General features: G+C 32.2%; 3 protein-coding genes and 1 long non-coding RNA gene across 6 annotated transcripts; 3 read left to right on the plus strand and 1 right to left on the minus strand.

The window, feature by feature from the left end:
- Positions 1-18,147: 18,147 nt before the first annotated feature.
- Positions 18,148-62,432, plus strand: LOC136986453 (probable ATP-dependent RNA helicase DHX34). The gene is made up of 17 exons (XM_067283976.1): positions 18,148-18,453; positions 20,160-20,248; positions 20,931-21,688; positions 25,741-26,022; positions 28,545-28,749; positions 29,635-29,849; positions 43,127-43,321; positions 43,417-43,605; positions 46,733-46,969; positions 47,086-47,232; positions 50,020-50,165; positions 50,639-50,749; positions 53,515-53,636; positions 56,477-56,641; positions 56,827-56,929; positions 58,346-58,476; positions 61,335-62,432. The coding sequence occupies exons 1-17, from the start codon at positions 18,245-18,247 to the stop codon at positions 61,511-61,513; spliced, it is 3,483 nt and encodes a 1,160-aa protein (XP_067140077.1). The 5' UTR covers positions 18,148-18,244; the 3' UTR covers positions 61,514-62,432.
- Positions 62,433-64,356: 1,924 nt separating this feature from the next.
- LOC136986466 (uncharacterized) lies at positions 64,357-83,105 on the plus strand. The gene is made up of 4 exons (XR_010882488.1): positions 64,357-64,697; positions 69,559-69,688; positions 72,372-72,494; positions 82,645-83,105. It is a non-coding gene; the product is annotated as an uncharacterized lncRNA (long non-coding RNA).
- On the minus strand, positions 66,210-117,222 carry LOC136986457 (A disintegrin and metalloproteinase with thrombospondin motifs like). Of its 2 annotated transcripts, none has more exons than XM_067283980.1 (15): positions 116,877-117,222; positions 90,886-91,033; positions 80,378-80,441; positions 75,248-75,462; positions 73,421-73,513; positions 73,141-73,351; positions 70,490-70,677; positions 70,336-70,407; positions 69,255-69,462; positions 69,055-69,181; positions 68,640-68,804; positions 68,441-68,567; positions 67,806-67,910; positions 66,972-67,194; positions 66,210-66,897 (listed from the first exon to the last, which is right to left on the minus strand). In XM_067283980.1, the coding sequence occupies exons 2-15, from the start codon at positions 90,955-90,957 to the stop codon at positions 66,755-66,757; spliced, it is 2,013 nt and encodes a 670-aa protein (XP_067140081.1). In that variant the 5' UTR covers positions 90,958-91,033; positions 116,877-117,222; the 3' UTR covers positions 66,210-66,754. The 2 variants fall into 2 exon arrangements, with proteins under 2 accessions (XP_067140081.1, XP_067140080.1); XM_067283979.1 differs by lacking the exon at positions 116,877-117,222 and adding an exon at positions 91,739-91,959.
- On the plus strand, positions 102,918-104,321 carry LOC136986461 (uncharacterized). 2 transcript variants are annotated; one of them, XM_067283993.1, is made up of 3 exons: positions 102,918-103,156; positions 103,233-103,921; positions 104,018-104,321. In XM_067283993.1, exons 1-3 carry the CDS (start codon positions 102,990-102,992, stop codon positions 104,020-104,022), a joined length of 861 nt encoding a protein of 286 aa, XP_067140094.1. In that variant the 5' UTR covers positions 102,918-102,989; the 3' UTR covers positions 104,023-104,321. The 2 variants fall into 2 exon arrangements, with proteins under 2 accessions (XP_067140094.1, XP_067140092.1); XM_067283991.1 differs by having other exon boundaries at positions 104,031-104,321.
- Positions 117,223-122,111: the final 4,889 nt, after the last annotated feature.

Below are 122,111 nucleotides of genomic sequence, written 5' to 3' on the forward strand. Positions count from 1 at the left end.
ATAACACAAGCTTTACTTTTAATTTTTGTTCCAATTTCAGATCGCATTGAGCGAACCTTTGAATGTCCTGAAACGTTGTTTGCATCTGAAAGAAAGAAGAAAAACAAATTACAAATAGAGTAAAGCATGGAATAGTACATTTACTACAATACGAAAATTACAGTAGATGTGAAAGCGGATAGGAAAAATCCTACTAAAATACAACCAAACGTTATTACAACAAAAATTATGCAACCGTAAACTTTCAATGCAAACTCCATTTTCGAAAAAATTAAAATATAATAAAGTAGACTGGTTTCCATTATTAGAGCACCGTACAAAATTGTCAATACATAGTTAAAGGGGCCATTGAGTTGTTTAACATAGTTCCAAAGTTCATTGTGTTGCGTAATAATTTCTTCTAATTCCGTTTCTAAAGTCGGATTATTCAGTTTTAGTAGTTGTAGATCTTCCGATAGCTTTTGAAAAATCTTCATTAATATGGTTGTAAGCAAAAAAAGAAAAAAACTTAGATAGAATATTCCACCCGCAATTAAACTAAGGAAAATGCCAACTTTTACGCTGCAAAAAAGTGCTTCGTGCTCGTAAGACTTTCCTTCTTCCACAGCAGGATAAAGATAAAAAATGTTCAATGCTTGGCCAGAAATAGTAAAACATACGACAATAACAGAAACGATAATTCTAGTGTAATTAATCACGTCGTACAATTCTTCTCTACAGAAATATTTTGGCTTCGTCAATTTAATATTTGGGATTAATTTTACTCTCTTTATAATACTGAAAGTGAGTGCGAAAGTTAAGACGAAAATAGCAACCAACATTTTGACAAAGATGACGTCGTTCTCGATTACTGAATAGAACGATTGACAAGGAATCATCTCTGACAAAACTGGTATTGTCATGAAAAACATCAAAAGGAAATGTATCCAGTAGAAGTATTCGATGAAGAATGAATGAAAGTTTGTTACAGGTGAGTGAACATTAATATCATTTCGGTTATAGCAGAAACAAGGAATGAAAAATGTATATCCGTAAACTCTTGCTATAGACGTAAATGAAGATAAAACGCAGTTCAAACATATCTCTGTTTCTGTTTTTATAGTTTTTCTTCTTCTTCTGTACTCTTTTTCGGCTTCAATTCTTGCCAAAAAATTTTCCATTCTTTCGTAACACTTACGTAATTTTATAGAAAAGTAATTGGAAATTTCGATCCTGTGTTCCTTATATTGTTAAAATCTAACGTAGCGTGTTACGCGCGTCTGTAATCAAAATGAAATATTATAACGACTACCCTCAGATGAGAATGCAATATACTCGTGTTACGATTAATTGAACGATTGTGGCTTCCAAACCTGAATTTTGATTTGTATGTCGCCATCGTTACCGTTTATATAATCAAACGACAATGCAATAAATATATTAATATATAGTATATTGTGTTTTCACACGGAATCCGAGCATTAAATATTTTAGAACACTCAACCAAATCTATTTACGTTTAATAACTCCGACTGATGCTAAAAGTAGTAGCAGTTTGACAGATGATCACAAATCTTTATTAAATTAATTGTATTTTAACAAAAAGTTTAATTATCAAATGTTTTTAAAAATTTATTATTTTTTCTAAGCGAATAGCTGTCAGGTTTTTTCTAATTCCCTTTATTAACTAATTTTCGTTTCGATTATAAACCATGATCTATCTGAATTATTTAATACAAGATATATGATTGGTCGGTTTTTGATATAAATAAAGTTTTAAGGAACGTTAGAAGTTACTTTTAATACCAATAATGAAAGTTGCGATCATGAAAACTTATGGTTTTATTATTACTTACGACGACGATAGAAATTATTCTGTTTCTTCTCGTTTGTACAATTCTATAGATACCTGCATTGCTGCGGTAAATAATTTTCATCCGATATTACTGATAATTTCCCTGCTGTTTTACGTTATTTTAAAGTTAACGACGAAATATGAAAAGGATATAGAAAATTAGGTTTTATAATTGTTGACGAGGAGGGAAGAATCAATGAAGTCAGTAATAAATTATATTATTCGTTTGAGGAATGTTCAGAAGTTATGAACGAAATTTATATAGAAAAGAACAAAAAGAATATATTGATATTTAGGGAGATAATTTGCGGATCAAAGCATTATAAATTTACTAAAGCTTATATAAGTTCGATTAATATGTATTTTAAAACGTTGGACCCTCGCAATTATAATTATTTACAATTTCAATATATTTTTTATTAATTAAGAATATGAAGTAATAATTGTTGTTTAAAATATATTATACGAATGAGAGACTGTATGACTTTAAATATAAAAATGTTAAAGCGGATGCTCGAAAACCATGTTTTAACTGTAGTGGTGACCGTTTTTCCCGCGAGAAACCGAGGGGATGCTGAGGGGCCAGAATCGGACATGGAAGTATAAAAGCCCGAATTCAGGGTAGACGAGGTTTCCCATCCTCGAAATTTAACTTCATATATATTTATACTCGGGAGGCATCGCGAATGGAAACCTGTTCTTCCAAAGAAAAAGAACATTTATACGCGCGTTGAAGAGCATTTAACGATATATACGCGCTTCTAATCATTAAACCCCTTTATATTTGACAGACGAGACCATGGCGGAGACATCGAAGAGTTCAAATGAAGGAGACCTCGATGACCGGAGATTCTGGGTGAAGAGCCCTGTGAAGTCCCCAAAATCGAGTCAAAATTACGAATAACTATAAAGTTCCAAAGTCGGGAAGTTTCGGAGGTCAAATCGGGTCAAGAACACATGTTGGTGATGTAGACCAGACACAAAGGAAACTTTCTTACTTTAAAACAAACGCGACGCGATGATAAACGACAGAGGGGAATGTCAACCGAGAGAGAGGGAGCTTTGTCAAGGTGCTTGCGAACAAGTGTCGGGTGTAAACAATCGAGAAAAGAAGGGGTTAATGACCAAAAAGACATCTGTTAAGTCATGTAAGCCAGTAAGCAGTTAGAGGGTAAGTGGCCACAAGAACATCTGGTAAACCATTTAAGTTCAAAGACGTCAGAGAAAAGGGCCATAACGGAGTGAAATACGAGCACAGACTTCAAAAGCTCCGTCAACACCTCTCGGACCTTTCCCGACCCGGATTGGTCTCTGGTTTCGCCTAGAGACAAAAGAATAACCATTCGGGGTAAGGGAGAGGCCAAACAGAACCAATCAAAAGGGTAAGATAAGGGAAAAAATCCTATAAAACCCCAAGTGTCAAGGTCAATCGTCGGTTCCCCTCCAAGTCCAGCGCATCCTCTCTGAACTATTCAAACGTATTCGACCCAATTCAGCCGACTTTCAAGATTTGGTGGCTTCCACCACCGTCGTCTTCGCCCCGGGGCTGCATTGCCATCATCGACTGTAGGACGACTCTGCTGCATGAACGACTATCGTCATGCGCAACGCCGGATACTTAAAGCAGTCTGCTTTTGCTTGTAGTGTAAGTTAGATTTATGTTAATTATACATTAATTTGATTTATAAATTGCAAAAACATCAATATACCGATTGACGAAACAATAAACAATCGACAATACAAATAATAAGAATGAAATATAACAATCGGGCGTCTTATTTGTTTGACTTTACTTAATGCAGAGACACGAAATACGCGTCTCTCCGGACTAAATGGGGGCGGAAACGAAAATCCTCCGAGCCTTACCTCCTCGTGGTGCCCCCGGGGTATCTCCTTTCTGCCGCACTTTTTTTTTTTTTTTTTAACTCTTTCCGCCCTGTGGGCACTAAGAGGGCCTCTTTTAGTAGGCCCATTATGGGTTCGGCCAGGCCCACAATGGGGCGACCGGGTGGTGAGGGACGGGGCCCGACATATCCGAACGGACCACCCCCCGAAAATTTCCTGGGGATTATTCGACCCGTTCGGATTCGATTCCGGGTCCCCAGAGCGGTAGGCTGCCACCTTTACCGCTCGGCCATCCGGCTGTCCTTTCTGCCGCACTGTCGCTCGGGCTTCTTCAGGTAAGTTTACAAAATTCTTCTTTTTCTTCAGGTAGGTTTACAAGATTCTTCTTTTTATCCTGGTCAGCAACGGACAGTCGGCAGTTGGGAATACGCAAACGAGGCAGGGGGTAGATTTTTCCTCCCCGTCGTGTCTCCACCTTGTCGTGGTGGGGCTTGGTGATCTGTACTGCAGTGTCTCGATGGGATTTCTCATCAGTGTTGCAGCCGGATCCAACTAAGAGAGACATACGCCAATGCAGATTGAAATCTCAATATTATTAACTTTAATAAATTGTTTTTAAAAAAGTTATTAAATTGCAACGATATATAATAGTTGCTATAATGATAATTTCTGCTTTTGTTTTTTTTAAACCAGAAAAGGAAAAACGTGTATGATACTTTACTCAAATAATATAACCTAATTATTTTAATAATAAATGTACGAGGAAATTGCAAAATAATAACAAATAAAATTTTAATTAAAATTATATTTCTAAACAGAAATTGTTATTACCGATATAAGTGAATACATATTTTACTTAAATCGATACAGTATTTTGATATAAATTTAATTATCAAATTGATAAATTCACATAAAACAATTCTAATTCGAAAATTTCATATAAAGAGATGGATATTTTTGTGTAATGATCAGCAAATTTTAAAAAATCAATATAATAATAATATCATTTATAATTTGAATAATGTAAATACGATATTAAATGGAGTGATGTCAAATTATTTTATTTAATTGCTTTGGTGTACACATTGCAAAGATTAGTTTTACGGGAGTTTATCGGTATATTTTTCTGTTTAATACTTAAAATCAGATTTCACTTTAAAAAATTTTAATAAAATCAGAAATAATTTCAATTTTCTGTTGTATTCTGTTAATTACATATTCAATATTTGTTTCAAGATGTTTTGCTATTGCACATATACTTTAATTATGTAAAATAAATATTCAATAAAAATTTTATACAAATGTTAATATTTTTTTATAAAAGTAAATTAAACATTTAGTAGGCCTATACAGGTATACCTCGTCTTACGTCAGTAATTGGTTCCAGGAGAGGCGACGTAAGTCGAAACACGACGTAAGTCGAATTTACTTGTGTAGTTACGACGTAAGTCGTAGTTTCGACTTACGTCGTAACTAAACGCCAATAATGGAGGAAACGCCAATAATGAGCACTTAAAGACCGTTAAATAAGACGACAACACAGAAACACAGATGTTTTCATGTTTCGTTCTCTAGGATTTATGATGATTAAATTAACATTTACTGTAAATATACATATTTTAATATGATTTTATGTGCTTTTAACGCTTTTCTAGTGATATTACGACTTCAATGTTTGTGGCGGGCGGATTTAAAGTCGAATAAACTGATTTAAACTTGATTTTTATTTTTCCGCTAGCTGACCCGGCAAACGTTGTTTTGCCATATAAATTATTTCTAGGTAATTTCTAGTAATTTTAATAAAATAGGAATAATTAATAGTTAATATGAGAGTTACACTGAGATAGCAAAATGATAATTGTAAACGTTACTACTACACTTGATGCATAAACAATAATGATGGCCGAAAACTGTAGGGAGTGAGAGAAGTCTTATTGTGGGAGAGAAACAGGAGACCGGCTTCGGTCTCATCCTTACTCCGTGCTGTTTACTGGGAAGTGACACCGGTATAGTCTGGCAAATGAGTATCACTCACCAGTAAAAGCGCGGAAAATTTTAAAAATCTAACATTGGTAACACTAAGTATATATCAGGAATAAACTTTAATAATAAAAGTAAATGTTTATTTTTATAAAAATAAATTTAGATTTGCCATAAGCTCGGGGAAATTTTAATCGAAATAGAGTGAAAAACATTTACAAAAAAGACGATAATTGATCAGTTATCGAACGGGATGAAAAATGATTAAATTACTAAAATGGCTATTAAAAAATAGGGGTTGGTGATAAAAGGGTAAAAATTTAGAGTTGTATGTATTTTTTAATGCCACATTATAGAAAAATAAAACCAAAAAATTTTGTCCAAAAATTAAAACTTTTCGACGATTGTCGTCTTTTGGTGCCAAGAAAAGAGATTTTTTCTCTTTGCAGGATCGGTACCCTGTTTTACACAATGGAACAAAACACGTACCTGATTTTGATTTTCGGGTGTTTGGTTCTTGTTTAGCCATTATTTAATTTAACATTTCCTATGAATATATTTACTTTAAAAACACAAATTTAATCGCTTTCAATGTTGTTGTATGAAAGGATGCTATGTAAACAAAGCGAAAGTAGCGCTACGATTGACATTAGCGCCACCTTTTCTGTGACGTCACTAACCTCGACGCAGGACCAAACGGTTATAATAGAGGGATATAGCGCTTTCGACACTATATTTTCTAGACACTTTACACAAACCTTCGCGGGAGTGTATTAAACAACTTCCCAAAGTTTCATGGCAATCGGATAAATGGTGTAGTAATGCATGAAAAACAAACAAACAGCCAGACAACATACATTCGTTTTTATATATATATAGATTAATAAGATCAGAAATTGTTTTTATAACAAAATCACATAACAGATGGCGCCACACACGCTTCTATTTACAGTCAAACCTGTTTTTATGCGGTCTTTTTTTGTGCGATTTTTTAATGCGATTTTTTATTTGTGCGGTATAGTTGGCGACTAGTCTCGTGCGATTCGTCATGTCTCACGTTGACTTATTATAGCTAAATAAATTTATTATAGCATAAATGAACTTATTATAGTAATATTATTATTGCATGAATATGCGAAAAATGAAATAATTTATTTTTTAAGTCAACAAAACACCACCTAGACAAAAATATGTAAAACAACGATAGACGAGACGATGCAGTCAAGTGCTGACATCTGTTGTCAATAAATTCTATTTCGTACGGTTTTGAGTTATTTTCTATGTGAGACTTTTTTTATGCGGTCCCTATTGTCCGCATAAAAAATATTTTTTTAATTGTGTTGCGAAAACTATTTTTTATAGCCATTCGTGAAGTTTCGTGCGATTTTTTTAATGCGTTTTTTTTAATGCGGTCCCTATCCAACGCATAAAAACAGGTTTGACTGTATTATATCGTAGTTAAACACACAAATTATTTTCTAAATAAAAGCCGACAAAGTTGCGCAACTCGTTTCCAGGGGATTTTGACTATAAAAAGAAATTTTTTTTTGATTCACTAACACAAGGTGTGTTACCGTTTCAGCACTTGCGGTAATAGTAAATAATAATTGTAAGAAATACAAGTGTCTCATTCCCATCAAAAATAGACAAAGAAAACATGCCAGGAAGTGCACGAGACTGATATACAGAAACTGCACCATTACGTGTGTACAAATTGTGCACCATGTGCAGCGTCCTGGATAACAAAAGTAAATTAACATGAACTAACCTTTTGTTCGTCATGCCATCAACACAAATTTCATTAAATACCTTCCGGTAAGAATTATTAGCATCGCTTTCTTTAAAAAAAGAACATAATTAACGCATTGTGATTACCATTAAGACAATGATAAGAAATATGTTTAGAAAAAGTGAATGTTTACCTTTAACTTATGAATTTATGTAAATTTAAAACAAAAAAGTAAAAAGTTGCAATGGAGAATGTTGTTGCTAGAACGAATTTACAAATTGTCTGCAATAATTTAATTCATTAATGTAGCTATTACGGGCAAACCTCTTGGGATTTATTAACATGGGGTATCGCATTTCGGCATTGCTACTAAATGATTTGTCTCAATTGTGATTGTGTTTATAATTAACAGACAATTATCTTTAATAAGATTGATCGTTTAGGGTGGGATGCTGTCCAACAAGGTTATTTTAAGACAATATAATAATCCGGATTCATCAAGAACAGAAAATTACTAAACGTGTGATAATCAGAAATCATCGACATAGACACAGAAAGATTCAATATATTTTATATTGTTATAGCGGTAGTTTATATACTGTATATTGAAAGGGAGTAATTTGATGAGAGTTATCTTCAATCTAGGTTTGAAAATATTTCTTTACTTTTTCTGCCCTTTTACGTATCGATACACATGATATTAATATGCATACGAACTAACATATTGAAATTATTTACAATTTCAATATACTGTATTTCTAATTAATTAAGAATACGAAATAGTAATTCTTGTCTAGCACATAACGCGAAAGATTGTGAAAAATCGTTAAATGTTAAACTTCAATACGATTAAATTTAAATAGAATTCTGTATTAACAAGGAACGCGACAAGGACGCTAAGCCAGTAGAAATACAGGCAAAGTAAGAATGAACAAGAGATGTGGCTAGGCACATCAGGACCGACAAGAAATACCGTAAGTTAACATGTTGGAAAAGGAACGTATGTACAGAAAAAGTGTGAGTCTTGTCACATTAGTCGCGACATGGGCGCAAAGCTAGCTAAAGCAAAACAGGTAAAGTGGAGTTAAATACAAATAGGTAAGTGGCACAATTAGAACGGGTGCATAGGTTTGAGCCAGAATAGGCGAGATGTAAAGTGGAGTAGAAGAAAGGCTACAGGTTAGTGGAGATTGTCCTCGGTGCGTTGCGAGACTTGGAGGTTATGCGGACGAACGGTGGAGGAGTATTGCAGGTGGCTTAGGTAAATGTCTTTACTCCAGCGAATGCAATCGCTAACCATGAGTTTATCATAGTTCTGGCGTACCGTCTGTTGATACCAAGAAGCTGGTGGACAGCTGTTGCCAGGGTCGTAACCTCCAAGAGAACCTACCACAAAGGCGTCGCAGAATGTGTTGTACCCTTGTTGTCTGAAGTAGTTAGTGAGTCCGTAGTATTTTCCAATCTTGGCATTTCTTGCCTGGTTGAAGGCGTCGCGACCATTTTCGAACGAAATGGTCACGTCCACAATGGTGGCAGTCTTTGCAGAGTGGTTGATGACAACGAAGTCTGGGCGACAGCGACCGTCGTGCCCAGGGACGCACTGATTGGAGAGGATGGAGAGTAGCTTTTCGCTGATGGCCTGGCGGAGGCAGTTTAAGACAGCGTCATGTCTTTTAGTAGCTAAGTGTAAGTTCCGATGACAGTGATTCAAGACATGTGCTACGGTTTCACGAGGATGGGCACAGCGACGGCACTTTTTGGAAGCCTGGCAAAAGCGACGGTGCCCATGTAGGGGGATAACAATGCTCAGCCGGGCACGGTGCAGAAACCTCCAGTCGGCGAAAGATGTATAAAGACCGCTGCGGAGGAAGTGGTTACTAGATTGTCCAATCGATGCTTACTCAATGCATCAAAGCCGTCCTCGCTGCGAGGTCAAATTTTAAATTTTTCTGTTAATTTCTCTGCTGATTTCATAATTATATAGGCTTATACAAATTGCATGTGTATAAATGTAGTGCTTAACTGGAGAGTACCTATACGGCTTGCTCGCGACTGGTGGGCCGTCTCCAGCTCAATTGTATATTTTACGAAATTTGTCAGTTTTGGTCCAGTATCTGGAATGTCAATTTCTATTAATAAATTACGAAAATTTAAGGATTCCTTAAATTTTTTCAGAAAGTCTTTAACAATGCGATAATAATATAACAACAAACAATAATTGTGTATCTAATTTATCACATATAAATGAATTAATTTTATATTTAGTAATACAAAGAGGAATTATATTTCAAAAGGATAGATTCTGGAGTTCAAATCTCAGTAAGGGCAGTTTTTCTTCGTTGGAACGGTCCTCAAATTTAACAGACTCGAATACACAGAATACAGAGCGCTACACATCTGAAAATTCAAATTTTTATGTATAATGAATTAATATATTAAAAAAGTTAAATTGACTCGCATACCTTGATAGGAAACTTTTTGGTAACATCGAAGTAACCGTTCATTGATAAACATAAAGATGCCTTTCCAAATCTTTTCATAAAATTCACAATCTGCACGAAATTTTTAAAATTATTTTATACGAAATAAAAAGCATTCCTAATTGTATTTTATAACACAAGCTTTACTTTTAATTTTTGTTCCAATTTCAGATCGCATTGAGCGAACCTTTGAATGTCCTGAAACGTTGTTTGCATCTGAAAGAAAGAAGAAAAACAAATTACAAATAGAGTAAAGCATGGAATAGTACATTTACTACAATACGAAAATTACAGTAGATGTGAAAGCGGATAGGAAAAATCCTACTAAAATACAACCAAACGTTATTACAACAAAAATTATGCAACCGTAAACTTTCAATGCAAACTCCATTTTCGAAAAAATTAAAATATAATAAAGTAGACTGGTTTCCATTATTAGAGCACCGTACAAAATTGTCAATACATAGTTAAAGGGGCCATTGAGTTGTTTAACATAGTTCCAAAGTTCATTGTGTTGCGTAATAATTTCTTCTAATTCCGTTTCTAAAGTCGGATTATTCAGTTTTAGTAGTTGTAGATCTTCCGATAGCTTTTGAAAAATCTTCATTAATATGGTTGTAAGCAAAAAAAGAAAAAAACTTAGATAGAATATTCCACCCGCAATTAAACTAAGGAAAATGCCAACTTTTACGCTGCAAAAAAGTGCTTCGTGCTCGTAAGACTTTCCTTCTTCCACAGCAGGATAAAGATAAAAAATGTTCAATGCTTGGCCAGAAATAGTAAAACATACGACAATAACAGAAACGATAATTCTAGTGTAATTAATCACGTCGTACAATTCTTCTCTACAGAAATATTTTGGCTTCGTCAATTTAATATTTGGGATTAATTTTACTCTCTTTATAATACTGAAAGTGAGTGCGAAAGTTAAGACGAAAATAGCAACCAACATTTTGACAAAGATGACGTCGTTCTCGATTACTGAATAGAACGATTGACAAGGAATCATCTCTGACAAAACTGGTATTGTCATGAAAAACATCAAAAGGAAATGTATCCAGTAGAAGTATTCGATGAAGAATGAATGAAAGTTTGTTACAGGTGAGTGAACATTAATATCATTTCGGTTATAGCAGAAACAAGGAATGAAAAATGTATATCCGTAAACTCTTGCTATAGACGTAAATGAAGATAAAACGCAGTTCAAACATATCTCTGTTTCTGTTTTTATAGTTTTTCTTCTTCTTCTGTACTCTTTTTCGGCTTCAATTCTTGCCAAAAAATTTTCCATTCTTTCGTAACACTTACGTAATTTTATAGAAAAGTAATTGGAAATTTCGATCCTGTGTTCCTTATATTGTTAAAATCTAACGTAGCGTGTTACGCGCGTCTGTAATCAAAATGAAATATTATAACGACTACCCTCAGATGAGAATGCAATATACTCGTGTTACGATTAATTGAACGATTGTGGCTTCCAAACCTGAATTTTGATTTGTATGTCGCCATCGTTACCGTTTATATAATCAAACGACAATGCAATAAATATATTAATATATAGTATATTGTGTTTTCACACGGAATCCGAGCATTAAATATTTTAGAACACTCAACCAAATCTATTTACGTTTAATAACTCCGACTGATGCTAAAAGTAGTAGCAGTTTGACAGATGATCACAAATCTTTATTAAATTAATTGTATTTTAACAAAAAGTTTAATTATCAAATGTTTTTAAAAATTTATTATTTTTTCTAAGCGAATAGCTGTCAGGTTTTTTCTAATTCCCTTTATTAACTAATTTTCGTTTCGATTATAAACCATGATCTATCTGAATTATTTAATACAAGATATATGATTGGTCGGTTTTTGATATAAATAAAGTTTTAAGGAACGTTAGAAGTTACTTTTAATACCAATAATGAAAGTTGCGATCATGAAAACTTATGGTTTTATTATTACTTACGACGGCGATAGAAATTATTCTGTTTCTTCTCGTTTGTACAATTCTATAGATACCTGCATTGCTGCGGTAAATAATTTTCATCCGATATTACTGATAATTTCCCTGCTGTTTTACGTTATTTTAAAGTTAACGACGAAATATGAAAAGGATATAGAAAATTAGGTTTTATAATTGTTGACGAGGAGGGAAGAATCAATGAAGTCAGTAATAAATTATATTATTCGTTTGAGGAATGTTCAGAAGTTATGAACGAAATTTATATAGAAAAGAACAAAAAGAATATATTGATATTTAGGGAGATAATTTGCGGATCAAAGCATTATAAATTTACTAAAGCTTATATAAGTTCGATTAATATGTATTTTAAAACGTTGGACCCTCGCAATTATAATTACAGTGGTACCTTGGTACTCGAACATAATTCGTTCCGGAAAGAGGTTCGAGTACCAATATGTTCGGACTCCAAATCATTTTTTCCCATTATAAATAATGTAAAATAGATTAATGCGTTTCAATCCCCAGTTGATTCGCTAGTAACATAACAGATTAGAGTATAAATGATATTTAGTTTTTAGGCAAGCAGTAAATAACACATATATAACTCTCAATAAATAGTAAAAACATTAAAGAAGTCATTTTAACATACGAAAACTTACCTTTTTGATTGCGATATGATGGCGTAAGTGGATGGAGGTGTGAGGAGGAAGAGCGGGAGTTACTGCCGAGAAGGAGAATCCCCTTCCATAAAAACATCTGGTAATGGAACTTCGGGGGTTGCTTCCCTTTTCTGTCGCTTTTGGGCAGGTAAATCTTTAATTAAAAACTTATCCATTGTCTGTTGCTTCTGCCTTTTTTGCAGAATTTTACGGAAATGAGACATGATATTTTCATTGAAAAGGTGTACAGCCCTATTGGCTACCATGGTATCAGGATGAGATTTTTTAACAAAAACTTGCACATTTCCCCACTTAGCACAAATTTTTTTAATCACTGAACTTGGAATATCCTCCTTTTCTTCCTCCTCTCCCGAAGACATATCCTCAGCCAAAATCCTTTGTTGCTCATTTTGAAGGTGCTTCAACTCTTCTGTAGTAAGCTCGGTAGTGTGGTCTTCCACGAGCTCTTCAATATCCTCATTGTCGACCTCCAAGCCTAGGCTTTGTCCAATAGAAACAATGTCATCCCACAATTTCTTCATTAAAGCCCTCAAAATCTCGCTCTGGTACACAGTCGGGCCAGCGTTTCCTCCATGCTGAATTCATGGTACGGTATGTCACTTGGTTCCATGCATTGTCAATAAGATGAACGCAATTAAGAATATGGAAATGATTTTTCCAAAATTCTTTCAAAGTTAACCGAGTGTCATTAGTGACTTCAAAACACTTCCGAAACAAGGATTTAGTGTACAATTTCTTGAAATTAGAAATGACCTGTTGATCCATTGGTTGTAGCAAAAAGGTTGTGTTAGGTGGCAGATATTTAACCCGAATAAAGTCAAATTCTTCGACTAAATCCTCCTCCAAGCCTGGAGGGTGAGCAGGAGCATTATCTAATAGGAAAAGGCATTTTATTGGCAAGTTCTTTTCTTGCAAATATTCTTTCACACTTGGTGCAAAAACTTCATGCACCCACTCAACAAAAAATTGCCGAGTCACCCAGGCCTTTGAATTAGCACGCCACATAACAGGCAATTTACTCTTCATAATATTGTTCCTTTTGAACACCCTTGGATTGTCGGAGTGATAAACCAACAATGGCTTAAAACTCGGCGACAAATTTCTCAGCCCCTTCCTTGTCTGAACTAGCTCCCTCTCCATGCCTTACCACGGGTTTTTTTCACTAAATCGTCATAGATTTCTAGCGCCTTTTCACAAATAAATGTCTCACTAATGCTATCACCTCCTAACTGTTTCTCATTTATAAAAATAAGTAGCAACTTCTCCACTTCTTCAAGTATCTGAGGCCTTTGCTTTGTCAACGTAGTCACTCCTTTTGCAACATTAGCTCTTTTTATTGTTTCTTTATTCTTTAAAATAGTCGATATCGTCGACTTAGCCATAGAATATTGGACAGCAAGATCCGAAACACACACTTCATTTTCGTGTTTAGCAATGATTTCTTTTTTCAGTTCGATTGTTGTTCTCACTGTTTTCCTTTTCACTTGACCACTTTCACTTTTATACTTTTTGGGACCCATGTTTAAGGGATAATAAATCAAAAAAAAGGATGCTAATCCAAAAAATATAGCACAGCGTAAGTTAATGTGCATGCGAAACAATGACTGTCTCGTAACTGTCTGTCGTGTTAAGGTTAATCATATTCGTCATTGTAAACCGCACTTTAGTTAGGCGCTATCCGTTCTTTTTGTGTGTCCGACCGTCAAGGGACTGTTCGGAATCGAGTTTCATAATTTGAACCTTAATCTTGTCAGTTATATGTATACAAAAGGTAAATTGTTTACAAGCTAAGTCTTTGTTCATTGTCTGACAAATGTACAGTACACTTTCGTTTCGTCAATTGTTCACGATAGGAGGCGTTTTTTGTGTAAGATCCAAGTTGGATGTATGTGAGTTAATAAATGTTCTCGTTAATTTTGTATCGCCCCTTTTTGATTCGTTCACGGTTATAAGAAATCACCACACGTCGACTTGGCGGGCTTTCCCGTTCGAGTACCAAAATTTTGTTCGGGAACAGGGGCATTTTTTTTTTCGAAATTTTTGGTCGGGTACCGATTTGTTCGGGCTTCGAAACGTTCGAGTACCGAGGTATGACTGTATTTACAATTTCAATATAGTTTTTATTAATTAAGAATATGAAGTAATAATTGTTGTTTGAAATATATTATACGAATGAGAGTATGACTTTAAATATAAAAATGTTGGAGCGGATGCTCGAAAACCATGTTTTAACTGTAGTGGTGACCGTTTTTCCCGCGAGAAACCGAGGGGATGCTGAGGGGCCAGAATCGGACATGGAAGTATAAAAGCCCGAATTCACGGTAGACGAGGTTTCCCATCCTCGAAATTTAACTTCATATATACTTATACTCGAGAGGCATCGCGAACGGAAACCTGTTCTTCCAAAGAAAAAGAACCTTTATACGCGCGTTAAAGAGCATTTAACGATATATACGCGCTTCTAATCATTAAACCCCTTTTCTTTATATTTGACAGACGAGACCATGGCGGAGACATCGAAGAGTTCAAATGAAGGAGACCTCGGTGACCGGAGATTCTGGGTGAAGAGCCCTGTGAAGTCCCCAAAATCGAGTCAAAATTACGAATAACTATAAAGTTCCAAAGTCGGGAAGTTTCGGAGGTCAAATCGGGTCAAGAACACATGTTGGTGATGTAGACCAGACACAAAGGAAACTTTCTTACTTTAAAACAAACGCGACGCGATGATAAACGACAGAGGGGAATGTCAACCGAGAGAGAGGGAGCTTTGTCAAGGTGCTTGCGAACAAGTGTCGGGTGTAAACAATCGAGAAAAGAAGGGGTTAATGACCAAAAAGACATCTGTTAAGTCATGTAAGCCAGTAAGCAGTTAGAGGGTAAGTGGCCACAAGAACATCTGGTAGACCATTTAAGTTCAAAGACGTCAGGAAAAAGGGCCATAACGGGTGGCCGGATGGCCGAGATTAGCAGCCTGCCGCCCTGGGGGACCTGGGATCGAATCCGGACGGGTCAAAAAATCCCCAAGAATTTTTCGGGGGGTGGACCGTTCAGATATGTCGGGCCCCGTTCCTCACCACCCGGCCGCCCCATTGTGGGCCTGGCCCGACCCATAATGGGCTTGCTATAAGAGGCCTTCTTAGTGCCCACAGGGCGGAAAGAGTTACAAAAAAAGGGCCATAACGGAGTAAAATACGAGCACAGACTTCAAAAGCTCCGTCAACACCTCTCGGACCTTTCCCGACCCGAATCGGTCTCTAGTTTCGCCTAGAGACAAAAGAATGACCAATCGGGGTAAGGGAAAGGCCGAACAGGACCAATCAAAAGGGTAAGATGCGGGAAAATATCTTATAAACCCCAAGTCTCAAAGTCAAGAGTCGGTTCTTCGCCAAGTCCAGCGCATCCTGTCTGAACTATTCAAACGTATTCGACCCAATTCAGCCGACATTCAAGATTTGGTGGCTTAGAAGATCCTTCCACCACCGTCGTCTTCGCTCCGGGGCTGCATTGCCATCATCGACTGTAGGACGACCGTGCTGCATGAACGACTATCGTCATGAGCAACCCGGATACTTAAAGCAGTCTGCTTTTGTTTGTAGTGTAAGTTAGATTTATGTTAATTATACATTAATTTGATTTATAAATTGCAAAAATATCAATATACCGATTGACGAAACAATAAACAATCGACAATACAAATAATAAGAATGAAATATAACAATCGGGCGTCTTATTTGTTTGACTTCATTTAATGCGGAGAGACGAAATACGCGTCTCTCCGGACTAAATGGGGGCAGAAACAAAAATCCTCCGAGCCTTACCTCCTCGTGGTGCCCCCGGGGTATCTCCTTTCTGCCGCACTGTCCGCTCGGGCTTCTTCAGGTAAGTTTACAGGATTCTTCTTTTTCTTCAGGTAGGTTTACAAGATTCTTCTTTTTATCCTGGTCAGCAACGGACAGTCGGCAGTTGGGAATACGCAAACGAGGCAGGGGGTAGATTTTTCTTCCCCGTCGTGTCTCCACCTTGTCGTGGTGGGGAGGCTTGGTGATCTGTACTGCAGTGTCTCGATGAGATTTCTCATCAGTGTTGCAGCCGGATCCAACTAAGAGAGACATACGCCAATGCAGATTGAAATCTCAATACTATTAACTTTAATAAATTGTTTTTAAAAAATTTATTAAATTGCAAGGATATATAATAGTTGCTATAATGATAATTTCTGCTTTTGTTTTTTTAAACCAGAAAAGGAAAAACGTGTATGATACTTTACTCAAATAATATAACCTAATTATTTTAATAATAAATGTACGAGGAAATTGCAAAATAATAACAAATAAAATTTTAATTAAAATTATATTTCTAAACAGAAATTGTTATTACCGATATAAGTGAATACATATTTTACTTAAATCGATACAGTATTTTGATATAAATTTAATTATCAAATTGATAAATTCACATAAAACAATTCTAATTCGAAAATTTCATATAAAGAGATGAATATTTTTGTGTAATGATCAGAAAATTTTAAAAAATCAATATAATAATAATATCATTTATAATTTGATTAATGTAAATACGATATTAAATGGAGTGATGTCAAATTATTTTATTTAATTGCTTTGGCGTACACATTGCAAAGATTAGTTTTACGGGAGTTTATCGGTATATTTTTCTGTTTAATACTTAAAATCAGATTTTACTTTAAAAAATTTTAATAAAATTTTCAATTTTCTGTTGTATTCTGTTAATTACATATTCAATATTTGTTTCAACATGTTTTGCTATTGCACATGTACTTTAATTATGTAAAATAAATATTTAATAAAAATTTTATACAAATGTTAATATTTTTTTTTTATAAAAGTAAATTAAACATTTACATTTAGTAGGCATATATATATATTCAATGCCATAGTAATAAGTTAAGAAAAAAATAAAGCCTAAATCTTCATTTCAACATTAAAACATAACTGATTAACTTAGTACCCAAAATACTCAGTTTCTATTACAATGTAATGAAATTTAATCATATTGCTAAGATATAAAATAGATTATTTTAATTTAATTAATTGATCCTCGTTAGTTAACATATGCACAGTTTCAAAGATATTATACGTATATTTTTAAAACTCAGTATATGTTAATGCCAGGACGGAAAGAGTTAAAAGAAAGAAAAAAAGTTTTGTTTGGTGTCACGACTTGGTGAATTTATAGACACTTGGCAAATTCCATATATTTAATTCGTAATCTGTACAGAGACGCGTTTCGGGCTTTCGTAATATGCGTAACAGACTGAATAGGGGCGAAAGCCCGAAACGCGTCTCTGTACAGATTACGGATTAAATAGATGAATTTGCCAAGTGTGTATAAATTCACTAACAAGTAAGTCGTGACACCAAACAAAATAAGAAAAAAGAAGACACGGTTTCGACAAAACAAAAAAAAGTTATTTAAAAAATCAACACAATGAATTCAATAAATAATTAGCACATTGCCCGAAAGATTCTGTATTAATATAGATTTCTACGTATATATTAATAATAACTATGTAACAAGATTAATATTTAATTTAAAAAAACTTGTTTTTGCTAGACTGCGTTTAGAGCAACTGGCAACACTTAGTAGTTTGTTGTTTTGGTAAATTTGTCGTCTGGTTTGTGAGGGAGTGATTATTGTAAATTTGTCAGTTTGCAGATGAATTCATTTATATTATGATAAAAATATATAAAAAGAATGCACAAACATCACAAACATAAAAGCAAATGTAGGCATAGATACGAAGAAGACGATAAATTACAAAATACGTCCAGACGTAAGTCAGAAAGTGTGGAAAGTCCTAGAAACAAGTATCAAAAGTCGGATTGTTACGCCGAATTTGATTGGAATCGTCACAAATCGACGTTAAATAAAATTTTCTTTAGAGATCAGGATATAATAAAAAGGTATATAATAATGAAATTTGAAACTGGACCGGTTTGGTGGATCCAACATTGACTTTGCATTGAAATGCATAGAGCAGTATAGAGAGAGGAGGTAGAGCAGGGGTTTGAAACCGGCAGCCTGCGAACTTGATGATTCCTGTTCTAAAAATCAACGTTCGTAACGTCTTGAGGGGATTAAAACAGAAAAAATACAAACTTCTAACCGTTTATTAAAGTCATAAAGGCAGAAGAGAGACTAGAGCAGTACAAAAGAGGGGTGTACTATAGATTGCACCCTATGGAATTTCGGGACTTTGAGTATATATTTGAAATGGGACCGAGATGAGTTCAACGGTAGCCTACTTTTGGACCAGAGACAAAAAAATAAGAAAGTCATCATAGTTTTTAAGTTATCATACTTTTTTATTGCTATCATGCAGACGGCACCATAGTTGCTAGTACCGCCATTTTGTGGTAAAGTCTGCATACTATGACGTTGGACTACGGTTGTCTCTCGGAGGGATAGGTTAGGTTTGTTGGACAAGCCACTGAAGCAGTGCGTAGTACTAGCCAACCGCAAGTGATAGCGAGCATGTCGGCAGCCGAGGGGTCATAGGCCCCAAGGTCGAGGAGCGCGAGGGTGTGCGAAAAGGACTTAACTCCAACTGCGGACGATCAGTGTGCTCGTGGATCGACATCTGCCTCTGTTGAAAGTATATACGGCTGACTTGCCAGACTGCCTGTTAAACACACGATAAGCGTAGCGGAGAGAGCGACGTGACTCCCGATCATCGCGTGATTGCCAAAAAAAGTATGATAACTTTTTATTTTTCGTCTCCAGTCCAAAAGTAGGGTATCGTTGAACTCATCTTGGTCCCCTGAGTTCAAATATATATTCAAAGTCCCGAAATTCCATAGAGTGCAATTTATAGTATCCCCCAAAAGAGAGAAGAAGATCTCTAGAAGAGCCTTCGTTAGAGCATTTTATTTAGTTTTCTGAATGTTAATGAATACGGTTTGTGTTTGAGTTTGAGATCCCTGTGGTAGAGGGAGCAATGATTGGGTCAGTTGTTTCTTGGCGGACGGAATCGGTCAGATGAAGAGCTTGATCGAAAAGTTATACTCTTGCCCGGATTTTGTCTTTCGAGTGGTGTCCGTGATGAGTGGTTGCCTGGTGTAATTAACTGCAGCCGGGAGCCCGGAAGAACGGTTGTCGGGCTTTGTCTGCTATAAAAGGCCACGTGATTGTTCCCCGGGTTGCATTAGTCGGGATCTCAGGTTTGTGGTGGTGGGCAGCTCAACATTTGCCGTGCCACTTCTTGTATTTTTGGGCTTGAACGCCGGCTGGATCCGGTCCTTCTTCCGGATCCAGGACAAGGCCGAAAGGTGTCCTGGGCTCTGGTGCCGACACAATGCAAAGTCAATGGGGATCTGGCCAACTGGTCTAGTTCCCATGATTTTATCTCTGCCAGAAAAAATACAAGGAATATAGGCTACTTTACATAATTGAATAAATTATTGTTTGAAACTTTTTCAGTTCTTATAAATCATTTAAATTTAGTAAGTTTATATCAGAAGATTGATAAAAATTTATCGTTCCAAAAATATTAAATTAAATTTTTAGATTCTTATAAAGTACATATATTTACTTTTTTAAAACTATAAATTTACATAGACTAAAATCTTTATCTTAATTCACATTAAATGTATCTCCTTTTTATTTTTAGAGGCACTGAAGAATATAATGAATTTTGGCCGTTTTTAAGAAAATATGAAGCTGTACAAAGAAGGAACTATGAAACAAAGGCTTCTAAAAGTAGTAAATAAATTTTTTTAATAAATTGAATAAATATTAACGGATCCTAACTTTCAAACAATCATTCGGAAAACATGTGTATGACAGTTGAGCCATAGAGAATTCGCATATTATAAACATGTTTTCATTCCCGAGAACAAAAGAAAAATTATAAAATCTCTTATTAAGAGTTTTATCTTAATAAGAGATTTTAATAAGAGTTTTATCTAGAAAAGTTTTATCTAGAAAAGTTTTATCTTATTATTTTAGATATGTTATGACATATAAAACATTATACAAAATGTTAAATTCATAGATTAAACAGGAAGTAGACAATAAAAATTAGTTTTCATAAATTGATTTGATATTACTGAAACCAAAACTGGTGCATCATAACTCAAAATTTTAATTTGTAAGCTGAAAATGTATAAATTGCCAGAATTTGGCATATGAAAAACAACATAAAGGTATCAAAGTATTATATATATGAAAGAGTAATTTGCCTGAAAGTTAAGGATTGCTTGTATAAGTTAATTTCATTTTCTGTATATTTAAATATAACATTATGAGTTTATGTTAAGAATTATAAATAAAACTTAAAAATAAATGTTTATAAATATAGTTCTTATGATTATTATACAATTATACAGTTTTATACTTTTTATGTATAAATAATATATAAATTATTGAAATTTTCTAACAGATTTTGAAAGCGAAAAAAATTCATACTCCCAGGAAAGATATGATGGACAACGTAAAATTAATTTCAAATTTAATACAGAAGATGTAGATGAATTAATGACACGAGGATTTCTGTTTAAGGATGATGAAGATGAGAATCAAATTTCTAAAGAAAAAATATTGGAATTTCAGCATATCCTTTTATTATATATAAACTTTTTACAAAAACAAAAATTTAATAAATTGCAGAAATTACGAGAATCACAAGCAAATCTTCCAATTGCAAATCATAAAAAGGATATTTTAGATGCAGTTTCTAAGAATCAAGTAGTATTAATAGCAGGTGATACAGGCTGCGGCAAATCTACTCAAATTCCTCAATATTTGTTATCTGCAGGTTATAAGAACATTTGTTGCACGCAACCAAGAAGGATAGCTTGTATATCTCTTTGTAAGAGAGTTTCGTATGAAACTTTAGATGAATATGGTTCAGAAGTCGGATATCAAATCAGATTTGAAAAGGACAAAACACAATTTACAAGAATTCTATTTTTGACAGAAGGGTTATTACTTCGTCAAGTAGCATCTGATTCATTATTGTCTTCATATGATGTAATAATTTTAGATGAAGTTCACGAACGACATTTATCGTGTGATTTTCTTATCGGCATAGTTAAATGTCTTACTTATCAACGGCCTAAAGTAAAGATTATTTTTATGTCTGCTACTATAAATATTCAACTCTTTGCTAATTATTTCAAAAATTGCCCTGTTATACAAGTAAGTTTTTGTGTTTAAAAGTATCTAAAATATTTTTATATATAATATATTAGATATATACATATTAAAATTTGTTTAATTATATTTAATATTATTATAAATAGTTTAATAATAGCATTTTATAATCTGATTCAATTTTATTTTTCTGCTAAATGTTCCCACCAAAAATAAAAGAAATTATGGATTAATTTTTAAAAATATATTGAAATTGCTTGTAATCCTTTTTTGATTTGCTTTTTTTTATAAACAAACCACATAATCTGAACATCCCTGTACAGTAATTATTTTGGATTAGCAAGAACACATTGTAAAAAATATACAGGATGTGTCAAAGACCCTTGCATCCTTTTCACTCCAAAACAATTAATTGAGACCTTTCAAGACTGATACAAAATATGTAGATTATACTACTATAAATGATCAGAATCCTAATATGCTTAATATTGTTATTTTGAACCTTTTTATACAAGAAATATTAGCATTAATACAATTTATTGATTAATATCTATTAATGAAATTCATCATAATAAATTCAGCATTTGAAACTTTGCTGAATGTTGTATGTTGTGTTGTCAATCAAGTTTTTAAGTCTTCATAAGTATTCATTGCAGACTTCAATGGCTTAATTCTTATTTTAATCAGAAAGAAAAAATACACATATATTACTTTTATAAAACAAACAATTTTTATAAACTAGGATGGAAATATTTTTACATATATAAGTATCTAAACCTGATAGTTATATATTAAAGCCAAACAATTGCCAAATTATATCAGGCTATACTACTATTACTACTACTACTACTACTACTACTACTACTATTACTACTATTACTACTATTACTATTACTATTAATTAAATGCTTAGTAATAGTAATATAGCCTGATATAATTTGGCAATTGGTTGGAAATATTTTTATTCATAATAAATATTTTTGGAATTCAGCATTTCAACTTCAGATCCTTTCGAAATGTTATCCTAAAAGATCTAAAAGTATTAAGTGTTTCTATTATTGCATTTTTTTTTCTTTTGATTTTTATATTAAATATTACATGTCAAGCTGATCATAATCACTGTTGTTACACAATGTAAAATAAATTTATTATTATATAATACTGCAATTTAGATACCTATAATCGCAAATAGTCTTTGCAACTCTTGAATAAAATTTTATACATTTGTATTGATTCTACATATGTAGATGTGAAAGCATTTAATAAATTTATTTTTTGTTATGTACAAATCTCTAATTAATTGATATACATTATAAATCAAATCTTACAATTGAAGTAGCTTTTAAAAAAATACATTTTATTTCTAAGCTTCTAGAGAAGGTTCATATATTTTCCTGTACTATAGCACCATCATTGCACCACCATTCAGATACTGTAAGAACAACAGAACTGCAGAACTGTACAATTGAGAACATAATTGATTTTGAAATTACTAATAGAAATTTGTCCATAACACCCACTTTGTTAGTAATTGATAAGAGTTTTATATTTTAAAGTATAAAGAGTCTTTTCAATTGTTTTTACTCAAGTTTAAAATTTTTTCTAACGTAAATAAAATAAATAAAAAAAAAGATAAAAATTTAAAGTAAAATTAAGAAAACGTAAATCCTATTTTTTAATTTTTTTTCTCTGTAGAAAATAATTTGTAAAATTGGCTTTTATAATTTTACTAATATTCCACTATTATTATCTATCAGGAAATATTTCTACCACTATTTAATTCATATAATAGTCACAGAATACCATAGAATTAAGTCTAATGCAAAGTTTTTGAATTTTTGCATAGTTTGTTCTACGAACTTGTATTTTCTAATTTATTTTTAGATGGACAGTTTGAAAACAACTGTTTATTCCACAATTTTATAGTACTAATTGGTGAAAACCCAATTAGTACTATAAAAATATGGAATAATAACACAAGAGAATGGCCATCTTTGGAATATCCAGTTATATTTGAATACCTTATTAAAAGTAAAGCCTGTGATTACTGAAAAATGCTTAATTGTAGGAGCCTTGACTCTTATAATTATTTTTCAAGTGGTAAAGTAGGTGAAATTTTAATTGATAAATTGTCACAAAACATTTGTGTTCTGAAGACAAATATAGAGTCATCACAAACCTTATCTGCAAGTAATAATTCTCTTCTTTCATTTTCATTGCCTCGAAATGAATGCAACTGGAATGATTGAATACATGGACAATCTTGATACATCATGTTTTTGTGTGTATTGCACACAGCTTTAAACCACTTATAAAGAACTTTCTGGCTATTATGACAGTCAACCTCTGCACAATATCTACCTGAACTGATTTTATGAGGCATATCGCCAATGAAAAACTAAAAATTGCAGACCTACACTAACAACTATCAGTATCTTAATGGCTGCTAAGACAAATGCCCTCGTCGCAGAATTCAAAAACACGTTTTGTAAACATTTGGATAGTCTGTTGAAACATTTAATATTTTCAATTGATGAAAATGCTATATTTTTTAATAATGACAATTAAAGTTATTAAAGATGATGCATAATTGTATTTTAATAGAATGTATGTTAATCTTTCATCTGTAATAAAGGATTAGCTTATTATAATATAACAAGTTAATTCTCTATCATAATAAATATTAATAATTCAATATATATAATAACTGAGCATTGTCTAACACTGACACTAGTAAGAAATGTGTTAAACTTGATTCATGATTATAATATGGAGAAGTAAAATTTTTCAGGAATGGATCTGATCTTCATTTCTGAAATAATAATCTTCTGATCAAAAAATTATAACTTACATTGATAGGAAGAATATTATTTAGAGACATACCGTATATCTCGGCAGATAAGACGATAGTTGAATCATAAAGAAAGGTTCCCAAAATCAGGGGTTGTCTTATAGGACACATACAAAAAATTAGATTGAAATTTATATAAATTAAAACCGTTATAAAAAACGGACAAACCATAATTATTTACTAATAGAGAGTAGGGTATATGCACAAAATAGAATAGCCCATACGACATTTTTGTGAATAGTCAAGATCATTACCCGAATGCCGAATCAGTGCAAATGCTTGCAACAATCGCAAGGCAGTGCTGCCAGATGCAAGAAAATAAATTTGTTCATTTGAAAAATTACAAATAGGACATAATTCCGTATACACTATACAGTATTATTATTCAGATGATGATCGCTGATCTAAACTAAATTCATAGGCCGTTGATAGTTTGGGGGTCGTCTTATAGGACAGATATAAGCTAAAACTATAAAACTTCGATGAAAATTTATACCTCGTCTTATCTGAAGGTTGTTTTATCTGCCGGGATATACAGTAAGTGTTGCAAAAGAAATTTGATACATTTCCTGTTATTATTAAATGGCAAAACACCAAATTATACAAAGCATTGATGTTAAAGCATTTTGTAAAGATTTTTTTAATATTGTTTTCAAACTAAAACTGTTTTAAATTGTTGCAATTCATTTTAGATAAACTTTAAACATGTGTATAAATTATATACATGCTCCTAAAATTAATAAAGTTTAGTTTCCTGCATTTTAAGTATAGAATCTTGTATCCTATACAGCAACAGTTCTTGAATGTCAGCAGTATGGAACATACTCAATCATTCTGATTTTGAGTGAAAAGTTTAGCTAGCATCACTATACTCTTTTAAAAATAAAAATATTATATTGAAAAGAATAAACCATATATCAATGTCCATACAATAAATAAGTTTAATGGTTCCATTAACATGAGTGTTAACACACTATTTCTTCTTATTATTGCTGTTTTTTTTTAAGTGTGGCTCTGAAGCATGTATAATCAGCCACCCCTACTATGCAGTATCATCCTACTGTTAAAATTAAGATTATTATTTACAGATGAAAAAAAAATTTGAGTTTATAAGTGGTTTTTTTTTTGCTTGTAAAGAATGTTTTATATTTCATGTATTTGCTGTATATTTCAATTCTAAATAAAATTTTTTATTATGATTATTCCTATATATATAATATAAATGATTATTTTAAATTTTATTTAGGTTCCTGGGAGATTATTTCCTATTGAAGTCTATTATAGACCAATATTAGTAGAAAACAAATCTTCTAAAACAAGTCGTTTGAATCCAGGTCCATACATTCAGATTTTACAATTAATTGATCATAAATATCCTTCAAATGAAAGAGGTGATGTTTTAATGTTTCTCAGTGGAATGACAGAAATTTCAACAGTGGTTGATGCTGCAGAAATGTATGGAGAACAAACTAAAAAATGGATAATTTTACCATTACATAGTACTTTATCAATTGATGTACAGGACAAGGTATTGGACATTTTAAATATTTAATAGATTTTCAAAGAAATTTTATTAATTTTTATATGAAATAATGTGATTATTACATATTAAGAAAAACTTGGCAAAATTAATTGTATTAATTATATAAAATTAATTAAATATCATTTAATAAATATTAATGATAGACGTATCAAGTTGATTTTTCTATTATTTTATTCAAAAACTAATTACTGTATTCCAAATGGTTTATCTTTGTTTTTAGTGAATATATTTTTCATCTTTTTCTCTCCTTTAAAGTTTTAGCCTGATGGCTTTGTTCTCTGGTGAGCATGTTATTGCTATTTATTCAAAGCAGCATTTATAGTAAATGTTTGTATAGCAATGCCCCATCTACATCTGCATATTGTACATATAGTATTGCCAAGGATGAATGTGGATCTTGCTTTCCATGACTCCACGAAAGCATGCATTTTTTCATTGAAGGCCTGTCAATTACTACTCACTACTATTTAAATGGCTCCAATACAAACATGCGAAGGCAAAATTAAGCTCAGCTCTTTGGATAAAGCTGGGCTATGCAAGGAAAACTGAAACCAAATTTAATTTTGTCTTTATATGTCTGTATTGGCCGGTAGTGAGCAGTAATTTTACATACGTTCCAAAGAAAAAAATGCTTTAATAGTTCATTGACTGGGTCAACAGAAATAACTACAGAAATAATACACAGTTTGCATTTGTAAAGAACGGAAGTACACAGATGGCCCTTTTTACATTAATTGCATTAGTCTAATTACAACTGTACAAGCAAAGACATAAAGTTTTTGCATTATTCTTGGATATAGAAAAAGCATTCGATTCTGTTGCAATTGCAGTACTACAAAGTAAGCTGATGAAATTTCAGGTGAAAAATTATTTGGTCTATATGAAGTAAGCATCAAACAAAATAACACCAAGTGGCCATTAAGAGACATAGGGAGAGGATTATTACAAGGCAATTCCTGGTCCTCTCATCTATTTAACTTTTTTATGTTTGATATAAATGAATGTTTTGAGCGAGAAGATTGATGGTTTCATCATTAATGGACAAATCATTCACTCTATATCATATGTTGATGATGATGTGATAGTTGCTCCGACAGCCACAGCTCTTTGGAGGAAAATCACATTAGTGCATGATTACTTCAACAAATTAAAACTAAAAATTAACTCATGTAAATCTTCTATAATGATATATCGGAACAGACCTAGATTCTCTAAGAAAAGTTCCTCTTTTTACCTGAATGATGAACAACTCAAGATAGTACAGGAAATAAAGTTCTTAGGAATAATTTTAACTCCAACTTTATCTTTCGAAAAACAATATAAAAGTATTAAGGCCAAATCCAAAGTGTTGATCAATAATATAGTGAAATTGTTTGCTAAAATTAAACTTAAGAATATAACTGTGCACTTTATTTAATTTGATTATCATCAATGCTATAGGACATGCCTCATCAATTTGGGGCCTTACAAGTAACAAAAAATTTGATATAATACAAAATCAGTTTATCCGTAAAATTTTTACACTAGATTATAACATTCCTGGATATGCACTCAGATTAGAACTTAACAGGTTTAAACTAACTTCTTTCCTTATAAAAAGATTTATTAAATTTCTATTCATAATTAGAGATTGCGGAAATTTAACTACTAGATTGTTGATTCTGTTATATAAAAAATCCTGTCAAGATTTGCAGAGAAAATCTTGGGTTGACCAAATAAAATGTATTGTTAATAACTATGGAATCTCTATAGGTGCATTCCTGAAAAAATCTGAAATTAGCAAATTACTTAAATCTCAATTGATTCAAAAGTCGTTGGAAATTTCATTGTCACAAGATATTGAAGAAATGTACAATTGGAAAAGACCCGAGTGGTACAGTATTATCTTGGAATACCCATTTATTAATAATTATATGTTCACAAGTATCCCTTTTGTAATCAAAAAATTTTTCATCCAATGTAGACTGAATAAGGAGATGATTATGGTCAATAATAAAATTTATGATTTTTCTAAAATGTCCTGTCCAAGATGTAAAGAAATATTGACCAAATTTCATATGTTTTGTGAGTGTAAGAGGGGACAAGAATTAAAAATTAAAGTCGATTTGAGTTATTTAAATAATCTTATGGAGGTAAATAAGATCTATCTGTTTTTCCATTCAGCGAATACTGCTACATATACAAACTGTATAATTTTGCAAAAATTTTCTTTGGTAATTAATTAATCTAAACTAATTGATATATAAACTGGATAGACATAAAAGAAATGTATACTCAAGATAATGAAATCTTAATTAAATATTGCTGTATACTATACTAATAAGGTTATATGTTGTGATTATGCTATTATAACACCCTGATGTAACAGGCCAATGGCTTAATACGAATAAATAAATATTTTGATTTGATTTGATTTGAAAATGCTTTAATAGGAAACAAAAGCTGTTAATTTGTGTAAATATTTTTAAATTGTTTAATCTCTAATTATTATAAATAAATTATTGCAGGTATTTGGTATAGCACCTGAAGGTGTAAGAAAATGTATTGTGTCAACAAATATAGCCGAAACATCAGTGACCATTGATGGTGTACGATTTGTTGTCGATTCTGGAAAAGTGAAAGAAATGAGTTATGATCCTAACTGCAGGATGCAGTGCCTTAAAGAATTTTGGATTAGTCGTGCAAGTGCAGAACAAAGAAAAGGACGTGCAGGTTAAAATTCTTTTTTATTAGAAAATTAAAATCTTTTATTAGTTTGTAATTCAAAAAAAATTTGACTTAAATATAATTTTAAAATATTCTTAGATCTGTAATGGAATGATTTTGTTAAAAAGATATTATAAAATCATTTTAGCATAATAAAAGATAGGAATTTAATTATAAATTTAATTTTTTACACTTTATCTAACTTAGTTAGATAATATTAATTTTTTAAAAATAATCTGCATCTGCAAATATTAATATTTATTAAGTATGATTTTATTACTGTTTTGAAATATGTAAAAATTTATTAAATATTTAACAATCTATACCAGGGATGGTGAACTTTTTTGAGTCTGTGTCATATAGTCAGCATATGTATCTTTAAAAATGTTTATTAACGCCAAAGTTCTAGACTTTGAATAACTATGTTTAAATAAATATAAATAAAATGAACATGCTTTTATTAGAGTAAATGCAAAGGATTAAAATCTAATTGAAAAAAAAGGATGATCAAGTGATAAATCGAAAGGATGATTGAAAAAGACAGGTGATAAATCAAAATAATACGATATGTTACGTGCCCAGTGATCTCTCTGACGTGCCACTTTGGGCACACTTGCATAGGTTTGCCACCCCTGATCTATACCAAAATATAGCAATCTGTATTTTGAATATAAGTAAATATTGATTATTGTTATTTTTATATAATGAAATTACAATTAATTTTGTGTACAAATATACTTTTTACATATTTCAAGATAGTAATATAATGATACTATATAAGTATTAATATCTGCAGTTGCAGATTATTTTCAAAAAATTAATAAATATCTAACTTTTCAAATTATAAAAAAATTATAAATTAATTAATTATTTTCTAAATGTTTATGTTAGGGAGAACTGGTCCTGGAGTTTGCTTTCGTTTATACTCAGAGAAAGAATATGAGGCAATGGATGCATATTCTTCTCCAGAAATTCAAAGAGTTCCTTTGGATTCACTATTGTTGCAAATGATATCCATTGGGTTACCAGATGCTCGCAAATTTCCTTTTTTGGAAGCTCCATCAAATTCTAGTATTGAAATTTCCTTACAAAATCTGAAAAATGAGGTATATTAATTTTTTTGTGTATTTAATTTTATTATCTCTAAAATGCCTATAACAAAATTTGACTAAATTGCTAATAAAATATTATTAAAACACTAGTAAAACCATTAATCAAATATACTATAGCAACAAAGCTAAAATTAATTTTTGACTTTGTAAGTTGTATTTCTTAGAAAATTTTATAAATTTAATAATAAATATTCTATGTATGCATTAAAGATGGCAAATATCTCCATCTTATCTGTAGAAGTTATTTTAAACAAATCAGATTAATGAAATAATAACATAACATATTTAATTTAGTAAATATTTCATAAAGCTTAGCTTTCTACTTGAATGCAGATTTAACAGTGTGTCCTCAGAGTCAAAATATACCACATACATATGGATTAAAGTTTTTGAAACATTTACTATATTTGTAGAAAATATCTTAAAATATTACTTCTTATCATAGCAAACTGAATTAAGTTAGATTTGGGGAATTAATCAATGTATAAAAATATAACATGTAAATAATTTTAAAATACTAGACAAAAGAAAATTTTTTCAGAATTTTAATTGTGGCTCCCTTAAAACAATGTTTATACAGGCACTCCCCTACTTATGAACATTCAATTTACAAACTCTCAGACACTGAACAATTTGACTGTATGCCTAAAATTTTAATATTTTTGTGGATTCTGAAGTTTTCTTGCTGCTCATGGAGTGGCATCAAAGTCAGTCTTTGGCCAGTAATAAATAATTAATGTGGGCTTATTTCTATTTCATTTTGTCATTTGTTTGTTTTCACGTAATTTTCGTGGTTTCACTGCTGCTTGTGATGTGGCGTTTAAGTTGATAACATTGGCATAATGGCATTTTTTGCTATCGTTTTCAATTTTTATTAAACTTTTGTGACAATTCGAACCCACCGGAATTTAGCCGGTAATGATACATCCCTTTCCGCGCGAGTAGAAGGAAAAGGGATATGAGTCAAAAGATAGAAAAAATGAATCAGGAGGAACAAGAGTCGAAAAACGCGGGTTGGCGAACCTGAAACTCGTGACCGAGAGAATAAAAGGGCGACGACGGAGAAAAGGGGGGTCGGTTACGTCTAACTCTTAGCCTGTGCGCGTGCGGAAAAAGTCGAGGGGAACCGCCGGAAACCTACGAGATCGTATCGTCTGTGAAGAGCGACCCGGATCCCGAGGTATGACCCGAAGTTTTGTAAACTCTCCCTCCGCGAATCCGAACTCAGGCGACCGACGCTCGCCGTATCTGTAATCGACCAGTTAGCTTTAATAAATCTTTGTTATTGTTTTATCCGTTGTAATGTCCTTTATTCGAATGTCATCATCCGCCGCTCTACCGTCGAACCCATGCACTTCCTCCACTCGCATCCACTCGCGTAACGCGTAACTCCTCCGAACCGCCATCTTGACGTGGGCAGGTCTCACGGACCTGTTAGCCGACAAAAAGGGGGAACGAGAAATCGGCCACCTCCCGGCACCCACAAATTGGTTTTTCAGGAGTGGGGTTCGACTCCTTCGAAATATCGATAGAGCGGAAAGGATCATATTCGAATAAAAGGGACCATTCCAGTCGAAGTAGGGACCTAAGTCATAGAACTACTTCCGATACTGTTCCTAGTCTGTTTTCCTAAGCTAATTAAACCTATCGCAAAAAAAATGGAGGGCAATCCACAACCCGCGGTAGGGCCAGCTCAAGCGAATCCGAATCCAAACCCCCTCACCCTAGGAGGGTTGGGCGGAATCATTCCACTCCTGCCCGTATTTTCCGGAGAAACGGGAGGTCTCCGAATTACGGATTTTTTTGACTCGTTAGCGGACGTAACGAAAGTCGCGGCATGGTCAAAGGCCCAAATGCTGGCCGTAGCCAAGCTCAAACTCACCGGGATAGCTCGGGAATTCGTACGGAAGGATAGAAGAATTAAAGAGGTCGACGAATTTGACGAGTTCAAGCGCTTAATGATCGCGCGGTTCGAAAGGGAACCATATTCGTTTAGGCTTAGTAAATTTTATACCTGCGTCCAAAAACGGGACGAGGACGTACAAACGTACGCCGCCCGACTTCAAGCGCTCGCGATGGAAATCGAGATCACGCCGGAGCCCGGAGCCGACGCCGCAGAAGCCGCTATTATTCAGCGCATTCAAAGAAAGGAGTTAGACGAACGGTTAAAGGCGCAATTTCTTAACGGAATAGATATAAGGATCCGCCAGACGAGTAATGAGTCGCCAGGCTGAAACTTTTGATGAGGCGCTCAACGCCGCGATCAGTGAGGAGACGATCGAACAGCTCACCTCTCATCCTCGGGGAATATTACGAACAGTCCGGGATAGCGAGCGGGTGACAGACTCCCCCTCACAGGATCAGATAGCTCAATTGACGTCGGCTATGCAAGAACTGCAAGCCAGAGTGGAAGGGTTAACCCGAACCTCCGTGACCGGTAATGTTAGAATCCCTCCAGAGAGGCGAAATAATTGGGGAGATAATCGAGGTAATCGGAATAATCCGCCTTCCCAACGAGGAGGCTACCGCGCCGGTAACACTAGTCGTATGTCCAATCGACCGAATAATCAACTCTATCGGAACCGGAATCCCTCCGATCGCCGAGAGAACAATCCTAGCGATGCTCCTATGCGTACGCGAAGCGACGTCGAGCATGCGGAGGCCCCAAGAAGGCGCGAGAGCTATCGGGGTCGTGCTAAAGAGGAGAAACCCAACAGGTGGAGAGGAAAAGTACGAAGCGTCCAGGGCCAGCGATCCCCGTATAATAACCGGCGACGACCCTCTCGTGCCGAATACACTCCCGAAAAGGACAAAAAGCGAAACCCGCACACCGGGAAACCCCAGGCTCAAGCGGTCACTGCTATTACGTATCCCGATATTCGAAGCGAAGCTACCTTTGAATGTTATATAGGAGGAAGCCCGGCCATTGTGCAGATAGACACTGGAGCTAAGGTATCCCTCTTGTCTAAAGCTTTTGCCAAAACAATGAAGGAAAGGATACACATCGATCACCATAAAGAGACCGATTTACGAAGCGCTACCGGTCATATCATTCAAACTTACGGTATTGCGAACCCTACCTTCGAAATCGGCGACCTGCAGTTCCCCTTTGCGTGTTGTCTAGTGGATATAGACGTTACATATCCTTGCGACGGCATTATTGGAAGGGATATGATCGCTGATAAGGGCTTTCTTATCAACTTAAAGAAAGGAGAATTGATTATACCTCCTGTTACGGTAGTAACGTTATTAAACTCCACGATGTCCGGAGATGAGTCGGGGACGGAACTACCCGACGAAACGACAACGCGTAACCGACAGGTCCAGGGAAGTCGGAATAAATCGAGGGAAAAGGCCCAGGTAACTGCGGCTATAAGATCTAAAAAGGGATCACAAGGACAGGTAAACGGAGAAGGAAAGGAGGTAGTCTTAATAGAACCGTGCCGACTTCCCCCCATGACGGATAATATCGTAAGCGCGACCATCCGAGGACGTCGCACAAGTAATAAAATGGGAGTAATTGAGACACTTCCCCTTGCCCAGGAAGGAATATTCGGAGCCGATGTATTGGTCACACCCAACAAAAAGGGACAAGTACCCATCCGTCTCCGCAATTCGACCCACCAGACGATAACGTTAAAGAAAGGAGAAAAAGTAGGCACGTATTTCGAGGCGGTCCAGGAAATAGACCCGGTCGGGACTATCCGAGAAGGAGAAACGGCACAATTATCAGAGGCCGAATTTAACCAATTATTTGATTGGACTGATATCCCGGAAGATGAACACCAAGAGCTTTTAACCTTATTATATAAATATCGACACGTTTTCGCCGTTAATGATTACGATTTGGGGTATTGTGATATTGTGCAACATAAAATTGATACCGGCGATGCGGCGCCCGTTTACTCCCCCCCGTATCGAATTCCATATGCGCAACGGCAGCAATTAAATGAAATAATCGATGGACTTTTAGCGAATAACATCATCGAACATTCTACATCACCCTGGAGTTCAGCAGCGCTTCTCGTTAAGAAAAAACTAGGCGGTTTGAGATTAGTTATAGATTACCGCAAGTTAAACAAAATCACTAAAGTAGATCCATATCCACTGCCCTTAGTGCAGGAATCCCTTAGCTTGATGGGCCAAGCAAAATATTTCTCCACCATGGACACAGTCTCAGGATTTTGGCAATTGAGTGTATGTGATAAGGAGAAAACAGCCTTCTCCACACCTGATGGGCACTATCAATGGAACAGGTGCCCCATGGGGCTCCGTAACTCACCTGCAGCCTTTGAAAGAACCATGGACTTTGTCCTGCATGGTCTGAAGGGAAAGACATGTCTCGTCTACATGGACGACATCTTGACTTTCAGTCCCGACTTCCCTACTCACCTTAAACGCTTGGAACAAATATTCCAACGATTAGGCGAAGCCGGAATTAAGCTAAAACCAAAAAAATGTCATTTCCTGCAGAGGCAAATAAAATTTTTAGGCCATGAAATTTCTGAACAGGGTATAAAACCAGATAGCGATAAGGTAAAGTGCGTCTTAGACTTCCCTAGGCCCGAAAATGAGCGAGAAATTCGATCCTTTTTAGGATTAACTGGTTATTATCGTCGACATGTGGACAAGTATGCAAAAATTGCGAAACCCTTAACGGATTTATTGAAGAAAGATGCCTCTTTCGAATGGGGCCCGGCTCAACAAGAAAGTTTCGAGACGCTAAAGCACATTCTAACCTCCACTCCATTATTAAAATCACCGGACTTTTCGAAGCCTTTTATCCTTGCTACAGATGCTTCAAATGTTGCCTTAGGAGCCATATTATCCCAAGAGGAAAATGGCACCGAGAAACCGATTGCTTATGCAAGTCGATTACTGAGAAAACCCGAACTTAATTACAGCACGACTGAGAAGGAGTGTTTAGCTACGGTTTGGGCTGTGAGATATTTCAAACCTTACTTATATGGACGAAAATTTACGATACTCACAGATCATCGACCTCTGCGTTGGTTATTAGACTGTAAGGACTCAACTACCAATTCGCGGCTATCACGATGGATTATCTTCCTCCAAGAATTCGATTTTGACGTGGTTCACAAAGCTGGAGAGTCGCATAAAAATGCAGATGCTCTTAGCCGTATCCCTATTCGGCAAATCCAGGAGGTAGAACCTATATTTTCCCTGACGCAAATCGCGAAGGCGCAACAAGGAGATACGCGGTGGAAACCCCTTATCCAACAATTGCAAAGCGGAGCAATCTCAGGAAATTGGAACGGCCTTACCTTAGATGAATTCTATCTCAATGAAGAAGGCGCCCTATGCCACAAAGGCACCAATAAAGGACAGTCCGACTGGTGGGAACAAATTGTTGTCCCAGCCGCTCTTAAGGATTATCTCCTATATACCTTCCATGATAATCCCATCGCTGGACATTTGGGAGAACTTAAGATGCGTTCTAAAATAGCTAAGTCGTTTTATTGGCCGGAAATGACCAAGGAGATACGAAATTATTGTCAAAGCTGTCTAAGCTGCGCGAAACATCGTCGGCGCGGACGCAGAGCCCAAGCCGAATTACAATTATTTGCTCCCCTTTCACACGTCTTTGAACGTACCGCTATGGATATTGTTGGACCACTCCCGCGCACCACTACGGGGAATAAATATATCTTAGTCTTCGTCGATCACTTTACCCGGTATGCTGAGGCTATTCCACTACCGGATGTTAGTAGTAAGACGATCGCGAAAGCCTTCGTTACCAATATTATATTACGTCACTCGACGCCGACGCACTTACTGACGGACCGAGCTCCGAATCTGATTTCGAAAATGTTTACCGAAGTATGCAAGCTTCTGAACATAAACAGGCTCCTCACCACCGCCTATCATCCCGCCAGTAATGGCGTTGTGGAAAGATTTAACAAAACATTAATTGATATTTTAGCACATTATGTAGCCAGAGATCAACACGATTGGGACGAGTGGATACCTTACGCTCTCTTCGCGTACAACACCTCGGTTCACGCTTCTATGAATGAGAGCCCATTCTTCCTTTTGTATGGTAGAGACCCTACCTATCCGTTTGATATAGTTACCAAGCCGGTGGAAGTGCGTTATGATATAGATGACAATTTTGCCTCAGAATTACAACAACGGATGAAATTAGCACATCAAACCGCTCAACAGGTGGCCGAACAGGCCGCCGAAGCTCGACAAGAACGACACCGGCGACAAAATAAACCTCCCTGTTATAAGGTGGGAGACAGAGTTCTATTAAAGGAAGTCGTTACGCCAAGAGGGTTAAAGCAGAAATTAGCACCGCGATGGTCTGGACCCTATCGAATTATCGAAGCTCTCGGTCCGGTAAACTTTAAAATTGAACATTTAGAAACCAAACGTAAGATGCATGTCCACGCGGATCGAATCAAACCAACAACCGCCCGCGAGGAAGTCCACCTGCGGCAAACGCAAAATAATGATCAGCTCACAACCTTGACCGCACCCACTGAGCTTGATCCATCCCCGTATCTCGACCCGTGGGACGAATTTATCTTAACCTCTATCCCTACTCAGCCCCCTTCGGGAGAAATAGTAGAAAGGGAAAGGGAAGAGGACACCGAGCACGAGGACTCAGAACGCGAACAATCGGAAACGGAGGAACCAGAGAGTACGCCTCCATACGCGCTACGTAGCCGCGGCCCTGTCCCCGAACAGCCATGGGTGATGCCGCGGCCCAGTCGAAATCGTAGTCGCATCCCTCGGTTCGTTTCACCGACGACTAGTCTACCTTCATCCCCGGAGCGTAGGGAGTGAAGGCTAGTCATAACCAAGTGACGGCTTGCCCCCCCCGCTCCCCTTCTCCGGATTTGTAATTTCCGTCTCTCCTTCTTTTCGGCTCCCCTAAGCCGATTCGTAACTTCTGTCGGTGCCCGAATTTTATGGGATATTTTATGAGCGTACGTTCTGCGCTGGTATTAACTTGCATTTTTACTGGAATATTGTTAATATAAACTAATATGATAGGTTCGTGCCTTGAGCTAGTTTTAGTTATCCCTATCCTGCCGTTCCACCTCGTCTCGTGTTCAGCGGACGAATCTGTGTGGGGTAGGGAAAGGTGTCTTGGGTTTCCTTCCATAGGATGCGAGCTTTTCTGAACAATCTCGCTTTCACGTCTCCTTGGAGGAGCAGGTCGTTGACGCGTAGGAGAAACCTCCACTTTTTCCCCTCCGGCTCGGGGAGAGCAACTACACGGTCGAACTCGGTTTCTGCCGTCAGTCTCCGCCATCAGTAACTCTTTCCCTCTCCTTCCAGGAAAAATGACTTCGACGGAATCGGACCAAGTTTACGCTTCCTTCGTGACGTGCCCCATCTGTTATGAGCTCGCGCGGGCGCCGGTGTACCAGTGTACCAATGGCCATCTCGTGTGCGCCAATTGCAGACCCCGAATCACTAACTGCCACACCTGCCGTGAGGCTCTCGGAAATATCCGGAGTCGCGTGGCGGAACAAATAATCGCCACGATGCTGGTACCCTGTATAAATCAACGGTTCGGATGCCGAGAACTATTTTCCGAGGCTGACCGGGAAATTCATACGCCACTTTGCACATTTGCGCCATTACCCTGTCCTATTTTCGACTTCAAGTGCCCTTGGGAAGGAGCGCCAACGGACATTACAGCCCATCTACGGGACAATCACCCACAAGTCCCTTTCCTCCCCAGATCCTCCCTCCTTATTCTTGGAGTTCATACGGACCAACCCTGTTCTCAGGTGTGGGCTGCTGTATTAGAGTGCCATAACCAAAGGTTCCTTGTAAAGGTCGAAAGAACATCCCAAGACCCACCTATTTTTAACACCAAACTCTATCTTTTGTCCGACCCCTCAACGTCTAATTTTTTCTATACCATCACCTGCCGAAAGGGCCCACACACTCTTCAATGGACCTCAACCCACATTCCGCGGTACGGCCATAGAGATACCTATGACTTCTATGCTCCCCTGGAACTTTCCGCGGAGTCCTTTAAGGCGTTCGGGGCCTTTAATAATTTCAAATTTAGTATAGACATTAAGGCCGAGTCAGTCTAAATCCTAACTACAACCCTTTTCCAGACATGGACCAAGACGGGGAATGGTGGGAGACACCGATCTCCACCCCGGTCTCGCCTCCCGAAGAGCCAGAGGTCAGCGCTGTCTCACTGCAGGCAGCGCTGAACTTTAATCGCTCTCAGCGCCGACACCGTCGTGTCCCCGCCACCCTGCTCCTCCCGGTTAACCACCGCTGTCCCCCGGAATTAGAGGCGGCCTTCCGAGACGAAGTAGTCCGGGTGGAGGAGTTTTACCAGGGAGGCAGGGGACGAAGACAGGTGGCCGAGGGCGCCGCTCCAGTACCCGGCCCAGCCGCGCGAGCTCCCCAGTCAGCGGCCCCAGCGGAACCAAACACGGGCTCGTCCTCTTCTCGCCGCCGCCCTACCGACAGAAACCGAAGCCGAACGGCCACGTAAGAAGCACTCCCGTTTGTTTGGATACTTCCGGATCCTACATTGTAGTCAGAAGACATTGTCTCTGTACATTATATTATTTTACATTACTTTGCTTATAGTACATTATTTACAGTATATAGTATGAGTATTTATCTGTACATATAGTGCTCAATAAATTGTGCCTTATATTAATCCACCCCTTCGTTCCGTGTTCGTTATTTATCCGGTTGTATTCGGGGTCGCTTAGTCTTTCGGGGTTATATTCGGGGTCGCCCCTAACTGGAATAATTAGTTAAAGGTTTCGTAACCTACTATGATTTGGTTTTCCTGTTCTTTGCAGAAACCAACCTAAAAGGGTATAATGCTGTTCCTGCCACTAGGCCTTCTTATCTTAAGTAGCAGCTATACGGCGCTGCATTCTCCCTCCGACCCAAAGACCTTTACCAAAGGCGTCCTTTTCTTACATCGGGGCAACTTCCTCATCACGGCAAGTCACTGGACCCTCGTCACCGATATCACATTTGAACCGTTGGAGCGACAATTGCAATTTGTCTCCGAATCGGTAGCTTATTTGAAAGCCTGGATTCAACAACAAGAACAGCAAGCACCAAATCAAACCGGAACCGAATGGAAACTTCCCACGCAAGGCCTCGAATTAATACAGGCCTCCTTCCGGAACTATCAACGAGAATATCAAGAACTCCTCGCGTTAATCACACTTCGTCCTGCTCCACAAAGGAAAAGAGGACTCATAGACTTCGGAGGGAAAGCACTTAAATTCCTTTTTGGAACGGCCACCTCCGAGGAGGTCGAAACGTTAAATACAGAAGTCGAGACTATAAAACGGCGGACCGAAGGCATCGTTCACCTAGTACAATCCCAAACTACCTTGATACAAGACACGTTAAACATAAGTAAGCAAAACAGACACCAAATTTACGTTCTGTTTAAACGAGTAGAAAGCTTTGGCGAGTTGATCAACCTATACCGTTTCAATCTCGCCTATGAAATTATCTTAAGAAATATTGAATCATCCCTCCAAGAGTTACATTTCCAGCTGTTAGAACTACGCGAAGCGATAGATGTCCTAGAACAGAAGCGATTGAACACCTACCTTGTTCCTCGCGAAGTTCTCCTACGTACTCTCCGAGATATACAAACGAAACTCCCCGACGGCTACGCCATGATCGAACCTATAATACCAGATACGCTCTTCAAGTACTACCAATGGATCACTACCATTGCTGTAGCAGTACCGGGGAAACTACGAATTTTCGCCAAAATACCTTTAATCACTCCTAGTGGATATTTCGACATGTACGAAATTGTACCGTTTCCTACTTACATCTCCACGATAAAAACTTTTATTCAATTCCGTACTGTGTACCCCGTCATTGCGTTATCGATGGATCGACAGTCTTACATGCTGCTACAGCGACATGAGTTAAGCACCTGTACAACTGCCCACTTCGCCATTTGCTCCGTGGATCTTCCCATCCTTAGGGCTCCCCAACAAAGTTGTGAATACGCCCTCTTCAGCGGGATCGAACTACAGGTCAAGGAACTCTGCAAGCGACAAATTATTCATAACTATGCGCCAATTTTTAAGAAATTAGACCAACCCGGAGCGTGGGTCTACTCCACTCCTAAGCCTCTCACTCTAACTATTAGATGCCCTAATAGGTATCAAAAGACCCCTTTTTCCTCTACAACCCAAAAATTAAATAATACTGGAATCATCAGTCTCCCAAATGCTTGCACTGGCTACTTGCCCGGAGTTATCCTTACCTCACATTTCCAAGGCCAATCAACTATATCACTACAGTGGACCCACCAATTGGTCATTCCACCCATCGACCAGATTATCAATCAAACGGAGATGCAACTCCTATTGAACCATTTTAAGAACCCCGCAATGCAGGAAAAACTCTCATCCACGACGGACTATGACATCCAGATGGCTGAACAATCTCTCTCTAACGTCAAATATGATCTCAATCATTTGTTGCGAATGACAGCAAACCCCGAGCCAGCCTCCTATATGCACCCATCCACTATACTTGCTAGTTGCCTTGGTGCTGCCGTAATTCTGATTGGCCTCTTCTATACTTTCCGATCGATTATACGCCGCCGACAACAACTTCCGGCGGGCCGACAACAATCGCAAGATACTCGACCTGAAGAAATCCGTCTTCAAGAAAGAGAAACTAACCCGCTTCCGGGAAGCGACACACCCTTACAGGAAGCACCCCGAAGCGATCCCACCCGCCTTCACCAACGGACCATTGTTCAAACCTATTAACACCGCCATTTTTAGATCCTTTGTTCAACTTCTTCTTTCGAAGTTTTGTCCTTATTATAATCCATTATAATATATCATCTTATATCGCATCTTAACCTATATTATTACTTACTATTAGTCAAATATTATATTACTTATATTTCGTTATATTAATATCGTTCGAATTTTATTTAACCATGTTAACCACCGTTTTGAATTAGACCAACGTGTTAGCTTATCTCATTTAGATTTAAGTTAGAATTTTATTATCTTAGCAACCTGAGGGAGAGTAACCCCAGTTATAACTTTTTGTAATGTGTACCTCGATCCGAGAACAAATCATCTTTTCATTTCAAATACTGTTTTTAATTAACTTTTGTGAGTACCAATAGGACGACATCCTCGCCGCAACGGACTAAGACTATGACGACCCTCCACCAAAATTAATCACCGCTCCGAGCTTCATACCCGACGACACCGCCACACTACAACAAAACGATATCAAGACACCACTCACCGGAATCCTCCAGCCCTCAAGTTCCTGTTTAACTTCGACATCTGTGCCAGACATAGAACTATTACCAACACAACCGAACTACCAGTAGATACACTACTTGTTGCTGTAGCCCGAGGCGAACCCAAAGTTTTCACATAACGCGCGAGAACAACGAACACTCAAGACCTTGAACTTTACTCTCGTGCCCAAGTGACGAAAGAAAACTACGTCTGCACCACGTGCCAGCCAGGAAGCAACCCTACTTCCGGGAACACCGTTGTTATTTACCCACTCACCGTGGTCGGTTTAGCATAACAGCTTATTGTAACGCGCGCCGATTAATCCTTGATTGTCGCGTAATCATTAAATTATCAATGTCGCCAAGTAAATCGTGGAAAATTTTTTTTCACCATGTCAATCATTGTCGCGACTGAGTAGCATCGTCCGCTTCTTGATTCGTCGGTCTTTCCGGATGTCTCCCGTGACTCTTGGATCCTTTTATCTTCCGTTTCACGGGTTTGGAAGGTGAACAAAAGGACGTCTCCCGTCGAGAAGAGGCAGCCACTTAAATTAGTTCGTGAGCCTCCTATCCGTTTTACTCCGGATATTCTCGCGGATATTGTTCTAACATTATTTGTCGATGAGGTTCAGGGTTCAACCTGTTAAAAAAATCGAACCTGCCTTCAGGGACAGCTTCGATTTTAGAAAGCCCAAGGTGGTGTGAAAATTCGAACCCACCGGAATTTAGCCGGTAATGATACATCCCTTTCCGCGCGAGTAGAAGGAAAAGGGATATGAGTCAAAAGATAGAAAAAATGAATCAGGAGGAACAAGAGTCGAAAAACGCGGGTTGGCGAACCTGAAACTCGTGACCGAGAGAATAAAAGGGCGACGACGGAGAAAAGGGGGGTCGGTTACGTCTAACTCTTAGCCTGTGCGCGTGCGGAAAAAGTCGAGGGGAACCGCCGGAAACCTACGAGATCGTATCGTCTGTGAAGAGCGACCCGGATCCCGAGGTATGACCCGAAGTTTTGTAAACTCTCCCTCCGCGAATCCGAACTCAGGCGACCGACGCTCGCCGTATCTGTAATCGACCAGTTAGCTTTAATAAATCTTGTTTATTGTTTTATCCGTTGTAATGTCCTTTATTCGAATGTCATCATCCGCCGCTCTACCGTCGAACCCATGCACTTCCTCCACTCGCATCCACTCGCGTAACGCGTAACTCCTCCGAACCGCCATCTTGACGTGGGCAGGTCTCACGGACCTGTTAGCCGACAAAAAGGGGGAACGAGAAATCGGCCACCTCCCGGCACCCACACTTTTATGATTAGTGCTTCAAAAATGCATCCAAAACATAACAGTAAATATAGCAATGGAGATTAATGCCAGAAGTGTAGCTCTTCACCATGGAAATTAAACTAGACATTATAGAACTAAGTTCATTAGTTGAAAAAAAAAACACGTTTGAAACACCTGCTAGTAAGCAGTACTGAGTGGGTAAATGTGAGTGTAGTGTATTCTATGAAGTACATTGAACCATCAAACACTAACAATAAGTGGTTAGTCTGTGTGCAAATGTACTTAGGTTAGTTTTCAACTTATGACAAAACCTGACCTGTTTGCAATTAGGGGAGCACTTGTATGTCGTTTTAAATGGTGCAAGTTTGTACCACGAGATGTGGATTCATATTCAGCATTCATTCCACTTTTAGTTCAAGGATCGATTTATTCTGATGTCAAAGGAATAATCTTGAATATTCAACCTTGAGAAGACAATTGAATTGGTATCAAAGTACAAGCTTTTTAGTACCAATGATTCACAATAGTAAAGCTATACATTCTCATTGTGATTATATACTGAATATATGAAGGAATTATGTTTTTAGAATGAAAATAAAAAATGTTCAAATATAATTTATGCATTAAAATACATTAAGAAAAGCAGGGGATATTAATGTTAATTTTATTGAAGTATTTAAAAATTGTTGTTTATTTTAATTATTTTTATTTAGGGTGCCTTAACTGATGATGAAACTTTAACCGTCATGGGACAAATGTTATCACGTCTTCCAGTAGACGTCACAATTGGTAAAATGTTAATTTTAGGATCAGTTTTTCATCTTGTTGATCCAGTTATGACTTTAGCTGCTGTTATAAGTGTACAATCACCATTTACAAACCAATCACTGAAAAATCAAGATATAATTGTAAAGAATTATTATTACTCTTTTTTTATTCTTATAATTATTTATAAAGTTATTATTCTAATCAAATCTTATATTATAATTTCAAATTATTTTAGGCAGCTCAGAAGACTTTGCATTCTACTCAGGGTGATCCTTTTACATTATTAAATGCATATCACAAATGGTTGGAAATTAAATCTGATAGGAATCAGAATTCACGTAAATGGTGTAAAAGACATGGAATTGAAGAGCAAAGATTTTATGAAGTTACTAAATTAAGAAAACAATTTAGAGAGTTGTTGCAGGTATGCTTTTCTTTTTTTAATAACAATTTATATATATTCGATAAAATGTTTCAACAGTTTGTAATTTAATCATTGTTTCACATTTTTATTCTGAATATGTATTTTAATAATTAAACTGTTTTTCTAGTATTTCTTTTCTTCATTTGTATTTATCTTATTACATTTCTTTTGTCTTATTACTCTGTATTTGATAAATTTTAAAATATTTTAGTTTTAAAATATAGTATTTTATGTAATATTGTTAATATTTATTACAGTATTTGATGCTTACTAAAATATTTTTGTTTTTATTTTAAATAGTGCTGTACATTTCTTGTAATGAGTGCATTTTCTGTAAGGTCACTTAAAGTGATTTTGTTAAAAGATAGTTTGACTTTAAAATTCAAGATGATTGCCACAAGTGATGAAGTGTATCATGTATAATTTTGAACCATTTCTGAAGGAACATTTGTTTTATAAAAAGTAATGTTTATAAACTGAAAAGTAGTATTAGTAGTAAAGCTGTTCTCTTTGAAAGTGTAAAATTACATCCAGCAGCATAACTAAAGTAGCTTTATCTAGCAATGCACCTAATATTTCTAAATTTACAATATATAATTGAAATTTCCTAATCTAAGTTTGCAAAACAGTTAAGTGTAAAATTCTGGTACTTTCTTTTTTCAATATGCTATAAGTAAAATCCAATTTTTGAAATTTCAGCAAAAAGTTTTAAACTTCTTGCTGGAATTTTAAAGTCTGGATTTTACTTGCATCATTTCTCAAGTTGTGCATTATAATATTCAACATCATATTTATATAATTTTTCAAGATTTCCATAGTACTTACAAATCCTTGAAAGTCCTTAATGCTTTTTGTGTTGCTTTAAAAGTATTTATTTTTCTATTACTGACTTGAAAACAATTATGGAAAAATATTTATTTACAAAAATCTTCTTCTGGTTACCAATTAGAAACCAGATAACAGAATACAGTCATGACTTCTTGGTGAAGGCAATTTAGTAATGAGTTTTAATTAATTGAATCCAAGAAAAGAATTGCCAGAATCCATTACTTTGTGAATGATTCATCGATGATATGAATCACATGTAGAAGTATTCTACTCGAGAATGTTTTGATTGCTTTTAATTTTTAATAAATTTAATGAAAAAATTATTTTTATAAAATAATTAAATTTATCTTAATAAAAAATTTTCTTTCTCAGGAAAGACTTTGCATAAATATTTACTGATATTTTGGTACTAATTACTATGCCATCGTCTTACTATGATCTATTATATGACTCAGCAGGTATTACTTCTTGTGAATGTAAGGTATAAACATTTAGCTTTTATTTAATTAATGAATTATGGAATGATCCACTTACATAAGTCAAGGACTGTCTGTTTTATTACAGAAGAAAATTTTAAACTGATTTAGACATTAACTATTACCTGTAAAGATATTTTTAATAATAATAAAATTTTACATTTTTTTTATCAAAGTAATAATTTCTTCCGTAAATAAAGAATAAATTAATCACAAACCTGACAAAACTGAAATTTATAGTATGAAATATTTCACTTATTTGTTAAATACTGAGCAGGTATAAACTTTATTTATGTTTATTTCTTCCGTAATTGTAACATAAAATACTATGCATAGTCAACTGTTCAATATGCCTTAGAACTATTATTCTTGAAGGTTAAAAAGACTCATTACACCCAATTCTTTGGGTATATTGATTCTTTACTTTCAGACTTTATGGATTTAATTGCCTAAAAATTTTTTAAAGGTTCTTTAAAAGTACTTAATTTTTAATGAACTAAAGAAGTGGAAACCATGTTGTTGTTCAAACTTATTTTGTGTGTGGCTGTATTGACTGTTTATATTATTTATTAATTTCTCTTAAATATTTGGTTATTTGTTTTAATTGAAAAAAAAACTTTTTCTTTTAACCATGCCCACAATATAGATAACTGGGCCAACTTACATTTTACAGCCTGAAATGCATCTATTATTGTATGTAATCAACCCAAAATAAATATAATTAAACTCTGTTTTTGATCAATGAATTACTGGTAGAGTTCCTGTATACTTGCGGATGCAGAATTATGGAATTTTTAAGAATTATCTAATTTCTTTGTTTTGTTTATTTTCATTTTACATTTTCAATTATTGATATTTTAAAGTTTCTGTTTTAATATATAAAATTTTATATAACTTCTTTGACTCAAACTTTTGACCTAACATTTAATTTTTTCCGACACTAAATAAGTGGAGTATATTCCTTTTCTTAAGAAAAGGCGAATAATAATAATACATCAAAAATGTTTGTATATATATTTGTTAACTACTACATTAAAGAATTGTAAATATTTTTTTTTTTTTTTTGTTGGAATAGTGCAAGATATTCTGCACTCCAATCTATCAGTGCAAGACTTGCCAACAAATTTTATTATATTTTTCAGGGTTACTTTCTTTCATTAATAAATTGCAACATGGACATAGAAAATTTTTACTTAATCCATAAATTATATACACGTATATATAATTCGCAATTAAATAAATATTTTTGTAACTTTTATATTTGTAATATTTTCTATATTTTTCTATATTAATATTTTTGCTTATGTAACAAATTTTGTAAAATAGATTTTAACAGTTATATATTGCTGTTTTATATAATTTGAATTATTTAATAGTTTCAATCCATTACTTTATTAAATATCTCAATAAATTATATCCAATAGTGGAACGCAAAAATAAAAAAAAATAATTTTGTTTTGTAAGTGTTAAATCTTATTTTGTTTTGTAAGTGTTAAATCTTATTTTGTTGAGTACTTTAGATTAGAATTCAATTTTTAAAAAATCATAAAAAATTTAATAGAAATGATTATTTAAACAATTTATGCCAAGTTAATTAATGTTATATTTTCATAGAAACTGTAATTAACTTAAAAAAAATTAATTTAATTCTTTATATGATAAAATAAAATTTAATTTTAATTATGATCATATTAAGCTAAAAATTAAAATTGAAAGTATTCTAGAATATTTGACGAAAAGTTGTTTTTCTGATAAAATTTGAAACATTTCATATTTTAAATTTCTTAAAATTATAGGTAATTACAAAAATATTTAATTTTTAGGATTCAGGATTGATTGCAAATAGAAAAAGAATGAGCACAAGTACTCAGCGGACTTATAGGCATGGAGAACTTAAGCATTTAAAAGATTTAAAACGCAGTTTTCATCATGCACCAAAATCTTCCAAAATGTTAAAATTAGATAGCGAATTTGTTATAGAAAATGAAAATGATGAGGATGATGAAATTGATATTAAAGATATAGAATTTCAGATATCAAATGACAAATTACAAATTAAGGTATGTACTATAATAACATGCAAACATTTATTAAATAAACTATTATTACTTTAGTTTAATAAATTATATCTAAAAATTTTTCAATATATTAATTATTTGAAATTTAATTATTCTAGGATTTAATGGAATCAAGTCAGACATACAGTTACAAAGATTTTATGTTATTAAAATTAATTCTATGCAGTGGTTTGTATCCTCAGCTAGCATTATCTGATGAACATAATTCATATAAAACTGATTCTGAACAGCTATTCCATACTAAGGTAAAGGAAAATCTAATAGTAAATCATTTACCGTATTTTCCAGCGTATAAGACGACCCCCGAGTTTTACAGTTAAAATATAGAGTTTGGGATATACTCACCCTATAAGAAGACACCCAACTTTTGAGATTTTCCTGGGTTAAAAAGTCGTCTTATACGCCGGAAAATACGGTACTTAAAATTTTAAATATTCAACTAAATAATGCCAAATAATTATAGCATTTAAAAAAAATTATATATTTTATTTCATTAGCATATAATTTTCTGATACATTCCATGAAAGCATAGATGAATGTATACATTCTTTTAGAGGATTAAAGCATTCATATAGAAAAATTTTATAGCTCAAATATCATTCAACCCATTGAAACCAATTTATTCTATTCAAATATTTAATAAAACAAATGTTAATTAATCATTGAATAGCTGGATTATTGTTATAAATTGAAATAATTGATTAATTTGATACTATAAATATATTGTGTATTCTGAGATTGTGTCTTCTTTTATCTGTTTTTATCTTCACGACTAGGTGCATATATAGACAGGGCATTTCTACATCATCTTTGTTTGGAATATCCTATAAGCCGATACATGTTTCGGGTATAAACCCCTCATCTGTCGGCATGACTTCCGGGATTTCTTGTAGTTGGTGTTGACACGTATACATTCTGTTTAAAATTACATATTTACAGTTAAAATTGTTTGACAGTTAAACTACCATTATAGTTTAAGATATATTTGCAATTAAAAGTACTATTACAGTTAAGGGTTTTTGACTTTACATCGAACGTCTTTTCAACAACTATCCTATAGGCCAATATGCGTTTCGGGCATATCGGCCTATAGGATATTCTGAATAAAGATGATGTAGAAATGCCCTGTGTCTATCTATGCACTTAGTCATGAAGATAAAAACAAACTATAAATATATATTATTTCTGTTAATTTTAATGATTAAATTATTTAGATAGATTAATTTAAATGAATTGATTGTAGATTAGTGTACAGGATCTGTATTATTTATTACTATTAGTTTACTATGACTATAATCTATTAATAGGACTTATTGCACTGACTTAACCTCTGTTTGCAAATACAAGATATTTTATTCGTCTATAGGTTTACGGAAAACGTTTTTTGCACCTTTGCAGTAAATTAATAATAATTAAATAAATGACAGTAAGCATTAATTAACAAAGGATCTCTATTAAATCATATATTATGTTGTTTTGTGCTTCTGCAGATTTGTACTATTATCTATTTACATGAAATTTATACAGTAGAACTTATCAGTTAAAGTTTACCTAGGGAACCCCAATGGCCGCACTTCCTGTTGCCATTTTGTTTTCTGTACTACGCAAGTGTAGTACGTTCAAAAAATTATACAAATTAGTTAGTATGTATAAATTTTTGAAAAAATAATAATTACATTAGTAAAAAATAAATGTTTTAAGATTGTTTTATATTTCATAGCTAGCTGAACTTGCAAAATAAACTATTACTCACGTGTTTGACGCTCTGTCATACATTTCCTTTCCGTTTCTTCTCGCTTTTCCTTGATTTGCGATCCCTATCGCTGATGTTTCTCTTTTTACTTGATATTTTTACACGTTTTTTAGTTTCGCCACACGAATGTGCCTTACTTTGTTTTCCATTCTTACACTCGTCACTTTGTGGAGCAGCTGGAACGGACTCCGGTTCTTTCCATTTCGGCTCGATTCCGGCACGTTGCATCACGAAAAGTAGACGGAATAAAAACTTACCTATTTACTATTAAAAATAGCAGAAAGAAGCATTTTTTCTTCAAAAATGTTTAACTGGTGGAAAAAAACCACTCGCAGCAGTCGAGCCGTCACGAAAAACAAAAAATTTGCATACGATAGCATTATTTAAAAATTGCGCCACCTACACGAACTTCTAACATCACCTGCTGTCGAGATTACCGGAAGCGCGGCCATTGGGGTTCCCTAGGTATACTTTAACCAACTTATCTAAAATGAAAGCTGAATATAACAAACCTTCCTAAACAAAAAATTTTTGGAATGGAGTGATTTTCTACATTAAATATTATAAGTTTGTATTTAGACATTTATCATTGGGATGTGGAGACTGATTTTACCAATTGATGCTTTTGTATGATACCAATAGTTCATACAAAATGTCAGTCAAGAACAAATTTTTTTCTTATATAAAAATACACATATCAAGTTAAAAATAACATTTTGACATTTTTAAATTTGACAATTAATCAAAAAAATAAGTTATAATTTTTGTGACTAATTAAAAAAACATGTTTTAATATTTACTTGTTAGCAAAGGAGTTGAAAACAGAGCTAAGCATTATTTTAAAGTTTTTACTTGCAGAAATCATCATAAAAGTTATAAATGTAATAAAAACAAATAAAAATATATTTCAAATGACTGTTAATTAAACCTTTAGAGATTTGAAAAGATAGTAGTTAAATGTTATAGTCAGATGTCCAAATTATAATGAACTCTTGATATAGTGAACAGTTTTATTGGTCTTGTTATTTTTTATGTATATAATGAATGATTTAGTTCAGTCCTTTGAAAGTTAACTACATCTTTAGTCCGGTGTATATTTAAGTTGAATATTCCCTAGAAAACAAATTGTTTTTTAATTAGTTAGTGAATTTTAAAAATTATTCTTAAAAATAGATATTTTGATTCATTCTATTTTGAAAATAATAAATTAGATATTTTTATATATCAAATACTTTATATAAATAAATACATACAGTAAATAATTATTTTGCTTTTCCAGGAAAAATCATTTGTGTGTTTACATCCAAATGGAGTATTTGCTCTTCAGCCTGATATACTTCATTTAAGTGAGTTAGATATTCAACAAATCCATGGATTTCATTCACAGATTCCATTAAGTATCAAACATCAGTTGATTGCTTTTGTGTAAGATTTTTAATATGTTAAATTTCTATGATTAATATTAAATAACTTTACATTTTTTCATGGAATAAATTTATTTAAGTATATTTAAAAAATGAAAAGTTAAACTGTAAAAATGTATTGGCAGTTTTTAATTTAATTAGTATTTGGATATTACACAACATTTTGTATATATGTTTACAGTTTAATTACTGAGATGAAAATTGGGAATAGTTAACTAATTATCAATGACAAAATCACTTTTTAAATTACTTAAAAAATAAGTGTTCAAATTGATTTTTAAAAACACTTAAACAGACTATTTTGTATTGTTATATTTATAGAAATTTTGTATAGAAATATTATTTCCATAAGAATATAAAAAATAAATTTACTAATCAATTTTATAAATTATTTTATAAAAATTTAAGCAAAATTCTTTATAAAATGTTTAATTTTGTCTAATAAGTTACAATGAATTTTATTATTTTACACAGATCTTTCTTAGAGACAACAAAACCATATTTAGTGAATTGTGTACGAATTCCAGCAGCTCATACTCTTTTATTATTGGCACATTCATTGGATACTAATTATGACTTCACTAAGTAAGCTACTTTTATAAACATTAAATTTACACTTCCTAAATTTTATCCGATATCAAAATCATAATTAACATTTTAAATATTAATGCCTAAATAACTTTGGTTTTGAATTTTCAATATTATTTAGTTCTTTGTTTTAAGAATATTATTTATATTAAATTTGTTTTTATTTAAGTATTTGTGATGTAATGTACTGTATGATGTTATTAGTGTGATGTGATGTACAATATGATGTAAAGATAAACCTTTTTAACACTAAACGAGTGAAAGCCAGAAACTTGAAGATACTTTGGCATTTACCATCAAGTTTTTACTAAGCCAGAACCTGTGAGCATTAAAGGAAATGTGTGTATTATATCTCTGTTATTAACTTGTATTACGAGGTAGTTATAATAGATCATAGTACGAAATTTAAATGTCTGTTGAATCAAAATACCAGACATAAAAATATGTATAAAATCAAATTATTGATATTAAAAATGCCATTTATAGTTAAGAAATTTACATTCATGTTTGTGTATTTTACTTTATACATATTTTTCCTTTTATTTTGAGTTAATTTCAATACAGTATTATGTTTAATTTGAAATTTTATAAATACGTTTCTTATTTTGAAATAGTAACCATTTTTTCTTCCAGTTTACTTAAAGTGGAAAAACTTGGTTAAGCTGGAAAGTCCTTTGCAATTCTGGTTTTCACAGATTTTGCTGTATATGAATAATAGTTGTTAAATATTGTTTGACTATTAAAAATGATTTTTATATATATTGACTCTAAAAGAATAATGTTTATAAACTTGTGCATCTTGTTCAGAATTATCAGTATTACATATTTTCTGTATAATAGAACTCACCTGTTTTTGTTTTGTCCGAATAAGACATTCTGTACATGTTGAAAGTGCTTGCAAAATATTTTGTATTTTACTCATCAAAATCTTATTAATGCCAATAGACAGTGCTCTTAAAGTTTTATCTGATAAGAATCTGGTGTGAAAAATTAATTATTCCTTTCATACTTCATGGAAACTGCAAGGAGATATTTCTTCACACTTCTATATGCATAATAGAACCTCACCTAACTATTTTTATTTATCCAGATATTTATATAAGTTTAATTCATTATTTATTGCTCCAAAATGCATGTTGGGTATAAGCTGAAATAAGTTATAAAGAAATAAATAAACAAGAAAAAAAATGAAAGTAATGTATTAATCTGTAGTCATAAGTTAGTATGCTCTCATTATTGTAAGATTTGAAAATATTGTTTTTATAATGATAATCCATGAATGCAAAGATAACTGCTGAAGCTTTGCATAAATGAAAACAATCTTCATTGGCTACATATAAAAATTTAAAAATTATATAATATTAAATCATTGTATGAAGATAATAAATTAAGGCAATGGTTTTCAAACTGTGTGATGTGAAACTGTTTCTAAGAGGTTGTGAAGAAATTATTAACGTGGTTGTTTATTTAAAATACAATCAGTTTTAATAAAACTCTCATATGTATTGTACTTGATATTCTATCCAATGAAGTATTAAAAACACTTCAATTATCATGTTTATTCCATTAAAGTTATAACATACTAAATTATCATTGTACTTATGATTGCAACATAAGCATTACAACCTCAAAACTTGATTTTATTCAGCATATCTTTGTAAGCTGTTTTTATTTTTGTTTTGTTTGAAATATAATTATGAATTATCAAAAAACCTTTTTAAAAAAATCTTAGTTTTATTAGAATAAAATACATCTTAAGAAAAATGTAGAGATTACAAGATTTTTTTTACAAAAACATTTGAGAATCACAGCATTAAGGTAATACCTGTTTATTACTGCATTAGACATTTGAATAAATTAGTAAATTGAAAAATATCACTAAAATTTTATTGACAGTAGTAGTAAAACAGCATATCTAGTATTACAAATGTGATTATAGAGAAAGAAGGATGATTACAGAAGAATCCTACATGATTTACGGTCATAGCAGTTATTTCACAGGTTAAATTTATTATTGCAATGAATGAAGTATCGCACTCATGTATTAGTTCATATATCATTCATCATTTCACAAATTTATTTTGATAAGATATGCTAGAAAACAAAGTGATTGACATTTAATAAATAAGAAAACACTGTTTAGAAGATAAAATAAACCAAAACTTTCACCTTTATGCTGGAAATTTTATTTATAATCAACAAAAAACTTTTGTCAGCCCTATGTATGAGCCGTTGTCAGGTATTGTATCCTTCCATTTTGGAATAACTCAAATTCCAAAGGAACAACACTTGACGAGGGCTTATTAATAGGACCAAAAAAATGTTTTGTGACAATTATTAAAAAAAGTTTTCAGCATAAAGGTGAAAGTTTTAATACTACAGAGTGACCTGAACAAGAATGAATAAATTAAAATAAACACTTGCAGGAAGAAGCTTAAATACTAAAAATTTTCATATTTCTTTTTCTGTTAAAGCTTGCTTTTTCTTAAACTTTGTATTACACTAATAGACAACGTATGGATCTTTCGAAGAAAAAAATAAAATTCTAGTTTAGAAAATCAAAGAACTACATGAGTGATTTTGTATGTATCAGAAAGAAAATTTATTTTAATTTATGCATTAATGAAATTTAAAATAGATTCTGAATACGAAAACTGAATACTTTGAAAAAATTATTTCACTTGTCTAAAATTTGTTGAGTATAAAAATGTATAAAAGTATTTTAAAATTTTTATTTGATTCATTATTTTTTTGTATTTTAGAGTAATTGCTGATTCCTGGTTAGAACTAAGATTTCCTGATGCTGAAGAAGCTCAGAATTTTTTATTATGCAGTATCAAACTTCGTGACATGTGGCAAGATCTTCTTCAACAGAAATTAATGGGTTAGCAAAAATTATTATATAAATAAAATATTTTTTAATTCTTAATTTAAGCAAATTATTGTAAAATTTGGGTATTTTAAAAACAGTTTAAGAATTTGTTAATAATTATATGTTTTTTAATGATAAACTATTTTTACTAATATTTATTTAAAATGAAATTAATAAATATAATAAGATTGTTAATTTTGCTAATTGCCAGTTTTCTTCAAAGCAGATTGAAAATGAAATTTGGTATCTAAAATTTGAATTGAATCAGATTACATCTGCTGTAACTGTCCATATTTATACAGAATGTCCAAAAAGTTACTGTACAGTGAGAAGTTTGTAGTGACATTAAAATTATACATACAGCATTGCATACAACACCTGTAAGTTGTATTTTCTGCATTCCACTTTGAAGTATATGGCGTTACTGCTTGCTCAAAGATTTTCTGGTTTTTGGACTAGTTTTTGGAAGGCTTCTTTGCTGATAGCATAGTCTCCTGTGGAGAACCTACTAAAATTCTGGACCTTACTTCCTATAGATTTTAGGACCTCTGGAGGACATTCCAGCATTTTCTGTATGAGAAACTGCAATATCATATGTAAAATTTACTTTTATTAAAACTGTACTTAAATCTTTTTCACTGCACAATAACTTTTTGGACACCTTGTAAAATATCTACTGATTAGATATAGACATTACTTACATACTATATAATTGTAAGAATTTGAAACAGCTAATAATAAATGACATCGTCTTATTAATTGTACCCCGTACATACATTATAAGGTGCATGAAAAGCTTTGCTATTTACTAATACCTCAATAAAATTTTTAAAAATTTAGTTGTTATTATTTTTGTATTACATTTTACTAATTGACTTTTTTCTAAATTTTATAACTATATATGTTATGACTAAAGCCTGTGATAAAGCTAGGATTAACTGGCTAATTCTAACTTTACCTGAGTATAATAGGACCCTCATTATCTGAGATGGACTGATGTTACCTCAGATAACCAAAAACATGAATAAAACAGAAGGACACTCCATTTCAGATTAAAAATTATGATTATAAAAGATTTGTGTGATCATCATTTTTAAACTTCTTTTTATGCCTTTGTGAATTAACCATGTATAAGCATAACATTTTTGATATTGTTTATTATGTAGTTAATATGTACAATAGTTTTAAGAATAAAAATTATATTATTTTTTATAAAGTCAATACACCTTAATACTGAGAAAGCTCATTTATTCAGCTAAACAAACGTTTTCAACCCATTCCAAAGGCCATCATCAGGTTAAAGTCATTCGAATCAATGGCTTTTCAAATAACACGTTCAAATTTAAATTATATTAGAACATATGCAGTATATTGAGATCAAATTAAGTAAACAAGCATAATGAAATTAATATAATAAATAAGAAAAAACAAAATAAAATAAAATAAAATACAAAATACGGTAATTCCCACAATATGTAAAAATTTTTTATAGTAACTCAGGTTTTTATTGAGCCTGGTGAATGTATCATATTATGAGTTCTTTCTGATTATATATTTCTGTGCTGACAGTAAAATGGTTGCATCCTTACAGTTAAACATTTTTCCGTTAAAGCTAGATCTGTAGATCTCACACTTCTCTGTTGTTGATGCAAGCATTGGTGAGTGCACATTTGCAATGATTCTGGCCTCTTCCCATTTAACTATGGATCCATCAGTCTGCTCTATTTTTGATAACGCCGTTGTATATCGACTTTTTGCTACGTCGTACTTATGCTCTTTCACCCTTACGTTAAGGTTTCTATTTGTGACTCCTATATATTCCTTGTCTATTCCCAATTGGTCGTTCTTGTACGGTATTGCGTACATTCCTGGTTGTTCTTTCTCATTAATTTTTTCTTTGTCATTTCTGAGCAACGTATATAAGGTGGGGGCTCTTTTGCATACAATATTAGTGTTTTTGTAATTTGCGATTTCTTCCATAACTGAGGATAGATGTTTATTATATGTGAATTTTGTGATGTTGCTGCTTCCATGTGGTTTTTTGACTGCATGGAAGCAGCAACATCACGAAATTTGTAGAAAAATTTGAAATATATAGATCCAGTCTTACTGGCAAATGTTCGAACCACAAAGATGCCACAAGTTTACCATCGACATGGAAATGTATGATCAATAATAACCCACTATAATATAATGCATAACACCCACTCAGTCGATATAATTAAGTATATTGTGTTGGTATATTTGTATTTTATTTATTTTATTTTACTTTACTTTAATACATATATTTTAATTAGTTCAATTTAACATTTTTATATATATTTGTTATTTAAACAAGTTGTTTGAACAGATATGAAAATTTGAATTTCTTTTCACATAATTGTTCAAACCTGGAACCAATACAAAAACATTCCAGAAAAATTCAAAGTACCTGACGATGGCCTGTAGATCAGATTGAAAACGTTTGTAAGACAAATTTTGGTTCTCAGAAGCGTAAGGTGTGTGTGTCAAAAATATATTTATAATCTCCAATATCACCCAATTTCTCTTCTGATATGAAAATAATTATATACAGAACATTCTTTCTAATTTAAACTAATTATTGTACAGAATAGTTTGGATTAAGAGAGTTGTATATAAAAGAAAAGGCAATTTAAAAAGGAATAAAGACAAATTTGACATGTTTTAAAAAATTAATCCATGATTTCTTTATGGTTTTGACTGGAATATTTAAAAATTGAACAAGATTGGTTTGGAACAAGTGTGTGCAAAACTTATAAATTTTTAAAATAAATAAATTTGTCATTGTTTATATATAAGTAAATTTACATAATTTATAATTATTCCTTCAGAAAATCAATCACATGATGAAAATTATGAAGAAACTCCTGAAATTAAGAAGAAACGGACAAATTTGGAAAGATCAATTAAAGAATTTCTTCATATAGAAATATTATTCACTGTTCGACGATTGCTCTCTGCAGATTTGAAATCGTTGTATATTGGATCATCAGAAAGTAAGCCTAAAATTTTTAGAACAAAAATATTTTTTGTTTATCATCAGAAACTATTTAGTGACTGCTAGATTTATATTCTTAAACAGAAGTATCTTTTAATGTATTGTATTTTATTTAATTTATAATAATTCAAGTGATTTGTGTAATGTTGATTAAGATTTTTGAAATGTTATATTCAATTTTAGGTAACTGTGCAATAAATCCAAATATCTTAAAAGATGTTACCGAGAATATTCCGCATCCTGTGAAAGGTGGTCTAATTTTAAGAGACTACTTAACTTACAATTGGTAATGAAATCTTATTTATAAAATATATTTTTAATTAATCATTTAGAAGTTATATTTTCACACTTTCTTTTAATTATTTAATTTTGAATTGAAATAATAAAATTACTGTATCAAATAGCTTATTAGTTTTCAGTTTTGAGAACTAAATAACTAAAACTTTAATAGAATAATAGCACAAAAGTTTTTATTTTGTAATCTTTATATATTTGTGTTGTGTACTTTCAATATCCTAAAATGGTTAATTTCTATTTAATTATATTAAATTAACGCATGCAATGCAGCACATGCTACAAGAAAAGTACACTAAAATGCAACAAAACAAATAAAACTCATTAAAATAGCAAACAAACATAATTATGTAAACAAACATTTTTTTTTTTTTTGCAAATGGATTGGGACAAATGCCAGGAAAATTTTTTGTATTGTGTATAGTTGAATGAAAGGACAAAATAAAATATTATAAAAGTGACTAGAGAAACCAGCATATGAATAGCTAGATTATTAAGCAATAGGTATTTTACTAATAGCTGGCTATTAGATAGATAGTTGATAGATCCAGGCCGCACCAAAAGGCATAGCCTGAGAAGGAAGGAAGGAAAGTAGGGGGAGAATAAGAGAAAGGGAGGGAGGAGAAGACGGGAAGAGAAAGAGGAAGGATGAAGATTACAAGTGCGCCATTGCTGGGCATTAATTGCTAAACATAAATTAACACCCAGAAATGCGCACTTGTAATCTTACTAATAGCTAGCTATTAGTAAGATACCTGTTGAAATGTTAGTAACCAGTAATCAGTCCAAGAAAGTAAGGAATTTTTCAGAAGACAGTTAATAAAGCTAAGCAGTTTCAGCCGAATTATTGAAAACTGCAAATTGCTAAATTTATTAAATAAAAAAGATTCTTTATGCAGATTTTTTGTTTTTTTTAATAAGGAAGAAGCAGAAATGAGGACTACATATGCAAACTGTAATTAGTAACAATTGGAAAAGTTGTATTACTAAAAATATTTAATGTTTATATTTTTATATTTAAAATTTTAAGAAATGATAAAATTACGTTACATTGTAAATATAATAATAATATTAAGATAGAATAAGACTGATTTCTTATTGTTTAATCAATTTATTGTTTTACTCTAACTGAAAGTGATTAAGATCAAAGTTAAATATTAAATAATTGAATACAATAAATTATTTTTTTTTTTATTCTTCAGAAACCGTGTTGTTTAATTCCGTTGATTCACAAACACAAGGTGCATTATTGTTTCAACCTAGTATTGAAACAATAACGTACTTTGTGTTTGTGAATCAATACAATAAGTTAAGTATAAACCATTTTTTTTATTTATTATTATCAGTTTTAGGGATAATTTGATAAAATGAACAATTTTTAATGAAATTATTTTGAATATACTTACAGTTTATCTGATATTGATCAAAGTCATTTACAATATCTTCAAAAGCATTGGAAGTGTCCTCATTGTAAACAGGAAATGTTAGTTACTTTATTAGAACAAATAAGACATCAAGAAAAATGCCAAAAAGAAAATGGTAAGTTAAGTTTTTTTTTAAGGAAGTTAAATATTAGCAACTTAGTAAGTAAATATCATATAACTATGTATTTAATAAATTAAACATTTTTCGATATGCATTTTTGATGATAGTTATAATCTTTAGAGGTAATTGTAAAGACACTGCATCAAATTTGTAGATTTTTTTGTCATCTGTATATTTGAATTTAATTTAAAAATTGTTGCTTTTTATTCAAAGAAGAAAGAAAAAATAAATAGAGTTATAAGTGTACATTTTTCTGTATTTTTAGTGCAGGGTATTATATGGAATGGAAGTCATCTCTTATCTCTTAGCATTACTCCAACTTATAAAATAAATTATGAAAATAAAATTTCATAATTTATTTTCATTCATACAAATTTATTTTCACAATGCCAAATACATATGATTCATACACTCTTCAAAAATAATAATTTTCTTACTGTCTTAAGTACACAATACAATTTTATAAATATAAAATAAAAACTTTTATGCCATTATTCTATGAAAGTTTTTCATTTTTTAATTCATTGTATATTCATTTAATTATAAATTATATTTAAACTTTATACTGATTTTTGAAACAAATGCAGTTGAGAAATTTATCGTTTATACAAGATATTCTCATATTTAAGTGAAAAAACTGTAAGCGAGAAATATAATGAATTATCCAGTAGACAAGAAAATATAAAAATTAACATGTATTCCTCCAAAAATTTAATGCTTTTAATGGCATTTGTGTTTTAAACCAGTTTTTGCTTTTGTCATTTATTTTTATACTTTAAATCAATTTTATCGAGCTATTATCCAAGAAAGTCTGAAGAGTGTTTACCTGCAATACATTATATTATAATAATTTATGGAAAGCATGTGCCTAGAAATAATATGGAAAAAGATTTTCATATATATGCCTTTCTGCTTTTGTATTTAATATATACAAGTAGAAGCAGAATTAAATATAAAAAGGATTGATTAAAACATTTTTAGGCAGTTCTGTAATATGAAGATAAATTTATGTTTTCTATGAGGAAAAAAAATTATGATAGCTCCTCATAATATAATTAAATACAGGTTCCCATCATTACAAACAATATCATTTTTTGCATTTCCACTATAACATTATTTAAACATCAAAAACATCAAAATAAATACTAAATTAAATTACAGTTTCCAAGAGTTAATCATCATACGTAGAGCTGGTATTATAAGTGTTCAGTTTTTCACAGCTGCAGGATCTGAAGCATCACAAATGGTATTTTATCTACTTAAATTTATAAAATGACAACAGACCCTTATTTTACTGTCATTTCTCCAACACAATTGAAAACTATCAATCCAGTGACCCAAAACCTTCAAAGAAGCTAGGAAAGAATGATCAAATCTCAATTTTTGTCAGTTTATTAATAATCCAACTAAATTTTTAGTTACTAGACAGATAAATTGAAAAAAATCAAACATTTCATAATAAATTTTAAAGATAATTATTTCTTATTTTGGAATTGTATCCATATTTTATTTATGTAAAAGTTCACTCACTAGTTTTATTTATGCAATAGTTTCTTGGAACTGATTAATCACATAATAAACTTTAAAAACAAGAAAAAAAATAATTTAAACTTGTTGAACTAGAATATAAAAATATAACTTTCATTAGCACAATTTTGAAATATGTCGACAGACTGAACTTCCTATTTATTGCAATTTGAACTTGTTGACTTGATTTCAATAATAATTTTTAATTGTATTACCATTATGTTGCATCAGTCAATATCATAATACTTTAATATCAGTATCAGTTAATAAAAAACAAGATATGACATTTATATGAATATGTTATGATTCTAATTTAAAATTAATTAACAAACAGCTGTAACTGTCTGGCATTCTTTATTACTTATGTTTTTGACCTTGTTGAAAGGCTATCATTAAGCTAGATAGCATTAAATCTTTGAATTTTAAATTATAGCCATACCCATAGTGTTCAAATGTAATGTTCCTGAAAATGGTTTGGATATTGGAGAATTTTTAAAGTACTTCTTATGGAAAAATTCTAAATTGTTTCCAGTTCATCTGAATAACACCCAATTTCCATATTGATATTGCAGAAAACAATTATGAATTTAACATGATATTAAATTTATTACAAACTCCAATTATGTTACTAACAAACACTTGACAGATCCATTAACAGATGTATTTGTAATCAGTAATGTAACAATAAGTTTTGTATAATAATACTGTATCTTTTACAATAAAATATTTCTGTATGAAAGTAGAACAATAAAAATAAATAGACGAGATAGTGAACCTACTTAATAAACTGTTAAGCTCATAAAATTGCGTAACTGAATCAGAACGTAGACATGATACCATTGAAACAAACAAAAACAGATGCAGGAAATGGAGTCATTCCCTACATGCCACTTTCATTAATGTGACTTGCAAATTTTTCACAAATATTCTTCAAATAAGTGTAAAATTATGATTCTTTGTTATGGATATTTCAATGGATACTAAGAACATTGTTCATTGCATGAAAATTTAGATGCAGAGAGTTTGGATATTGGGATATGACTTCATTAGTTAGATAGTTGAATACTTTATTTTAAATCACAAAATAGTTTTAATCACAAAATAGTTTTATTCATATTACGGTATACCAAAATTTCAGTTTATGATTCTTGATTGACAAACTTTAAATTAGTGAAAGTAATACTCAAATAGTTTATTATTTTCGACTTTAATTTGTAATCTTTCAGAAAAATTGAATAGAATTTGAATATTAATTTGTATATAATTTAATTATTTTTTATGTTTAAAAAATTAATTTTAATTTTTTTTACTTTCTATCTTAATAGAAAAGCAATCAACAGATGATGATTACTCAAAAATGGATCCTTTGAAGAAAGAATATAACTGTCAGAAGTGCCAGAAAGTTCTTTATCTTACTGCGGTAGAAATATTAAAGCATAAACAAAAACATTTGTTGTCTGAAAATATTTTACCTAGTTCTTCTAATTCATCCAGTAATAAATAAAAAGTTTGTTAATAAAATTGTAAAAAATATTTTTAACATTCTGATGAACATGATGTAATTTTTTAGTGTTTTTCAAGCTATTTTTATTTTATTTTATGTGTAAATCTCAGTTTGATAACGTTTTCAATGATTATTTTATTCCAATTAAAGAAAAATGATTAAATTCTTTAATATCAATTGAAAAACACTAAAATTTAGTGCAGAAAGAAAAAATTTTTAATAATGTTCCAACTTTTTATAGATTTTAATTAAATTTTGATTGTTCTTTAATAATTAATTAATATTATATCCTATTGCATAAATTTCATGTTTACTTGAAGAAATAACAAAGATCTTCATAAAAAATTGTTTATTCATAAATGGATTTATGTTAATTATTATAATCAAAAAAGTTAACATGAAAATTTAATGTAATTTTCTATGTAACTCAGTCTAATTCAAAAGAATATTTAATATGTAATTAATGTAATATATTCATGAAATAATCTAACTGGCTGATTTCTAGATAAACAATTTATACATTAACATTTATAAGTTGGATATAATTATGATTATAAAACAATAATTCTAATTGAAAATATGAAAATTTATTGGTAAGAAAGGTTTATCTAAGTGTAGATTAATATATTCTACACTTATTCAGAGAATATAACTTTGATATCCACTCAAGAGCAAACATTTTTGCATGAGATTTGTATGTTTTAAAATGATACACATTGTTTATTTAATACAGGTACTCCTCACTTTATGACCTATCTGCTTAATGACCACTCGCACTTACGACCAATCGAGTTTCGACCTGCAATTCGGGGAATCCCCTTTCTCAGCTTGAGTGTCGTTCAGTGGCGAATGGTGACATGCGCACTAAGCGTACTATAATAATCTTTTTATGAATAAATTTGAAGTTTGTTGCATAATTTGTATAATTTTACAACGATCCTATATTCTCGGCGCAAACTCCTCGCTTATCGACCAATTCGCTTAATGACGTAGTCGTCGGAACGGAACTCGGTCGTAAAGTGAGGAGTACCTGTAATTAATTAGCCATATTATAATTTCATTAGCAAATTTTGTTCTATGCACAAATGTATATATTGTATAAATGTAATTTTACCGTAAAATTATACGGACAAGACAAATATGATTCTTACTGTGAATAAAAACTTTTATTATACATCTGTGCATTCGAATTTTATTAAAAATTAAATAAAATAAAATTTTCTAAAGTTTATTTTAAAAATTTAACAAACAAGTATTATTTAATTATACAATTTCAAAATATAACATTGCAATTTAACAGATGATAGAAATACTTTTATTGATGAAGTCAAGTAAATTTAATATAAAAAAATTATACTTTTAAATTATAGTTTTATTTTATTATTATTAAAAATTATGATTTATTTTACAGAAATGTCCAATTGAATTATATTAAGACTAAATATATATTGATAAATAATAAAGTAGAATTTGCTTATTGTAATCACTTTGGGACTTGTCTGTATTCATGATGACAACCAATTGACAACATTAAATAGAGTAAGTAGACTATAATTATTAGAAAATCTGGATTTATGGATTCTGACATTAAAAGAACAGATTAAAACAGTAAAAAAGTTGTATAACTTTGAAATTTATTAATTACTAGCAGTACCCGCCACACGTTGCTGTGGCTCAAAATGTATTTATTATAAATGTATAAGACTTTCCCCGTGGGGGGAATTTCGAAAAATCCCTATCTAGTGTACATTCTCTTGACATACCCTATTATAACACAAAAAACTGTATCTAAAATAGCATAATAAAAGCCCAGTTTATGGTAAGCCTTAGTTTTGCCCGTCTCCCCTGCAGGAGGAAATTTCGACATCTATATTATATAAAAATGCGCGTATTTGAATGCAACATTGTGTCAAAATTTCAAAGCAATTGGTGAAAAACTTTCGGAGATTAGCTATTAGGAACAAACAAACATGTACATTTTTATTTATATAGATTATTAATTCATCCTGAATCTCAATGCTGAAGTCCCTTTTCTAAAAACACAACTAAGCTATAACCCTGTCTTTATCTGTAAGATGTCCTTTATCAGATGGTTCTAGTAAACTTTGTAAGTCAAACTTTTCATCTTACACTTAATTATTTGGAATTAATTTTGGATTTATTTTGCAAATACAAAACTCTTTTTCATTCAACATGTAGTTGAAGTAACAAATATCAGCAATTTAAATTGTATTGCTAACAAAGAATGATTAAAACACTGTTTAACATTTAAAGCATTGGTTAAGATTGATAATAGCGAGGTTGAGACCAAAGTTTTAAATGCGAAAACGTGTACATTGGATGTTCAGTGCTGCTTTCCTGTAAGCCTAGAAGTTTGACAATGGTGTTTGGAATGTCGAGCATGATTCCACTGACTTTCCAAATGCCATTGTCAAACTTCTAGGCTTACAGGAAAGCGGCGCTGAACATCCGACTACACGTTTTCGCCTTTAAAACTTCGGCCTCAACCTCGCTGATGATTGCACATTATCAGTTATACAATGTCTGATAATACAATGAAAATGCCTGTTTAACTGAAGAAGTTAATAACAATAACCAAAATCTCATTAAGTTTACAAGTGTTCTGTTGTATAAAGTCCAAAGTAATAATTTCCCTTACAATTGAAAACACTACAATAAGAGGCACTGAAAAGATAAAGTCTAAATCAATTAAAATAGATGTGATTTAAATTCTTTTAGCTAAAGTCACATGCAACACATGCACACATTATCTAAAAAAACACTTGATATAATGCCAACACTATTTCTAACGTGACACGGGGGCTGCGGCTTATTCACCTTCAATACATTCAGCAATTAAATCATAACAGTCTCTGTGATTATAATAAGTGACTTCTACCATATTTTAAAAAGTATTTTAAGCACAATTCATAGATTCACACACAAATTAATAACAATAAAGTTTCTTTTATTTATATCATTCTTATTTGACATTTTATACAATAAATGAAAGCAATAATAAACTATAATTAATTATATTTTACAGGGTCAAACAAGAAAAAAAAATGTGTGTCCCAACAATATATATAAAGCAATGGATGACATAATATTTATACAAGGGCTCAATTATGTTCCCTGGTCTTTATTATGGCCATGATAATAAGTACTGTGCAGTTTTTCTCAAGTAATAAATTATATACATGTTAATATCTATGAAAAGTATTATTATGTAAAATGTGCATTTTGGATGAGAGCCCTAAAAATAGGAAATTTTCATTTGTTTCAAATAAAAATAAATGAAATATGAATATTAACAATGTTTAACCTAATGATTCTCGATTAGAATCTATCAAAATTTACAAAATATTATAAATTATTCACATTTGTTTCAGCTGCAAACAAAATTAAAGAAAAAGAATTATTATTATACATAAATATCTGTAAAATTCTTATCGCAAGCTCCTCATGCTCAAAAAATAAAATAAGATAAAAACTACACACACCTGTTAATGTTTCTATAATATTCCTGATTTAGTGAGAGATCATAAACAATAGATTATCAAAAAATATATATATATATATATATATATAAATCTTAATTTTTTCTTATAAATTTTTATTAAATAGTAATTAATTTGGCACTAATTCTTCAACATGAATAATGCCAGACTTTCATCTAAAACAGAAAAAAAAATAATTAACTTTACATAGCTTCAGATACATATTCTAGGGGGGGGAAAAAAAGCTTTTCTTTAACATTATTAATAAACGAAAATAATAATTTACTATTTTTAAGTCTAAATCCTTAAAGTCTGTAGAAAACAATAACATGAAAGATTTCCATACAAAGTCTCGATGATTTAATCCGGAAATATTTATCTTATTTGATTTATTCATGAAAAGTGAGATTTTATGGAAGTCTCCCCATTGATGTTTATTGCTTTTCCTGGACTTTTTCACGATCTCATCTGACGTTTAATCTTGATATTGTTTTGCGAGGATTTCTGCACAAGATATTGCACGGAGAAGTCCTTGATTGAGATAAATAGCGAGACTTAGGAATTTTATGACTGTTTCACTGTTTATATCCACCATTAATCTATCATTTTCCATGAGATTTCATCTCAAAAACTTGTTTTCTGTGGATTTTTTTAAGGAGTTTTCAGACTTAAATTTGTCCTGGTGTTTCAGTTGTGTTTACTATTTATAAACAGGTTGCTCAGTGTTTTTGAGAGAATGAGCTGAGTATTTTTTTTAATAGAAGAAGCCATCACCCTGGAATTATTTTCTCATATGTCCAACACATTATCTGCTGGCATTCAAAATGTACATTTACATATTCACATAAATATTCAGAATTTAAGTTATTGATTATCATTATTCTATTAAAAATGATGCATATAAACACATGACAGATTATTTTATTGTTTTATTATTAATTTTTTTTTTTTTTACTTTTATAAATTGTTTTCTTAATTTTAAACAAATATATGAAAGCATTTTTCTAATTTTATTGCTTATTTCTGTTAATAGTTAATTAGTGAATTATGTTTTAATATATGAAAATGAAATATATTTTTCTATTTTGTTACTATTGGCTCATCGTCAGTGGTGGTTTTAGGCATAGATAATTGAGCCTCGTGCTTAGGGCCTCACACATTTAGAGGCTTTAGATGTGCGGGTATATTTGTTGGTACTCCAGTACTAGCTAAGTCCTTAAATTTTATACAATATTACGTATTTTGTGACAAGGGCATTACGCTATATACTTGTATAAAAGGGGGCCTCGCGAGTTTACGCTTATCTAGGGCCTCTTGCCGCCTAAAACCGCCACTGCTTGTGGTAATAAAATAGTAAATCATCTATACGTATTTCAGCCATTCAGAAAAACAGGAAAATATGACTGAATTGTTTATAATTAACAAATAATATAATCAAAATAATAATAATAATAATAATTTGAAGTACACTGACCTCAAATTTAACTAACATTTATAATAGTCTCACTAAAATAATCCACATTGCACTAAACTGACCATAAAAGTGCAAAACTTTAAACATTTCAAATTGGCGTATAAAAGATTTTGCACCAGTTTGGAATGTTTAAAGTTTCATTCAACAATTAAAAAAAAGGGAAGTGTGTTCTTTATGAGCAGTTTGTGTAATTCCAATGGGGCAGTTTGTGCAAGAAATGAATTAAAAAAAAAAATAGTTCTAAAAATTTATACACATGATTTAACATTAACTCTTTCTGCACATTTTCTCGTAAGTCTTGCAGCAATTCTGTTTCACAAATTGATGTCCGCAGTATCTTGTGCCAAATCTTTGGAAAAATCTCTTGCAGTCCAATCCTCTTGCCAATTGTTCACTTTTATCTTGACAATCTAAGGGGACACACAATTTTATGAGCTAGATTCATACAGATTCGTAAATTAATTAAGAGGAACGTAAGGTATACCGTCTTCATCCGACACTGTTGTATATACATCCTCTTCTTTCACGCTGTCCTGAGTAGTCGTGTGTTGACGCGCTCTAGACCTGTATCTAGATCTCTGAGAAGGTTGTGGTTCCTCTTTGGTGTCCGCCCTACTCTGTGGTCCGTTGACAAAAGTTTGAGTGACGTGAGAGTAATCTGGGATGATGTTATCTATTTCTGTGATGCATTTTCCATTTCTGCACACCTGTACACATGAAAATATACCTATAAACTTTAATTTAAAGGTATATTTAATGTGAAAATGTAGGATTTTTCTTCCTTTGTATCTGTTAAACTAGTTTACTAAACAATATTGTTCAGCTCTACTTAGAAACTAGAAAATATAATTATGAAAACTAAATTATAGTTCATTCAATGATTCATTTTCTAGACGAATTTCATTTCCTGTTTTTTTTTTTACTTCTGGCTCTTGACCTATGAGCACTAAAGGCCTTTTAATTATACCCATTATGGATTTGGCCAGCCTGCGTGGATGTTAAAAGACAAGGCTCCAAATAGAGTGCATTTAACAATTTTCATACCTTATCGTAGTCAAAGGCCATATGAATGTCTAGAGAAGAGGCTCTAAATAGGGCATATTAACAAATGGGCATATCTTACCACAATCAGAGGTCTCGCTTTTTTAAGGCTCATTACTATTATTATTGTTCTATATATGTATTTGTATAATGCTTCTAAAGAAATCGAGCTAAAATGCTCTTGCCCCCCCCCGCTTATCATGAAATCCTCCCACGAAATTTTTGCCCACCCTATGAATCCCGTTATACTTACGTAGGAATTTGTGTGAATATTTACCTGACCATCCCCACAACTGGATCCTTCTGCAGCAGGACGATAGGATACACAATATCCTGATGCACTATCGAAACAAAAGAGTTGGGCGCACACCCTTGCATCTTTCTGAAGAATATAAATTCAAATATCATTATTATGAATTCATTTTATAAATATCTTATTAAATAAAAACTACTCAAAGAGAATATCAATATATATTACAGGTTCTGTATACAAAAATTCTAATCCAAAACATTAACTGTTCCACTTGGCTGAATGCCAACCAGAGGTATAACTAATTTGGGTGTATGCGCGTTTAAATTACGGGTGGATATTCAGAAACTTTAAAGTATCCGCCAGTCATCTGTACATATTTTGCACATTAATATCATGTAACAGCTATATTTATTCATATAAATTTAGCTTTAACATACAGAAATTCCGTCCATAAACTTCAGCTGTTCAATGTACAATAGAAATGGAACATTCTTTTGCTAGGTGCCAACCCGGCCTGTATCTAATTTGGGTGCGTATTTCTGTACTTCAGCCTTGATGAACACGTAAAATAGGTGGATTTTTATACAAATTGTTAAGAAATGTCGTGTGAACACAACTTTTACTACTATATTAATTAAAATGATATAAAAATTACTCACAAAACAGGCGGTTGTTCCTCTATCTCGTTTGCATTGTTCATCTAACGTGAACATGGTGCCTGGTAGTACTCGAGGTAAGAGATCATTTTCGTGTGGAAAATTATAAAGGCACGATGCTGTTTCGCCGCTATAACGAATTTCTCATTAATAACCACGAATTTAATTAGTAAATTAAGAGGGCGAGATGGTGACGACATACTTCAAGAAGTGCTTAAATTGTTCGATACTACATGAAGACCATCTGAATCCTCGTTCTGTATGCCTCAGGTCACTCATAATGAAACCATCTTCCCAAGGACAATGAGTAGCACCTGGTCCTCCTAAGTAACTGGGGGGTGGTGAACCATCGTGTACGCAACCCAAACTGAGAAAACACATTAATTTTATTTTAGTTATTAAGGAAAAAAAATAAAAAAAGATCCATCCTCTCAGATCCTAGATACATCATTACCCACGCCGTTATTAACCTCAAATTACTTAAACACAGAATTGTAAATTGAGGGGGTGAGAATACCTGTTTTGTTTTAAAGCATAAACTAGAATAGTTCCAAAAAAAAATATTTTTATAGGGAAACTTTTTAGTAGGATGACACGCGATGTCAAAGGGCACTTACAGATGACCTATTTCGTGAGCAGCTACAATGACTCCACTGAATCCTCCGCTGTCCTCGATGATTGCCACACTGTTGACTTTCTCCAGACGTTTGTTGACTACACAAGCACCCCCCACATAAGCGAAACCTAGAAAAAAAAGAGTGCATTATTTTACACACTCACATTTATGCGACTTATCTATGTTATCTAAATCACTTGCCTGCGGTTCCTCTGTTGCATCTTCCCCCTTCGAATCTCCTCCTGCACATATCTAGCTTTGTAATGACTACTGCCAAATCGTAAGTGGGCAAACGATTTTCACGATACAGGTACTTTCCCATATCTGTCAATGCACCCGCAGCATCCACAGCATCGTGATTAGGATGACGTAGACGATTTCTCTCCAGATAAGGCGTGGCATCCCGATCCTTACACAGAAAAAAAAATCGCGACAATAACACGTTAAACTCTCAGTTTTTTAAAAATTTTATTTAAATTTTTTTAAATTTTGAATTTTATTTCAGGTTATTTTCGCTCTCGTTTTAAATCATCCGAATAAATCCAGTTCAAATTCCATTTTGGATTACAGGAAGTGAATTTTCTGCGTGTATTCACCGAGCAAAACAAGAAAATTAGGTCTTCTTCTAAGGAAATGTAAGCATATCATTTACCAAACAAGTTTTTAAAGTAATTTTTCAGGGATTAAAACTTTACTTCTTGTGAACCATAATGTTTATAGGATAAAATAGGGGATGTATTTTATAAAATAAATAATTTTTTTCACGAGAAAATCTGCCGTATTTTACAATTCAAAACACTTTTTCTTACTCCCGTTTCGGATCATTAAACTAACTGAAGTTTGAAAGTACAGTACATAAACACACCGGCAATTTTTTTTCTTTGTTTCGCTTCGCTCGGATACATACGTAAATTACACAACCTCATCTTAATTTCTTTTGTTAAATATGACTTATTTTACTTTAAATAGAGATAAATGTCTTCTATTTAAGGTAAAATAAGTCGCATTTAACAAAGGAAATGAATGCCAAACAAACTGGCGGATTTTAAATTGTGCTATAATCAGGCTAATTTAATGATTAGATACAAAGCAATTTGGCTATAGATGGGCGTTCGAACGCCCTCTGATGGTAAATTTAATAATTAGAAATAAATTAAATTTACCATCAGAGGGCGTTTCGATGCTCGTCTATAGCCAAATTGTTCCATATGTTATCATTAAATTAGCCTGATTATAGCCAATTATTTTAAAAAAAATTAGATTTAATAAATTAATTTCATACCTTAGCCACAATCATTCCGGCTAAACTGATCCTAACTCGAGGAAAACTTAATAATTTATAACGAAGATCGACCTGAAAGTATGAGTTTAAGGTAAAGAAAAATAAATAAATAAATGGTGGTCAATGAAGCTTTGCGAGTAAATATGGTACTCACTCCATTAAAGAAGCTAACAAAATAACGTTTAACATCGCGACTGTTACTTCCGTGAAGAAGAAAAGTATCGTAATCGGCGACCATTAGTACTTCCGGCCATACTGTATCCGGTGCTGCTCTTTTTCTTCTTGAACTAGAAGCTTGATGCAGCTTTGAGGTGTTGAGTAGACTAGCTGATTCCATGTTAACTAGGTAGAAAAATTACATTAAAGCTCTCCAATTTATCAGAAAGTCAAACTTAACACCTAAAATAAAATGTCTAGTTTACCACCCCTGAACGTTAAACCCGTTATAAGGATTGTAAAAGTACAGTGAAACCCCGTTATAAGGAAAGTAAAAGTACACTGAAACCCCTACTTTGCGACCGAGTGGTTCCGAACAAAGATGATCTTTCAGAGGTAGTTTCATTGTATATTAAAACGTAAATGTAAAGATAAAGTAATTATTAGATGGAAATTTTAACATTTGTAAGCAGGATTAATTATATTTAACGCTTATAACGAATTTTGTTGGTGTGGGAGAACGTGTTTCCTAACAAAGAATTACTTTTTTTTTTACTTGTTCTTACATTCTATAAAGGAAATTCTGTAGAAACGTGCTTACTAAATATCTAAATATAAAGTTTTTATAGTTTTATAACTTTTTACTTGATATAAACTTGTATTTTATTACTTTTATTTTAAAAAAAATACAAGCTAATAAATAAAAATATAAAGCGTTATTTCGAGTTTAAGGCAGCTCCATGTATTAAAAGACATTTTAATAAAAAAATATAAACAAAAAAGTAACGTAAAACCCGTCTAAAACGGATCCTCTACAGAGATAAATCTCGGAACGAGACGATATCTATGCAAAATATAAGCTGGAAACCTGTCTAACACGGAAATTGGATTTTTTGGATGCTAATAGCTTAATAAAACCAAACCTCCATATAACGGAAACTTGGTAAAATGGAAATTTTTGGCCAATAGCACCTATTTTAGACAGGTTTTACTGTACAGGTAAGTTTAAATACAATAAAACCTGTCTTAAACGGAAGACAACTGTATCGGGCAAGAATATTTCGTTTTATAGAGGGTTACATTTTTATTAAAGCTGGAAATTGGGGGGGGGATGTTACAGTTTATATTTAGAGATGCAGTAAAACCTGTCCAAAACAGAAACCCCTCCTAAAAGGAAAAAATTTCTTCGAAATGGAGTGATTTTCTATATTAACCCCCCCCCCGTTTAAAATGGAAATCTTTTCGAACCGGAAAAAATATACGGTACCGTGCAATTTCGGTTTACACAGGTTTTACTACACTTCTCCATCTTCTCCAATACATTAGTCTCAAAGGTGGATCGAAAACTTGTATATGGCGAACAGAAGGATAAACATTCAAGAAACTCAACACACTCGAAATGTGCTTTAATTTAGAAATTACCTTCTCTATCTTGAGGAAACCGTGTTTTGTATTTTCTTTTCGTTTCTTTTCTTTCGAAGACACAATGTAGTGACGTAAACTTAAACACTGGGCGAATTTTTCATCCTTTTTATTCGGTTGGCCAACCGAATAAAAAGGATGAAAAATTCGCCCAGTGTTTAAGTTTACGTCACTACATTGTGTCTTCGAAAGAAAAGAAACGAAATTACCTTCTGTTACCCCGAAAATCCGCTTTTCACAGGTTACGTTAGCCGAGTCGGGTGTCCGCGTTAGACAGGTCGCGGTTTATAACGTTATTTTACGTAGAAAAATCGAATTTACATATCTATTTTTGCCTTCGGACAGGTGACCGTTTCATGCAGGTGGAGATAAATTTAGTTTTTATTTAAAGTAGAGAAAGCGATTTATATTTATAGTTCTAAAAAGTAGAATATTAATTAAATAAAATATATTTACAGGTTATATTTATAGAATTTTTCAAGCAATTTTTCGAGTTATAAATAGAGATAAAAATGGAAATAATTTCGAGAGTAACGAACGATATTCATCATATTTACATCATATTTTTATACAAGTAACCGGTGAGTAACGTGATCAAAATTTTGCTTACTGAATTCTAATGCAGAGAAGTGAATTTTTTTAAAAAATATTTTGCACATTACTAGTTTTTTTTTGTGTTTTTTTTTCTGTTTTGCTTAAATGGGAAGAAGTTATTTATACTTTGTTAGAATTTTAAAGTACAAATTTATACAGAGAAACGAGGAAAAAGTAGTATTTTTTTTTTCTTCTTAAGTTTTCCATTTTTATAATTGGAACTTGTTTAAGCAACCGAGTCAAAAATATTATTTTTGGGGATGCAAGTCTAGTTTATCACCACAGAACGTTAAACTCCGTTATAAGGGCATTAAAAGTACAGTAAAACCCCTACTTTGTGACTCCCAGTCCCGAGCAATAGAGGAGTTTCACAAAAGAAGGCAAGTTTATGATTCTAGAACGTTAAACCCCATTATAAGGAAAGTAAAAGTACAGCAAACTGGATCTGGATAAGTCTGGAATCTGCAATTTTCAGATTTCAGACTCATACATTTTCACTGTCCGTCCGTCCGTCCGTCGTCTGTCCTTCGTTAATCTCAAGAAGGACCGAGACCGGGTATGGAAAGCTTGGGGGAGGACCCGATTATTTACTGTTTAAATTCTAAATACACTCGATTTTCTTTTTCGTCTTACGATAGTCGGAGTGGTCCTGTAATCCTCCAAATTTCCTTTTAAATACTATATGATTCCCTCCTATATTATGCGAATTATTGAAATTTTCTCTCGTTTTATTCAGTTCTATCTGCTCGTCCTCATCCAGGAACATCTCATCATCCACGTACGACGAGTCGTAAAGTGTTTTAGGGATTGGTTTAATGACAGAATCGTTTCCTATCGTCCCTTCCTGAAATTAATTTACATAATTAATTGATACACAACATAATTCTGTACAAATTTCGACAAAATTTCTTGCCATTTCGATTCCTCCGTCGTCGGCTTGCCTCATCAAAATGGCTGCCATTTTCTCGTCGTCGTGATAAGTAGATCCTAAGTCGGATGAACCTCCCTGAAACGTAATCAAAAAGCGTTTAAGTTCAGTAGGACGGTTCTAAAAATAATTTTATGTAATATTTATAAGTATAACATCCATTTAAAGTCGATAAAAATCAGTTTTCCGGGGTGAAAATTGCGCCTTATCAGTGTTATCAAGTGTTATAATTGACAGTTAGGCGTTCCGATTTCGTAGAAAATTCGGATAGACCGACATACTTCCTTTTAATTTCCTGCTTTTTTATTATTATTAAGTTTACGCAAGTTCAGATTGGGTCAAGCGGAAGTTTTACGCGCTCGAATGTTTTTGTTTCGATCACTTCCTCTTGGGTCAAATGACGAAAAAGTGTAGAGATCCATAGGCATAGATCACCAGATTAGGGAATGATTCATGCAGTTTTGACAGGAAATAGTTGGTGCCGATCACGAGATAAGATTCGGAACCATTGGATTCTGTTATCACCAAAGGTTTATTGTGTGACTTCCCTTTCGTTTCGACTAGTAAAAATGAGAATATTTTTGAGAATTTTCCTTAATTTTGTACGCTTTGTACAGTCTTATGACACGTAACTGCTCTAACAAGTTAATTTTCTTACGATAAATATAACAATTGTTAAAAGGGAAAGTCGTCTTATGTAAGATATGGAACAAAAAAAGTCATAATGGTGCTGAAGTAACCCCTTTGCAGGTCATTCACAATTACAAAATGGTAATTTGTCCCGCTTTCGCTATTATAATTTTAGGAGACAAGTAGGCCTTACTGTTTTAATTCAGGTCTATTATACAAATGTCAACATTATTACTACATTGTTTTCGTGTGTAAACGTTTATAAACTCATCTAAATACGAACGGTAACCAAATAAACAGTTTAAATATGAAGTTTAGTGTATAAACCAAATGTCCACTTAAAGAAAAATCGAAGATCTGTACAAAAAATACTTTGTTTTATTTCGAATTCAATTCGAACCCACGTTCTTTGATGCTTTAGTTACAGGGCATGTTAACGAAAAACGTAGGTTCGGACTCTATTCGGGTCGCTATTTAGGTCTTATTTTTTTGTTTCTTTGAGTGGGCATGTGATAATACATATACTTATACATACATAACTTACATACTAAATTACTGTAAACAATACTATACACCAGTGGTAATTATTAACTGTACTATAAATTACTGGATGAATTCTTGTGTATTGTTAATTTCAACTGCAGTCAAACTTCGATATAAAACGTCATCTTGTAAAGGATCATCCCATAGATATTAAGTAGAAATCTTCATTATCTGTGATTTATTAAATGCATTTTGCATTATAAACGACATTGTTATCACTATATCACTTGGCCCACCAGTGTTTGAGTGGAGCGACACCATTACCTGAATGGATAACACACTGCACATCGTGGGTTGGTGGCTGACCAACCCACGACTGGAGGCCTGGCCACTTGGAGTTTTATTATAATAAGGGCCACTAAATAAGGGCCATTTTTCCATAGAAAAACTGCCTTCGATGGCAGATGGCCCACGTGTTGCATTACCGTATTCCATCAAAATAAACCAGTAATCACTTGACTTTCGAGTGTTCAAACATGCGTGTAGACTTCTTTATATAATTCTAATAATTTGAGTTACTTCGGTTTAGCGCCACCCTCGACTTAGTGCCAATTTCAAAGGCGACCAAATGCCGAAGTTTGAATACATTAATTCATTACACGAACGAATTATACAACCGAATCACGTAAAACACCGTACCTGTTGAGCCGTAACATCGCTGTATTTAAGTCCATTGTTTGTAGTTTCCGCCAGTAACACTTTAAATTTCTTTAATCTTTCTTCGAAATCCTTATTCTTCTTCAAGTTTAATTTCATCTTCTTTCCAAAAGCAGATAAATATATCCTTTTGATTTCCCCATCGGATATTTCACGTTTAGTTAGAGATCTGATGTTTACTACTTCGTATACAGGGACTGGAAAATTTAAAAATACACATCACATATTAATTAATTTTAATAATTTAAACATGATTAAATACATGATAATATGCAAGACATTTTAAAATTTCTGGCTCGTGGAGTGTCCTGTACCGTTTTTATTAATAGGTGTAATAGTATGGTGCATTATAGCTTTATGGGGCCAGGACGAAAATGAATTAGGGGATCTCACGTACAGTGTTGACTTCATTTTCTTTCGGAGGAAATATATTTTTTAAAAGGTTGGTTTGAGGCCCCTGTCGGTGGGGGCCTCAGGCAATTGCCCTTTTTGCCCACTGCAGTACGGCAAACGGTCAAAAAGTGAACATTTTTGGACTTTGGAAACCTTTAAACGTCGAGAAATGCTAAAAATTCGGGGGTTTTCATATAAGTCTGGATGTTTGTGTGTGTGTCTTATGTGGGAGGATGGGCCACGATTGTGTTCAGCCATTTTGAAGCTTAATAACTCCTGTGCCTTTCGTCGAAATTTTCTGAAATTTGGCACGGAGGTTTATGTATTAGGGGCATTAATTCTGTTAAATATTGGTGGTTAAAGATAAAGGGAGTGGGGAGATAGAGGGAGTCACGTGTTATATTCTGAGTGGGATCGGACTTCGATTTTATTCGTTGTAAGCATTTACAATTTTTTTTAAAAATATAAAAATTCATCTCTACCCTCAAAAATAAACTTTTTGTCATTTTATAATAATAAAAATCTCATAATAGATGGCGCTACACACAATTTTAGCTTTTGCTGGGAAAGTTACGCAACTCGTTGCTGGATTTTAATTTTCCAGATTTCTGTATGTTTATAAACTATAAATAAATATATGTAAACATTCTTCTTGATTAAGATTATTAAAAAATGTACAAGGTGTACAGGATATACATTTCTAGACTGTGAAATGTATATGAATCCTGTATATGAAAAAAAAGCCAAGAATATATAAGGAGTTCTGTAAATTCCTGGCTTTTTTCACATGCAGGATTCATTTATATCCCGTATAGTTTATAAATGTAAGTCCTGTATATAAAAAGACAAACATTTGGGAAATTTATAGAATATTTTTACTTATTCTTAGTAATATCCTGGAGTCTGAAGAATGTGTACACAGTTGTAATGTATTAGACATTCTTAATGATATTCATTTACAGGACTGAGATGTGTTTTTATGCTCGTAAATTCCAGTAAATTTTATAAATATAGAAGGAATTTAAGGATCCTGCTCATTGTATATTTAGGATTGGGATTTAATTTAAGAGCCGTGCTCGTTAAAATATGTAAAATCAGGATTTAATTTAACTTTCTTGTGCTATAATAAATTTAAGGTTTAAGAATTTTATACACGAATTGAATCTAGGATTAAGAATTGATTTAAATATCTCATAAAAAAAAAAAAAAAAAAAAAAAAAATAGGTTTAGAATCCTGAGAATTAATAAGTATATTTAAATATCCTGTGCATTAATAGACTTAAAACTAGGATTTAATTTAAATATCACGTGCAATAATAGATTTTTCCAGCATGGTTTTCAGGATTCCAAATCTAAATTTAAATATCCTGTACGTACAGTACATTAATAGATTTAGAATCAGGATGTGGTGTATATATTATGCAATATTAGAATTAAGAACAGGTAATTCAAATATCTCGTGTATTCGTGATTTAGAATCAGGATTTCATTTAAATATCTTATGCAGAAAATTTCCAGGGGCAAAGCTTGGAGACAAATAGGTACATAAGTAAATTTTTAGTCAATTATTTAATTTTTGGAGTTTTTTAACACCATGGTCGAGGGTGAAAGGTTACATATCTCAATCACTTTTATGATTATAATTTGTGGAAATTTAACTCGATCACGGGGGCACGTGTCTAGTTTGCCCCCTCCAAAGACACACGCGCCTGTGCAGTAATATATTTAGGAGCAGGATAAGCAGAAGAATGGTCGAAATTTCAGTTTAATGGATTTAAAAATATCCTGAAGAGGACATTCTTCATAACTTGCAATGTTTAAAAATATTACACACACAATCTCCTTTATTCTATGTATTGTTTGCATTTAGTTTTATTTCTGTGGAATTTTTTATTATTATTATTCTTTATAAAAACTTAAATCGCAAGTTCCTCTTCCTTAAACGAATGTCAACTTAAAGAAATTACCAGATATAAAAGCACTTTATGGCTCCAGTAAGTCTGGCAATTGCAGTAGGTCAAGTAAGTAGGTCGTCGATTGTTTAAAGACTCAGTTGACAAACAATGAAAAAAAAATAGATGTGTGTTTGTGTTTGTATCATATTTTCACTTTCTTTCCCTTAAGAAACTATTGTATTTGTTAAAAGATAGTGTAATTATTTATTAAAATTTTATATTGATAGAATGACTTGGCTTGGGGCATTCAAGGTTCAGTAAATGCGCTTCGTTACACGAAGGAAGCCATTATATGATTGTTTTATTGTTCTGATTATTCGATATTCGATTATCCGTTTGCCGATATTTTTGTGTTCTTTTCTACTTTTGTGCCACATATTCTGAAAACGTTTTTAATTCGTGCATGTAGATAAATTGAGACATAGAACTAATGAGAATCGTTGAGTATCCATGTGAAGACGTGGAACTAATGAGCATCCGCTTAAAGGAATGGAACCAATGCAGATCGTGGAGCATCCATGGAAAGGCATGGAACCAATGTAATTTCTATATGAAAATATCGAACTAATGAGAATCGTGGAGCATCCAGTTAAAGGAATGGAACTAATAGGGATCGTGGATTATCCTCATGTATACATGAAACATTCACGTGGGTACATGGAACTAATAAGGATCAATTGCATACAGTTCTAAACTTGATATCTATATGGATGTTAATGTTCCAAATGGAGGGATGGTTCCTCGAAATTATATCATATTTAGAGTTAACAATCTATTTCCAAACACTAGTAATACATAAGGTTTCGTATTATCCGTATTCAGGCCGGATAATCGAAACTCCATTGTATATATAAATGTTTGTTTTCGTTATTTATTCATAAAAAATGAGAGCAATTTACTTTTATTACCTCTTATCGATAATTATACTCATTTTTATGCTGGTGAACATGTAGGATGAAAAATGACTTTTGTTAATTTAATTAGGCTAATTAAAATAAGAATTATAAAAAATAAAATTAAAAATCCCTTTGCTTTTTTATCTATTTTACTTTATTTTTTCTAAATATTGATGAGAGCTTATATACGGACACACACACATATATATTTTTTTTATAATTTAATTAAATGCAACCTATAATTTATGCAGTGATGATGATGATGATGATATCTGATGGATAAATATTAAAAAATAGAATTTAAATTATATTATAATGAATTAATTTAAATTAAGATTTATAATATATATTTTTTTTAATTTATACCTCTTACAATTAGACACTTACACTCACCACAAAGATGTAATTAAGTTTTTAGTAGTCATGTTTAATTAGGTATATTTAATAGTTAATTAGATTTTAAAGGAACTTAGCTGATTAAAAAGCATTTAAAACCAATTATTTAACTCTCTTCAAGCTTACTCAGTTGAAAATGAATGCAATTAGCTTTAAAAATTTCCTTAATTTACACCTTTCTCTTATTGACTTTTTTTTTACAAAATCTCAAATTATTTAACTTTTTCTTTCACATAAATTTATTCTTATCTAATTAAAATTATTACGACATTTTTACAATTGCTTTAAATTGAAGAAAGGGGACATTGTTATCCATGATTTATTGTTTTGCGTGAGGGAAATATCCTTGTAACTCATTTAATCCTGTTTATTTCGATCTATACCTATTGTTAATACACCATTCGACTATTAATACTGTGGGAATTTATTCTATTTTTTCATTGTTTTCATTGATAAATTTAAAATCTTGCTTGAAAAAACTTTAAAATTCAAGCTTAAGTTACAACTTCTTTGCTAAAACCAAGTTTAAATTGAAGATTTTTTAAGGTTTTAAATGGTTATTTAATACATATTTTTATTACTAACAAAAGCAATGGTTTAAAATTAAAAATTTTTTAGAGTTGTAAACCTTGAATTGTTCCTTATTTTTCCAATTCAAGGATTAATAGTTTAGCTACCTGACACAATGGAAAAAAAGGTTATTTTCATTTGAAGAATAGATGTATATCTCTTTATTTTTAAGATTTTAAATTGATAAATTTATAATTTCTGCACTTAAAAGGTTTCAAAAATATATTTTAAAATAAAATTAAGAATATTTAGTTGTGATGCAGTTATATAAACAATGTTTAAGATTTTTAAAAATGGTTGCTTGATGATGGTAAAATGTTCAATTATATAAATTATGTACTTTAATTGCTGTAGTTAGGATGATGCTATTTATACTGTTGTTTTATTAAGAAATATCAGGACTATTCCATAGTTCTTGAGCATTATAATATTATAGATTAGAACTGTTCCAGGATCCAAGACCATTCAAGATTGCAAATCAGCACCATTATCCAGGACTATTCTAAGATTATAGATCAGAATTGTTTCAGGATCCAGGACCATTGCAAGTTGTAGATCAGTACCAATCCAGGACCATTCTAAGGTAAAAAACCAGCATCGTTCTAGGATGCAGAACCATTTTAAGGTTATAACCAAGATCAGAACTGTTCCAGGATCCAGGATCATTCCAGATTTTAGATCAGTACCATTCCAGGGTTCATAATAATTCAACTTAAAAATGTCTGATGCTAATGTAGAATCATAGAATGGCCCCGATATTTCTTTAATAAGGCAATTTAGTATATTTCAGCAATCAGTATTGTTAAAAGTATATTATTTTATTGTTATATTCTTTTTATAAATATATTTAACTACTTTTTATATATAAATTAAATATTAAACATTTAAATATATAAGCTTACCATCATTCGCGGATGATACTTGAAATGTCCTTAATAATTCACCTCTCGTCATCACCTTGTGTATCTGAAATTTATTTTTGGAACATCATATATTGAATTCTAAGTAAAATATTGTGATATATTTTATATTATAACAAGTTCTTTTTTTCCGCCATAAAAACTTGACACTTTTGAAGGATGAATGAAAAATATACATCAATTGCTTCATTACATTTCTAATTTCCTGGTCAAGGCAATTGCAAATAATTTATTAATGGACTAACTTGACTCAATCAATCAATCAATTAAGTTTATTAGCGTAGTAGGCATTAGCCTGTTACAAGGGGGTTAATTATACATTTTTTAGGATATTATAATCTACAATTTTAGTTCTTCTTTAACATTATATGCCTTTTTCAATTTATTAGTTAGCCTTAATGCTTAATTAACAATTGATATATTGTCTCAATAACCTATTGACAATATTGTATAGCCCATAAATGTCATTACTATTGACTTTATTTAGTTTATTATACAAATCAATTTCCGTCTTTTGGTTATACCTTTGATCCTTGGTAGTATTTAAATCTTGTTCTTCCTTCTCGTTACATCCGTAGATTAAGTGTAGTTTTAATAGTTTTTTCCACACTTGGAGCAGGTACATTGATCATATTGTATGTATTTACTTATAATAACTAGACTTTTTTGATTAAGCCTTAACTGGATGAAAAACTTTTTAACATTAAATGGGAGATTTGAATGCATATAGTTGTTGATATAAGGGTAGTTAAGAATAATTTTAAAGTGTATAACTTAAAAAACCTTTAAAATTATTGTATAATGAACGTTTCACAAAAATACGTTTTCTGAAGCAGGTCACTGAAAAGGTCGCCAACACTGATGATGGCTAGAAGCGCCCCCGACTAACTTGACTCGTGAGTAATCGGAATTTGTGGGGGGAAATATATAAATTGTACATATTTTGTGGATAAATCTTCAAAAATTTGCTTATTTTTTGGAAATTATTAACAGTTTTTTTATAAAGTGCTTAATAAGAATAAAAATTAGGTATTTAGACAAAAAAATTATGAATTTTTTAGTCATAAATTAATTTTTTATGGTCTTGAATGAGTTAAAACCTAGTTAGTAATATACTAGGGAATCTTAACTACTCTTACAGTTTTTTAAAACTATTTTTAAAGAATATCGATAGATCTGTGGGTTCTAATTACATAATGTTGTATAACTAACACAGTAAACTATACAGTAATACCTAAAAGTTATAGGTTAATATTTCAGGGTTCAGTATATGGAATTATAGATCATTACTGCACTCTAAAACGTATAATTTCTTGTATACAAGAATAAATAGAATTTTTTGATAAAATTAAGTATTTTCTTAGTTATAAAAGCTCGATAAGGTCAATAAAACGGGAATTTAATCATTTAAAACTTTAGTAGTTAATTCCATGGACCTGTAAAAGTATTTAAGATTAATCTATAAATTACTATTTTTAATTACTTTATAGAATGTTTAAAAGATTAATGATGATAACTTTTCTTTATAAATAAAGAATAACGACTGTATATACATATTTTATAGAGATTATATGGAAAATTGCAAGGAAGAGCCTTAATATAGATAGGTTCATTGGTGAGTTATCCTTGGGCAAAAAAGGGCAATTGCCTGGGCCCCTTAACCAATCCTTTATAAGAAAAATATCCGAAGTCAACACTGTGCATGGAGCCCCTAATTTAAATTTGCCTGGGTCCCATGAAGGTATAAAGCGCCACTAATGGGGTCTGTAGTATAATCTTTCTCATAATCTTCCATAAGTAATTTCTATACTATAACGTATATTCTACTATATATATACATAATTAGATAATTTTTCTACAAGAGTTTTATACTAGTGATTCTTAACCTTCTTTGCTGCCTTTACCCTTCAAATTTTAAAATATACTCTTGTACACCCAATAAAAAATTAATTTTATGTATTTAAGGAGTTATCCCATGTTCTCACGTGTAGTTAGAACATGAGATACATTGCTTAAGCTGTACCTAATTTTGGTACAACTTAAGCAATCAAGAAAGAAAAAATGTTATCATACCCGTGTCTATAGAAGTGTGGCACCCTTAGGGGTGCGTATACCCCAGGTTGAGAACCACTAAACTATTAAATTTTTTCATAAATTTACTGTCTATATATAGTAAAAAGACTAGAATTTAATTATAAATTTGTGAATTATGATACCATTTTAATATAGAAAATTCTATATATCTTCAGGCTACATTGTTCCATCAACGGAGAAAGTGCATTTTTACAAGCTCGTGTGTGTGTTAATCATATAAAAAGCAAGCAGGAAATTTTGTGTATAAAAAGGGAACGGGGTCAAAATACGCGAGAAGATAGAAAATTTAACAGAAATTATATTCAAAGTAAGTTGTTCGCATCTAAATCTATATATTTCTTGACCCCATTTCGCACGTACATAACTCTTCCAACTCTTATTTTTTACACGGTTTATACTAAAATTAACACGTATAAGACGTTATTTATAACCATTAATACTTTACAAATGTATAATGTACACACAAAAAACACGAGGAGGAGACGACAGACCTTACACAGGATAATCAAAGATAAAGATCTGTTACAAACACGATGACTTTGAAACGATTAAATGTCATATAAAAGTATAGAAAGAAAAAATGAATTGGATGATTCGATGCATTGTTTTATAGGACACGAGGGCGGTCTCATTGAATGTATAGATTTCTCTTACTTATGTTCATAAATAGAACATAACGAAGGAGAACAGAAAATGTAGGACAGAGATGCTTGGCTGACTTCAAATGACTAGACCAAGTCAGGAAGTGGGAAATAAGCTATCCAGTGGGAATAGTTTTGTAAAAATTACATGGATAGTTAATGGCGGAACAATTTCTTTCCTTTCATTTAACGTGACTTCTATAGATTTGATTGATATTTTTAGAATGTATGATCGAAAAAACATTCGTATCATAACTCCCCTTTGTTAATTTTAGACATTTCTTTGTATAAATAGCCTTTCACCCTAGATATTTAAAACATTTCCTTGTTAGCCTGACTTTCTGAAATTTCAATATAGCGAAATCTCGATATAGAGAACTGTTGTTCTTCAAACAATGATTTCGTTCCGTTTGAAGTTCATTACATGCATAAAGAATAGGAAGGAGCAATAGATTATTCACTATAGCGGATGGTCACTATATCAAGACTCTACCCTGTTATCCGTTTTTTATAAATAGCCTTTCACCCTAGATATTTAAATCGTTTCCTTGTTAGTTATTTTCTAAAATGTAATATATACATAAAGAGTAGGAACGACCAACAAAATTATTCACTATATCGAGTGGTCACTATATCCGGACTCTATTGTTTTTTTCTTGGGATATAAAGCGTTGGAAAGCGTGAAGATTAATCTAATGCCAAGGATGAACAAGAGTAATCAAGCTGAATTCAAAGTAAAGACTTGAATTTAATTAACTTTTGTTACTTTTTTCCTCACTTTCCAGTAGAAAATTGCTTGCTCTATTGATTATCGTTAAGTTTTCCTTTATTCTTTAACTGTTAAATGCAAATCTGTTCTCATCCAAGTACGAATTTCATACTTACTGATCATTATAATCGATAATATAGGTCTAGAAACTTGTTTTTCTTTCGACATTAGTCACAAGTTTCAGTTACTAAACGACCTTAAAAGGACAGTTAGAGAAAGTGCAAGAAATTTATTGTGTATTAAAAGGTTAACAGATAATTATTATGCTAATGATAATAGGTTTATTACTTAGTTTATTCATTGATAATGCATGCTAGACACTTAACTTTTAAGCAAATTTATAAAAATAATGAGCAATTCATTGAGGAAAATCTATTGGTAGTTAATTAAATAGACACTTTCTAGTCCTATTCTCTTAATGTAACCTATAAAAAAAAATCACTAACATGTAATAACACTTGAGGATAATGATTTCATCCATTAAAAAAGTGATTGCACCCATTTTAATTGATTAGAAATTACTGGACAATGGATCTTTATTTATTTTTTTCTTGGTAGAAAGAGTAGTTTTTATTGATTTTTATCATTTTTTCCTCATCTTTAGATATTAAATTACTTACATTATTATATCAAAAGTAATTGGATTCATCTAAAATAAATTTATAAATAATATAACTTCATGTTACTAAACTATAAATCTTACAAAAAGTAATAAAAATAGAGGAGAATTATTTAAAAAAAATTAATTTAGTTTCTTCTACTTCACCAGAAAATTAGTTTAATTTTAGAAATTTCAAGCATTTTTAAAAAGGAATTTGATTTTAATCACTCGAAAATTTAGCCTTTTCTCAGCGAATTAAATCAGGTTTCCAGGTTCAGTTTCCACTCTACTAAACACACAATACAACACCTGTTTTATTTTTCTACGTACTTAATGAGAAACGTTCGAACAATATAACTATTTTATTAGAATAATTTTGATTTCCTGCACTTGAAAATTTCCTCTTTGATATATTTAACGATGTATTATAAACGTCTATACACGCGTATTATTTCGTACAGCCATAAATCTGTCATGTTGTAGCGGGTGCAATATGCTGGGGGGTGAGCTTGTGATAGTGATACAAAGTTAACGTTTCTGTATAATTTAAACGCGTGTCTTTAAAGATATTACGACAATCTTGACCTAGAAAAATCGATTCTGCATTAGTAAAGATGTATTTTTATTAGTTTTTATTCATAAATTTGTAATCTACTCGTGCCATTTTGTGTTCTACACCGAATATTTTCTTCGTATATGTATATATACACTTTGGACTGACCTCAATAGATGATACAATGGTCAATTAAAAACTCTTTTGATAGCAAGAAATCGTTCCCATAAGACACGATTTTCTGTGCTTTGAGATTTCGTTTATAAATTATTCTCAAAAGAATATTGTAATCTTTCTTCTGCTTAAATTAATTCAGAATCTTAAGATGAAAATTCAAGAAAAAATAATTTATAAATAGTACTTAATATTTTTATACATCTAACGCTAAAATTAGCACTTTTTTATAAATTAAATGCGACTAAATATAAGCGGTGGACAAATATATAGTCTTAAAGACGTAAATTTAGTTTATGTAACTGCTATTTATAGTGTTAAATTGATTAAGAATATATTAAATAAATTTTTAAAATTATTACATAACTCCATTTATACACAGGGAACTTCCTCTAAATCATTTACTGTATCGATATTTCACTATATACATAAATAATAATAAGGACCAACAAAATTATTCACTATTTCGGGTGGTCATTATAACAAGATCCCATGTTTTTCTTGATTTTTGTCTAATTTTTAAGGTGTATCATTGCATTTAATCGCGTATAATGCAGAACTAGAGCTGAATTAAGCGTTTTTATACCCTTAAAAGCACTAATTCAGCTTCTTAATACTTTTACATATAAATTTGATTGGTTAAAAAAAGTAACATTAACGAAGGAATTAAATTTAGTTTCGTAATTCGGTCGACACAATTACTTAACACATGTTTAAGAAAACACTTTCCTACAGGATCGTTTCTAATCTTCCTTTCTCAGGCCACTCACCTACACGAGCCAATATTTATCTGCAAAGTTCAGGCGTGGTTTATGAAAGTGGCCAATCTGCTCAGTTTGCCCGAAGTGACCTTAACACTGTCTCCTTCGACACCCCGCAAACCTCTATGACGTGTATAAGTGTTCCACTTTCGCGTTAATTTGAATCATAATCGACTCAGAAACTTTCTAAATTAAGCAAGGAAGTCGATTTAATGCACTTGAAAACTATTGGTGTGGTGACTTTTGACTCAAAACGGTTGTTGACCTGCTTGCTCGATTGCCCCAGGACTAAATCTATACATTATTCTACGGTGTATATATATATATACACAATCTAACGTATACGTTAGTGTAGAGGGAAGTCTCTAGAGAATAATTTAAAAGAAAAATTTGTCCCTGTTTGAACTTATTGGAGGAAAAGTGATGAAAGTTACGTTTATGTAGATTTAATCTTACAAATTGTAGAATTGTATTGTTTTTGAATGGCAATTTGACAATCTCTGAATCTTTAAAAATAAAATAAAAATTATTTCTGAACGTAATTTTTAATTAGGGAATGAATTTTCCTGGCACCATGAAGATAATAAATCTTTGTTGAATTTTTTTCTATGTGGGAATTAATTCTTGTATTTTCTGTATATGTTCATCTGTTGATGTTAATGAACTCTATGAAGATCAGTCGTGATGATAAATTTATTTACTTTTTTTTTAGGGCTTCGAGCGTGAAATTTATTAACGTTTTCTTAATTATATGACGAGAAATGGTCTCTTTAAAATTAAAAATGAGTTATTTTTATGCTGTAATGATTATTATTAATTTTTTTTTTGCAGAAGTGTCGTTTCATTACTTCTTACTTGGTGAGTTAATTTTGAAAAATTTATGAAAAAAATCAGAAATTTATAATTTATACTTGAAGAAGTTAACATAATTCAGTATAATCTTGCATATAAGTTCAGATATAAAAGGGCTAATTGTCTCTACTGAACCTTTTAATATGGGGCTCTATATTCCATAAACGAGCCAAAATTATTAACCAGATAGTTCTATTGATTCTTTTATTAGGGCCCTATATTTCCAAATCGGGTCTTTTTAATCGGTTTTATTTTAGGCACAACAAAAATGCTAATTACTTGTAGAGCCTCTTGGCTTTTGTGAAAAAAGCAGAATAGTCCGAAAATTCAGTCTTTTACGGGGGAAAATTCGATTTTATTCATGCATTTTAATTACTTCAGGAAAATATTTAACTCCTACATTTATGACAAAGATAATATGGTATCCCATGTTATCTCTATCAGTCCTTACAAACATTCAATTTTATCCATAAAAAGTATTTAATTCTATATATTTTTTTTTTTAAAGTTATATTCAGGTGATGAATATATAATTACGACGCGGAAAACTTGATAAATGATAATGATAATGATAAAAAAAGAACCGCTACTTATGCTTTAGTAAAGTCCCTGACCTCAATCGATGATGATAAACCTTGAACTTTGCACCAGTCACTTTATGATCATCATCATTTCATTTTTGAAAAGAAGCCAGATTTTGGTTTGTGTATCTCCTCACTCTAATTATTTTCGCATTTTTTTAAAATTATTTTTTGAGATTAAAAAAAATATATATATACCTTTACCTCAAAGAGCCTACCACCAGAACGTATGGTAAAAGTGAAATTTTACTAATGCTTTTACTAATAATTGGTAAAACTTTACTGCGAAATCACCATTTTCACTTGAAAATTTATCATTCTCACTGAAATTTTTGCCATTTTCACTTGAAAATTTATCATTCTCACTGAAATTTTTGCCATTTTCACTTGAAAATTTATCATTCTCACTGAAATTTTTGCCATTTTCACTTGAAAATTTATCATTCTCACTGAAATTTTTGCCATTTTCGCTTACAAATTTATCATTCTCACTGAAATTTTTGCCATTTTCACTTGAAAATTTATCATTCTCACTGAAATTTTTGCCATTTTCGCTTACAAATTTATCATTCTCACTGAAATTTTTGCCATTTTCACTTGAAAATTTATCATTCTCACTGAAATTTTTGCCATTTTCGCTTACAAATTTATCATTCTCACTGAAATTTTTGCCATTTTCACTTGAAAATTTATCATTCTCACTGAAATTTTTGCCATTTTCACTTACAAATTTATCATTCTCACTAAAATTTTTGCCATTGCATTCTCATTTAAAACTATCCACTGTTAACGCAATCTTACAAATTTTTCACTGCAAACTTTTACCAACTTCACCGTAAAATTTGCCCATAAAAATGGGAAATTTTCAGGTAAAAAATGATAGTTTTACAATGAAATTTTTCTATTTTTTGTAGCCCAAAAAAGGGCAAAATTTAACCGCAAAAAAAAATTAATAATTTAGTATCAATATAATCTTAAATAGATAATATAGGCTATGAGATAACAGTAAAGTTTTTGTTTAATTTATTTATATATTTTTTTAAATTTTATCACATACCTTAGTTGAAAGAAAAATTAGTATTTTTACTTTCCTTCCCTCAAGATGACTTACTTTTTGGCCATTAACCTTTTGTAAATATTCCCCTATTGGGAAACTAGAATCATGTAGTGAAATTACAATTTTTTCCGTCCGCAGTCATGCGATATTTAACATTTCCGATTCGGGATTTTTGCGTAGAAGTATACATTTAAATGAATCATTTAATTATAATTAATTCACATTTAATTACATTTAAAATTACAAGTAAAAAAAATATTTTTTTACTTGTAATTTTACTGCGAAGATGAATCACGTTTCTATCGTTTCCCACTCGAGTTAATCATTAGAAATCACGTTTAAGTGAAAAATTATGTACAATAATCAATTTTAATTAACATTTTTATGTACGTAATTGTAATTAAGACAGTTTCCTGTCGTTTTTTTTTTCTTTTTCCAATTAGAAAATGCCATTTAAATTTCTATTTTTGCGCTTAATTAATGCCTATTTTTACTCGTTTCTCTTACTAGTTCCGTTGTATATTGCTGTACAGTTTTAGATATGATTTCCTGTAAAATTCTATATTTATGCAAATTTTTATGTTGGTTTCACATGTTATTTACATTTTCCTTTAAATTCCTGATAAGAAAATTTGGCATTCCTATCCGTGATTAGTATAAAAAAAAATCACGTTTTCCTTTCAAAATTCTTTGATTTTTTATTTCGAAAAAAATTTATATATATATTTCCACATTTAACTATAAAATAAATAGAGTATAAAGTATTTTTTGTAGTTAAAAATTAAGTAATTAAATTCAGTAGATAATTATCGGGGAATGCGCATTATACACGGTAGTCGTTCAGATGTGGCAAATTTTTCTGCAATTTAAAGGAATTTTTTTACAACCAAATTAAAGCGCACGTTATTACAATAATTGTGGTATTTATAACAGAAAAATGACAATAAAATTCGTACATTTACGTAAAGAGCCAACGCCTTCAATAACATGCGATTTGGTTTCTCCGAGCGGAAACAATGGATCGTGACGCTCTTAACATTAAGTAAAAAATCATTCCAAGGTCCTTAACTGCCTTAAAATTCGACAAGCGATTGTGTAACGGTCATAAAAATTAAAAGAAATCTTAAAAAAAAATACATCTAAGGCCAAGGGTTGTTATCTTATAACGTGTCCATGCAACAAAAACACCGAGAAACACAATCCCTTGTCGAGTTTTCTAAGAAAGTATCGCATTTCTCCTTAACGTAGATTAGTTTAATTAATCTTTTTTCCATATATTTTAATTGTAGTCTGTCTTTTATAAGTCGAAAAAGTGTCTGGACAATGCTCGGGGCGTACTTTAATGTTATATTTGGGTCAAACGTGTTTGACATGTAGTAGTGGTGACTGGGACTGAGAGAATACTTATTGAGAAGTTTAGATAATACTAATAGAAGAAGCAATTTGACAAGAATATATATATATACACACAGAGAGAGAACACACGAAACAAGATTTTTTAAGTGATAACAATTAAAAATATACTTGAAATTAGTGACATAAATTACGTCTTGTGGTAAGAGAAAACGAGTGTCTTTCTTAAGGAGTTCAATTAAAGTCTTAGATAAGAATTGTTGAATGAAAGTAGGCCCCATTAATATATAAATTGTGAAAGTGTTTCCCGTTTGTAAAGGCTCTCCAGTGTAATAATCACGCTCCAGACAATAATGAAAGAAGTATATGCCACACCCCGAACAATCGAACAATTTTTGTATTATTATTATTGTTATTATTATTGTTAGATTACACATAGTGGCATAAGGGCATGAGGACCAAGAAAATTTGAATTAAGGGATCCAATGTTAGCTTCAGACATTTTTCTTATAAAAGATTGGTTAAGGGGGCCTCCTGCTAGTAGGGACCCCAGACTATTGCCCCTTTTGCCCATAGGATAAGGCGCTATGATTACACAGGAACAGTTTATATGGGCATCTGCCAAAAACCTTGAATCATCTGAGAAGAGGTGGAGTAGTACATTGCATGCAAATTGGCGAAGAATCTCAGTAGATAAACCTGTTTTACTTAATTTTTTCTTAGTGATACACGTTTTGAGTATCAATTCAATAACGGTTTGTTTATAATTTCGAGACGAAGATAAATATCGAATCGAAAACACAATTTTCTTATCTTTACAAATTTTCTAATTTCCGGCAATTATTTCCTGGAAAAGAAGGCATTTTTTTTACGAAAATTTAGATCAATTCCGGGTAATTTCGTTAAAATAAAGCAATTGTTACTTCCGTAGGCGGTCAGTTTTGGGTTGTCTTGCCTTTTCTTTTTTTTTTTTTTTTTCTAAATGACCTAAATTAGCTCACCTTCCGTTCCGAATTATAAAAAAGTATATATATAAAAAAAAGTAGGACCTTACCTGAGGTGTAGCTCCTACGTGCCCTATAGGCCAAAGGGCACTTAGAATTATTAACACTGTTTGGATGAACATGAGTGAAGATCGGGATGGAATATTGATAGGGATGGATGTTAACGAGTCAACCGGCGCACCACCACTGCCACTCTAACTACATAAAAGAAAGAAAAAAAAGGAAAACAGTAATTAAAATTAATGTCTTGCTGATGAAGTGAAGGCTTTAATCTTATTTTTAATCTATTCCGAATTAAGCCATTGTTTTATCACGTATCTACACGAAAATTGCTGGGCGTATGAGAAATTCAATAAGTTAGAATTCGTATAAAAATTGATCTGCAGATAAATTTCATTCTTGTTTTTTCTCTATAAGGGTTTTCTATTGTCTCTCGCGTGCGTATACAGAAACACGCTCTTCTGTGAGCTCTCTTCTATACCAGAAAATCGAAGTGAAAGTTAGGTTTCTCTACTGAATTTTACTTTAATTTTCGATTAATTGATCTTACCTGAAAACAAACTACATTTTTTTTAAAGCATAGACCTTACTTTTAGGTATTACTTTACGTAAAAGTGACCTTCTGTATACAGGTGTTTTAAATCTTGATTGCCTTCAACAGAACCCGAATATTTTAGTGTGGGCAAAACAACTTCCTGGTTAGGTGAAAACTTAGAAAAATCTTTCGAAATTTAAATATAACAATCTGTGCTTATAACCAAGAATGACGAATAACGGGGTGCTTTTATAGCACGTGCTAATACAGGATTAATCCCAGTCTCTCCTTAATTAGAAAATCCCCACTTACAGGTGTCGAATAATAATATAATAATAACAACAATAGAAGAATTATATATCACTTACCATTCAAATATAACCGTGCATCACAGGGATGAAGTTTTAAATCACAGTGTTATCCCGGTGGACATTATCCACTAACCGACAAGAGTGAGTGAGAACGGTGCTGTGAGGTGCAAGTCGCTGCACCGTTTACCCCAGGTAGTATTCTACCTAATCTCTACTCGCCATGTCTGCTGTGACCCATATCTATCGTTGCAGGCAAGTAGGGCATGAAGGGATTTCACTCAAGCAAACTCGTTTGTTCTCTTCCCCCAGCAGTCGTGTATGGCAACTGGTTTCACTGCTTCTGCAGTAACAATACTGTATACGAAAGTCGTTGTCCGTAATTCGGTTTTGTCTTGCGGTTTCGCTTTACACGCTTACAATTTTCTTTAACAACTAAGCTAATAATTGCTTTTGAAAGGGAAAACTTAAGTTTCTAAATTGAAATTACTTACTTTTTTCTATTTGAATTGATAGAGAGAGTCGTTTTTAATTAAACTCAATGGGGTAGAAAGGCAGTTGGGGTGTGTGTGTGTGTGTGTGTGTGTGTGTGTGTGTGTGTGTGTGTGTGTGTATGTAAACATGTATACATAATAATAACAATAATGAAATCTTATTAAATTGATTATGCTTGAATGAAGTGAAAGAAAATTTGGGTGTAATTTTACTTTATTTGGGTTAGCTTAGGCCTTTCTTGTACGATTGTAGAATACTAAAAGGTGCGTGCTACCTGTTTTTATACACTTAGTTTAGAAATTTCTCTCCCTTGTTTAGCTTTTCTTTTCTTTTTTGTTTTAAATTAGCTTTGAATCTAAAATTTCCCTTTTTCTTAAAGGAAAATTACCTGTTTCATTCAAATATTCTGGATTTTTTTAAAGAAAAATCTACCTGTAATTTTGTTTATAATCAGGGAAATTTACTTGATTTTTTAAAGATTTTATTTTTTAAGCTGAAATTTATTTTTGCTGCTGTTTAAAGAAATGCACGTAAATTCTTCTTGATAAATACTATAAAACTGTCCGAAACGGAAAAAATTTCTTCGAAACGAAGTGATTTTTTATATTTAAAAAACAAGTAATGCGTTATAGCTTCATGGAGCCAGGGAGAATTTGTATTAGGTGCCCATGAACAGTAATATTTTCTTATAAAATATTGGTTTGGGGCACCAAGTAACTGCCTGTTTTGTCCATAGGATAGCCCAAACAAACCTGTAAAAAAACCCTGTCCTAAACAGAACCTGCCTAAACGGTAAAAATATTCGGTACTGTGTGATTCCCGTTTACAAAGGTTTTGCTGTATTTTTTAAAATTTTAATTTAGTTGAGTCAAGACTCCATTTTCTCTTCCATAAATACCAATATTTAATTAATTTTTATTAATAAAAATAATTGAAAAACTTATTAAATAAAATACACACTTATTTATGCAAGCAAAATAGTTTATAAATCATTAATTAAATCAAAAGTAAGACTGTTCCAGGCATAATTAAATGCGTAGATAACACATATCTGGCAATGACTACATCAATATCGATTCTATCACTTTTTCTCATCATTTTAAGTACTGTTACAAAGTATTCGAGCGTACAAATACTTTTTAAAAACTCTCTTTACTTCGATATTAGACTAAATAATAGTTTCTTTTCCATTTTTCTCGGTTGATATACATAGCTAAACACGATAATCATTCGAAATAACGCTCTTTAATATGCCTATAGGCGTAATATACAAAGATATGGGGTAATAGCGTGGAACGATCTGCTCATTTTAATTTCAAATTAACACATTTCTGTGACGAATGATATTTTTTAGTAATCACTAAAAAAATCAACGTGTATAATGTCCTGTGATTAAGCCCCTCACAGGCGCTAAGAGGGGGGTGCAGTTGTCTGTGAGCTTTGGGAAGCTCATCAGAGGGGATAATTGTCCGCTTTCTGATTATTTTTCTACTCCAGTTTTATTGTTATTTGTATAACAGGGCCTTCGAGAGGGGCCTGAACGTGTCTTTGTACCGACAACTCTCCATTCTCTTGAGGGGCCCTGTGATGAAGCCCTGTGTAAGTTATAGCAAATAAATTGATTTGTTATAGCTTATAAGCGAAGAATTGCGTTTTTTCTGCTACTTTTCTTCGTCTTTTCTTACTTTGTACTGTAATTTTTTGGAAATTTTATAAATTTTGGTTCGTTTCTGATGCATACTTTCGGAATTTTTTAATAAATACAATTAACCCATAAACCGTGTTGCTCGAAAATAGCATAATTGATACGATTTAGTAAACAATTTAGGCATTTAAATTTACAAAAATTGGTAATGTTTTACATAAATAACCACACATTTTTCTATACAAAATAACCTTGTTATAAGTACAGTAGAACTTTCCATTTTCCAGAAGTTATTTGCATAGTTTACAGATTATTTATATATATATATAAATTCTCAGAATATCAATTTATCATTAAATATAAATAATTATATAATAAGATTTTATATGCTTTTTGAACATTTAATTTGTTTCAAAGTCTGATTTGTATAGAAGTAAATGCGGAAATTGTGCTGTAAAAGCGGCATACGATACTTCCTTGTAATAAAAAATAACAAAAGCAATATCGCATGTCGGGTAAACTAGCTTACAATCTTGATGTAGAAGGCAAAATAATCGAGAAAGGAATGACGAGTTTTCGATTTTATAGATCTTCTGCTGAGATATAACGTGTTTAGAACGTGAGATTGTGATGATAGAAATGCAAAAAAATAAATATATTATATAAATATTTTGCGTGCTTAGAATTTGCCTAAGCGTAAAAAAAAAACGTATTGGAATCAGTAATGGTTTTAACTCGTGAGGCCCTAGTCAAGCGTAAATCGTGAGGCCCTAGTCAAGCGTAAATCGTGAGGCCCTAGTCAAGCGTAAATCGCGAGGCCCCAGAAAGCATGTATGCGGGAGACCTCAGCAAACAAACCTTTCAGGGATCCTTTATATAGTTTTATATAATTTAATGCCAGTTTCATATGCTACTTGATATCGTACAATGTCGAATATCGATAAACATGTGGCTTTTAGAGCCTCTAATCGCACAGTATATGAGGCCCTTAAAAGTGCAAGGCCTGTGTCAAAAGTGTAGATTGCTTTGCAGGGCCGTGGAGAGGGGAAACTCTTAGGCCCTAGTCGAAAATCTTAGTGTAAATTCTTCGCTGATCAGAATGATAGTGCTATTAAACAATTATTATGTAATGTACACGAGAAAAAAGTACTATAGTATATTATTACTGAGCCTAAACGAGAGAAAAAATATTCTATAATTATATAAAAGCATCATTTATAATAAACTGATCTTACTAAATATAGTTTTCGATGAAAGTCGAAGTACATTGACACTTCAGTAAATAGTTTAAGAGCTTAAATTCTTCATTTAAAGACCAATTTATTTGTATGTGCTTCATATTGTTCTTAGTACATTGACGTTGATTTATAATAGAAATAAAAGGCATAGCAGAACAAATAAAGAAGGGTAAGAGAAAATCGAAGTGAATTTTTTAATTTTTCTAAATCACGCTTCTTTCTGATTAAATCCTTCTTCTTTGATGCCATTCGAGATAGTAAGTTTAAGTATTATGGTGATATTATTATTTGTTCTATTGTTATTTATGTCAACAATGTAGGATTTGCACATAAGCTAAACAAGCTGCAGCTTAGGGCCTCGCACTATCGGCTTAGAATCTCACATTTTTATATATTTATCATTATTTGTTGGTAGGGAAGGACCTGTTACATGTTATATCTCAGAACCTCACATTTTTAAATGTTTCATTATTTAGTGAAATAGGACCTGTTACATGTTATAGCATAGTTTCAAGTCTAAGTTCAGCGTTGTTTAAGAATAACCCAATTGAAACATTAAAGTATAGCAAATTTCCTTCAAGCTACATTTATTTAAAACGGAAGTAAAGAGAATGTATTCGTGCATATCAAGGAAAATAAAAATAAAAATTATATGTATATATATAGGGAGACAATATTAATTTCTGTCGTGTTACTACTTAACTCAATGACAGACATTGTTAAATTTTATATAATTTCGTGATGCGGAGATTACTTTGATGATTTTTTTTTACAGTTTTCCCTTTTCGTTTTGTTTTACAAAATTTATTTATTTTTATAATAAAATTTCACATTAATTTCTTTCTCATTGATTACTTTACTGCTTTCAACTATACTATTTATAACGTATTTTCACCTAGAAAATGTTCTAAAAACCTTCTTTTTTAATTTTTTTTCCAACCTGCATCCGCACAAAATCATTATAAGACTAGATTTTAAGTAGATTAATGGATTATTATTTTGTTCTATATAAAAAATACCATAATTATCCTATATATATTAAATATTGATATGTATGATTCATAGGTTTGTATAATATTTACATGTAAAAAAAAATACAGTAAATAAAAAATTTTTTTACACTTTTCCTAGATGTAAATTTATCGGTTTTAACTTTAAACAGTATAAAAAAAATTATAAATTTTATGCCAAAAATCTATAAATTTCACTTTCTTCTTCACTTAGTGCACCATAGATGTAGGCCAAATCTTGATATTTGTCTATATTTCTCCAATTTATTATAATAATAAAAAATATTTCCTTATATTTTTTTCCTTCATTTATATAAAGTCATTAATTATATTTGACATGTCATTTGTTTTATACATTTAATGCTTTATCACATTTTAAAAAACATGTTAAAATTGGGTGAATTCCTGTAAAACTTATTTATTTATTTAAGTATAAAATTATCTCATTTTTACTTGAATTTTTATATATTTAAGCTGTAAATTATTTATTATAATAATTTTATTTTTTTTGTGATTTATTTTATATGTATATATAAATATATACTTTAATTTATTTTTAAATATTTTCTCTTTGCTCAATTTCTCATTATATGTATTGTTTTACTTCGAATTTAAGAATACTTTAAGGATACCTCGAACTTAAGATGCCTTTTAATTTTAAATGGCGATATACGATATATATAACCCGATATACCACATCTACATCCCGATGTACCGCATCTACATCCCGATGTACCGCAACTACATGTCGATATACAATAGTTACATCCCGATATACTATATATAAACCTCGTTACACTAAATATATAACCTGATAATCATATCTCGGCATACCATATCTATACACCGGTAAATAAACATATACAGTAAGACCTGTCTAAACGGAAAAAATTCTTCGGAACGAAGAGTTTGATTTTCTGTTTAAAAAAAATCTTCAAAACGGAAACCTGCCAAAACCGAAAGATATATTCGGTGCGATTCCAGTTTACTCAGGTTTTACTGTATACATAAAGAAGCTTATATACATAAATTTCTAACTTAAAACAAGCTTTATGCCAGAAGCATAAAGCTTGTTTTAAGTTAGATTAAAAATAAATAAAATTTTTCACAAAAAACGACTATAAAAATAGTAATAAACCCAAGAAAAATTAAAGAAAAAAAATCTATTTTAAAATAAATATATTTATACAAAAATTAACATAATTTTAAATATATTTGTAGGAGGAAAAAATATTTTTCTTGGTAGTTTTTTTAGTTTGCTGAAGTTAGCACGAAAAGTGACACTTTAGAAGTAATTATTTGCTCGATTTGTTTCATTCATTTTTCTCTTCTAAATGAGTAAAAATCGATTTGGATAATTTTTTTCCGTTCCGGAATTTGTTCTAAATTTTAAAACTCAATTTAAACGGAATTTAGATTAAATATATAATTATAAATTGTATAAGTCTTTAAATTAAAAAAAGTGGAAATAAAACGTACAGTCTCTGCGCAGTCAAATTATACAGGGTGGGCCAGCGAAAACGAAACGGCAGAGTGTTCGTGTTCGTCCAAGCAAAGCGCTCGGACAGGTCGATTTTACTCTCGAGGGGACATCTTTTGCAATAAAGTTTTTGCGATTCTGAATATTAACTAAACAAACATTTTTTTCGAAATAAATGCTTGTTTAGTTAATACAAAATAAATGAGTTTTTAAAATTTTTTGTTGTCTGTTGTATTCAGAATCGCAAAAACTTTATTGCAAAAGATGTCCCCTCGAGCAAAAGATCGACCTGTCCGAGCGCTTTGCTTGGACGAACACGAACACTCTGCCGTTTCGTTTTCGCTGGCCCACCCTGTATATCATAATATATACAATCTTGCATTTATGTGTACAAATTTTAATAGTGAAACAACAAAAAACTAAATTTATATTATTGTAGACAGAATTTAAAACTTTAATATGAAAAATTACATATATTTTATTATATATCCAAGGGTCATTTAGCAGAAGCTAGAACAGAGAGCCCCTCAAATTTCGGTCGTTTATATAAAAATAATATAGTTTAAATTAAATTATTTTAATAAGGGATCCTGGACGTCAGTAGAGGGAAAAATGGGGCACTTTCCCTTTTGGAGTGAAAAATTCTACAAATTATAATCGTAAAAGTGATTGAGATATATAACCTTACACCCCCCTCGATCGTAGGATGCCTTGTCTGTCTTTTAGTACCGATGCAATACTGTATTCTATAATCTGCCTGTAGAAAGTAAAAGCCCCAAAAAATTAAATAAAATTTTATCGATGTAATATTTCTTTCCAAGCTTTGCTCTCCTAAAAAAATTTTCTGCAAACGTCCATGTGAGATGAATAATCTGTTTTTATTTGTTTTATTGATTTTAAAAAAATATTTTACGGTTTTTGAAGCCGTGTGAGGCCTCACAGACCTTACATTACCCAGGTCTTCTCTCACTTCTTTCAAACTTTAATTACATGAAATATAAATTTTTGTATTTTTTGAATTAAGCAAAATTTATTAAATTTTTTTTAAAAAAGAATTATTATTATATAGGCTAAATGTAGTTTTAAAAATAACAATAAAACACGGTAAATTTACTTATTTTATTATTTCTTATTGAGCTTAATATTCATAAATTTGATAAATTATTTAATTTTTATGATAAAGAAATATGCACAACTTAAATGCAAGGTAGGTTTTTATAAATTGTTTTTCATAGAACATGACTAAACTATATATAATAAATATAAGTCTAATTATAGATAAAATATAAAAACACATTAAATATTAAAATAAATAATTCACATAACAAATATATTTTAAAAATACATTATAAAATAAACATAAATAAATAATTTATACGTAAAAAAGAAAGAATAAAAATATTAGTCTATTTTGTAGAGATAAATTATTTAAAACTCAATAGTTTTTGTTACATATAAATTTCAAAACTAAATAAATTAGAATATTTCATGTTTAAGTTTTCTTTATATGATGATTGTGAAGAATAGGATCCCCATACTGTATTTACCACTATTATGAGATGCTGTGTCAAATTAATGTTTTTTAGTTGGCATTCTGATTGTGGCATATCGTAAAATATGAATTTATTGAAAAGTATAATTTGTAAACCCAATAGAGAAAATTATTTACGCTTTAATTGAGACGATCTCCAAGTAGCAATTTGCGATCCTCAAAAGATTATAATCATTATTTTAAGAATTAAGGCTTAAACTAACATATTATTAAGAATTTTGAAGTATTTTTAATAAATTCATACAACTTCTATGAAAATTGAGGAAAAAATACATCAATTGTGTTTTTTTAAAAATGGCTGCTAGATGGCGCCACAGACTAAACGCAGCGCTGTTTCACTTAAAATTTTATTTTATAACGGAAAATTGTTAATAATTTTCTTTAATAATAATCTTTGGAATAATCTTAAATTTATTTATTAAATTTTATATAAAAATTTTAGCTTTATCAATTTAACAATTTAGATGTTTCGTGTTCGAGGACGTGTTTCAAACTTTTTTTAAATAATTAAATTTATGGAAGAAAAATAATACAGCAAAACCCGTCCAAAACGAAAACCTGCCTAAACCGGAAAAATCTTCGGAATGGAGCGATTTTCTACGTAGTATGTTAGAAAAAACTGCAAAACCGGAAAAAATAATCGGTACAGTGCGATACGGTTTACACAGGTTGTACTGTATACGTATTCTACTTATAAAAATTTTAAAGAAAATTTTTTGAAGTATCTTTAAACTATTAAAAATATAAATATACGTTGAACATACGAAATTGCGGGCCGCAAATGAACGTAAACTTCCGGCGAGCCGCATGCATTTTTCTTAAGGAGTTTCAGAGTTTTGAACCTGCTGAGTACAACGTATTTAATAAAACTACAGTATTCTAGGTACTAAAATAACACATGCTAATGATATGCAAACTAATAACACGAAATTACTCTTATCTTTTAACTGATCAAATATAGTTTGAATGCTCTTCGTTACGAATATCAGCTTAATTGGGGGGTGCATAATGGCACGAGTCAGAAAACAGGAAATTAAAATTAGGTTGACAAAACCGCAAATTAGCATCTCAAGGGGTGCATGCGATCCCCGCGAATTGTTCATGACTGCTCTAGTTATTTTAATGTAAAACTAAACAATAAGGTTTATTTAAAAAGTGATAAAGAAATTGTATAAAATTATAGAACAAAATTCCAGGAAAGGAGAATTTGTTTTTCTTTTATTAAATAAATAAAATTAATTATTTTTTTATCGTGGGTTGAGATTTAGGTTTATATGGTTACGGCAACGCGACACGTGGGCGATCTGCCGAGGAGGGATGTCTCCATTTATGGGAAACTGGCCCTATTTGGGTGTTTCAAACGTGAAGAAAACCCGGAAAACTCCACGTGGCCACGACCAACTACCAGTGTTCAGTGGTTTTATTTACTCGGTCACTGGCGGGCCTTTTTTTAAATCATAAATATCAGTTTGTGTAATGATTTGTATAAATTTGTGGATTTATTAGCTTTTAAGTAGTGTTTTATTTCTAATTGAAGTTTTCTTACGTTGTTATCTGTATTTCAATAATTAGGTTAGAGAAAGTGCATGAATATTCATTAATTTTTAATTCTTACATAAAATATTCTTGATTTTGTTGTTATATGTATTTATTTTAATTTCTTTGCATTTTTAAGTGAGTGTCTTTGAATTTACATTCCTAAATAACAAAAAACAAAGAAAAGAAAACTATATATTAAACCAGGTAAAAACAAATTATACATTTAATTTTAAAACTATTCATTAAATTCTAGGCCCAGATATGGAGAATTAGTAGGGATATTCAACACGAATTGTTAAATGTCCCTGTTCAAGTTTGTCTAAGGGTTTCCTGTGTAAAAACACGATAGAAAACTGATATAAGTTAAAGTTCTTTTTGCTGAATGTTAAAAAATAATTTAAAAAAAATTATTTTATTGATTTTACTCTTATTTCTATAGTTTCCATCCAGAATGGGGTGGCCCTCGTCTCTTATTCACATTTATAAATCATGAAAGCCCATATCATCTTTCTTAGGCCCTATTAAATGTTGACAATTATAGATTCAAAATTTAATAACAACATCCAAAACAATAATACATAGATGATACTGCAAAAACAATTCAAATTTTCTATTCTCTACTGTTTTTTGCATGCATTATAAAATATTTAAGTATAAAATTTATTAACAATTGTCTTATTATTTCTCTTTATTTTTTCTATTTAAATGAATAATTAAATTACCTAAAAATAAAATTAACTTGTAATACCAAAACATTATTAATATAAATAAGATATGAATTAATTAAGTCATAATTTTAATAAAATTTTAGGGAAACGTTAGTGTATCTCATGAGAGATTGTTTTACAGGAATATATATATGCCGACGTTATCCATTATTTACAAATTATAACTGCGTATAAAATTCCATATAAAATGATTTCATAAAAATATTTTGTAGGGATTAATTCTTTAGAAAAACCACTTTTTACAATCAAAATAACTGGCATGATCAGTATCCAAGATAATGAATCAGTTTTCTAAAGAATTGTTTATACTGAAACAGCTTATTCGGTTAAGAAAAAATAGTAGTTTTTTCTAGATAGAAGTAATAGACACCTGGATGACCTACTCGTTAAAGCCTCAGCATGCCTCTCGAAGTATTCAAGTTAGAAAAGTTCGAGTATCTGAAATTTTCGTGGAGTTTTTCGGGTTTTCTTCATGTGTCTAACATGTAAATAGGAACCAGTTTCAAAGAAAGTCTTCCAGAGAGGCATCCCCTTGGGAGATTACCCATGTTTGCGATCCCGTCTCTCCACTCCACTTTATAATTATAAAAGTTTTTTTTATGAAAACAGATATTTTATTGTTAATAATGACTGAAATAGTTGCTGTTATTTCTTGTTCTGATCGTCGGAATATCGAAATGGTAAAAGAATCAGGCTGGCAATCTGGGACCCAGGAGCGGAATTTCAGAAAATTTTCATAGAAGGTCTGACCCATATACGTTGGTCTCGTTCCTCACTATCCAGTGGTCGCCCCCGTTGAAGACCGGCCGAATCCATGTCGTCATGGATTCCACCAGGTCTTCTGACTGTCCACAGGATAAAAAGAGTTTAAAAAAAACTAAAAAAATAGTGTTCGGATCTCAGTTTTCCGCTGTAGAATCCAGCTCCCTCAGCTTGCCGCTCTGATAGACTCGGGTCCGAGTCCGAATTGATTTAGAAATTTTTATGAAAAGGTTGATCCGGTAAAGATCGAACCTGATCTTATCATTTGTTAACTCCTAGTATGGTCTTGACTTAACCTTATAGACATAAAAAACGCCTCCACAATTCTTGCAGAGTTTAAAAAGAAAAAAATATTTAGAGAACCCACCGCTTTACTAACACATTTTGGATTGAGAACCGTAATCTATGCAGCCTAAATCAATTTTTCCTATTACGAACGGATCTGTTACTTAATAAGATAAGACAGAAAAAATTACGGATGGGAACAATAACCTGAATCCAACTATTTATGAAAATCAAGAGATCCGAATCGATCGAAACTCGAATTCTTCATTGTAGTATCATTGGAGTACCTGTGAGGAAAAATTTATATCCTTCGCAATCTAAGATTAATGTGTAACACTTAAATAATATCAAATATATTAAAAAAAATTGTTACGTATATAGAATTATTGATCCATACTTTTAAAATTAATAAATGTAATTAAATTCGTTACATTATTTATTTAATTAATTTCAAAATCAAGCTTAATCTATTCTTTGTTGCTGTCTGTTCTTGTGCTATTGTTTCGAAAATATATTAAGACAATTATTTCCTCAGTCATTTATTTAGAATCATTCATTCTTGTCAATATAAGACAAAATGGAGTCAATAGGACAAATGGATGATTCTCATTGTCATAATCAAACATTAGACAATCAAGAATACACCAAAACTTCAGTAAAAAATAAAAGATTGCAAGAATTTTTAAGGAACATAAGAAAGAGTTCTATCATTAGTAATTTAAAAAAGTTATTCATGGAGAAAAGGTAAGCTATTTAAAAATAATGTACTTTCATAACGCTTTTTAACTACGTTTTATCTCTTTTATCCTTTAATTTACAGAGATTTGCCTGAAGTCTTAGCTAAATCAAAGACTCTAGGAAAATCGGAAGCTGAAATAATTGAAATATCTTCCATAGAAAAACAGCGCAATAAACCTTTCAATTCTCCTATTTCTTTTCCTGATTTTAATTTTAATCCAGAATTTGACATTAGTTGGGACGAAATAAAGAGAAACATCGATGAAAAAGACGAAAAAATGGATTGGAAGATTTCGGATATGATGTGCAATTCCAAATATAACGTTCAGAAAGAAGTTCAAGTGGCTGCTGAACCTTTTCGAGTAATTGATATAAAGCCTGTTCGTAGCGTTATATACGAGGAAAGTGTTTCAGTTTGTGAAGAATTGGAAACTGGAGATCAAGAGATCGTTAAACTAACTGATAAACCTCTCGACTCAAATATATTAATTGAATTTCCTGGTGGTGATGACTATTCAGAAAAACCTCATTTGAATGGTAGCATGGATATTCAAGAATTAAACGATGGTGATGATGATTACAATCACACACTACCAGTTACATCAGACGAAGAAGAAAATACTTTCAAGCTAAATCAAATGTGTCATAATTTGATGAATTTTTCTAATTTTCTCGAGTCATTAGAACGTAGGATTAAAGATAAAAATCCTTCTTATAAAATAACAGAAGGAAATTCGTTAAGACCTTTGAAAAGAACATGTAAAACCAAAGGTAATTTCTATATTTTAAGTATTAATGCATTTCTCTTCCATTAAATTTCCTCTTGCATTGATGTCTTTTTTATTGTACAATGTTTCATATTTATAGACTAAATTTGCAGGAGCCACATTGCCAAATTCCCAGAATCGCTTCAACACATTTTTAAATTTACGTAAGATTCATAAATCTAATCCAGAATTAATCAAGATATTAAAGTAACACAGAGGTTAAATTTTATAGAGGAAGTGGATGAAGAAACCGATTTTTGCGTAAATACAATTGAAAATTTCAAGAAATTTTAATGAATCTCGTAGCAAAGTTTGTCATAATGCCTTAGAATGGCGTTCTTTTTAATATTGATAGGTGAAATGCTGTAATAAATTATTCACTTTCTTAAATGCTAAATACAATTTATGAGAATACTTCTTGAATGTTTTTGTAACAGTTTCTGCATTTTATTGTTTGTTACACTACGTTTAATTAAATACCAGTTGATCATAAAGTATTCCTATCTACAGAGCTACTTAGCATTCCAACTTTGGTATAATGAGGATTTTTTGGACATGCGGAAAACATTTCATTAAAAATAATTAGTAACAAAACTCATCACTGTGGCTCTTTAGATCTTAATCCACGTGATCTTTGGTTGTGGGAACACTTGAAAAGCGTGGTAAACCTGTCTTAAATTTGCAAAAATGTGCGATATGTCATGAAAGACTGCATCAATTTACGGTTGGCCATTGGACACACTACGCCTACCTTCATAATGGGGACTACATTGAGCACTATCCCCTACATCGTTAAGGTCTCTGTATAGAGTGATTGTCTTATACTCTACAAATAAAATGTTTTGCTTGCAGCGCGGTAAATGCTGTAGTGGCAAGTTTTAATACTATTTTCTTTTTTTACAGAAATGTCTTCCACATGTTCTGAAATGTTAACATGCCAAATTTGGTTGCATTTGGACAGATAGATATTTCTCTAGACAGCGTTGAACAGCGATACCTTAATTACGATCACCATATAAGAAACTACCGTACACTTTGTTTCGAAATTTACTGTGTATGTACAGAATGATCCATTTTTTAATTAATCCAATAAAATAACTTGGAAAACCGTTAAATCAAAAATGGCGGATTATAAGGGGAAAACAAGATGCGGCAAGTGATTTCATCATAGGTAGTGCTACAATCAATGAAGATGGGGGTCAACTTCATTTTCTTACATGGGAACCCCATTTTTATTGCACATTATGATTCTACGTCGAAATAAAATTTTTATCTCAAATATTTTTCGAAAGATGCACTTACCAGAAGTTATGAGCGTGCGAAGTTCATTGGCTGTATTCAGCAGACTGAACAGTTCCGAAGATGTTGAGTATTTTTCTGCCGAACGCTTTCTACAGTAGCTCTGTTTCGGAACATGTTTGGTGTTTTGACGTCACATTTAGTAGCATATTTCATTTACGCTACCTTTCGCTGTCTGCAACTGCAAGTGGCTACCAGCTTGCTGTTCCAACGCATACGTTATTCATCATTCAGCGGATCCATATCGCTACGTAACAGCTATCGACTAAAATACCTTTGCTCAGTTACAGCTATTGAGTCTGCTGAACACACCCATTAAAAAAAAGAAGAAAAACACTTTAAAAATTTATCACTAAACACGTATGTTGGATTACTTTTTTCTTTACATCTGGTCTCGGATTTCATCTAACTAACTCTGTTCTCGAGATTAAAGAAAGGAAGACGGACAGCGACAGTGGGAATTTATAGGTCTACAATTTTTTCAAATTGCAGCTCAATTACACTGGACAAAACCAAAACGCAAATACCTATTCATTCTCATTAATGGAAGATGAACGGTTATCTACAAATATGTTTGATGTTTGAATTGCGCTTACATTATCACCTTTACATGAAAATTTATGTATGTACTTATTGTTTTTCTGTGTGGACATATTTCCATGAGGGTATTTTTTAGTGTGAGAGCGCATTTTTTTTCATTGAACCCACCAAGTAGCGTAAAACATTTTCTGACGTTTGAAAAAATGTAATATGATTCTGCATCAAAATAAACTGGCAACGAGTTGCTTAACTCGTTTATTAAGGCAACCCCTTTCCCGGCAACATTTAAAATTTTGGTGGCCCCATATTTTATTTAAAAAAATTTTTTTTTTGTTTCTAACTATTATAAAATGGCATAGGCTTAATTTTGAGGGTAGGATGGGTTTTATTTTAAAAAATTATAAATGCTAATAACGAGTGAAATCGTCATTACGTCCGACCCTACTGGGGATACACACGACCCCCATTATCACCCCCCTCCCTCAACTTTTACTGACCAAAATTTAATAGCATCATTCCCTCTAATACACAAACCTTCCTGCAAAATTTCAGAAATTTTCGACAAAAAGCACACCAGTTATTAAGCTTCAAACAGGGTGAACAAAATCGTGCCCCCCACATAAACACGCTAACATCCATACATATAGAAATTACACCCGAATTTTTTCCATTTTTCTTCGTTTCAAGGTGTCCTAAATCTAAAAATATACAAATTATGGGGGTCATTTTTTGACCACCCACAATTTGTATATTTTTGTAGCACCATCTACGCGATAGCTCCATCTTGTGTCCCCCACAGTCTAACATATTAGATTTAATCATTTTTTGTAGGATGTGTATTTTTTGGATTATGTTTGTGGATTGATTAAAATGGACCACCCTGTATATACATATAATAAAATCAACGATAGTGCGTTTCGCATCTATGCGAATTCGGATATAACGCGATTAGCGATTGGCTTCCATTTTCTCCATTCAGTTGTGTACGGTATACAATGTGTACCGTTGTGCATGAATAGAGAATATCCTACTATATAGGCCTTTTGTTCCTAATATGCGGTCTTATACAATGGCGAAATCAAGTTTTTGAACTCAATCTGTTGTATAGGCCTCGTTACTATCTTCAGTCAGTGCTGGATTTACCATTTAGCTAAAGTTTGGGGCCTCAGCTTTCAAGTGATCTCTAATGTGTCTTTTTTATACAATTAAAAAATGAGGAATGGCGTCCATTTTTCGTTAGATTGGGGCCTAAAAATATATAAATCCTGCACTGTCTATAGCCGAACTTTTATTTGGTGTATTTCAGTTTAGCATTATTCAGTTAAGTGCCGGTTTTAAAGGCAAAGAAATAGTGCACTAAACCGAGGTTTGACTATTAATGTATATGCGAACCAGCAGGAAAGTCTTGCTTCATTTACTGTAATTTATCATTTGGAATGCTCAAAAATGGGAGAAGACAAGCATGTGCTTTCGCCATTTTAGCCATGTTTACTGGATTCTATTCTATGTGAATTCATTTTGTTAGAATAGTGTACACTTGTACATCAGTTTTAACATTATCGTTACGAGGAGGTGATGTAATAATTACGTCAGTTTGACGTAAAGTGTACATTATTCTGACAAAACGAATGCATTTAGATTCGAACTGCTGACTTAACGTAAGCGCAGACAGAAGAATCATTTGTTTCGTCACAACAGTGTACTGTACCCGCTGTACACAAGAGTCGCGGTGCATTTTGTCAGAATACTACCAACTCTTTAAGTCATTTTTATGCTTTTTTGTATAATAAAGAAGCGTAATGGCGTATGCCTACACTATTCTAACGAATCTCCATCTACTTCGGTATGCTCATCCGCCATTTTGTGCTACAATATGCGACGATTGTTGTAGGATATTGTTGTTGTGTATTGTTTACTATACGTGATTCAAAGTAGCATTATGATGCATTAAATTGCGCTAATTCTGGTCGAAAAGGGTACAGTATGCTTCGATTTCTACATGAAAAACCAATATTATATACCTGGGTTATTAACTTTCCGCGAGACAAGTGGACCAAACAAATTGCTCAACACTTGTGAAGTGAGTATATTATATAATTGGCATAAGAAATAAGCTATATAAATCAGTGTTTAATATGTTTAAAGCTGATTACTGTACAGTACATATCAGTTTATACACAATGTAACCGTACTTAAATTATAAGGGTGGACCGATAAATAACCAGCCAATAAGAGTAATCCATGCTGTTGCCTTTAGTTGGTTATTTATTGGTCCATCTTTATATAAGCAATAACATTTTTTCTGATGATTACATTCTAAGCAATTTAATTTAGAGATTAACTACATTGATTCCAATTAAAACCAGCTTGTTTTAGAAAAAAAAAACAAGCTGATTGGAATCAGTGTAGTTAATCTATAAATTATAATATATTGCTTAGAATGCAATAAACATGTTACCATCTTAAAAAATAAAGAGATATGATAAGAAAAAGTGCTATTTATAACAGATGTTTAACTCGTATTTATATGATAGTATGAACTTATGTAGTATTTTAATTAATAAGAAAAAAATTAAAACTAATTTGTACTCAGTTATTTTATTCCTTATACATTTACTTATTAATTGGGCTGCAATTTGAAAAAAAAAAATTATAGGCCTATAAATGCCCACTGTCGTCCGTCTATCCGTTTGTCTGTCCTTCCTTAATCTCGAGACCAGATATAGAAAGACTTATGGTGCAAACCAGAATTTCGTATATAGTTAATCAGAACTCCTGCCCCTAAAGTTCCCATATCTGGTCTCGTCTTTCACATAGCTAACATTAGAGAGATTGCGGCCGTCGTTTTCAGCCCAAAACGTGTACGTCGGACGTTCGAGCGCCGCCATCTGGCAATTTTAGAAAGTTGATAATGGCGTTCGCTACGTCTAGAGATGGCGAGTAGAAGATCGGTTTAAACTTCTTCATTTTTTTGTGTTTCGGGTTAAAATTATGACGTATTTTATTAAAATAATGTTTATTTAAGCATTTACGAATAACATAGTAAAGAAACAGACGATTTTAATCCAGAAATTATTTAATTATTCTATTTGTTTGCAAGTTATGTGAAGTGCCTATAGAATTTACATATATTTATTTGTCTTCATAATAGCTTATCATAATTCTGTAGGTGTAGGTTTGTTGTTCCAAGGCATCTTCTACCAACAACAGCGTAATACGTTTGTAAATTTTTTTAAATTAATTTTCCGAGCTGCTTTCGGATTTACATAAGCCACTACTTCCCTCGACAAAAGTATGAGGTAGTCCTATCGTACGGTAGGAGACACGACGCTAATTAAAAATAATTATTTAGTGTTATTAAACATCTTATAAATACTTTAAAATAGTTTAATTTGTTTATTTACCTTCGCTAGTAACATTCGTCATTGTTAAACGTTTCCGCCATTTTTCAACAATATCCCATGAGTCAGTGCGCGATGTTCACGTCGCGCACTGACTCATGGGATATTATTGTCAACGTGGGCCGCAACGCATTTTACTTGGAGTTCAAACGTCAAACGTTTTGCTTGCCGTACAAGTTTAACGTTTGAACTTCGGCCGCAACCTCTCTACTGTTCTCGAAATTAAGGAAGGACAGACGACGGACGGACGACAGTGGGAATTTATAGGTCTAGAATTTTTTTAAATTGCAATCTAATGAAAGTTCCTTTCAGTGTTATATCTTAGGAATTGTAATAAAAGACCCTCAAATATCTACATTTGTCATTCATAGGTAATTAAGCAGAAGTCGAGCTAATTGAGACATTGTATCCAAAATGGCAGAAAATTTTCAAATATTATGACTTCACTGGAGAGGGTGACATAAAATTTCGTTACAGATAGTGAGAAGAGGTGGCGTAGTGCTAATAGAATGATAGAACTTTTAATATGAAAAGATAATGGAACAATTTTAACTAACACCAGAGTGGTTTCCAACTCATTTTATCTGATTGAACAGAAAGTTCTCGCACTTTTGGACGCATTTTATTTAGCCAAGAAAATTTTATGTACAGAATTGACTTCAATCATCAATGTAATCACCGTTGTTGTTGACCATTCCTGCCAACGCTTATGCAAGGAATGGATGCCATCTCGATAAAACTTTGTCGGCTGCGATTCGAAGAAGTTGGTCAGACTGGCTTCATCGAACTTCTTGCCAGCCAGATGACGGCCGAGCGCGGCGAACAGGTGGTAATCGGAAGGCGCAACGTCAGGGCTATACAGCGAGTGGGGCAAGACCTCCCAGTTCAGATTCAGTAACTTCTGGCGGGTCTGCCTAGCCGTATATGGCCGTGCATTGTCATGCAGCAGGATGGTGTTCTGGTGTTCCGGGCGGGTCTCCGCCAGTTTCTGCTGCAGACGTCGAGTTGTTCGCAGTAGAAAGTTGCGTTGATGGTTGTATTTTGCGGCAGCAACTCAAACATGATGATTCCTTTAGAATCCCAGAGGACAGAAAGCATGATCTTCTTGGGTTAGGGATCGCCACTTTTGAAGTTTTCGTACCAATCGTATGCAGTTCTTCTGGCGACAGTGTCCGGGCCTAACGCAGCATTGATGTCAGTGATATAATTGGCTGTTTTTTTTTTCGGAACGATAGTCATAAACGAGGAGCAGGCAAACTTGCTCTATGGTTACCGGATGCTGGTTGGTCATGGTAAAGTAGAGTGAGAGGACTGGATTTGGTATTTTCATTTAGCACGTATCCCTGTTTATATACTACCATGGAACATTCTAGAATGTTCCAGAAAAAGTTATCCTAGAAAGTTCCAAAAAGTGCGAGAAGTTTCTGTTCAATCAGATAATTGCAGAACCCTTTCACCTTGATAAAAAGTTTTGAAACTCAGATAATTTTATCAGCGAAACCCTAGGGATTTGTTTTACAGAAATGATTAATTTTAATGTAAAGGTGACAGATCAATCGGGACATCAGTATCGGGGTGTAAAAATTGATGAAAACATCTGATAGTGAGGAGGTAAGTAGTCAAAAAAGACTTTAAGGACTTAAAGTGACTTTGGTGACATCGTATTTGAATGAACCTTAATACGTGTTTGTTTATTTGGTATTTAATTATGTGTTCGCATGCTCATGGACAACTGAAAGGAGCTGCGTCCACATGGTCCAGTTTATTCTTTTGACTATCTAGTCCTATTTTTTCGATCGTCATTCCCCCACTTTGGGAACCTCGGATCTAATCCGGGCGAACACCCCAGTAATTATTCATGAGCATACGTTCTACAGCAGTGATTTGTGCAGAGAATAATTTGATTGATAAATGCATTTAGTAGTGATATTTACCATTATGTGCGATTTGGGATTAAGGCAACCCAACATTTGGGCGATCCATCTAAGAGGGGTTCCTCCAGTTTCTGTGGGCCTTATCTTCTACATAATTATAAATTCAACTTACAGGAAGATCTACGCACTCCTAATTATATAAAGAGTAATTCTTCATATCTGTTTGTTTTTGTATGACACGTGATGAAAACCCGAAAAACTCCACGTGCTAGCCCGTTAGTCAGACTCGAACTCGCAACCAACTACCAGTGTTTATTCATTCGGCCACTGATGGACATACATTAGAGACCTCAAAGAGATAAGTAATCGAGTGTTTCTCCACATATGCCCACCAGATAAAAACCACTGAACACTGATTGCGGGTTTGCGCCTCATCAATGGGTTAGCCACGTGGAATTTTTCGAGTTTTGTCACGTGTCAAACATCTAAAAGTCCTCCTGGGTGGCACGCCCACTTGGCAGATCGCCCGTGTGTTGCGGGGCTATATCCAACAATTCATTCCAATCTTTCTCACCTGAAAGGCCCTTAGTTATACAAATTGATTATTAATCACAAGAGTATAATAATACATAAATTATATTCAACTAGGTGAAAAATGGGAAGAAGTAGACCAAAATCCATGTAGATTGAAAGGAAACTATATGTCAGACATACAGACAATTAGGCTTATTTTCAAGAAGAAACTACCAGAAAAGTTTTATACATAGAAGAGGATTAGATCCATGACAGAAGAGGGCTAGAGAGAGACATACATTCTATATTTGGATATAGGGTGTGTTATATTTAAGATTGAGATTTAAGGCGTGTTTATGTTTACAGTTAAGATAAAGCATAAGAAATAAACTTTGTACTAATTTCCCTACAAGCAACACCTGCATGTGTCCTTTTTTTAGGATTTTGAAGCGTGATTTACATGTATAAAAGTATGGATACGCGGAAATGACATTATAATTCTCATTTACCTGTCGTAATCTTTGTGTAGGGGTTATATATACAGCGATTAATATTTATTCAGAGCAGCTATAGAGACTATAATGTTTGGAAAGCATAAAAATAAGTTATTTACCACCATTTTTCTGTTATCTTGTTCTGTATTGCCTTGTTTCTGTGTATTATATTCTTGATTTTTTCTGTCTTTCTCAAATTTATCTCTATGCCTCAAATACCTGTATTCAAAGCTCTTGGAATTTGGTACTTGCTGGAATTCTAGAATTTATACAATATCAAGTAGCATGCTTGTATGAAAAGGGCCTCTTAAGGCTAGTCTAGTGTGTTCAATACCCTAAAACCATTACTAATCAACAATACGCAATTAATATAAAACAATCAAATCTTGAATAACGGCCACATCCCAACAACAACCGGCCATTTTTTATGTCCGTTCTTCAAGGTTTTGGCCGTGATTACAAGAGGACGCCCCGAATTTAAAAATACGCAAATTCTAATGATTCCTCGACCATTTTACCACTTTATTTAATTCGATTTTTACAAATTTTTGCACGAATTTATCATTTTTTATGTCGAAATTTTCAAGGCCTCTGCATCAACACAACAGACCGGATATTCTTCTATTGATCGAAGAGATGCATCAACTAGTTTCAAAGAAAAGAATCATTCCAGCAATTCCCCATCAAACAATCGTGATTTATTACCCATTAAAGTCCTTAAAAAATAGGTACTTTTTATTAAAAAAAAAAAACAAGACTTTTGTATGGAGCTTTCATCGGGACGTATCAGAAAGTACGATCTTGTGTTACAGTTTTTCCTGTTCTAGAGAGATGAATAATGAATTAATTTTTATATTTTTATAAAAGTATAAACAGTTGTAAGAAAACAGGAAACCCGTTTAAATTTCAAGAAAAAATAAGTAGAAAATTATGCATAAATATCGTAAAGAAATCAGGTTAGTTGGTTAGTAAAGTTTATTAATTTAGGACTGACAACTCGACGTGCCATTTATATCTTTACAAGTTTACTTTTTGTTTAATAGTAAAAACGAAGTTGAATTATGTTTTTCTAGTAACTGATCGTTTATTTATTTTTTCTTTCTTTGATTTTACGTAAATTATTAGAGCCCTAATTACGTTTGATGTGTGACGTATTGATAATTAGGGCCTCTATCGTATAATCAGACTTTTAGATACTGTTTTTATTAAACAATTTGCATGCATTTTTTTCGATCTTCTCGTTCAAAGTAAAGGGCCGTTTTAAGCGATTTTAGGGCCCCGAGCCAAATTTCATTATCGGCACCGAATAAAGGACAGAAAATATTATTAACGAGCGACGAAATGAGGCCTTAAACCAGACGAGGCCCCACCAGTCATTGCCGTATATTAATGCTGAGTTATGGGGCTACGTGCGTGGTATACAAGCGTTAATTAGTATTCTACAGACTATTTATAAAAAAAGGGTGGTCCAAAGATTAACTGCAGACGGAGTTTAAAAGCCAGTTTATTAAACAATTTACAGTATTTTCACTACATTTATCATTGAAATGAGGCCTAAAACCAGACGAGGACACGTCTACGCATCAACGCTGAGTTACAGGGACCGCCCTGCGTATTAAACGAGCAGCAGTGGGGAAAATTAGGCTGTGTATATTGATTTTTTTTTAAAGTCAAAATAATTAAATTAAATTTTCGAATTCACAGAATAATTATTTTACTCGCGAATTTATCGTAGTTAAACGAGACAATCAACCAGGAAGGCCATACGTAACGATTTCAACGAAGTAAATTTCAGCAGGAGGTTAGCTGAACAAAGAATTTCGAATGATGTGACGACGATGATGATGATGATGATGATGATGATATTCGAATGTAGGATATTATTAAATAGGAAGTATTGAGTTCATTGCCACTGACATACTTGGAACAAGTTCTTAAAATGGGGTCTGACAAAGAGGGAAGCATTTGACTCATCTCTTAATAAATAACACTATTCATTTGATATCTTCCGTTGATAATTTCTTAACAGTAATCTGAACTTTACCTGTAATAATATACGTTTTTTTACATCTGTACACTCCGTTAAGTACTAAACTTTATGAGATTTTAATGGTAGGCCTCATAGTTGTGTATACAAACGTAGGAAATTATTATTATTTTCTTTTTTAGTAATCATTCAGACATGGAGAAGGATAGTTTTTCCTGTAGTTTAGAGTGTTTTACACTCTAAAAATTAGTGGAATTGCTGTGTAGTGAGGCTCTACGCTATAGAGTTCCGTAATGTGACTTTACAGTCTTTTAAAAACTTCATATCGTAAGGCCTCAGTGGCGTAGCGAGGGGGGTGCAAGGGGGTTTATCGTGCACCGGGCGCCACTCGCAGAGGGGCGCCCAAATAGTCTCCAAGACAAACTATATGTGTTTCTGGAGGGGAAAGGGGGCGCCAATAAAGTGTCGGGCGCCAGTTATGCCCAGGGCGCCAGTTATGTTCGCTACGCCACTGTAAGGCCTTCGTAGTTAATACAGAAAATTATTACTATTTTTAAAGTGTTCTATACTCCAAAAATTAGCAAAATATTTGTATATAATGATTTTATTATGAACTAAACTGTAGAAAAGGCCCTATCCCTTCATTAAGTAATATATTCAAAAGCCCGAAGCTCCGTGAGGCTCAGTTACGGTTTGAGACCTCATAGCTTGATGTCTTCGTAGTTATTATAGGAAATTATTATTTTCTTTTTTAATAATCATTCAGACATGGAGAAGGATAGGATAGTTTTTCCTGTATTTTAGAATGTTTTACACTCTAAAAATTAGCAAAGTTTCTATATATAGCAAACTTATGTGGCTCTAAGCTGTAAGAGGCCCCAATCTTCCATTAAGTATTACATTCAGAAGCCCGAAGGAGCACTGAAATCTCATAATTTCAGACCTCAGCGTGAGGGTCTGGTAGAATTTTTCTTACTTAGAGAAGGATAGAAGGATAGTTTTTCCTGTAGTTTAGAGTGTTTTACACCCTAAAAATTAGTAAAACTTCTATATAAGCAGGGAATTATTGCGGCTGTGAGCTATAAGAAGCCCTATGTAATACATTGAGGCTCATAGTTTGAGGCCTTGGCAGTTTGAGGCCTCGTAAATAACGCTGTAAGCTGTAGCTCGGACCCGGTTATAGACTCGATAATGATCTAATTGCATGCAAATGGAGACAAATGACAGCAATATTGGATTAACCATTGACCTTTTCTTTATGTCAAACTTGAATTGGAACGAAAATCATCGACTTCTAACTGGACTGACCTGTTTAGTCTGCGAGAAAAAGATCTAAAATTTCCAGCTCTATCGAAAAAAAAATCAAGAAAAACAAAGATTAAAGAACAGAAACAATGCCTTTTACTCGAGAAGTTATTTTGAAATTGAAGAAAGACATTAATTTTTAGAGCAGCAAACATTGTTATTTTCTAGTTTACAGAGGAAAAAAAAATAATTCAAGAATTTTCTAGGTCAAGAGATAAAATAATCTTGAAAAGTTTTAAATATTGTTACTATCTACAAAAATCGATGGTTAAGTTTGAATATTTAATTAGGTTTCGTCCTACATTTAAATATGTTATAAATTAACAGGAAAATTTATTTTTATTGCCTTTTTTATTTCTATAATCAGATTTACTAAGTGATGCTCTCGTTTAGGGAATTTTTAAGGATTTTTTTAACTCCGACTTATCGGTTGAAACGAGGATAGAAGAGAAAACAGAGCATTATATGAAGAAATTCCGGACTTTCAACCTCCTTTGTATAATGGAGACTACAGAAGAAACTTAATTAAGCTTGCGAACCTTACAGAGAAAAACACATAAGTGATTTTTTCACGAATAATTACGTTGTTTCTCCATAATTTTAATTGTATTTAACCGTAAATTGACATTAAATGAAAAAGTTAATTGTTTCTCTGTAATTTTAATTGTATTTAACAGTAAATTGACATTAAACGAAAAATTGAATCGTTTTCTCTGTGATTTTAATCGTATTTAACCGTAAATTGACATTAAATGAAAAAGTTAATTGTTTCTCTGTAATTTTAATTGTATTTAACAGTAAATTGACATTAAACGAAAAATTGAATCGTTTTCTCTGTGATTTTAATCGTATTTAACCGTAAATTGACATTAAATGAAAAAGTTAATTGTTTCTCTGTAATTTTAATTGTATTTAACAGTAAATTGACATTAAACGAAAAATTGAATCGTTTTCTCTGTGATTTTAATCGTATTTAACCGTAAATTAAGATTAAAAATTAATTATTTAAACCGGAATTTTTTTGCCACATACCATTCGACAATTAGTATAATTAATTAAAATTAAATATAATTAACGTTTAGACAATAATTCTAATCAAGTTCTATACGATTTTAATGAGAATTAAGCTGCAAATTTTTGAAAATTAAGTTTATTTCCCACCATCAGGAAACTAAAATCGTGTCTAAGAGAATTTTCAATTTAGCCCATCTGTAGTTCTACGATGTCAAAAAAGTAAGATTACTTGCAAATAGTGAGGTTAATTATAATTATTTTAATTATTATTAAGTCACTAGAACGGTCCACCCCTCCAAAATTTGGTTTTTGGGAGGGTGACTGTACTAAAAAACAAAGTTTGGAGGGGTGGAGTGAGGGGTGAACAACGTATTGCCTACTTAAAACACGAGAATCGCTATTTTCCTCGCAATTTCTGGCCATTAAATCAATAAGAACCATTAAAAAAAATTGTTCTTTTTTAAATTTTTAATGGTTCCTATTGATTTAATAGCCGAAACTTTTTTAAAATTAAAAAGAAAAGGTCACTAACCTGCTCTCTCGTATCCATGAATTTACAACATTTTCTAACAGTGGGGTTATCCATTGCGGTTATCCTGATATATCCAAAAAGCGATCATCCATACAGATTTACATCCATGACAAAAATTCCCTCGGAAGGAGCAAGATTTGCTGCTTCTAGAAGGGATGTGACATGAGCAAAGAAAGAAGAAAACATAAATAAATAAATAAAAAATGGCGAAGAAGAAAAAAGTTAGTCCACTTCCTTGTGTGCCAGGGGGAATCGCCAGTCGTGCATCGTCAATTCTGTCCCCGTTTTAACGCTGCTAACCTTGAAAAGTTTCGTGTTAAGGCGACCACCAACTGGACTGGGATGTCGTCGAGAATTATATCTTCTAGATGAAGTGTGATTGGATGCTTCAATGAATCCTTGGTGAATCAGTACGTGAAACTCTTCACGAAAGTGTCGATCGAGTGTTCCACATTTCGTTTTGCTTATCGGAAATTGAAACTCTACTATTGTTTTTTATGGCATATTCTCTGCTTTCCTACATTCTCCCTACTTTAAGAAATAGGATTTTAAGGGTTTTAATTTAAAATCCTACTTCTTATTTAAGGATTCAGCAATTTTAAGTGTTTCGATCGATCTTTTCCCTATTTCGTTTTATCTACTACAGTATTGTTTATTCAGTATTGTTTTATTGTTTATTTGTTATATTTCTCAGCTTTCCTACATTCTCCCTACTTTAAGGAATGGGATTTTAAGGTTTATAACTTAAAATCTTACTCCTTATTTAAAGGATTTAGCAATTTTAAGTGTCTATCGACCGTATTCTATTTCGTTTTACTTATCGGAAATTGAAACTCTACTATTGTTTTTTACGGCATATTTTCTGCTTTCCTACATATTCCCTATTATAAGGAATAGGATTTTATGGTTTTTAACTTAAACTTCTACTCCTTATTTAACGATTTAGCAATTTTAATCTCTTATTTCTTAGTATTTATGCTAAAATCGATGTGCCAGTATACATACCTAAGGGCTTTAAAACTAGTAAGGCAATTTTATGATGATCGATCCCTAATTTACCATCAATCATCTCCTGACCTCGTACTTCCTAATATACTTATTATCTTTACATCATTGTCTGTTGATTCATATCACATCTAAGACTACTTTTTCAATAATATTTATGCCTTAAATTATTTTTATTCCTTCATTTTTTTGCTCTTAATTACACTTCCTATATCATATAAATGAAGACCTAAATGTAAATTAATTTGCTTGAGTTTAATTTAATGACGTTATTAAGTTATAAATACGTAAATCTGGTTATTTTAATGCAGAATTAATGCAAAAAAGGCATAAAAGAAATGTAAAAATCATAACTTTTCGCATCCTTTTCCTTCTCTTCGCATCCTCTTCATAGTCTAGAAATTTCAATTTTCTACTCTGTTGAAGGATTTTTATAGTTTAAATGTGTTTAAGCCCTAGATAAAACTTAATTTTATTTAATATTTCTATTATAAAAAAAAGGGACGAGACGAGATTGACCTGCGCCATTCACAGATGTGAGTCTCCACCCTTCTTTGTAAGCTATAAAAATAATATTTAACTTGTGAACAACCGCCACTGACGGGTACATAAAATGGCCTTGTTTACAGGTTATTTTGAATGCAATTTTGTTCAAAAAATAGAAGAAAACTCCTGAGAAATGGCCACCGTTTAGAGGTGGTCGTTGTTAGAAGGTGGATATTATTGGTGAAAGATTACATTTTCGGAGGCAACTGTGTGTTTTTACGTGAAAATATTCAGTTTTCGATGCTGTTTCAGTGTTTTTTTACATCAAAATATTCAATTTTTGTGCCATTTTAGTGGGTTTTTTGCATAAAAATCTATATTTTAAGGCCTTTTCTGTGTTTTTTTTACATCAAAAGATTCAATTTTTAGGCCATTTTAGTGGATTTTTTCTGCATAAAAGTCTATATTTTAGAACTTCCTATGTGTCCTAGAGTTCGGGGCCTCGTGTATGAGTGTACTTGTAAATGTGTGATACAGCTTACTGTATCACACATTCACATGTATTATTATTTGGTAGCGATGTAAAGGCCTCCTCAGCTCGTGATAGCTTAAGGCCATAGCCCGGAAGAGATGTTAGATTACAATTTTTACACGCAATTTTAATGCATAATTTAATCTCTCTCACATAAAAAAAATCCCAATTTTGAATTTTAAACTCGAAATTTACTCCGCATCATACATATAAATGTGCATAACGAAGTGAAACAAATAAAACCTGTATGTGGACTACTTCATGCACCTTATTATTATTATTATTTTTTTCTGTTAAGGGCCAAAATTACCAAATAAACATGGCGAAACCGTAAGGTGACCCGTGATTTTTATGACCTACTGAATTTATAGATCAGGTATATCGCACATACGCCCATTCTTCTCTATTATAGTGTTGTAGAAGGTCGCCAGACTCCTCTTCCCTCTAAGGAAGTCTTCGCGTAGGATTTATAATTTAACTATCACGATTCACGTAATCGATAAGTGGGACTTGTATTGTAGACACAATAGGAAATTACAAACGTGTAATTTTTTATTTGAGGTTTAATTTAAAAAATAAATAAATAAATAACACACTATTCGTGAGAATCAACCTAAATTTACGTGTTTTTAAGGATGTTCGTAACGTCAACACTAAGCGTTTTAACTCGTTTATACGTAAAAAATCTACCGATTTAATGTACAAAAATGCACCATTTTAGGTTAAATTGTGTACGGAATAACTTTAAATTAAATTATTTATTAATAGAAAGCACGACTTCGGGAATTGCTGTGGTAGATTAAGGCTTTCCGGGCCTTCTAAGCAAGGAATATTGGATCCCCTGTAGTACGTAAGCTAATAATGTGTAATTATATCTTTAGAATTATTTATAAATTGTGGTATACGATTGCACGGTAAAATTGCTTCATTTTTTTCAAATTCCGGGCCCCTAAGCGTGCCTAGTGGGCATGGGCGTTCTCAAAGGAGGGAAAATGGTGCAATTGTCCCTCCCTGGGATTGAGGGATTGAGTAAAAAATTTCACAAATTATAACCGTAGAAGTGTTCGAGATGTTTAACCTTACATCATAGACCACGTGACACTTTATCTGCCCAAAATCCCCCAAAAATTGAATAAGATGTTGTTGATGGAATAATTTGTCTCTAAGCTTTGCCCCCTGGAAACTTTTCTGCAGAATCCCATACTAGTGATTAATCTGGCACTGGCCTACCAGGGTTTTAGTGGGTTATAACACCACTGAAGAGAGGTTTGAACCCACTGAAATTGGTCGGTGGTTCGTGCCCGACCAACATGCTGGAGCAGAAAGTTGAGGGAGAGAGGGTTAAGTCCAGGCCCTATCACCTCTCTTTTAAGCTTATAGGCGGGTTCAGCCTGTAAACAACGGCCACTAATGTGAACATTTAAAAAATGGTCGTGGTTTGGAGGTTATTTTATATGAATTTTTGTTCAGCATTACTGAAAAAATGTCATCTGTCCGTTGCTGGGAGGTGGCCGTTATCGGAGGTTCGACTATATTAAAAACTGAATAAAATTTCGAAAATATTTATATAATCATCAGCTATAGTAAACACTAGAAATTCCTATTTATAAGGCACAGAATACAGTTTAGTTTACAGCCTGTACGTAAAGGCTATTTATCATAATAATAGGCTATATAATAATTAAAATTTTATAACCTTATGCAATTATGTGTTAGGCATTTAAATTAAAGAGGGCAAAAATTACGCAAAAAAGGCGTATTGTTATAAAGGGGGATTGTCAAAAGTTCGAATGTTACGTCAGCCGATCTATACTGTTTTAAAATACGTATTTTCTGGGTTATATATAAACTATACAAGTCTCCTATTAAGATTACTTAACGTTGAAAAGAGGCATTTTAAACAAGTTAACCTTAATTATACACCACGTATCACACTGGGTGAAGTTCAGGGGAAGCAAAAAAAAAAAAATTATATAGGATGTACCGCAGGTCAACGTAACCCAGATTGTTTTATTCATGTCCATGACCAGATAGACAGGTCTTTATGATATTTGTATCATTCACTGGCCTATTTTTATCGAAAATTTATGAATAATACCCACTTTTCTACTCAAGAAATCGAACTCGTTATTCTTTTTTTGCTTTATTTTTAATTTTACAGTAAAACCCGTTTAAAACGGACGGTAGAATGTTCCGTTTTGGAAGGTTTCACAGTTTCTAATACCGCTTTTCTATTCAAGAAATCGAACTCGTTATCCTTCTTTTTAGTTTTATTTATATTAATTTACAGTAAAACCTGTTTAAAACGGAATGCTAAAATGTCCCGTTTTGGAGGTTGTGTTTTTATTAATTACAAAATAGAGTTTAGCTGCTGTTACACTGAAAAATTCCTCTTTACTCGGGTTACGCAGTCGGTTTCCGTTTTATAGAGGGTCCGTTTTATACAGGTTTTGCCGTTCTTTGGACATTGTATAAAATGCTAATCTACGTTTACATTAATTCATTTGAATTTCTTTTATAGGTGCCGAATTAAGGAAATTTCGGGCCCTAGACGAAACTAGGAGACCCGAATTAGCGAAGCTGCGAATGTTTACATTGTTTACAGTATACTTAACATTTTTATTTGTTTATATTTGAAGTTATGAATCGATTTAAGGGCTCCATTCTTGATCCGGGCCCTAGTTTGCCAAAGGCCTATGTCCTACTTTTATCGCTGGAAGAATGATAGCAAAAACTGTACGTAGAGAAGCGTTATAACGAGAACGTCACTACTAAAAGCAATAAACCGAGGGATAAATTATATACAAGATCTACATGTGTGCGTTATATACAGACAAAAACACTTCATTAGGCCTTCAAATGAATTTAGTTGATTGCAGTCCCTCCTTTATATACTTGGCAATGTCTAAATCGCACGCGTTAGCGATCTAAGCCCTTAATTTAAGGGACCCAAATTAATTCCAGTTGATTCGACCTTTACATTATTCCTCCTGGCAATATATACACATTGCACAATTTAACCTGTGTGACGAGATCAAATAACGTCTAAACAGTAGAAAAAGGCAGTTGTAAGATCATACTAGGGGGCCCCACAAAATGTATCATTTCTAAAGGCCCCCGAGACCTATAAAGCCACGTACAGATAGACGTGTACCCCGCTTAATGCGCCACTGGATAAACATTTAATGGAAGTTCTATTAAGTAACTAAAAA

The sequence above is a fragment of the Centruroides vittatus genome, unplaced genomic scaffold (genome assembly GCF_030686945.1).
Source record: "Centruroides vittatus isolate TY-2023 unplaced genomic scaffold, ASM3068694v2 scaffold_1025, whole genome shotgun sequence".
In the NCBI taxonomy this organism is placed as follows: domain Eukaryota; kingdom Metazoa; phylum Arthropoda; class Arachnida; order Scorpiones; family Buthidae; genus Centruroides; species Centruroides vittatus.

What these genes read in the sequence shown, in the direction of transcription:
- LOC136986453 (XM_067283976.1), top strand. Translation starts at nt 18,245, where the DNA reads ATGCACAAACATCACAAACATAAAAGCAAATGTAGGCATAGATACGAA. An exon ending in TGAAACAAAGGCTTCTAAAA is followed by an intron (nt 20,249 to 20,930) that starts GTAGTAAATAAA and finishes ATTTTCTAACAG; the next exon opens with ATTTTGAAAGCGAAAAAAAT. An exon ending in GTATATTGGATCATCAGAAA is followed by an intron (nt 56,642 to 56,826) that starts GTAAGCCTAAAA and finishes ATTCAATTTTAG; the next exon opens with GTAACTGTGCAATAAATCCA.
- LOC136986461 (XM_067283991.1), top strand. Translation starts at nt 102,990, where the DNA reads ATGGAGTCAATAGGACAAATGGATGATTCTCATTGTCATAATCAAACA. An exon ending in AAGTTATTCATGGAGAAAAG is followed by an intron (nt 103,157 to 103,232) that starts GTAAGCTATTTA and finishes TTTAATTTACAG; the next exon opens with AGATTTGCCTGAAGTCTTAG. An exon ending in AAGAACATGTAAAACCAAAG is followed by an intron (nt 103,922 to 104,030) that starts GTAATTTCTATA and finishes CTAAATTTGCAG; the next exon opens with GAGCCACATTGCCAAATTCC.
- LOC136986457 (XM_067283980.1), bottom strand. Translation starts at nt 90,957, where the DNA reads ATGTTCATCCAAACAGTGTTAATAATTCTAAGTGCCCTTTGGCCTATA. An exon ending in AGTATCATCCGCGAATGATG is followed by an intron (nt 75,463 to 80,377) that starts GTAAGCTTATAT and finishes TAAATTTTCCAG; the next exon opens with TCCCTGTATACGAAGTAGTA. An exon ending in GCTCACGAAATAGGTCATCT is followed by an intron (nt 68,805 to 69,054) that starts GTAAGTGCCCTT and finishes GTGTTTTCTCAG; the next exon opens with TTTGGGTTGCGTACACGATG.